Source organism: Amblyraja radiata, chromosome 4, assembly GCF_010909765.2.
Source record: "Amblyraja radiata isolate CabotCenter1 chromosome 4, sAmbRad1.1.pri, whole genome shotgun sequence".
NCBI lineage: Eukaryota > Metazoa > Chordata > Chondrichthyes > Rajiformes > Rajidae > Amblyraja > Amblyraja radiata.
The window spans coordinates 17,040,540-17,177,635 of record NC_045959.1 but is presented as its reverse complement, the minus strand read 5'-3'; the positions used below and the strand labels follow the sequence as shown (position 1 = coordinate 17,177,635).

The 137,096-nt window shown below is 42.9% G+C and overlaps 2 protein-coding genes and 1 long non-coding RNA gene across 5 annotated transcripts; 1 reads left to right on the top strand and 2 right to left on the bottom strand.

Moving 5' to 3' along the window:
- Positions 1 to 30,384: 30,384 nt before the first annotated feature.
- On the top strand, positions 30,385 to 39,350 carry LOC116971697. The gene is made up of 3 exons (XR_004411564.1): positions 30,385 to 30,395; positions 37,473 to 37,476; positions 39,205 to 39,350. It is a non-coding gene; the product is annotated as an uncharacterized LOC116971697 (long non-coding RNA).
- A 1,982-nt stretch (positions 39,351 to 41,332) lies between these two features.
- LOC116971859 (collagen alpha-1(IX) chain-like) lies at positions 41,333 to 96,528 on the bottom strand. 3 transcript variants are annotated; one of them, XM_033019019.1, is made up of 28 exons: positions 94,982 to 96,528; positions 82,543 to 82,651; positions 79,532 to 79,804; positions 76,199 to 76,322; positions 72,352 to 72,742; positions 71,285 to 71,362; positions 68,583 to 68,666; positions 66,933 to 66,986; positions 65,833 to 65,886; positions 64,014 to 64,067; positions 63,876 to 63,929; positions 61,297 to 61,350; positions 61,124 to 61,177; positions 60,936 to 60,989; positions 57,234 to 57,287; positions 56,002 to 56,046; positions 55,866 to 55,919; positions 55,729 to 55,782; positions 55,572 to 55,625; positions 54,907 to 54,978; positions 54,771 to 54,806; positions 53,503 to 53,547; positions 53,382 to 53,414; positions 48,068 to 48,214; positions 45,729 to 45,905; positions 43,206 to 43,296; positions 43,033 to 43,110; positions 41,333 to 41,755 (listed from the first exon to the last, which is right to left on the bottom strand). In XM_033019019.1, exons 1-28 carry the CDS (start codon positions 95,015 to 95,017, stop codon positions 41,526 to 41,528), a joined length of 2,643 nt encoding a protein of 880 aa, XP_032874910.1. In that variant the 5' UTR covers positions 95,018 to 96,528; the 3' UTR covers positions 41,333 to 41,525. The 3 variants fall into 3 exon arrangements, with proteins under 3 accessions (XP_032874910.1, XP_032874911.1, XP_032874912.1); XM_033019020.1 differs by having other exon boundaries at positions 79,532 to 79,801; XM_033019021.1 differs by lacking the exon at positions 94,982 to 96,528 and adding an exon at positions 82,882 to 82,916.
- Positions 96,529 to 98,931: 2,403 nt separating this feature from the next.
- Positions 98,932 to 123,876, bottom strand: snrnp48 (small nuclear ribonucleoprotein U11/U12 subunit 48). Its single transcript, XM_033019022.1, has 9 exons — positions 123,630 to 123,876; positions 117,482 to 117,598; positions 116,101 to 116,161; positions 114,243 to 114,323; positions 106,928 to 107,113; positions 105,393 to 105,514; positions 101,382 to 101,533; positions 99,585 to 99,752; positions 98,932 to 99,504 (listed from the first exon to the last, which is right to left on the bottom strand). Exons 1-9 carry the CDS (start codon positions 123,822 to 123,824, stop codon positions 99,450 to 99,452), a joined length of 1,137 nt encoding a protein of 378 aa, XP_032874913.1. The 5' UTR covers positions 123,825 to 123,876; the 3' UTR covers positions 98,932 to 99,449.
- Positions 123,877 to 137,096: the final 13,220 nt, after the last annotated feature.

Sequence of the window (137,096 nt, the reverse complement as noted above, 5' to 3'; positions counted from 1 at the left end):
TGGCACAGGTTGTGTGCGGGAACTCACGTTGATAGTGAAGAATTATTGTAAATCCCGGCTCCCACGTCTCTTTATTCTTTGGATTTGCAAGCACTCCAGCTCTGCGTGTTCCGGGATGCTTGGAGAGAGTCCTGTGTGTAGTCTGCAGACTGTCACAGATGGATATGCTGACGTTCAGGGCTCCCAGTGCTAGTGTTTGCGTGTCAAAACCATTCAGGATTTCGATTCAAATAACCTCTCACTCAAAACTATAGAAGATACAAACTTAAGGTGACTACTCATAACACAACCCACTAATTCCATTAGTCAAGCAATCTTTCTTTGAACCGTTTCCAATGCATTAATATCCTCCCTGAAATAAAGAGGCTCATACACTGCACAAAAGTTTGGATGTTATACTGAGCATAACCTTCCTATTTTTGTGTGCAATTGTCCTAATAATAAACAATAATGGTGGTAGCTTCCCAGAGTACCTTCCTGCTCCCATCGGGCAACAGTTACAGAAACTTGAGTGTGCATACCAGACTCGAGAACAGCTTCTTCATCTCTGTTATCAGGCTTCTGAACAATCCTTCCTTAACTTATGGTACAGTCTGATACTCCACTCCCTCTTGCACATTGGACTTTGTCTCTGAAACTGTTGAGCTGCAATGCTGAGAACTATATTCTGCACTCTGTATCTTTCCCTTCACTCTACCTATTGTACTTGATTTTGCTTGTTTGTATTTGTATATTATCTGATTGAATTAGATAATATGTAAAACAGAGTTTTCACTGTAACATTAATAAACCCAAACCCAAGCCTATACCTTCATTTTTGCCATTTGCAAAGCATGCACAACATCCCCTGAATATCCCAGCCTACTCTCTGTATAAATCTCCACCCAGGATGTCTGCCTCTGAATCTCACAGTTCTGCAATTACCCACCCGTGGGATATTGGACTTCATCTTATTTTTTTCTTGTGAAATTGGATAATTCACATTTTCCCACCTTGTATGCCTTTTGCTCTTGCACTTAACCTATCTATATTCCTATGTGGTTTCTTTGTGTCCTCTTCACAACTTACCTTCCTACATATCTTCATACCAACAGCAAATTTAGTAATCGTACCTTCAATGCCTCCAATCTAATCAGGTATATAAGTTGTAAAATGTTAAGATCGTTGCTCTGATCCCTGTGGCATGTCATTCATTACATCTCGTCAACTACAAAAAGACCCAATGTCTGCTGATCCTAATGTCTGCCATGTTGAATCTGTCTGATTACCTTCATTTATTTTCTAGGTTGCTGGCCCTAAAGTCTAATTAATAGGATGTAACATATTCCCTATCACAGATGTTAAGCTAAATGACCAGTAATTTCATGCTTTTACTTTCTCCAATATGTGTCATCACCAATATCCTGCAGATATTCCACGATATGGAAAGTGATCCATGTTTTCCAGGGTCCAGTTATGGATGCTGAAGATTAGCAGATGGTGTTAAGCAGCGGTAGAAGGTAGATAAAGGGCCTTTGTCTTTCAGATAGCTAGTTTAAGGTCCATCCTTCAGAAAAGGAGGATGTCTAGTCTCCGAATATGCACCTCCACGTGTCATCTGCAACTGTAATTTAATGACTGAGGGAGCAATCTTGGTTCTGGAGTTGAGACCACAAGAATTGAACTATTCCCTATTTGTCCTGCAGATTTAACTTTCCTCCAGTGGAAAGTCTGTTAGAGGTGAGGTGCAGTGTTGCAACAAAGACTGAGATTGGGAACAAGGTGATGACACAGCTTTTCTCAACCCCAGGTTACACCAGGATTGGATCAGAAGATGGTGTTATATCATTATTATATCACTGGTTATATGACAACTGGCATGGCATTGTGCAACAGATGTAAATGGTAAAGAATTTCTATGGACAGACAAATTTGAGAAGGATTCTTCATAACCTTTCTCGGTTGATGGTGCGAAAGGCTCTTTTTGGTCAAAGAGGACACACAGAATGGGTTGCAATGTTTGCTAAATTTGGAGATGTCCCGTAATGAAGATCATGTTCATTGCACCTGTTGAAGAACAGAATCCACGTGGAATGTGTTGCCAGAGGAGATGGTGGAATCAGATACAATGATTATGTTTTAGTGGCATTGAGACACGACATAGAAGGATATGGACCTAAAGCAGAATAATGGAATTAGTGCAGATGAGCAAAAGGTTCAGCATGGACCTGGTGGACTGAAAGTACCATTTCTATGCTGTACGACTCGATGACTCTACTTTGACTTTGGGACTGGCTTTTCAGCCATTGGGTGCGGGCAGTTGTTGAAAATCCAATAATGACTTTTCCTATGGCAGAGGACAAAAACTGCAAATAATACAATTGGGCATGTCCTTCCCTGATTGTCACGTTGTTAGTGTGCCAGAGGACCCCTGACATCCTTCCGCTTCTCTGTGGAGGGAGTTCAACTCATCAGTGCCAGAAGTATTTCCCTACCATTTTCCAGTCCTTTTGTCTGCTCGAAAGGCCACATTCTTTATATCCATCAGATCACAATCAGGGAAGCCTGATAGATATGACCTGGATCAGCCTGATAGCTGCTCTCTGCAGTTTAGGATACCTACTTTCCTGTTAAAATCCCAGTGTTGCTGACAGCCACCAGGGAAAATGCGGACCAATATCTGTGGTAGAAAGCTAATAGGACAGTTGTATACTGAACATAATTAAAGTGTTCAATGTGGGACTCATGAATCTATTAGTAATTTACTGTTGCGTATTTTCAGAGCAAATCAAAGTAGCAGTCACACCCAGTTACGGTTTAACTACAATCAAGAGAGTGTCAGATTATTGTATAAATTTATGCAATAGATTTTATTCTATATTTGTTATGCACTGATAAAAAAAGTACCATGTATACAGTGTCCCCCATAATGTTTGGGACAAGACCCATCATTTATTTATTTGCCTCTGTACTCCACAATTTGAGATTTGGAGTAGAAAATAATCACATGTGGTTAAAGTGCACTTTGTCAGATTTTAATAAAGGCCATTTTTATACATTTTGGTTTCACCATGTAGAAATTACAGCAGGGTTTATACATAGTCCCCCCCATTTCAGGGCACCATAATGTTTGGGACACAGCAATGTCATGTAAATGAAAGTAGTCATGTTTAGTATTTTGTTGCATATCCTTTATAAGCAATGATTGCTTGAAGTCTACGATTCATGGACATCACCAGCTGCTGGGTGTCTTCTCTGGTGATGCTCTGCCTGGCAGGTATTGCAGCCATCTTTAGCTTATGCTTGTTTGGGGCTAGTCCCCTTCAGTTTTCTCTTCAGCATATAAAAAGGTTCAGATCGGGTGATTGACTTGGCCACTCAAGAATTGACAATTTATTAGCTTTGAAAAACTCCGTTGTTGCTTTAGCAGTATGTTTGGGATCATTGTCTTGCTGTAGAATGAACTCCCGGCCAATGAGTTTTGAGGCATTTGTTTGAACTTGAGCAGATAGGATGTGTTTATACACTTCAGAATTCATTATGCTACTACCATCAGCAGTTGTATCATCAATGAAGGTAAGTGAGCCAGTACCTTCAGCCATACATGCCCAAGCCATAACACCCCCACCACCGTGTTACACAGATGAGGTGGTATGCTTTGGATCTTGGGCAGTTCCTTCTCTTCTCCATACTTTGCTCTTGCCATCACTCTGATATAAGTCAATCTACATCTCATCTGTCCACAAGACCTTTTCCCAGAACTGTGGCTGCTCTTTTAAGTACTTCTTGACGAACTGTAACCTGGCCATCCTATTTTTGCGGCTAATCAGTGTTTTGCATCTTACAGTGTAGCCTCTGTATTTTTGTTCATGAAGTCTTCAGTAGACAGTGGCCATTGACAAATCCACACCTGACTCCTGAAGAGTGTTTCTGATCTGTCAGACAGGTTTTGGGGATTTTTCTTTATTATGGAGAGAATTCTTCTGTCATCAGCTACGGAAGCCTTCCTTGGTCTGCCAGTCCCTTTGCGATTAGTAAGCTCACCAGTGCTCTCTTTCTTTTTAATGATGTTCCAAACAGTTGATTTGGGGTAGGCCTGTTTGGCTGATGTCTCTAACAAATTTATTCTTGTTTCTCGGTCTCACAATGGCTTCTTTGACTTTCATTGGCACAACTTTGGTCCTCGTGTTGATAAACAGCAATAAAAGTTTCCAAAGGTGATGGAAAGACTAGGTGCTGAGAGCTCTCTTATAGCTGCATTAAGGAGGCATTTAAACACACCTGAGCAATTGCAAACACCCGTAAAGCCATGTCCCAAACATTATGGTGTCCTGAAGATTCAGATTCAGATTCAGATTCAGATTCAACTTTAATTGTCATTGTCAGTGTACAGTACAGAGACAACGAAATGTAGTTAGCATCTCCCTGGAAGAGCGACATAGAATATGATTTCAATAAATAAATCTATTTACATGCATACAGTCATAGTGTTTTTCCTGTGGGAGGAGTGTCCGGGGCTGGGGGGTGATTGGCAATCACCGAGGTACATTGTTGAGCAGTGTGACAGCCGCAGGGAAGAAGCTGTTCCTGGACCTGCTGGTCCGGCAACGGAGAGACCTGTAGCGCCTCCCGGATGGTAGGAGGGTAAACAGTCCATGGTTGGGGTGAGAGCAGTCCTTGGCGATGCTGAGCGCCCTTCGCAGACAACGCTTGCTTTGGACAGACTCAATGGAGGGGAGTGAGGAACCGGTGATGCGTTGGGCAATTTTCACCACCCTCTGCAGTGCTTTCCGGTCGGAGACAGAGCAGTTGCCATACCATACTGTGATACAGTTGGTAAGGATGCTCTCGATGGTGCAGCGGTAAAAGTTCACCAGAATCTGAGGAGACAGATGGACCTTCTTCAGTCTCCTCAGGAAGAAGAGTGAGCCTTCTTGACCAGAGTTGAGGTATTGTGGGTCCAAGAGAGGTCATCGGAGATGTTGACCCCCAGGAACCTGAAGCTGGAAACACGTTCCACCTCCGTCCCGTTAATGTGGATGGGGGTGTGCGTGCCGCCCCTAGACTTCCTGAAGTCTACAATGAGCTCCTTGGTCTTCTTGGAGTTAAGGGCCAGGTTGTTGTCAGCGCACCATGCTGCTAGGACCTCTTCCCTATAGGCCGACTCATCGTTGTTGCTGATGAGGCCAATCACCGTTGTATCATCTGCATACTTGATGATGGTGTTAGTACCATGTACAGGTGTGCAGTCGTAGGTGAAGACGGAGTAGAGGAGGGGGCTCAGCACACAGCCCTGTGGAACGCCGGTGTTCAGGGTGAGGGTTGAAGAGGTGTGCTTGTCTAACTTAACAGACTGGGGTCTGTTGGTTAGAAAGTCCAGTATCCAGTTGCAGAGGGAGGGGTCGATGCCCAGGTTACCGAGTTTGGTGATCAGTTTAGAGGGTTTAATGGTGTTGAATGCTGAGCTGTAATCGATGAACAGCATTCTTACGTAAGTGTCTCTGTTGTCGAGGTGGGAGAGGGCGGAGTGAAGTGCCGTTGAGATGGCATCCTCCGTACTCCTGTTCTTGCGGTAGGCAAACTGATAGGGATCCAATGTGGGCGATAGGCAGCCTTTGAGGTGTGCCAGGACCAGCCTCTCGAAGCACTTGGTGATGATGGGGGTAAGTGCAACTGGGCAGGAGTTGTTGAGGCTTGCCTCAGTGGAGTGTTTTGGCACCGGCACGATGGAGGTGGTTTTAAGGCACGTGGGGACAACTGCTTGGGCAAGTGACAGGTTGAAGATGTCAGTCCAGACGTCTGTCAGCTGCGCAGCACTGGCCCTGAGGATGCACTCGGGGATGCCGTCAGGGCCAGCAGCCTTACGTGCATTAGTCCTACTCAGTGCCACGTATACGTTGTAGGGGGTGAGTGTGAGGGGTTGGTGATCGGCAGGGAGCACAGCCTTGATGGCTGTCTCTAGATTGTCCCTGTCGAAGCGGCCATAGAAGTGTTTAAGCTCCTCAAGGAAGGAGGCTTTGCTGGATGTGGGGGTGGTGTTGGTGGGTCTATAGTCTGTGATGGCCTGGATGCCTTGCCACATGCGTCGGGGGTCAGAGTTGTTGTTGAAGTGCTCCTCAATCCTGAGCTTATAGCAGTGCTTGGCCTTCTTGATGCCCCTCTTCAGGTTAGCCCTGGATGAACTGTAGGCTCGAGCATCGCCTGACCTGAAAGCGGTGTCCCGTGCTTTCAGCAGTAGCCTGACCTCGCTGTTCATCCATGGCTTCTGATTCGGGAATATGGTCACCCGTTTGAGGGAGGTGACACTATTGATGGTGGAGTTTATAAAGTCCAGAACAGAGGATGTGTAGGAATCAATGTCCGTGTGGGAGTCAAGGGTGGCCTGGGCTGCAAACGCCTTCCAGTCAGTGTTTCCAAAACACTGCTGAAGTGTGGAGTCCGCTTCCTCTGACCAGACTTTAACTGTCCTCACAGTGGGTTTAACCCGTCTGATGAGTGGGGAGTACTTAGGGAGCAGGAACAATGAGAGGTGATCAGACTGACCAAGGTGGGGGAGGGGGACGGCTTTGTCATGTTAGTGTTAGTGTAGACTTTGTCCAGTGTCTTGTCTACTCTATTGGCGAAAGAGACATGTTGGTGGAATTTGGGGAGTACAGTCTTCAGGTTGGAGTGATTGAAGTCACCCGCAACAATGAAGGCTGCCTCGGGGTTGTGCATCTGTTGTTTGCTAATGGCAGTATACAGCTTTCATTGCAAGCTTGGCATTAGCATCAGGAGGGATATAGGCTGCAGTCACAACAGTGGAGGTAAACTCTCTGGGCAGATAGAACGGTCTGCATCTAACCAAGAGGAACTCAAGGTTAGCTGAGCAGTGACTCTCGATGATGGTGGAGTCCGTGCACCATGCTTTATTTACATAAATGCAGACCCCCACCTCTGGTCTTACCGGAGTCTGTTGTCCTGTCCGCTCGGAGTTAATGACGCCCCGTTAGCTGGATGGCGCTATCAGGAACGACGATGTTGAGCCAAGTTTCCGTGAAGATCAGGATGATGAAATGGAGGGACTATGTATAAACACAGCTGTAATTTCTATATGGTGAAACCAAAATGTATAAAAATAGCCTTTAGTAAAATCTCACAATGTGCACTTTAACCATATGTGATTTTTTTCTTTTCCAAATCTCAAAGGCAAATAAATAAATGATGGATCTCTGTCCCAAACTTTATGGAGGGCACTGAATAAAATAGTTGATATGTATGGTTAGCTACTTACTATTGTTTCTTCTGTACAGCTCGAGCAACAATTATAAATTGAGCATGCTACTCTGCAGCCTTTGCAAAGGAGTTCATCTCAAAGATACCTTTAGTGATAGATACAAATGCTGGAGAAAAACAATAGGTAACATTTCGGTTCAAGACCCTTCTTCAGACAGGGAGCCCTGACTCTCAGACTGGAGAAGGGTCTTGACACAAAACATCACATACTCCTTTCCTCCAGAGATGCTGCATGTACTCCATCATTTTGTGTCTATCTTCAGTGTAAACCAGCATCTGCAGTTCCTTCTGACATAGACCACTAATGAGTGACGCAATTTCTGGATGTAATGATGTGGGCAGTTGGTTGATCAGGCTTCACAGACAGAGTTTGATTTTGCACTGACCCATTAAGTAACCACATCATCCATGTCTCCTGGGGATAGACACAAAAAGCTGGAGTAACTCAATGGGTCAGACAGCATCTCTGGAGAAAAGGAACGGGGGACTTTTGGGGTTTAAACCCTTCTTCAGACTGAGAGTCAGGGGCTACTGGGGATCTGATTAACAACCATCCATGACTATTGAGACAGATGAGACCAGGGGTCTTGCAATTATGTTTTGAATGGGTTTCATGCTTGGAACAATGTTTTCACCCCAGGATCAATTCCATCTGTCCTCACTGTTGAAATTATGGAGGCAAGGGTTGCGAGATAGAGATAATAATTCTTTAAAATTGCATGGTGAGATTGGTTGGCAAACAGTAGACGCAGTGGTGTAGACAGGTCCTGATGAATGAGTGAGTGCAAGGTCCTGATGTTTTGCGTATCCTCTCCATTTGTTCAAGTACCTTGAAGGATGTGAGATGGAGGATGTTTCAGCTGCACTGAGAACCATTGAACTAAGGCAGCTTTAGGACCCCAAAGAGCTAGATTAGTATGTGTGTCAATGAGTTTACACAATGGGTTTGTCAATCGCACTTCATACCAGAGTTCGAAATTCAGCAATGCTATACTCTAATGAGTGATGAGAAGGCAATAATACCCAAATAAGCAGCAGTTGAGAATTTGTGAATTATTTTAATCCATGTTTTAGTTTGAAAGCAGCCTTTAGCAGCTGCTTTCAGTGACCTGATTAGAGTTTTTTTTTCCCTCTGGGCAACGTTCTGCTGGATTTGAGATGAAATCTAAACCTGAATCCAAAGAGTTTTAACCCTTGATGAAGAAAAATGCACTCTTGTGGTAACACAAAATATATATTACCTGACCTAAATAAAGGCAAGGCCTGACCCAACCCAACCCAAACATAATACATATAGTAAAGTCCCATTGTGCTTGGGTGAACTTGTTTGTATGACTGCAGAAACCAAATTTCGTTTGAACCTCAATGAGATTCAAATGACAACAAATAAATTGTATCATTGAAGCAGCTAGGTTTGAATCAAAGGTATGCAGTCAGAAACAGGTGAGTTGATCATGGGGAACAAGGATATGGCGGACCAATTGAATAACTACTTTGGTTCCGTCTTCACTAAGGAAGACATAAATAATCTGCCGGAAATAGCAGGGGACCGCGGGTCAAAGGAGTTGGAGGAATTGAGTGAAATCCAGGTTAGCCGGGAAGTGGTGTTGGGTAAATTGAATGGATTAAAGGCCGATAAATCCCCAGGGCCAGATAGGCTGCATCCCAGAGTATTTAAGGAAGTAGCTCCAGAAATAGTGGATGCATTAGTAATAATCTTTCAAAACTCTTTAGATTCTGGAGTAGTTCCTGAGGATTGGCGGGTAGCAAACGTAACCCCACTTTTTAAGAAGGGAGGGGGAGAGAAAACGGGGAATTACAGACCAGTTAGTCTAACATCGGTAGTGGGGAAACTGCTAGAGTCAGTTATTAAAGATGGGATAGCAGCACATTTGGAAAGTGGTGAAATCATTGGACAAAGTCAGCATGGATTTACAAAAGGTAAATCATGTCTGACGAATCATAGAATTTTTCGAGGATGTAACTAGTAGCGTGGATAGGGGAGAACCAGTGGATGTGGTGTATCTGGACTTCCAGAAGGCTTTCGACAAGGTCCCACATAAGAGATTAGTATACAAACTTAAAGCACACGGCATTGGGGGTTCAGTATTGATGTGGATAGAGAACTGGCTGGCAAACAGGAAGCAAAGAGTAGGAGTAAACGGGTCCTTTTCACAATGGCAGGCAGTGACTAGTGGGGTACCGCAAGGCTCAGTGCTGGGACCCCAGCTATTTACAATATATATTAATGATCTGGATGAGGGAATTGAAGGCAATATCTCCAAGTTAGCGGATGACACTAAGCTGGGGGGCAGTGTTAGCTGTGAGGAGGATGCTAGGAGACTGCAAGGTGACTTGGATAGGCTGGGTGAGTGGGCAAATGTTTGGCAGATGCAGTATAATGTGGATAAATGTGAGGTTATCCATTTTGGTGGCAAAAACAGGAAAGCAGACTATTATCTAAATGGTGGCTGTCTAGGAAAAGGGGAGATGCAGCGAGACCTGGGTGTCATGGTACACCAGTCATTGAAAGTGGGCATGCAGGTGCAGCAGGCAGTGAAGAAAGCGAATGGTATGTTAGCTTTCATAGCAAAAGGATTTGAGTATAGGAGCAGGGAGGTTCTACTGCAGTTGTACAGGGTCTTGGTGAGACCACACCTGGAGTATTGCGTACAGTTTTGGTCTCCAAATCTGAGGAAGGACATTATTGCCATAGAGGGAGTGCAGAGAAGGTTCACCAGACTGATTCCTGGGATGTCAGGACTGTCTTATGAAGAAAGACTGGATAGACTTGGTTTATACTCTCTAGAATTTAGGAGATTGAGAGGGGATCTTATAGAAACTTACAAAATTCTTAAGGGGTTGGACAGGCTAGATGCAGGAAGATTGCTCCCGATGTTGGGGAAGTCCAGGACAAGGGGTCACAGCTTAAGGATAAGGGGGAAATCCTTTAAAACTGAGATGAGAAGAACTTTTTTCACACAGAGAGTGGTGAATCTCTGGAACTCTCTGCCACAGAGAGTAGTCGAGGCCAGTTCATTGGCTATATTTAAGAGGGAGTTAGATGTGGCCCTTGTGGCTAAGGGGATCAGAGGGTATGGAGAGAAGGCAGGTACGGGATACTGAGTTGGATGATCAGCCATGATCATATTGAATGGCGGTGCAGGCTCGAAGGGCCGAATGGCCTACTCCTGCACCGAATTTCTATGTTTCTATGTTTCTATGTTTGTTGGTATGGAGTTGAAAAGGTAACAGTGAGTCCACCGAACAGTGAGTCCACCAAAAGTTAACAGTGAGTATTGGGGTTGCCAGTCAGTGAAAAGCATTGACAGGTTGAATTTTCCAGGTTTGGTCACAGCCTGGAATTTCAGCCAGAATAGTTAGACCAATCACCTGAAGATCTTTCAGGTTCCTAGGGGATTTTCGGCCTGTCACAGATGGTGCACTAGAGGTCCCTACTTAAGTGTAACATATTTTGGGAATCAAGATGTCACCTTTTTGGGTATGGAGGAAATGGGTTTAGTTCTTGTGTTGAAGTAATGAAGGCTGGCTCCCAAATCAAACTGGATGTAACCCAACCATCAACTAAAAGGCAAGTCTTTGGGAGTGGGTTATAATTGATCAGTCCATCTCTTTATAAATGGACTATGGGGCAGTGCTTTATTTACTGGATGACCAGGTGACATTAGCCCAATGGGAGCTGACAATATATGTATTGTGCACACTTCCAGTTTGGATTCGCCAAGGTTCAATTGAGTTTTAGCTTTACACTTGACCAGACCCCAACCAGGGTATGGACAAATTCTATGTTCTAAACAGTTTGCATAATTTATCACTGACTCTAATTATGTAATCACCCATTATTACATTTTAGAAGAACTTCTGTAAATTTTTACAGCTGAATAATCAACCAAAATTTTCTTTGTAGCAAATGGACATTTTATCAGGCAAACTAAAAAGTATTTTTTTGTCATTGTTTGTGATGTCTCTATGCCTCAATGAAGGCAAATCTACGTCCCTTACAATCAGAGACAGGGAATTTATAATGGGGAAACAAGGAAATGGCAGAACAGTTGAATGAGTACTTTGGTTCTGTCTTCACTAAGGAAGACACAAACAATCTCCCAGAAATACTATGGGACCGAGGATCTAGTGGGAGGGAGGAACTGAAGGGAATCCACATGTCAGGAAATGGTGTTAGATAAACTGTTGGCACTGAAGGTAGGTAAATCCCCAGGGCCTGATTGTCCACATCCCAGAGTACTCAAGGAGGTGGCCCTAGAAATTGTGGATGCATTGGTGATAATTTTCCAATGTTCTCTTGACTCTGGATCAGTTCCTGTGGACTGGAGGATGGCCAATGTAACCCCATGTGTTTCCAGCTTCAGGTTCCTGGGGGTCAACATCTCCGATGACCTTTCTTGGACCCACAATACCTCAACTCTGGTCAAGAAGACTCACCAGCGTCTCTTCTTCCTGAGGAGACTGAAGAAGGTCCATCTGTCTCCTCAGATTCTGGTGAACTTCTACCGCTGCACCATCGAGAGCATCCTTACCAACTGTATCACAGTATGGTATGGCAACTGCTCTGTCTCCGACCGGAAAGCACTGCAGAGGGTGGTGAAAATTGCCCAACGCATCACCGGTTCCTCACTCCCCTCCATTGAGTCTGTCCAAAGCAAGCGTTGTCTGCGAAGGGCGCTCACCATCATCAAGGACTGCTCTCACCCCAACCACAGACTGTTTACCCTCCTACCATCCGGGAGGCGCTACAGGTCTCTCCGTTGCCGGACCAGCAGGTCCAGGAACAGCTTCTTCCCTGCGGCTGTTACACTACTCAACAATGTACCTTGGTGATTGCTAATCACCCCCCCCCCCCGGACACTCCTTCCACCAGGAAAAAAATAATTGCACTACTATGACTGTATGCACGTAAATATATTTATTTATTGCTCATATTCTATGTCGCTCTTCTAGGGAGATGCTAACTGCATTTCGTTGTCTCTGTACTGTACACTGCACAATGACAATAAAGTTTGAATCTGAATCTGAATCTGAATCTGAATCTAAAGGAGGGAGGGAGAAAATGGGGAATTATAGACCAGTTAGCCTTACATCGATAATGGGGAAGATGCTGGAGTCGATTGTTAAAAATATTATAGCAGCGCATTTGGAAAGCAATGACAGTATCGGTCAATGTCAGCATGGATTTACGAAGGGGAAATCATGCTTGATTAATCTTCTGGAATTTTTTGAGGATGTAACAAGTAGAATGGATAAGGGAGAGCCAGTGGATGTGGTGTATCTGGACTTTCAAAAAGCCTTTTACAAGGTCCCACACAAGAGATTAGTGTGCAAAATTAGAGCACATGGTATAGGGCGTCGGGTATTGACATGGATAGAGAACTGGTTGGCAGACAGGAAGCAAATTAACGGGTCTTTTTCAGAATGGCAGGCAGTGACTTGTGGGGGTGCCGCAAGGCTCAGTGCTGGGACCCCAGTGATTTACAACATATATTAACGATTAGGATGAGGGAATTAAATGTGACATCTCCACGTTTGCGGATGACCCCAAGCTGGGTGGCAGTGTAAGCTGTGAGGAGGATGCTATGAGACTGCAGGGTGAGTGGGCAGGTACATGGCAGATGCATGGCAGATGCAATATAATGTGGATAAGTGTGAGGTTACAGCAAGGAGGTCCTACTGCAGTTGTACAGGGCCCTGGTGAGATTCACCTGGAGTATTGTGTGCAATTTTGGTCTCCTAATTTAAGAAAGAACATTATTGCTATTGAAGGAGTGCAGCAAAGGTTCACCAGGTTAATTCCCAGGATGGCGGGACTGACATATGACGAAAGAATGTGTTGACTGGGCTTGTATTCACTGGAATTTAGAAGGATGAGAGGGGATCTTAAAGAAACATAAAACATTCTTACAGGATTGGACAGGCTAGATGCAAGAAAAATGGTCCCAATGTTGGGGCAGTCCAGAACCAGGATCCACAGTTTAAGAATAAGGGGTGAGCCATTTAGGACTGAGAATATCACCCAGAGAATATTGAATCTGTTAAATTCTCTGCCACAGAAGGCAGTGGAGGCCAAGTCACTGGATGTTTTCAAGAGTCAGTTGGATTTAACTCTTTGGGCTAAAGGAATCAAGGGATATGGGTAAAAAGCAGAGACCGGGTACTGGTTTTAGATGATCAGCCACGATCAATATTGAATGGCTTGAAGGGCTATTCAACTGGTCTACTCCTGCACCTATTTTTCTATGTTTCAATGAATTGATTGGAATTCACTCACAACCTGCATTCGCTAGGTCATGTTTCAAGGAAATGGACCCACGTGGTCCTCTGCTGCAAGCAAACAATATAGCATTAACATCACATTTGTGCAAAGATTTACACATAAGATACACGATTAAGAATTTGTTTAAAAGAAAGACTACATGGAAGGTCCTTTATCAGTTGAAAAATCAAAGCAGATGTATTCTTGTAGGTGGGAAAGAACCAAAACATTTTAATGATAAAGGTTGATGTTTATCTGTATTCATGTCATGTGGGTAATTTAGACCTAAACCAGACATTTTAAGGCTAGAATTTCTCAGTTCAAGCAATGTAGAAGTAACACATTATTTGATCTTCACATGATTGAAACCACAACCAGCCCCTTGGGCAAGATGAAGGAGGCACTGGTTTTGCACATCTTATCGAAAGGTGTTTCACTGCCTTACGTCTCAGTTGTACTTTTTTATCGCAGTCTGATCTTGAGTAACTTACATGCACCATTCCGGTTAGATTACTCTATATCTAATTCTGTAAACCTAATATAGCAGAAGGGACAAATAGTAAAACAAATCAATGCAGATCCAATCAATTGGATATATTTGCAACATCAAAAGTCGCAAGAACTTCAGCAATTTATTTGTGATGCAAAATATTTGGCAGTGTGACTATGACCATGCACAGTAAAATAAATGTTTATCCATTTAGCATGCAATCATGAAGCTATCAATGCATTGCATATGCCAATTCTGTCAAGAAATATTCTTGTGCTTACATATGCATTGTCTTCAGAAAGGTGAATCTTTCGTGTTCATTTTATTTCTAATTATTTTGGCAGTTGAAACTAAGTCAATCTTATCACTTTGTATTTCTCTATTCAGCATCAAGTACATGAAAGAAAGTAAATAGATCTGAAATATAAACTATTTCTATCTCCATAAATGCTGCTTGATCTGCTAAGTGTTTATATTGGGCAGCTGCTCTCTCTAATGTTTTTTTAACAGAATTGGCAAATATTATGCATTAATAGAAAGCTCAATGCAACATTCTAAATGGGGATCTGAACTGAAACATTACTTCTCACTTCTACATTCCAATTCCTTTGAAATAATTGCCAAATTTTCACAGGCCCCTTTGATCCCTCTGTGTGTCTATGAACACATTTTTAAACATCTCTGTAAAGGCTTCAAATATCTCCAAGTTTCCTTCTGTTAAAAACAAAATGCAGGCAGGAGTCTCGGCAAAGAATTTATTCTGGAAAGACTACAAAATAGTTGACACTAGAAAAAGCCATCTGTACTTAGAGTGTATGAACCTCCTGAACTAAATGAAATGCCTCTCAGATTGCCAAGAGAAATTGGGAAGGCTTCTTATTGCAGAGGCATTAATCATAATGTTCCAAACATCTGTAGCTTATGAGTGACGAAAGGAGAGTGGACATTTACATATATTTTACCTTTTGTCAAAAAAAAATTGTATGAGTTAACTTCATTTAACCTGGTAGTGAGAAGAGTAACAGCCAGAGACAGCGTCAACTTTAACTTATAGAGTTATAGTCACACAGTGTGGAAAAAGGCCCTTTGATCCAACTTGCCCACACCAACCAACATGTCCCATCTATACTAGCCTCACCTGCCGGCATATGGTCCATATCCCTCTAAACCTGTCCCATCCATGTACCTGTCTAATTGTTTCTTACACATGTTTGATAGTCCCTGCCTCAACTACCTTCTCTCGCAGCTATTTCCATATACCCACCACACTTTGTTCCTATTAAATCTTTTCCCCTTTACCTTAAACCTATGTCCTCTGGTTCTCGATTCCCCTACTCTGGGCTATAGACTCTGTTTGTCTATCTGATCTATTCCACTCATGATTCTGTACATCTGTAAAAGATCACCTCTTATTCTCCTGCGCTCCAAGTCTGAGCCTGCTCAGCCTCTCTCTACAGAACCTTGAGTCCTGCCAATATCCTCATAAATGTTCTCTGTATCCTTTTCAATAGACAATAGACAATAGGTGCAGGAGTAGGCCATTCGGTCCTTCGAGCCAGCACCGCCATTTAATGTGATCATGGCTGATCATCCACAATCAGTACCCCGTTCCTGTCTTCTCACCATCTATAATACTAAAAGTAAGATCTTGACCGCTTTTGACTCACTGCGATGTGATTTCCTGCTGCCACTTACGGCCGTCATTTTTGGCCACCTTGCTCAGAACCCCCCTCCGCCAGACTGGACCGGAGGATTTTTCCCATCGATGAAAAATCAGAGAGATATTAATGTTTTTAAAAATTTCACCATTCTCTCTGCTGCCCCCGCTGGCGGCAGGGGGGAGGGACTATAAAACCCGGAAGTGTCGTGGCTCGGAGGTACACAAAATTGTTGGGGAAACTCAGCGGGTGCAGCAGCATCTATGGAGCGAAGGAAATAGGCGACGTTTCGGGCCGAAACCCTTCTTCAGTGTCGTGGCTCACTCAGTCTCTGCCAGACGGAGGAAGTGAGAGGGTTACGGCTCTCCAAGCTGCGAATAACACTGAACGCACATCTACTCCACGATGAGTCCCCGGCATGTGGTTTTCAGCAAATGTGTTTGTTGTTTGCAAAGTGATTGCCCAATTAGGTTGGCTTTTTAAAGGGCTTTCATCAATTGTGTTTTGTTGGCTTGCAAAGTGTTTTTGTCCAATTGGCGTGGCTTTTAAAGGGCTTGCTTGCAACAGTTTCCGTATGGATAAACATTTTATTAGATCAGGACTGTGTTTAATTTCAAAATTGGCGCTCATTCTGTGATTTTCGATTTGTTGCAAGATAGCGCTGATGACGTCATTTCCAGTTAGCGCAATGCTGACGCTGAGTGCGCCATTTCCGGTTCATGGCAAGAAGCGAGTGGGTGACGTCAAGATGGTGCCGAGTGTAGGCGCCGTTGAATAATTCAAGAGAGCTGACTTCTCTGTCTATGGTGAGTATGTTTGTTGGATGTTATTTAAAGCACATTTTTGCTTCAGAAGCAGCAGCCTCCACAGGAGGCTTTAAACATTCATTTTACACACTGTATATTCAGCACGTTCTGACGTTACTTGGCATTTTAGTATTGGGTGAGAGTGTGTGAGTGAGTGAGTGTGTGTGTGTGTGTGTGTGTGTGTGTGTGTGTGTGTGTGTGTGTGTGTGTGTGTGTGTGTGTGTGTGTGTGTGTGTGTGTGTGTGTGTGAATGACTGCGTGTGTCTGTGTCTGTGTGAATGAGTGTGTGTGTGTGTGTGTGTGTGTGTGTGTGCGTGTGTGCGTGAGAGGGGTCGGGTGTGTGTGTGTGTGTGTGTGAGTGTCTGTGAGGTGGAGGGTGTGTGTGATCAACAAATAACAAATAGTACAAACTAGCACAACAGAAAGCCCCCCCCCCCCCCCCCCCACTGGCCAGCAATATTGGAATTGGTGGAGAGGTGGAATATTGCATTGGGTGACCAGCCCTCCCGTGTGATGCTGTCTAGTATCCCCTAGATTGCAACCTTCACGTGGTCCGCCCTGTTTCGACGAATGCAATCAACCCGGCGTGCACAATCAAATAAGATCAAATAGAACAAGTTGTCCTATAACTTTAGGCTATGCATGCCATACACACGAAGAAGACCATATCCCCTGACTCCGCTATCTTTAAGAGCTCTATCTAACTCTCTCTTGAAAGTATCCATGATCATATTGAATGGCGGTGCAGGCTCGAAGGGCCGAATGGCCTACTCCTGCACCTATTTTCTATGTTTCTATGTTTCTATCCAGATAATTGGCCTCCACTGCCTTCTAAGTCAGGGAATTCCACAGATTCACAACTCTCTGGGTGAAAATGTTTTTCATCATCTCTGTTCTAAATGGCCTATCCCTTATTCTTAAACTGTGGCCAGTGGTTCTGGACTCCCCCAACATCGGCAACATGTTTCCTGCCTGTAGCGTGTCCAATTCCTTAATAATCTTACATATTTCAATAAGATTGCCTCTCATCCTTCTAAATTCCAGAGTATACAAGCCCAGCCGCTTCATTCTCTCAGCATATGAAAGTCCCGCCATCCCGGGAATTAACCCCGTGAACCTATGCTGCACTCCATCAATAGCAAGAATGTCCTTCCTCAAATTTGGAGACCGAAACTGCACACAATACTCCAGGTGTGGTCTCACTAGGGCCATGTACAACTGCAGAAGGGCCTCTTTGCTCCAATACTCAATGCCTCTTGTTATGAAGGCCAACATGCCATTAGCTTTCTTCACTGCCTGCTGTACCTGCATGCCTTGACTACATCTTTCCTATAACATGGTGCCTAGAATTGACACAGAGAGGTATGGATTGATTAGAGAAAGCTAGCATGCATTTACTGAAGGTAAATTACGTCCAACTAAATTGATAGTTTGTGATGAAATAACTGAGGCTGATGAAGGAATTTCATCTGATCTGATATATATGTATTTTTGAAAGGATTGTGATCAAAACTGAAGGTCATGGAATAAAAGAAAACTCGGAAGTAAATATCAATAACTGGCAAAGTAACAGGAACAGGAAGCAATAGTGAAAGGTTGTTTACATAATTAAGTAAGTGTACAGTGAAGATCCCTCGGAGTCAGTATTAGGACCGCTGATTTTCCTAAGGTATATTTATGAATTGGACTGGGGTGTAGCAGACACAGTTTCCAACTTTGCAGATGACACTAAACTTGGTAACAAGAATGATAGCAATAGACTTCAAGTAGACACAGGGAGACTGGTGGAGAGGGCAGATGGGTGGCTGATGAAATATTACGTTTTGGTAAAAATAATGGGAAGAGCCAAAATAAATCACATATAATATTCTCTAAGATAGAAGAAAAAAAATTGGGGTATACGTGCTTTGATCAGTAAAAGTGCAAGTTGCAAAAATGGTTAAAATAGAGAAGAGACTCATTAAATTAATTCCATGAATGAATGGGATCTCAGTTATGTGGAGAGACTTGGAAAGGCAGGGTGGTTTTTGAAAAAGAGATGGTTTTGAAGGGATTTGCTGGAGCTATTTAAAATTAGTCTAAATAGAGTAGAAATCATTCCCTGATGGACGAGTCAAGAAATAGGGAAGCAAGAGTGAATATTATGGACAAAATAACTCAAAATGAATGTAAATTTTTTATTGGAATGTGTGTTTGGAGTTTTGGAATCCACTGAGATGGTGGAATGTGAATGCTCAAATGGAGAATTCAAAAGGGAGTTTGATAGATGTCTGAAATAAATATATGAAGAGAGTGTAGAGGAGTGGACCAGCTGGATTTGTCTTACATTATGCCCGTATAGGGAAAATGGTGCTGGGTAAACAACTGAAAGGCAACAGCTGGAACTCTAAAATAAAAGTAGCAAATGTGGAAAACTCAGATGGTCAGGCAACGTCCATGACGGGAAAGGCAGTGACCCACAGAAACACAAATTTACTGAATGCTTCCAGAGCAGGAGGCCATAAAACAATCAAAACTATACAAGTCAAGTGAGTTTATGGTCATGTGTCTCTGATAGGACAATGCAAAGCAAGAATTTCATTGTCCTATCAGTTGCCTGACCATCTGAGTTCCCCACATTTGCTGCTTTTATGTTAGAGTTCCAGCTGTTGCCTTTCAGTTGTTTACCCAGCACCATTTTCCATGTCAATTACTGGCAATGCAGATAGACACAAAATGCTGGAGTAACTTTACGGATCATACAGCATCTCTGGAGAAAAGGAATTGCCGACGTTTTGGGTCTCGATCCGAAACATCAGCTATTCCTTATCTCCAAAGATGCTACCTGACCCATTGAGTTACTCCAGCTTGTTGTGTCTATCTTCAATTTAAACCAGCATCTGCACTTCCTTCCTACACACTGATAATGCAGCGCTGGGTTTAAGTAATTCAACAAGAGTGCAGGAATCCTGGGATCTTTTGACCCCCAGGTAACATGTGGTTGAACCCCTGACCAGTATATCATTCTGTGGAAGGATCTCATTTGCCCTATTTCACTCCACTATTGGAAACAGCTCTCCAGTAAGTCCCATTTCCCTGACCTTTTCATAGCTCTCGACCATATCCCTTTTCATCTTTATGTCCAATGTTCCTTGAAACAGTTTCCACCATCTTTTCAGGTCAGATCAGAACAACTCTCAGCAATTTATATTATCTCCCTTCATCTCTACTTTAGTCCTGTTAGCAATTATCTTAAATTTGGATCACCACTTTACAAGCTCACCTGTCAAGAGAAACACCTTCTTGTATCTACACTATCAAAAACATTCAGGTCTGTAACAATATATTTCTTTAATCTGTGATGCTACAATGGATCCAAATATGAAGCATGGCCAAAGAGACATGACCAAACATAATCCTTCCACTTTCCTCCCCTCTTCTCCCCTCTCTGATGAAAGTATAGTGTCTGTGGAATGTCAATAGTGTGTCATTTCAACCGGCCACTTCCTCAGTATACACATCTGAACAAGTTTGACTGTTAAAATAAGTAGATAAGTAAAAGTCATTGTACTGCAAGCAGTCAAAATATTTAACCTGAGTAATATTTAAGAGTTGAAAATCACACCTGGCTTATGCCCTGAAAAGCAGACTATGCGCACAAATGCAACACATCAGTGCGGTGATCATTGTGAATCTGGAATTTAATTAGAACAGATACCAACTGACTTCATTTAGAGTCGGTGTGTTTAAGAAAGAACTGCAGATGCTGGAAAAATCGAAGGTAGACAAAAATGCTGGAGAAACTCAGCGGATGAGGCAGCATCTATGGAGCGAAGGAATAGGTGACGTTTAGGGTCGACACCGTTCATCAGACTGATGTGGAGGTGGGGGGGGGGGGAGGCGGGAAGAAGAAAGGAAGAGGCAGAGACAGTGGGCTGTGGGAGAGCTGGGAAGGGGAGGGGAAAGAGGGAGAAAGCAAGGACTACCTGAAATTGGAGGTCAATGTTCATACCGCTGGGGTATAAACTACCCAAGTGGAATATGAGGTTCTGCTCCTCAAATTTGCGGTGGGACTCACTCTGGCCATGGAGGAGGCCCAGGACAGAAAGGTCGGATTCAGAATGGGAGGGGGAGTTGAAGTGCTGAGCCACCGGGAGATCAGGTTGGCTAATGTGAACTGGGCGGAGGTGTTGGGCAAAGCGATCGCCAAGCCTGCGCTTGGTCTCACTGATGTAGAGCAGTTGACACCTGGAGCAGCGGATGCAATAGATGAGGTTGGAAGAGGTGCAGGTGAACCACTGCCTCATCTGGAAAGACTGCTTGGATCCTTGGATGGAGTCGAGGGGGGAGGTAAAGTGACAAGTGTAGCATTTCCTGCGGTTGCAAGGAAAAGTACCAGGAGAGGGGGTGGTTTGGGTGGGAAGAGACGAATTGACCAGGGAGTTACGGAGGGAGCGGTCTCTGCAGAAAGCCAAAAGGGGAGGAGATGGGAAGATGTGTCCAGTGGTGGGATCCCGTTGGAGGTGGCGAAAATGTCGGAGGATTATATGTTGTATGCGACGGCTGGTAGGGTGGAAGGTGAGGACATGGGGGACTCTGCCCTTGTTAGAGTGGGGGGATGGGGAGTGAGAGCAGAGTTACGGGGTATAGAAGAGACCCTGGTGAGAGCCTCATCTATAGTCGAAGAGTCGAACCCCTGTTCCCTAAAGAATGAGGACATCTCCGATGCCCTGGTTTGGATAAACCTCATCCTGGGTGCAGATGCGGCGTAGACGGAGGAATTGGGAGTAGGTGATAGAGTCCTTACAGGAAGCAGGGTGGGAAGAAATGTAGTCCAGATAGCCATGGGTCTCAACCCGAAAAGTCATCTATTCCTTCGCTCCATAGATGCTGCCTCACCCGCTGAGTTTCTCCAGCATTTTGTCTACTTACAATAGACAATAGACAATAGGTGCAGGAGTAGACCATTCGGCCCTTCGAGCCAGCCAATGTGATCATGGCTGATCATCCCCAATCAGTACCCCGTTCCTGACTTCTCTCCATATCCCCTGACTCCGCTATTTTTAAGAGCCCTATGTAACTGTCTCTTGAAAGCATCCAGAGAACCTGCCTCAACTGCCTTCTGAGGCAGAGAATTCCACAGACTCACCATTTTCTGTGAGAAAAAGTGTTTCCTCATCTCCGTTCTAAATAGAAACATAGAAACATAGACAATAGGTGCAGAAGTAGGCCATTCGGCCCTTCGAGCCTGCACCGCCATTCAACATGATCATGGCTGATCATCCAACTCAGTATCCTGTACCTGCCTTCTCTCCATACCCCCTGATCCCTTTAGCCACAAGGGCCACATCTAACTCCCTCTTAAATATAGGCTTACTCCTTATGCTTAAACTGCGGCCCCTGGTTCTGGACTCCCTCAACATCGGGAACATGTTTCCTGCCTCTAGCGTGTCCAAGCCCTTAACAATCTTATGTGTCAATGAGATACCCTCTCATCCTTCTAAACTCCCGAGTGTACAAGCCCAGCTGCTCCATTCTCTCAGCATATGACTGTCCCGCCATCCTGGGAATTAACCTTGTAAACCTACGCTGCACTCCCTCAATAGCAAGAATGTCCTTCCTCATATTAGGGGGCCAAAACTGCACACAATACTCCAGGTGTGGTCTCACTAGGGCTCTGTACAGCTGCAGAAGGACCTCTTTGCTCCTATATTCAATTCCTCTTGTTATAAAGGCCAACATGTCATTCGCTTTCTTCACTGCCTGCCGTACCTGCATGCTTTCTTTCATAGACTGATGTACAAGGACCCCCAGATCCCGTTGTACTTCCCCTTTTCCCAACTTGATGCCATTTGGATAGTAATCTGCCTTCCTGTTTTTGCTACCAAAGTGGATAACTTCACATTTATCCGCATTAAACTTCACCTGCCATGCATCTGCCCACTCCCCCAACCTGTCCAAGTCACCCTGCATTCTCATAGTGAAAAAGCTACTTTCTTAACTACTAAACCAGGTTCGCTTCTTAATAAACAGACACCACACAAACAGTTTGGTAGACCAGTTCACAACTTTACTTATTATCGGCTGATGGAAGGGAGGGAGAACTCCAGTCAAGTAACCATTACAGACACTTGACCGTCCTCCGTTCACCTCACTGAACAACAGAATTACATTGCCTTAAATAGGGTTTTTTTGTCCCCTTAGCACATTTCAGACATTAGTCATGGTCAGAGGTACAGGGAAAGGTTTCCACAGAATGCATCACATCAAAGGCCTTTTGTTTACATGTTACAAGATAACATTGGCCATTTGGTTTACGACATTTTATCTTTCCACTTCCCTGTTCCTCTCTCGTCCTTCATAAACATTGGCTATTTGGATAATGCCATTTTATCTTCCCAGAGATCACCCTAGATCTTTCGCTGCTTTCTCGCTGTCATTTGGTCCCTCATAAACATTGGCCATTTGGTTTATGGCATCTTACTTCAAAGATGTGACTAGCTCTTTCTCTCTGCTTGTCCCTTGGGAGACAATGCTATGGTGTTTATTATCCCACACACTGCAACCTGAGGCAAGCTTAATTTGACACTAAATATAAGCTATAAGCTAGCCCAGAAACCTATTTAATATCTTTTTATATTTTAACTAAAATTCAGCTTCATCATTCCATCCTTTTATCAAATTTTTGATAACAACTACAGTCCTTGCTGAGTACATACGAAAGACTCATCAGACAAATTAATAGTACACTAGTAACACAATCATTTCATAGTGGACAATCGTTCCACAAGTCCCTCCAAACATTTTAAATGGCCACCAACCTCCCCCGAACGTGACACTAAGATACTACCATAGGACAGGAAAAGGATCATAAAAATTGCTCAGCCTTTATTCGGCTTCGCTTGGAATTCCCCGTGTGCTGGTGTAACTGGTTCATGCTTCTCTTGTGTGGCACTGCATTTGCAACATAACAATGCCTGTCACAAATATACTGTTTCCTAAAAATACACCAGTGTCTTGGTTGTGGCAAAAACAGGTAGATTTAACTGGCCTTTGCAGATCTCTTACTGTCTGTAGTCAGGATATCTTTGCTGCGCTTGTCATGTTTGACTTCAATCTTGTTTAAAAGGAGGTGTGTACCATCCTTTAGATGTGGGTTAGTCCACAAGCTTGCCAGCCTGAAGAAAGTTCAGTCCATGTGGGCTGGGCCACCCCAGAATAAAGGGAGTATCAATAGCCCATAGTCCTTGTTTCCACAAACTGTTCACAGTCAATCAAATGTATCCAGCGACGATGATCTTCAATCTTTACAGCAGTTCATGTTGTTAGCAACACTTGGTTGTTCTTTTTCAACACAATCTCAATTTCTTCTTGTCCCAGCACCATCATCGTATAGCTTTTATGGCTTCCAGCAAAGCTCCTCCATCCTGAGAATGTAGATCTGGCAAGACATGGGTTAATTGCCGACCATACATAATTAGTTAATTGCCCAGGGCCTGTAGGTGGCTTCCCCCCCACTCTCCAGGGGGTGGACACCGCAGCTTTTCCTGTATCAATCTTGTTCCCAGCTGAGTTTCTCCAGCACTTTTGTCTTCCTTTGATCTCTCAGCATCTCCAGTTCCTTCCTAACACTTCCCTTTGAATTTATTCTTTAATTCGATAATATCCGAAGAGGCTCTCTCCACCTAAATATTCAATTCTCCAAATATGTTCTCTTCCCCAATCTACTTTATGTTCTCTGCTTTCATCCCTCATTGTGAGTTCCCTCAATCCCCCTTTTGTAAGTCATAAGACAATTTTTCATCTACCTAATTTCCCTCACACAGCCCATGCTTCAACATCTTTTTGTTTGCTTGAAAACAGTAATCTTGCTTCATTTGTATTTTAAAAGACAACCTCTGTTATCATATCAAAACAATCTTTCCTAAAAGAACTCACTCAGAATCAGTAATCAATAATACATTTTCTTTTTCTCTGTAATTTTGACATTTCCAATCTCATTTAACACTTTAATCGGGATGAGTCTTTTTTAAACTTGGTTCAAAAGATTTATAATCAACCAACACATTTTATCATTCGAGTATTGCTCCGCCCCCCCATTCATGCCTGTTTCTTAACGGAGCACACCATAAACTGTCTGTCCCATTTGCATTTTAAAGGACAAACTTCTTAAAGCGACACACAACTTTGCTCATTGCTTCGAATTTCACACATTCCACATAAAAAACATTGTTTTACAAGCAGTACATATACAAAAACATTGTTTTACCAGCAGTATATATACAAAAACATTGTTTTACCAGCAGTATATAATATTTCATCTTCAAAGACATCTCTTTGTAATTTACTTTCCCTTTTTCTGACAAGACTTCTGTTTACCAAAATCCTGGTTACCTAACCCTAATTGGACATTGATCCAGATCATGATTAGTCAGACTCCCCTTGACTTTTCAGTCTCCCTAGCTCTTTCCTCATTTCTCCATCAAATTTCCCTTCATCCCCAATTTTTTTATAACATAGTTGCCTGTCAGAAAAAGGATTTACCTCCGGGGTAATTTTGTTTTGCAATCCTCATTGACTCTTTCCACCATCCCAGATGCCTGTGGGTGGTGTATACAGTGAAATTGCTGTCGAATATTACAATGTGCACATATTTCCTTATTAATAGTGGTTAAAATGAGGACCATTGTCTGAGCTTATGACATTAGGTAGGCCAAACCTGGGAATAACTTCTCCTAACAACAATGTTACCATAGCTTCAGCAGTATTATTAGTGGTTGGTAGAGCTTCACTCCACCTGCTAAATAAATCTAAAATCACTAAGCAATATTTATAACACTGGGCCCTTGGCATTTCAATAAAATCAATCTTGTATGCATTCAAACGATCGTGATGACATTGACGTCACCCCTGAGGGTATCTTAATTGGTTTGCCTGGATTATTTCGTTGGCAAATTTTACATTCCTAGGCCTGCCACCACATTTCCTTTGTTATCCTATCATTCCCTCCTTACCAGCATGGGTAAGACGGGTAAAAATGTATCGAATACACCAACTTGTCCAAGCGGGGTGTGCTGTATCAATGGCACAGCCCTCTTGTTTCCATAGTTATTATTATACATGAGAGGCGTCCCTCTGTAATGTACATACCTCCTTCATGTTTGGCAGGACCGTTCTATTTGCTAGCATCTGTTTACGTGCTGTCACTATGCATTTGGATGTACAGGCTGCATTGTTTGGATACACTATCGGCAACCTATTGCCTTTTGCTATAGGGTCCCCAGCACCAGTGTGTGCAGTACATTTAACAATGACCAGCTGTTATGGTAGCATCAATGCGTTAAACAAATTACGCACAGAAAGGCATTCCTGTGCTCCCAATCCTGGGGAGCTTTGTAAGGTCAGAACTTCAAGGTATAGGGATGTTACTGACGGAACCGTCCCAAGTAAAGATGCCATTGCTACTGGTAGGGCATAGGGAGGTGGACATCTCCCAAGATTATCTAACTCCTCATCTTCATTACCAAATAGGGTCGTCGTGCCAGACATGAAGTCTCCTCCAGAGGATTTACCAGTACTGGGTTTATTTTTTACTAACCATCACCTGTTTCTCACCTCCTGTCTGTCTTTTAATTATTTCCTCTTGTTCCTCTGCCCACTGGCATTCTAGTTGCAATAATTTCCATCCTTTCCGAGTGCTATCCTTGTTTCTTAACTCTATCCCCTTCTGACATGCAACATCCATCCAACTTCAAACTCTATACTCTCCTTCTGCTTCTGCTTCTGCTTCTGCTTCCCATGTTTTAATTCCCTTCTTCCATTTCTTTCCCGCCTTCCTTTCCCATATAAATGTCTCTACATTCCATGTTCCCCCTACTGGCCAGGCTTCATCCCCTAACTGTTTGGTCAACTTGTAACTTAACATTCTAAATTTCTTATTATACCTAGGATTCAAATAACACATATGTTGGACTGTTATCCAGAGCATTCCCCATAGATAGATAGAAAGAGAGAGAAAACAGACTTCTTAATTCCGAATCGTTCCAAATATATCAACCAGGCCGACTCGCTACTCGAGACCCCAGTTTCTCAATTTGGCAGACTTTTTAAACTTAATATACAACGCCACTTATTTCTCAATCCGACAACTCTTCAGATGTCTCAATAAGCCAGACACACACCTCAACCACCGTATCTCAACCCGACAAATCACGGATGTCTCAACGAGGCCGATGAGCCCTTAGTAGAGAGATAAAAAAAAAGAAAAAGAGAGATAGAAAGAGAAACCGCTCAAGTCCTTCGTAAAATATACACAAGCCCTTCTTAAAAATACATGCACAATTCTGTCTTAAAAATACATACACAATCCCTTCTTAAAAAAACATATAAAGCCCAACTGGTCTTACCTTTGTCTGTTTCTAAGAACCTCGGCAGGGAACCAATTCAATGTCTGCTGAAGGATCACAGATGTTCCCGGGAGTTTCTAGGGAGTCGGTCTTACAAGGGGGCCGATAGAGCTCAGTTATCTCCCTTCCAATCCCGGCAACCTCTGCAACCTCTTGCACAGTCAGCTGTTGATGTGGTCCCAGCGAGGCCTGCATAACTACGCCAATGAAAAAGCTACTTTCTTAACTACTAAACCAGGTTCGCTTCTTAATAAACAGACACCACACAAACAGTTTGGTAGACCAGTTCACAACTTTACTTATTATCGGCTGATGGAAGGGAGGGAGAACTCCAGTCAAGTAACCATTACAGACACTTGACCGTCCTCCGTTCACCTCACTGAACAACAGAATTACATTGCCTTAAATAGGGTTTTTTTGTCCCCTTAGCACATTTCAGACATTAGTCATGGTCAGAGGTACAGGGAAAGGTTTCCACAGAATGCATCACATCAAAGGCCTTTTGTTTACATGTTACAAGATAACATTGGCCATTTGGTTTACGACATTTTATCTTCCCAGAGATCACCCTAGATCTTTCGCTGCTTTCTCGCTGTCATTTGGTCCCTCATAAACATTGGCCATTTGGTTTATGGCATCTTACTTCAAAGATGTGACTAGCTCTTTCTCTCTGCTTGTCCCTTGGGAGACAATGCTATGGTGTTTATTATCCCACACACTGCAACCTGAGGCAAGCTTAATTTGACACTAAATATAAGCTATAAGCTAGCCCAGAAACCTATTTAATATCTTTTTATATTTTAACTAAAATTCAGCTTCATCAATAGCATCCTCCTCACAGTTCACACTGCCACCCAGCTTTGTGTCATCTGCAAATTTGCTAATGTTACTTTGAATCCCTTCATCCAAATCGTTGATGTATATTGTAAATAGCTGCGGTCCCAGCACCGAGTCTTGCGGTACACCACTAGTCACTGCCTGCCATTCTGAAAGGGACCCGTTAATCCCTACTCTTTGATTCCTGTCTGCCAACCACTTCTCTATCCATGTCAGCCCTCTACCCCCAATACCATGTGCCCTAATTTTGCCCACTAATCTCCTATGTGGGACCTTATCAAATGCTTTCTGAAAGTCTAGGTACACTACATCTACTGGCTCTCCCTTGTCCATTTTCCTAGTTACATTTTCAAAAAATTCCAGAAGATTAGTCAAGCATGATTTCCCCTTCGTAAATTCATGCTGACTCGGACCAAATCGTGTTACTGCTATCCAAATGTTCGGCTATTTCATCTTTTATAATTGACTCCAGCATCTTCCCCACCACCGATGTCAGGCTAACTGGTTTATAATTCCCCGTTTTCTCTCTCCCGCCTTTCTTAAAAAGTGGGATAACATTAGCTACCCTCCAATCCACAGGAACTGATCCTGAGTCTGTAGAACATTGGAAAATTATCACCAATGCATCCACGATTTCTAGAGCCATTTCCTTAAGTACCCTGGGATGCAGACCATCAAGCCCTGGGGATTTATCAGCCTTCAGTCCCATCAGTCTATCCAACACCATTTCCTGCCTAATGTGGATTTCTTTCAGTTCCTCTGTCACCCCAGATCCTCTGGCCACTAGTACATCAGGAAGATTGTTTGTGTCCACCTTAGTGAAGACAGATCCAAAGTACCTGATCAACTCATCTGCCATTTCCTTGTTCCCCATAATAAATTCACCTTTTTCGGTCTTCAAGGGTCCAACTTTGGTCGTAACTAATTTTTTCCTCTTCACATACCTAAAGAAGCTTTTACTATCCTGCTTTATATTCTTGGCTAGCTTACCTTCATACCTCATCTTTTCTCCCCGTATTGTCTGTTTGGTTATCTTCTGTTGTTCTTTAAGCATTACCCAATCCTCTTGCTTCCCGCCCATCTTTGCTAAGTTGTACTTCTTCGCTTTAATTTTTATACTGTCCCTGATGTCCCTTGTCAACCATGGTCGTCCCTTTCTCCTCTTGGAATCTTTCTTCCTCCTAGGAATGAACTGATCCTGCACCTTCTGTATTATTCCTAGAAACACCTGCCATTTTTGTTCCACTGTTATCCCTGCTAGTGTATCTTTCCAGTCAACTTTGGCCAGCTCCTCCCTCATGGCCCCATAGTCCCCTTTATTCAACTGCAACACTGACACCTCCGATCTACTCTTCTCCCTCTCCAATTGTAGATTAAACCTGACCATGTTATGGTCTCTGCCTCCTAATGGCTCATTAACTTTGAGGTCCTTTATCAAATCCGGTTCATTACAACACTAAATCCAGAATTGCCTTCTCCGTGGTAGGCTCCAATACAAGCAGTTTTTTTTAGAGTCGGGCTCAGATCAAATCCACTAATGTCTGAGCTGGAGAAGTAATAAAGACATGGACAGAAATGTTATTTCGCAAAATATTTAGCAGAGAAGAACAAAGATATTAAGTTTGTAAATTGGAAAACAAATTAAAACATGTCACCCAATAATTGGAGAATAAATCAGCAACCCATGTTTTAAACAAGAGAGTAATAATTTAATTGGACAATAAAGATCAGGAATGATGTATATTCATATCAAGATGAGTGATTTTTTTAATATAACAAAAAAGTCTCATGTGTTTTATGTTTGAGGTGCCAAAATGGGTTTGAGGTTAAAAGTCAAATCAACCATTAACTTATTGAATGGCAGGACAGACTGAAGGGTCCCAATGGACCTTCCTTTTCTCTGGTCCTTGTGTAATGTTCCAGAGCAATAAGGTCTTCACTGAAGTTAGCATAATTTTATAAAATAGCTGGTTACTCCCCAAAGCCCAATTCTGGAGGCAATAATTTACTTCATTCAAGCCTCGAACACCTGAATGAGTGATCCTGGGCTCCATTCAAGTGTCAAAGACTTGAATGATTTCATGTCTTTTGCAGTGTCTAATGAAGCAGAAACAACTCTTGCCTAACAGGTAAATTAAGGTCACTGGGATATATGTGGAGAACTTGATACTGATAGAAAGCAGTAGAAAGAAATATGATGGGGACCCAGTTAATGTGAAACTTGTGGAATCTATTTCAGGAGATGTCATCAATATGCTGCAGATACTGGAAATATGAAAGAAAATGAAAATATTAATACCCAGAAGGTCAGGCAATGTCCATGGTGAGGTGAAATGATATCAACCGGAAACATTAACTGTTTTTCTCTCTCCTGATAATGCCTGAACTATTGGATATTTCTCACATTTTCTGATCTATTTCAGGATGTCAAATAGGTTCTTAGGTTTTATGATGGCTTGGGTAGTATTAATGATGCCCTTTTAAAGCAGGTGGGAAGTTGAAGATGTTCGCAAAATCTCCAGGCTGTTGGTCTGTTCAGAGTGATTCGAACTATGAAATGCAAATTAGTTTACAACATGCAATAGTTTCTAAAGAAATGACACATTTCAAACTACAAATCAGTGATAACAATAATGTATAAATAATAACTAATTTTCAATTCTCTCCAAATGGCAGCAAGTCATTATTAGTGAGGAGTTTTCACATTTTCCCTGTGACGATATGGATTACTCCAGATGCTCTAGTCTCCACCCACAACCCAAACATATGCTCGGTCACTATCAATTGCCCCAAGCGTGGAGGTGAAGAGAGAATTTGAGTGGGGGAAGGGAGTGGAAGTTAATAGGAAAGTGCAGAGAAAAAAAAATAGGATGAGTTATAGAGTAATGAGTATTTGAAACAGTAGAGCTACTGTCATCCAGTGCTGGAGACCCTGGTTCGATCCTGACCTTGTGTCTGTGGGGCCTTTGCATGTTCTCCCTGTGAGGTCGGTTGGGGGCGCTGTGAGTCGGCTGCCCTGCCAGCAGCGTGTTCGTTATTTCGACTTTTTTTGTTTATTTAGCATGTCCAAATGTTTGTTTTAGTGTCTCTCGTTGTGTCTTGTGTGGGTGGGGGTGGGCGGGGGGGGGAGGACTGTTTTTCAGTCCATTCCTCAACAGAGAGGCGACTTTTTCCGTGTAGCTTCTCTGCCTCCCCTCTCGCGGCCAGGCAGCTTGGATTGGAGCGGCCTTTCCCGGAGTCGGGCCCAGAGCTTCAGCGGCGGGCGCAGTGTGGCCTTTTCCATCGCGGAGCTGGAGAGCCCTTGCCGGGGGCTGCCAAAAAGGAGTGCTCTGATCGCTGGCTTGGTGACTTTGGCATCGTGGGGCTGTGGTCTGTGGCGCTTCTAGCCGTGGGCGTGGCGTGGACTTACCATCCGGAGCCTGGGATCCCTTGCCGGAGAAGAGCTCCGATCGCCGGCCTCTAACATCCTGAAGACGCGGTCTCCAGTTGGAGGGTGGCCGATTCGGGCAATCCAGGTCGCGGAGGGTGTTTGGCTGTCCCAACGTCAGAGTTGCGATTATCACGACAAGAGGGACTGTACATCTGGCCGTCCGTAGCAGCGACCCGACCAAGGATGAACAAAGGACTTTATTCACCACAGTGGAGAATGCTGTGGTGGATGTTTGTGTTGAATTCTATTGGGTAGTGTGTGTTCTATTTTCAATTGTATCGTTGCATGACAAATTAATTTCACTGTGCCTTAGATGGTGCATGTGACGAATACATTTGTATTGTGACTGTGTGGGTTTCCTCTAGGTGCCCCTGTTTCAACGTAGATCCGAAAGGCATGTGGATTTGTAAATTAATTGACCTCAAAATTTCCCCTAGTGTGTAAGTAGATGAGTAACTCAGTAGAGTTATTTTAGTCTGAAAACCATGACCACCCAGGTTCAAGAATAGCTTCTTCCCAACAACTATCAGGCTATTTAACACTCCAGAACACTAACTGACTAAACAATGAACTATTACTGTCTTTGGTTGGTCTCAGGATTTCAAGCTTTTTGTGCAAATATATTGGGTCATTGATCAAACTTTTTTTGTTTTCATATATCATATCTATGAGTATTGTGTTTATAAGCCTGTTATGTTGCTGTAAGATTTATTTTTAACCATCGACGATACATATTGCAATTTAACACTCGACGAGAATCTTGATACTTGTGCTGAAGCACCCATTGATATGTTGATATTTACCTCCATCTGGTGGCCAAGTTGCTAAAAATGTGCTTTATTTATGTTCTCTCTGTTACAAGCATTCACAGTACAGAAAGTAAACTATCTAGTAAGCTCTGCTGATCGTTTAAATAGAGGGATTAAAAACAGGAACTGAGTGTATACGAATGCACTTGATTTTTGTAACTGAGCTGATAAAGTTGAATACATTATGTTAAACTGATGAGGGAACTGTTGTGTCCTGGAATCACCACTAGAGGGCTCTGTCTTGAAATGAATGTTTCCTCAGGGAGGGTCCCGGGGGGATCAACAGCAGCCATGTTTAGCTTGTAATAAATACACTTCGGGTTCTGGACACCAACTGTAGTTTGTGAATTATTTAGCCCTTGAATACAACATCTGGCGACAAGGATGGCTGGTTTAACCCTCGCTGCCCCATCTCCATTCTTGGAAACCATATAACTATATAACAATTACAGCACGGAAACAGGCCATCTCGACCCTTCTAGTCCGTGCCGAACACGTATTCTCCCCTAGTCACATATACCTGCGCTCACACCATAACCCTCCATTCCTTTCCCGTCCATATAACTATCCAATTTATTTTTAAATGATAAAAACGAACCTGCCTCCACCACCTTCACTGGAAGCTCATTCCACACAGCCACCACTCTATGAGTAAAGAAGTTCCCCCTCATGTTACCCCTAAACTTCTGTCCCTTAATTCTCAAGTCATGTCCCCTTGTTTGAATCTTCCCTACTCTCAGTGGGAAAAGCTTATCCACGTCAACTCTGTCTATCCCTCTCATCATTTTAAAGACCTCTATCAAGTCCCCCCTTAACCTTCTGCGCTCCAAAGAATAAAGCCCTAACTTGTTCAACCTTTCTCTGTAACTTAGTTGCTGAAACCCAGGCAACATTCTAGTAAATCTCCTCTGTACTCTCTCTATTTTGTTGACATCCTTCCTATAATTAGGCGACCAAAATTGTATACCATACTCCAGAATTGGCCTCACCAATGCCTTGTACAATTTTAACATTACATCCAAACTTCTATACTCAATGCTTTGATTTATAAAGGCCAGCACACAAAAAGCTTTCTTTACCACCCTATCTACATGAGATTCCACTTTCAGGGAACTGTGCACAGTTATTCCCAGATCCCTCTGTTCACCTGCATTCTTCAATTCCCTACCATTTACCATGTATGTCCTATTTTGATTTGTCCTGCCAAGATGTAGCACCTCACACTTATCAGCATTAAACTCCATCTGCCATCTTTCAGCCCACTCTTCCAACTGGCATAAATCTCTCTGTAGACTGAAAATCTACTTCATTATCCACAACCTCACCTATCTTAGTATCATCTGCATACTTACTAATCCAATTTACCACACCATCATCCAGATCATTTATGTACATGACAAACAACATTGGACCCAACACAGATCCCTGTGGCACCCCACTAGTCACTGGCCTCCAACCTGACAAACAGCCATCCACCATTATTCTCTGGCATCTCCCGTTCTGCCACTGTTGAATCCATCTTGCTACTCCACCATTAATACCCAACAATTGAACCTTCTTAACCAACCTTCCGTGAGGAACCTTGTCAAAGGCCTTACTGAAGTCCATATATATACAACATCCACTGCTTTACCCTCATCAATTTCCCGAGTAACCTCTTCAAAAAATTCAAGAAGATTAGTCAAACATGACCTTCCAGGCACAAATCCATGTTGACTGTTCCTAATCAGACCCTGTTTATCCAGATGCTTATATATATTATCTTTAAGTATCCTTTCCATTAATTTGCCCACCACTGACGTCAAACTAACAGGTCTATAATTGCTAGGTTTACTCTTAGAACCCTTTTTAAACAATGGAACAACATGCGCAGTACGCCAATCCTCCGGCACTATTCCCGTTTCTAATGACATTTGAAATATTTCTGTCATAGCCCCTGCTATTTCTACACTAATTTCCCTCAATGTCCTAGGGAATATCCTGTCCGGACCTGGAGACTTATCCACTTTTATATTTCTCAAAAGTGTCAGTACTTCCTCGTCTTTGAATCTCATAGTTTGCATAGCTACTCTACTTGTTTCCCTTACCTCACATAATTCAATATCCTTCTCCTTGGTGAATACCGAAGAAAAGAAATTGTTCAATATCTCCCCCATCTCTTTTGGCTCTGCAGATAGCTGTCCACTCTGACTCTCTAATGGACCAATTTTATCCCTCGTTATCCTTTTGCTATTAATATATCTGTAGAAACCCTTTGGATTTATTTTCACCTTTGCCAAAGCAACCTCATATCTTCTTTTAGGTTTTCTAATTTCTTTCTTAAGATTCTTTTTACATTCTTTATACTCCTCAAGCACCTCATTTACTCCATGCTGCCTATAATTATTGTAGATCTCTCTCTTTTTCCTAACCAAGTGTCCAATTTCCCTTGAAAAACATGGCTCTTTCCAATTTTTACTATTTCCTTTCAACCGAACAGGGACATAAAGATTCTGTACTCTTAAAATTTCACCTTTAAATATCCTCCATTTCTCTTCCACATCTTTCCCATAAAACAAACTGTCCCAATTTACTCCTTTTAAATCCTTTCACATCTCCTCAAAGTCAGCCTTTCTCCAATCAAAAATCTCAACCCTAGGTCCAGTTCTGACCCTCTCCATAATTATATTGAAACTAATGGTATTGTGATCACTGGTCCCGAACTGTTCCCCAACGCATACCTCTGCCACCTGGCCCGTCTCATTTCCTAACAGGAGGTCCAGCACCGCCCCTTCTCTAGTAGGTACTTCTATGTATTGCTGCAAAAAACTATCCTGCACACATTTTACAAACTCCAACCCATCCAGCCCATTTCCAGAAGAGCCTCCTGTACCATTGATACGCTGGTTTGAAAGTTTCAAGACTTACTTGATCGGAAGTGGCATGGACGGCGCGGCCATTTTGGACATTCGCCGCCGAGCGATTCTGCTGCATTGCCTCGGAACGGAGGGACAGCGAATCTTCGCTTAGCTCGACTGTGCTGCAACGAGTGAGTACAGTACTGCTGTTAATGCACTGGGCAAATATTTTGGCCCAAGGACAAGTGTGCTGATAGAGAGATACCGGTTTCGCCAACGGTCACAGGGACAAGACAAACCAGTGAAGCAATTTGTTTCTGCATTGATAGAACTGGCTGCAAAGTGCAATTTTGGAGCACTGACTGATGAGCTGGTGAGAGACCAGCTGATCGAAAAGACTTCTGTCCCGCGGATGAGAGAGCGCCTTCTCATGGAGGATGATGCTCTCACACTCAAAGTCACAAGCGTTAGCTGTGCAAATTGAAAGTGCGATGCATAACGCCGAGGTGCTCAAACAACAGCCGATGGCATGCTCTGAGGGAGCATTTAGTCCTGCATCTCATCAGATGAACACAGCACCAGTGCAGGACATACAGAGGAAATCAAAACACAATCGCTCAAACAAGCAGTGTCCGAATTGTGGCCGGACACACGCTCCCGGGGAATGCAACGCGTGTTTAAAACTGAGTCACTTCGAGAAAGTATGCCGGTCATCGAAGGAGAAGGCGTCATCGGTCAGCCATGTAGACAATGAATCTCCCGGTGGACACGACGTATACTCCATAAAGGACCGGGCCGACCAGGATGTTCGGTCAACAGGGACTTTCAAGGTCAAGACTACAAGGTCGCGTGCAAAATTACCGCGAGATGCCATATGGATGGTGCTCAGCGCCTAGCGTATTTCAAAAAATCGTGGCGTTGTTTCTGGCAGGCATTGACGGAGCACTCAATCTCCTCGAACACGATCGCCAAAAAGCCAGCGGCTTCTACTTGTATTACACGATCTCCACAGCAATTGGCCTGAGATCGCAACTACTTCTTCAGTCATGACAAGCTCGATCATCACGATTCTCGAAAAGCTGTTCACTAAGTGGGGACAGCCGGAGGTAATAACGACTGACAACGGCCCTCAGTTCATATCTGAACAGTTTTCCACTTTTCTCGCGAGTTATGACATTCAACATCAGCGGACGTTGAGATACAACCCCCAATCGAACGGCGGGGTTGAACGATTCATAGAAACATAGAAACATAGAAAATAGGTGCAGGAGTAGGCCATTCGGCCCTTCGAGCCTGCACCGCCATTCAATATGATCATGGCTGATCATCCAACTCAGTATCCTGTACCTGCCTTCTCTCCATACCCCCTGATCCCTTTAGCCACAAGGGCCACATCTAACTCCCTCTTAAATATAGCCAATGAACTGGCCTCAACTACCTTCTGTGGCAGAGAATTCCAGAGATTCACCACTCTCTGTGTGAAAAATGTTTTCCTCATCTCGGTCCTAAAGGATTTCCCCCTTATCCTTAAACTGTGACCCCTTGTTCTGGACTTCCCCAACATCGGGAACAATCTTCCTGCATCTAGCCTGTTCAACCCCTTAAGAATTTTGTAAGTCTCTATAAGATCCCCCCTCAATCTTCTAAATTCTAGCGAGTACAAACCGAGTCTATCCAGTCTTTCTTCATATAAAAGTCCTGACATCCCAGGAATCAGTCTGGTGAATCTTCTCTGTACTCCCTCTATGGCAAGAATGTCTTTCCTCAGATTAGGAGACCAAAACTGTACGCAATACTCCAGGTGTGGTCTCACCAATACCCTGTACAACTGCAGTAGAACCTCCCTGCTCCTATACTCAAATCCTTTTGCTCTGAATGCTAACATACCATTCGCCTTCTTCACTGCCTGCTGCACCTGCATGCCTACTTTTAATGACTGGTGTACCATGACACCCAGCTTTCGTTGCATCTCCCCCTTTCCTAATCGACCACCATTCAGATAATAATCTACTTTCCTGTTTTTGCCACCAAAGTGGATAACCTCACATTTATCCACATTATACTGCATCTGCCATGCATTTGCACACTCACCCAGCCTATCCAAGTCACCTTGCAGCCTCCTAGCATCCTCCTCACAGATAACACTGCCCCCCAGCTTCGTGTCATCCGCAAACTTGGAGATGTTGCATTCAATTCCCTCGTCCAAATCATTAATATATATCGTAAATAGCTGGGGTCCCAGAACTGAGCCTTGCGGTACCCCACTAGTCACTGCCTGCCATTGTGAAAAGGACCCGTTTACTCCTACTCTTTGCTTCCTGTCTGCCAACCAGTTCTCTATCCACATCAATACTGAACCCCCAATACCGTGTGCTTGAAGTTTGTATACTAATCTCTTATGTGGGACCTTGTTGAAAGCCTTCTGAAAGTCCAGATATAACACATCCACTGGTTCTCCCTTATCCACTCTACTAGTTACATCCTCGAAAAATTCTATAAGATTCGTCAGACATGATTTACCTTTCAGAAATTCATGCTGACTTTGTCCAATGATTTCACCACTTTCCAAATGTGCTGCTATCCCATCTTTAATAACTGATTCTAGCAGTTTCCAAACTACCGACGTTAGACTAACTGGTCTGTAATTCCCCGTTTTCTCTCTCCCTCCCTTTTGAAAAAGTGGGGTTACATTAGCTACCCTCCAATCCTCAGGAACTCCAGAATCTAAAGAGTTTTGAAAAATTATCATTAATGCATCCACTATTTCTGGGGCTACTTCCTTAAGTACTCTGGGATGCAGCCTATCTGGCCCTGGGGATTTATCGGCCTTTAATCCATTCAATTTACCTAACACCACTTCCCGGCTAACCTGGATTTCACTCAGTTCCTCCATCTCATTTGACCCCCGGTCCCCTGCTATTTCCGGCAGATTATTTATGTCTTCCTTAGTGAAGACAGAACCAAAGTAGTTATTCAATTGGTCTGCCATGTCCTTATTCCCCATGATCAATTCACCTGTTTCTGACTGCAAGGGGCCTACATTTGTTTTAACTAATCTTTTTCTCTTCACATATCTATAAAAACTTTTGCAGTCAGTTTTTATGTTCCCTGCCAGTTTTCTTTCATAATCTATTTTCCCTTTCCTAATTAAGCCCTTTGTCCTCCTCTGCTGGTCTCTGAATTTCTCCCAGTCCTCCGGTAGGCTGTTTTTTCTGGCTAATTTGTATGCTTTATCTTTTGTTTTGATACTATCCCTGATTTCCCTTGTTATCCACGGATGCACTACCTTCCCTGATTTATTTTTTTGCCGAACTGGGATGAACAATTGTTGTAGTTCATCCATGCAGTCTTTAAATGCCTTCCATTGCATATCCACCGTCAACCCATTAAGAATCAATTGCCAGTCTATCTTGGCCAATTCACGTCTCATACCCTCAAAGTTACCTTTCTTTAAGTTCAGGACCCTTGTTTCTGAATTAACGATGTCACTCTCCATCCTAATGAAGATTTCAACCATATTATGGTCACTCTTGCCCAAGGGGCCACGCACAACAAGACTGCTAACTAACCCTTCCTCATTACTCAATATCCAGTCTAGAATAGCCTGCTCTCTCGTTGGTTCCTCTACATGTTGGTTTAGAAAACTATCCCGCATACATTCCAAGAAATCCTATTCCTCAGCACCCTTGGCAATTTGATTCACCCAATCTATATGTAGATTGAAGTCACCCATTATAACTGTTTTACCTTTGTTGCACGCATTTCTAATTTCCTGTTTGATGCCATCCCCAACTCCACTACTACTGTTAGGTGGCCTGTACACAACTCCCACTAGCGTTTTCTGCCCCTTAGTGTTTCGCAGCTCTACCCATATCGATTCCACATCCTGCAAGCTAATGTCCTTCCTTTCTATTGCATTAATCTGCTCTCTAACCAGCAATGCTACCCCACCTCCTTTCCCTTTCTGTCTATCCCTCCTGAATATTGAATATCCCTGGATGTTCAGCTCCCAGCCTTGGTCACCCTGGAGCCATGTCTCCGTGATCCCAACTATATCATAGTCATTAATAGTTATCTGCACATTCAACTCATCCACCTTATTACAAACACTCTCACCCCTTATACAATTATGTTGAAAAGTGGCCCTTTTTGATTTTTGCCCTGGATTTGGCTGCCTGCCACTTTTACTTTTCACCTTGCTACCTATTGCTTCTACCCTCATTTTACACCCCTCTGTCTCTCCGCTCAAAAATGTAAGAAACCCTTTCCCTTTAACTCCATCCTCAACTATCCCATTGGCACCCCATCCCCCTTATTCAGATCAATCGCGTGATCAAGGAAAGCATAAAAGCGAGCATGTCGGAGGGGAAGACGTTCGAACCGTCAATCCATATCCTTCTCTGATCCTACAGATCCACACCACACACGTTGACTGGGAAAACGCCAGCAGAGCTGATGATAGGGCGAAACCTGCGAACAAAACTGAATGCTCTTCAACCATCATCGCACCCAAATCCAGACACAAAAGCGAGGGCGGAAACGATAGCACACAGACAAGCAAAAGGGAAAGCGTACTGTGATGCCCAACGCAGAGTACGAGCCCCCGCGGTTCAAGGTCGGCGACTGGGTACGAATCAGCCGCCCAAACAGACAGCATAAGCTCGCAAGCGCACTCTCCAAGCCGATACAGATTAAACGGAGATTCGGCGAGAACACGTACCTCCTCCAAGATGACACCAGATGAAACGCGAGGCGTCCAATTGCAAGTAGACAGGGACAGGAAGAAGACGAATTGGTCACTTTTCCTTTCCCAATATCCAGTCAAGGCAGTGATTGTGGTCAGCATACAGCAGAGCAGTCTATTCCCGCTCGACGCTCTCAGCAACAGAAGAGGAGACCTCAGTATCTGCACGATTATCAGCTGTGAAGCCATAAACGTTATGTTCACCGAGCTGTTATTTTGGACTGATTGCATATGGACATATTTGGGTGGATAACTGGACTTATATGATAACCTTCATTTACAAGGAGGGAAAAGTGTTGTGTCCTAGAGTCACCACCAGAGGGCTCTGTCTCGAAATGAATGTTTCCTCAGAGAAGGTCCTGGAAGGATCTGCACGGCTTTAGCAGCAGCCATGTTTGGCTTGTAATAAAGTATAGACATCAAGTATAGTTTGTGAATTATTTAGCCCTCGAATACAACAGGAACCAGCATCACATTCCACTTAAAATGCTGTAATAACATGATACAAAGCAAGAGCTCAGTATGTGATAGATAATTGACACCAAGTATATTATCACATGATCGACAGCATTATCACAGTTTGGCAAATACATTCAATTACATTTTCCTTCATAATGTAGTTAATTTTTAAGTACTAAAATTGAGAAAATGTTAAATAAATATTGGAATGATTGTAATAGATTCAAACATTACTAAAAGTCAAAGTCAAAGTCAAAGTATCCTTTATTGTCATTCAGACCTTTTGGTCTGAACAAAATTTTGTTGCCTTGCAGTTATACATATAATAAAATAACAAAACACACAATAAACACAAATTTAACATCCACCACAGTGAGTTCACCAGACGCCTCCTCACTGTGACGGAAGGCAAAAATCTTAAAGTCTTTGTCTCTTCCCTCCATGCTCTCCCTCTGCGCTGAGGCAATCCAGGCCTCCTATGTTGTGACCCCGCCGGGTGATGGTAAGTAAGTCCCGCTGCTCAACTGTGCTCCATGAACGGGCCGGTTCAAACTCCGCGGCCCGGGGTGGTCGAAGCTGCCGAAGTTGCCGCCCTCCAGTCCAGCGGACGCAGCTGTTGTTGCGGGAGCTCCGGAAAAACAGGTCACCAACCTGTGACCTGTGAGCTCCCGACGATGACGTCCACTGGCCCGCGGACATGCCTCCGAGGCTCCGAAGTCGGGTCGCCGCCGACAGCTGGAATGCCGCCTCAGCCCCGAGTCCCCGAATATATATATTTTTTTTTTTATAGCTTTTTTGCTTTCTTGAGTTTTAACAATGTTCAAACTAAACTTTTGTTTCAATAACTTTTGTTGGTTTTTCCTTGGTTATTTGGATATATAATTTTGCCCAACTCACTTTTTAAAATTTAGAAGACCTGAAAATACTTTGAGTTGTTAAATGGACATAATGTTACAGATATTATTGGATAAAAAATAAAATCAAAAATATTGAAGCGCAAGATCTTTAGTTATTTACTTAAGCACATAATTTGAAAAATATTAATCAAATGCAGATTTAAGGCCCTGTCCCACTTTCCCGAGTTACTCACGAACTCTCCCGTGTTTTCCCCTTGATTCGAACTCGGGGAATGCCGGGTAATGTCGGTAGCGAGTCCGTAGGAGTCCGTAGATGTTTCGTAGCGGCTCATAATGCCAACCGTAGGAACTCGGGGCATCAGGTAAGTCGGGACATTTTTTCAAGGTTGAAAAATGTCCACGAGTTAAAAGAATAGCCCCGAGTACCTACAAATGGCTATTACCGTAATTCTCCGAGTTCGAATCAAGGGGAAAACTCGGGAGAGGTCGTGAGTAACTCTGGAAAGTGGGACAGGGCCTTTAAACACTGAGCTACACGTTTGTCTCTTTTAAAACAGCTATATGTTATCACCTTGCATAATGTTTGTTTTACCAAGAGATGAAGTTATAAAATATATTACTGCATGCACCAGTATACAAAACAATCATTTCTTGCCCTCTTAGGTTATACAGTTCAAACTTTAGCATTTGCCTGTGGCTGAACACTTAATGTTTTGAACCTTTCATGTTTCTGTTGTTGAGTCTGCAGAGCAGCAACATAAATGTCACAGTTTCCAGGTGCACAAATTCCACGAATTCCTGGAAATCCTGGCAATCCTGGTGAGCCTGAGCGCCCAGTGTATCCAACTGGTCCTCGTGGGCCTGGTTCCCCGTCTTCAGCAGCTCCTGGACTCCCAGGATATCCTAAAAGATAAGGAGAAGATCAGTTACTTTCTTTTCAATGAATAAGCTGCAATATTTGATGTAGAAAAATTGTGATGAAACATTCTTTTTTTTTTTAATTTATTTTTATGAGAGAGAGAGAGAGAGAGAGAGAGAGAGAGAGAGAGAGAGAGAGAGAGAGAGAGAGAGAGAGAGAGAGAGAGAGAGGATAGAGTAGAGAGAGAGAGAGAGAGAGAGAGAGAGAGAGAGAGAGAGAGAGAGATGAGATAGAGAGGAGAGAGAGAGAGAGAGAGAGAGAGAGAGAGAGGTAGGTGTGTTGGGGATAGTTGGGGATAGTTGGGATAGTATAGAAGTTGGGGTGTAATGTTAAAATTGTACAAGGCATTGGTGAGGCCAATTCTGGAGTATGGTGTACAATTTTGGTCGCCTAATTATAGGAAGGATGTCAACAAAATAGAGAGAGTACAGAGGAGATTTACTAGAATGTTGCCTGGGTTTCGGCAACTAAGTTACAGAGAAAGGTTGAACAAGTTAGGTCTTTATTCTTTGGAGCGCTGAAGGTTAAGGGGAGACTTGATAGAGGTCTTTAAAATGATGAGAGGGATAGACAGAGTTGACGTGGATAAGCTTTTCCCACTGAGAGTAGGGAAGATTCAAACAAGGGGACATGACTTGAGAATTAAGGGACAGAAGTTTAGGGGTAACATGAGGGGGAACTTCTTTACTCAGAGAGTGGTGGCTGTGTGGAATGAGCTTCCAGTGAAGGTGGTGGAGGCAGGTTTGTTTTTATCATTTAAAAATAAATTGGATAGTTATATGGACGGGAAAGGAATGGAGGGTTATGGTCTGAGCGCAGGTATATGGGACTAGGGGAGAATATGTGTTCGGCACGGACTAGAAGGGTCGAGATGGCCTGTTTCCGTGCTGTAATTGTTATAAAGAAAGAAATGAGAAAATTAGAATAAACTATCATTAATACGACTTGGGAGATCGGTCCGTAGGTCAGAGAACATAACTATTCATCTAGTCCTGGATTCAGGTTCCAGTCCGGCATAATCCACATCTTGATTGTGGGGGTTGTTGGGCCTTTCCAAAATTTTAATATCAATTTTTTCCCAATTATTATACTGTAATCAAGGAAATTTCTTTGGTTTACTGTGAGTTTTAGGTGTGATGAAAAATTCTGGCCAGAATTGTTTAATCTCCCACCATCTAAAATTCATATTTGTAAAGGGACTTGGAAAATGACAAGATTAGACAGAACTGGGGTTTGCTCTTAAAAGTACAAGACAATAAACCTCTTGGTCCTTGTGTTCCATCTGCTCCAGGAAGTCCAACCCCTTGGGCTCCAACGGGTCCTTTTTCATCTTTATCTCCTAAAATAGGGCAGAATTGTGGTTAAAATAACCAAAAGTGATCCCGAGGGAGAATTAGTATGCATGTACATTGAGTTCTAACAATCAGGTATCACCTTTCTCTCCTGGAGCACCTATAGGTCCAGGCAATCCTGTTCTACCTCCTGGTCCAAGTTCACCAACCAATCCTAGTTTACCAGAATCACCCTGTTGGTAAACAAAAAAGTTAGCTGTGTATGTTTATTTGAACATACGTAAACATAACTTAAATTCAAAAGACTTCCAAAAAAGATGGCCAACATCAAAAAAATATCAGCGCCTATGCTAGTTCAAGAGTGGAGAGCATTTTGACATCAACGGCGTCAGTGAATCCTGCACCACAAGTATCAATTTAAACGTACAATATGATTGGGACCATGGTTCAAGTTCTCCAAGCATCTTAAAGTCATACAACACCGAAGAACGCCCTTTAACCCGAATCCATGCTGACCATCAAGCACCCACATACATTAATCCTACTTTTATTCTCTCTTCATTCCCATCATGGTTCCACCACACACCTGAACATGAGAGACAATTCACAGTAATCAATTAGCCTGCCATCCTGCATGTCTTCTGGGAGTGAAAGGAAATCGGGGCACCTGGGAGAAACCCACATGGTCACAGGAAGAAAGTGTAAAATCCACACAGACCGCAGCAAAGGACAGGATTACATAGAATTTAAAGCCTACAACACAGGAACAGGCCCTTCGGTCCACGATGTCTGTGCCAGCCATGATGCAAATCTAAACAAATCACATATGCCTGCCTCCTTAATCCTCTATTCCCCACCTGTTCATGTGTTTAACTAAATACTTCTTAATTGTTGCTGTCATAATTGCTTCTACCACATCCATAGCAGTGTGTCACAGGCACCTACCAGCCTCTGTCCAAAAAAAAACACTGCCACATAAATCTCTTTTAAACTCTTCCTCTCTCACCTTCAACCTATGTTCTCCAGTATTTCACATTTCCATCCTGGGAAAAAGACAGATTCATCCACCCTAATCTAATTAAACTGGGTCATCAAAACTGAGTCAGTAGATCTACGAGCATAGACCTGTGCTGAGTCAAAGATACACGATGTACCCTGACGCTGGAATCCAAGCCAAAAGTTACACCTCGGCCTCCAGTGTTAATGCCAAGCAATACCTTACCAATACTGCATGTCCAAAACTCAACAAGCCAGAATACATAATGGCTAAACCCAACTCTTAATAACTATAAATTATGTGTTAGTATCTTAATTATATATTTTTAATTTAATAATCGTTACATATTTTAATTACTTAAAAATATTTGAATATTTATTTAGATATCAGAAACATTTAGAAACTGTCCTTTCAATAGCCTAGTATATCGTCTGATTCACCTCCGCTCCATTACATTCATTGGACTAGTTTACAGAACTGGCGTATTACAACGCTGAGAGCTATATTCTAAACTGTATCTTCCCTTAGTTCTATCTATTGCACTTGAATTTGACCCGATTGTATTTATCATACGATTATCATGATGAAAGAATGGGTCGACTGGGCTTGTACTCACTGGAATTTAGATGAGAGGGGATCTTCTAGAAACATTTAAAATTCTTAAAGGATTGGACAGGCTAGTTGCAGGAAAAATGTTCCCGGTGTTGGGGGAGTCCAGAACAAAGGAACGAAGGGTCACAGTTTCAGAATAAGGGGTAGGCCATTTCGTACTGAGATGAGGAAAATCTTTTTCACCCAGAGAGTTGTGAATCTGTGGAATTCTCTGCCACAGAAAGCAGTGGAGGCCAATTCATTGGATGGCTTCAAGAGAAAATGGCGGTGCTGGCTCGAAGGGCCGAATGGCCTACTCCTGCACCTAATTTTCTATTTTTCTATGTATAGTACTATCTGATCTATTTGGATAGCACACAAACAAAGGTTTTTTACTGTACTAATCCTAAACCTAATCCTAAAACTAATCCTAAACCATTGTATGAAGACTACTAATAGCTTCAGCCCTCTCCAGCTTGTGGAACCCACCACTATCACTCCCCACTGCCCCAGATGTTGAGTGGAGAGGGTCAGCTTGCTTGTCATTTGCAACTTGAAAGGTGGGAGCTTAAGAGGAGATGAGTCTAGGTAGTGGGCCAGGAATAGTACAATTCAGTCCATATTGAATATAATATAACTCCTTAAACCCCTGTTGATCCAGCACACTCAAGACACCAGCCAATTCTCCAACACTTTTAATTCACTTTTTCTGCTTAGTTAGACTAACTTAGTTCCACTTAGACTGATACTCCGGATATAAAGTTTCTAGAGAACTGAATAAATTTAAAGGAAGCGGGAAACTGAATCAGGCTATGTGGGAATCCGGGCCCTAGTGCATGGAAGATTAGGAAGTGGATCCCCGGTGAGTGAAACAGGGTACAGGGACCCCAATGAGTGGAAGAGAGTGCGGAAGATGGGGCTCTCATGAATGGAATGGAGCATGGGAACTGGACACCAGAGAATGGAAGGAAGTTCAGGTGCCACAAAGATTTCCAAAATAGATGGACAGCAAATTTCAGGAGATTTACTGTACATATAAAACACAAACATAACTGTAGCTAGTGGGGAGTAACTCACTTGCTCTCCTCGCTCTCCTGGTAAGCCAGGAGGTCCTGGGGGCCCTATCAATGTTGCATGGTTGATTGGGCAGGCCACTGTACAAACTCTCTGGATTGCAGATGCATATGTGGCTATTTGCTCATTCACAGCTTGTTCACACAACTCATATAGTTGGTCATCAGACATTTCTGGTCCCTAGAAAAAAACACAAATACATCTTAGACATTTAGTGGACATTTCAAACAGAATTTGCACCTTCAAAACCGTGCAATATTTGTTTTCTCAAAACAATTACACATACAACAAATATTTTACCTGAAGAGTTTGGCTGAAAATATATATATTTTCTTTTAACAACCCAAATACAAAATAATCTCATTATTAAAACACAGTTGCCAACACATTCGCGGAGCACGGTTGAGCCGCGTGACTTACTTACCATCACCCGGCGGGGTCACAACATCGGAGGCCTGAATTGCCTCAGTGCAGAGGGAGAGCAAGGAGGGAAGAGACAAAGACTTTAAGACTTTTGCCTTCCATCACAGTGAGGAGGTGCCTGGTGAACTCACTGTGGTGGATGTTAAGTTTGTGTTTATTGTGTGTTTTGGTATTTTATTATATGTATGACTGCAAGGCAACAACATTTCGTTCAGACCGAAAGGTCTGAATGACAATAATTTAATTCTAATTCTATTATTATCTATTTAAGGAAATATTGTGATTTCAGACTCACTACAGATTCCTCAGAAACATCAGAGAAATGCAATTTTTTTTTAGTAACTATATTAATATGCTATGAACTTTTTAATTTTAGCTGTTGACCCCCTAGATCTTGTTTATACTCTGCGGGAACCCCCTTGAACGTTAAATTGTTATGACAAATTGCAGTTTCTACACTACATTTATTTGTTTCAGAGAACACTAAAGAATAAAGTACTTTTATTTATTTATCAGAATGCAAAATATCGTGTTTTATAAATGCATATTAGGAGAAGATCTTTGTGGGTGACTTGGTCTCATGGGAGCATTGCAAATATATGGGATTTGTACCACATCTTTATTTCATTGACCTTATGCCGACTGTGTTCATGGAATTACATTTCCATCCAATGATTTTTCCAAGCCGGAACACTTGTGAAGTGAGAATATCTCATCTTTTTTCAGTTGATTAGTACAGGTGTCATAGGTTATGGGGAGAAGGCAGGAGAATGGGGTTAGGAGGGAAAGATAGATCAGCCATGATTGAATGGCGGAGTAGACTTGATGGGCCGAATGGCCTAATTCTACTCCTGGTCTTTATGACCTTACTTGAGTCTCAAATCATAATGTTGTTTACTGCTAATCTCACCCACTGGCCTGACACTCTAGACCTGTGTGGGCACCAGGAGGATGGTACTCATCACCAGAGGGCCAGAATCCTTTTATTCACCACTGGCAACTATTCGATCCCAGGATCACCTTTGGAGATTGACACCTTTGTTTTCAGAAGTGAAATAATGGGTCCAAAATTTTAGTGCCAGCCAACAAATGGGAAAGATAACAACCATATTGAGAAGAAAAGTTTATGCCCAACAATTTAATTCATGCATTAAATACTTAAAATCTTTCATTTGTTATCAGATTACATTCACAGAGTAAAATAAAAATGATTGTACTAGAACTGAATTGTACTCGTCAACTGGAAAAGGTTTGATAAATTTGTACATAATTTTGAACATTTATCAGGTTACATCTGACATGCTGCAGTAGTTAATCTGTGCCCCTCTTTACAAAGTAGATGTGAAATAACATGTAAAATAGAGTCTGACAAGTGCAGTAGAGTTTCTTCAATTAATTCAGACTGAACTTTGTTATACTGAGCACAGGCCGGACAACTGATTAAGGTAGTGTATGTTGGCAGTCCCACTCTTTCAACTGAATATGGTTAGATTGTTATACTTCTGGAAAAGGGAATCAGGAAGAATAATGGCCCTGTCCCACTGTACGAGTTCATTCAAGAGTTCTCCCGAGTTTGCCCCGATTCAAACTCGGAGATTTATGGTAATAGTACTCGGGGCTCTCGTGGACATTTTTCAACCTGTTGAAAAATCTTCCCGAGTCTTCCCGAGCTTACTGCGTTTCCAGAGTACCTGCCGTTAGCGTTACGAGCCGCTAAGAGCTCCGACATACCAGCTACATACATTCTACGTGCTTCCACGAGTTTGATTTATTTTCTAAACTCGGGAGAGCTCTTGAATGAACACGTACAGTGGGACAGGGCCATAACATTGAAATAGCCTGAATGTTATTCTTTGGCAGAGACAGATTAAACAGAATGCTGCTTCCATAGAGTTATTATGCGACCCATTTGAACGCACATGTATTCCTAGAGGTCCCGGTTCCCCTCTTGGACCACGTTGACCGGTCACTCCGATGGGTCCTGGGAATCCCGGGGGGCCAGGTATTCCAGGTACACCTCCACTTCCTGGACTTCCAACAGGTCCTGGTGGACCACGTACACCAGGCTAAAGTAAAACAAATAGGAAATAACATTTAACAGCTCGAAGCTAATATGCAAACCAACAAGTCATGTGTTCAACTGCAAACATTAGCTGCTCATTTAACACGACTGTAGTATTTATTATCAGCTGTGGGGGTCGACAATGGCTTTAGGGATTGTTAGCTAGAGATTCACTTGAGTAAATGCTTGCTGGTCTGTAGAGGCCCTTGGAATAAACATGCTGTGCTGTTGCTTCTGTGTTTGAGAGACTGTCAAGATCCACTGGCAAAGTTACAGAAGTTAGATACTGCAATTGCCTATTTCATTCAGTTACACTAATGCCCCTGTCCCACTTAGGAAACCTGAACGGAAACCTCTGGAGACTTTGCGCCTCATCCAAGGTTTCTCTGCGGTTCCCGGAGGTTTTTGTCAGTCTCCCTACCTGCTTCCACTACCTGCAACCTCCGGCAAACACCTGCAACCTCCGGGAACCGCACGGAAACTTTGGGTGGGGTGCAAAGTATCCAGAGGTTTCCGTTCAGGTTTCCTAAGTGGGACAGGGGAATAAGCCTCAAGCTTCCCCAAGATAGATTTAAATGGAAGTGTTCCCTAAAATTATTACTCTTGCTTTGTTCTGTTCTGGAATTCCCATTTTTCCAGTCAATCCTTCCCTTAAATTTTTCCTTAACTCCTTTTCTCCACATCATTCCCTGCTGATCCCTTTGTGTTGTAGAACAAGCATTTACCCAAATTTTCAATGCTGCACCCTGAATCTCAGGATTTTTGCCCGGGTGCCTGAAATTAGTGTTACATGTTTAATCCCCTGAAAGTTTCTGTCCCATTAATGTTCTTGTGCTTCTCTGAAAAATTCCTTCCATGGTGCCATTGAGCATGTTTATATTCCCCCGATTAACAGTTCTCCATTCCTCTCTCTGACAGTTATGAGCAATGTTGTTTGTGTCCTCAATGAAGCATTATGTTTGAGGAAATTTGAAATGTTACTAATTGCTGTTATTTTTCCTCCATAGGTGTGCAGTGCGTAGCATACTGGCTGGTTGCATTATAGCTTGGTTCAGTAATACCAATGCCCAAGAATGAAGAAGGCTTCAGAAAGTAGTGGACTTTGCCTGGTCCATCCAGGGTACTGACCTTTCCACCATCAAAGGGGTCTACAAAAAGTATTAACTCAAGAATTGCAGCTATCAAAGACCCACACCACTCTGGTCATGTTCACATCTCGTTACTACACTCGATACACTACCCATTTCCCTGCAAGTGACAGTGATGCAAAACAAGAGGTAGCAGGGACAAAGAAGAGGGCAAATAGCTTGCCAGAATGTCTTGATCGGACACCAGACACTATTTGGAGAAATGTTGCTCAAGAGAAGCCAACCGTTGGTCTGAAGACCAAATATTAGAATCATCCTTGTCACATCCAATCACCAAGTTGTTCTCAGAATTATAACCTGTATCGATTAATGTTTCCTCCCGAGCCCCAAACCTAATACCCACCCAATTACCCCTGGTACTGCGAGTGGCAGTAAGCGAATGGAAGTACAGCCAAGTGATAAAGATGTAGAAGACACTTCAGCTTCACACGAGCATCCACAAACATTGATGCTGACAATTTAGATAATACAGAAGGAGAACTGATGCAGCCAGATGCTGGACAGGTGTAACCTGTGGCGGGACAGTAAACAGGTCCGGCGGAGGTGCCTGGGAGGTTTGGGGATAAGGTAAAGATTTCAGTGAGGCAATTACAGAAGTTTGAAGGTCATCCACAGCAAAATGCTTGATGCACTGGGAAGTCTGACAGAAAGCCCAAGTTCAATATCAAGGCACGAAGAGGAGCTCTGCCTTAACTTGACACGGGGCATACACCCATCTTTCTAACACTGACAATGCAGCCAACTTTGTTTGCACATTTGGACCCAATAAAGATAATTTGGGAGCCCTGAGGTCTTAATTCTTGGCAAAATATAGAATATGATTTCCGAGGCCAGTCACACCAATTTGAAACCTCTTCACCTTTAACATAATGCTCCAGGAAGTACTGATCCCATTTGATACTGGTTAACGATACCATTCATACCGTAAAGTAAGACTGATAAGCAAGTCCTGCACTACTAGGCATGTATTATACTATCTAAATGGCATCAATTTTGGAATTACTATCTAAATGGCGTCAAGGGGAAAAGGGGAAGTACAACGGGATCGGGGGGTCCTTGTACATCAGTCTATGAAAGTAAGCATGCAGGTACAGCAGCAGTGAAGAAAGCGAATGGCATGTTGGCCTTTATAACAAGAGGAATCGAATATAGGAGCAAAGAGGTCCTTCTGCAGTTGTACAGAGCACTAGTGAGACCACACCTGGAGTATTGTGTGCAGTTTTGGTCTCCTAATTTGAGGAAGGACATTCTTGCTATTGAGGAAGTGCAGCGTAGGTTTACAAGGTTAATTCCCGGGATGGCGGGACTGTCATATGCTGAGAGAATCGATCAGTTGGGCCTGTACACTCTGGAGTTTAGAAGGATGAGAGGATATTCTCATTGAAACATATAAGATTGTTAAGGGCTTGGACACACTAGAGGCACGAAACATGTTCCCGATGTTGGAGGAGTCCAGAACCAGGGGCCACAATTTAAGAGTAAGGAGTAAGCCATTTAGAACGGAGACGAGGAAACACTTTTTCTCACAGAGAGTGGTGAGTCTATGGAATTCTCTGCCTCAGAGGGCAGTGGAGACAGGTTCTCTGGATACTTTCAAGGGAGAGCTAGATGGGGCTCTTAAAAATAGCGGAGTCAGGGGATATGGGGAGAAGGCAGGAACGGGGTACTGATTGAGGATGATCAGCCATGATCACATTGAATGGCGGTGCTGGCTCGAAAGGTCAAATGGCCTACTCCTGCACCTATTGTCCATTGCCTATTGTCTTTAATGAACTTAATCATTTGATAAGTGAATAAACCTGGCACCTGGAATTTAGAAAAATAATTGCAGATGCTGGGAATCTTAAATAAAAGCAGAAAATGCTGGAAACATTCAGCAGATCAAGCAGCATCTGTGGAAAAAATAAATATGGTTAACATTCCAGGTCTTCAGCCTGAAACGTTGACTCTGTTTCTCTTGCTATATATTTGGCATCTGGTTACTTTCAATCTTCTGAATGAATCCTCTCCCTTGTTCACTGCATCCCATAGGAACACGAGGAAATGGAAGCAGAAGTTCACCACTTGGTCCCTCAAACCTGCCCCACCATTCCATAGTAATGGAACAAAGTATGATCACGGCCGATCTGCCCCATATCTCATCTCCTCTACTGTGCCAGCTTCCCATAGCTACCAATTCCCCCATCGTTCAAGAATGTATCTGCTACGTGTTTAAGTGCCCTACAGGTGCTATGGCACAGTGGATACGTTACTAGGCTCGCAGGCAGAGTTCTGGACCACTGATCGAGATATGACTTTGGGTCTTGAGTTGCTCCTGCATTCTGTGTCCATCTTCAAATGACATCACACGCTCCAGACGGCTGTGCAGACGCATGAAGTCTCGCGCGACCTTCGTGGGACCGTCGCGCCTCAACGCAACCACGAGGTCGCGTAATTAGCGTGCCAAGGACACGTACGTGGGACAGGGGCTTTAAACACAAGGAGAGCTTCTGATCTGCAAGTTTAGTGTTCCTTGTGCCCGCTGACTGTCTTTCTTGGTAATCGAGATCATAGGTTTGAGAAGCGTTGTCAAGATACCCTTGGCATGTAGCTACAGTAGACTTTGAAGATGGTACATGCTGCTGCTATACTGGACCAGTGATGGAAGTGAGGAATTAATGATTAGAGTTGTAGACAGGGTGTGAATCAAGAGGGCTGCTTTATCCCAGATGATGACAGGCTTTTTGAGTGTTTTTGGACTTGCACATATCCAGACGAATGGAAAGTATGGATCAAGAGACGTCAAGAGAGACGTCAGGAGTGTTTTATTGTCATATGTCCCAGATAGAACAATGAAATTCTTACTTGCTGCAGCACAACAGAATATGTAAACATAGTACACTGTAAACAATATGATAAATGAGAGAAAAAAGTTCAGTGTGTAAATATACACACATACTCACAAGTACACACACACATATATATATATATATATATACACACATATACACATACACACATATACATATATACACACACACTTACTCAAAAAACAATAGTAGTGCAATAATAATAATAATAATAATAATAATAATAATAATAATAATAATAGTCTATTGTAGTTCAGAGCTTATTTGAGGTTGTAGTGTTGAAAAGCCTGATGGCTGTAGGGAGGAAGCTATTCCTGAGCCTGGATGTTGCAGTTTTCGAGCTCCTGTATCTTCTTCCCGATGGCAGTGGTGAGATGAGTGTGAGGCCAGGATGGTGTGGGTCTCTGATGAAGTTGGCTGCCTTTTTGAGGCAGCGACTCCGATAAATCCCTTCGATGGTGGGGAGGTCAGAGCCGGTGATGGACTGGGCAGTTTTCACAACTTTTTGCAGTCTTTTCCGCTCCTTGACATTCAAGTTGCAGAACCAGGCCATGATACAACCAGTCAATGTGCTCTCTACTGTACCCCTGTAGAAGTTCAAAATAATCCTCTTTGACCTACCGAATCTCCTTAATCCTCTCAGGAAGTAGTGTTGATGTGCTTTATTTATATTTGCATCAGTGTGCTGGGTCCAGGAAAGATCTTCGGAAGTATGCACACCCAGGAATTTGATGTTTTTGACTCTCTCCACCATCCACTTGATGAGGATGTGAGTCCTCGTCCTTCCTCTTCCAAAGTCCACTATCAGTTCATTGGTTTATCATGCTCCTGACCTATGCCTTGCACATTGTGGAAAAACCTGAAGGTGCCAGGAGGTTAGTCAATGGCTGCGGAATACCTCTAACCTCTTAGAGCCATAAACTATAATGAGGCTGGACCAATTGAGCCTCTGCTCAGTGGCAGCCCATAAGGTGTTGATAGTGGGGGCATTGAAGGGCAGCTGGTTAGACTCTCATGGCAGAGACACAATAACAAACATTTTATTGCAGGAAGTTCCTACAGGATAATTCCAACTGAACTTTTTAAAATACCAAACTGCAATGCAAATATTTATGCTCTATAATTCTTAATGTCTATACCTAATGGGACCTCTCTTGAAAATGTAATTACAAACCTTTCCTTTGTCACCTTTATCCCCTGGGCCACCCTAAATGGAGAAATAAAAATAAATATGTATAAAACTGAAGCATTTCAAACAGAATTTGTTGATCTTATGTCTACTGTGTACAAAATACCTTGGGTCCAGATCTTCCTTTAGTTCCAACTTCTCCCGGCTCACCCTGATAAAGAGATTTGTAAAGTTATCATTTTCGGACAGCACAAAAAGTCCTGATTGTTCATTCTTAAAAGGTTGGAGAAAGACTATAACTATACCAAAGGCATCTGGCTATGCAGTGAATGCTTGCAATGTTCATTGCCTAATGGCCCAGTCCCACGGTAGGAGTTCATTCAAAGAGCTCTCCCGAGTTTGCCCCGATTCGAACTCAGAGATTTACAGTAATGGCCACTCGTCGGTACTCGGGGCTCTCGTGGACATTTTTCAAAGTTGAAAAATCTTCCCGAGTCTTCCCGTGCTTACCTGCCGTTAGCGAGTCTTCCCAAGTACCTGCCGTTAGCGTTATGAGCCGCTAAGAGACGTCCCAGACCTCCGACGTGCTCCGATGTACTCCGACGTTCATTCTCCGTGCTTACTACGAGCTTGATTTTTTTTAAACTTGGGAGAGCTCTTGGAATGAACTTGTACCGTGGGACAGGGCCATAACATATACGCATTTCCACTCTCACTTATACCTTGAACTTGAACTGTGCTGCAAAGGTTGCGAGGGGGGAAAGGTTGGTGGATAGTCTGCTTCATCCCAATGATTCTTAAACATTTCCATTAGTCTGGCAGCACAGTAGCATCAGCTGATGATTGTTGGGTTAATCTTGCAACCCAACTAGCCAAATGTAGATGATCAAGTGCATAAAAACTGGGGACGTTACAAAAACATGTTATTCACCTGAGCTTCAGTGGCACATGGTATATTTGAGAACTTAGAGCTGGGAAGAGCCTCTCACAAGCTGTGCCAACATCTGAAACCTTTTTAATTTCAAGAGGAACTGCAGGATAAAGAATTGGGAGTAACAGGGAAGGGAAGTTACTTTTAAGAACATGATCTTGCTTTAGTTTAGTGACTATCCATAATATGTTTTGAGATTCGTAGATTTAAAATGTAAAATTTATGAAACGTCTTTGACTTCACTTTTAACAGTTTTAAATGTCTCTGATTTCCACAGGCCTTATCACCAGCTTAACCTGCTGTTGCAGGTACTCAGGGCATTCAGGGATGGCTGTTAGAACCATGATCCTGCTCCTGACCCTGGGAGATACAGTATGTCCTACACATTGTTCTGTTAGGCCTGAGGGTCACAATTCCATTGGAAGACCTGGTAAAGAGTTAATGTTGACATCAGGCCAATGTGGCTGGTAGGTTTCCTTTCTCACCCATCACTAAGTTCTTACCTTCTGGCCAACAGGGCCCATTTCACCTGGTTGACCCTGTAATTAAAAAAAAAAAAAGAGATACGTCTTGTATTTAGCTAGAAAAGTCTTGTAATCTTTGTATTCACCTAGAAAGGTCAATGACAAATGTACTCACAGGGAAGCCGTTCACCCCCTGGAATCCTGGTTTCCCAGGTATTCCAGGATCCCCTGGATCACCTTTTGGCCCCTGGGGAATAAGAACAAAAAACATCATCCTTAAATAGCCCAAAAAAACCTGAGGGCAAAAAAAACTGCATTAATCATTTGTTACATTGCAATTTCTCACTGTTTGCAAAATAATGAAGCCAATGTTTTAAATCTTCATATTCCTCAGAGCCTCAGGTTTCACTGAGACCCAGTAGCCATTGACAGACCAATCTGCCTCATGGGATGTCTGCTGCAGTAGGGCCTACATTACGAAAGTCTCCATAGAGCAGCAAAGATTAGATACAGGCAGCAGGTTGGATACGGGACAACATGATCCAATTTCCTGTTTGAATTAGTACACCTAGTCTCCAAACATTGGGAAGAAATCCAACTCCACTCTACCACCTGAGATATGGTGTGTCACAGCAAATATTTTTAAATAAGAGTTTCATTCAAAAGGATAAAATTAAACTTTTAATAAGGAGCTGTTACCAACATGTATTTACTGTTCCTCTATTATGACATCTAATGGAATTGGGAAAAGTGACAGAAAATTCAAGCATGAACTACTAGATATGGGATTTTAAAGAGCCAGCACAATATTTTATATTTTGCAATAAAATGTTTACTTACTGGTATGCCACGTGGATCTTGTGGTCCTCTGGATCCTGGATCTCCTCTTTCTCCCTAGGTGCAAATTATAGAGAATATAAATCCCTCTAATAAGACAATATCTGAGCTAAGAGATCCAAAGCTGTAATACGCAGCAGAATTAGATCTGCAAAAGTACCTTTGGTCCCATTTGTCCACTTTCACCTTGTATTCCTGGGATTCCTTGAGGGCCCTGAAGTCAAATAATAAGATTTTTTTTTCTTTCCCTTGTGCATTTTCTTTTAAAACATTAAAAAAATAATAATTTCAACTTACATCACCACCTGGAAAACCATCAGTACCAGGGATTCCAGCAAATCCAGATGAACCCTAAGGAAGACATTAAAAAAAAAAGCTTCAGGCCTGTGATGCCTATGTGATAATGAATCAGAACCACAAGCTTCCGACTTACCTCAATGCCCCAAATCCCATTCTCCCCTATTGATCCTGGATATCCCTAGAAAATGACATAAAATAATATTACATGTGTAACTTGTATTTGACAGTCAATATAGAAACATAGAAAATAGGTGCAGGAGTAGGCCATTCGGCCCTTCGAGCCTGCACCGCCATTCAATATGATCATGGCTGATCATCCAACTCAGTATCCCGTACCTGCCTTCTCTCCATACCCCCTGATCCCTTTAGCCACAAGGGCCACATCTAACTCCCTCTTAAATATAGCCAATGAACTGGCCTCAACTACCTTCTGTGGCAGAGAATTCCAGAGATTCACCACTCTCTGTGTGAAAAATGTTTTTCTCATCTCGGTCCTAAAGGATTTCCCTCTATCCTTAAACTGTGACCCCCTGTCCTGGACTTCCCCAACATCGGGAACAATCTTCCTGCATCTAGCCTATGAAACCCCTTAAGAATTTTGTAAGTTTATATAAGATCCCCCATCATTCATATAAAAAAAACATACACTATATTTAAGACATGCCACGACAGGATCATTTGCAACAGAGTTGTAAATTATTTGTAATGGAGGTTAAACATTTACAATTCTGCTGCAATCAAAGTCGATGTTTGTAGCATCAACCATGGCTTCTTGCACAGTCAAACTTGCATTGGTATTGAAGGAGAATGCTTTACCAGGGTTTATTTTAATTTCTGCTGCAAACTATCTCCATATTGTATACATGATTAGATTGCATACTACTGGTATTCCTTGATTTACAAAGTGGTTGCAATCCAGGAAAATGCTATATTTAGTCAAAACCATATCTAAAATAATGTTTCCTACTAGTTAGACAAAAAATGCTGGAGTAATAGCGGGACAGGCAGCATCTCTGGAGAGAAGGAATAGAGGATGTTTCAGGTTGAGACCCTTCTTCAGACTGGTTGAATTAAAACTAATATGGAAGCTCTTTAATATATCCCACGTCCCTACACACAGATAAACATTCCCCAGGTAAATCACAACAAGTGGCTCAGTCCAATGTGGTTCATGGGGTCCCAGTGTCTGCAATTTTGAACTCTTTCATATGACTTGCTTTATCTTCAATATTTATTTTCAACACCTTAGTAATATACTACATCAGATCATAACTACATGAATCCTGAAGTAACAATCATAAACCTGTTCACACTCTATAGCAAATATATTGCCAGAGTAAGCAGTGTGGGATTTCAAAGGCCTACCACATATCCGGGATCACCCACATCTCCTGAGAATCCTGAATCTCCAGAGAATCCCTGTCACATTTGGAGGTTAAAAGAAAAAAAAGTTAGCAATTCAGTGACACGGGAACATTTAAAAAAATGAGGACAAATGAAGCCGTTGGTGTGCAAAGCTTATCCCTGTAAATATCTTCACTGCTAATACCTGATTTAAATCTACAACTATATATTTTTTAAACAGAGTTGAAACCAGCAATGGCTGCCTCGCCAACAGTCTGTCTGTCCCTTCCTTCTTTTGTTGCTTGTTTATATGTGTTAAATGTATGTTTTAGTGTTATTTAGCTTGTTTTATGTGGGGAGGTGAGGGGGGACAACTTTTTCTAATCTCTTAGCTCGATGGAGATGTGATTTATTCCCGGGGGGGTGAGAGAAGGGGGGGGGGAGAAGGGGGGGAGAAGGGGGGGGGGAGAAGGGGGGGGAGAAGGGGGGAGGAGAAGGGGGGAGGAGAGGGGGGAGGAGAAGGGGGGAGGAGAAGGGGGGAGGAGAAGGGGGGAGAGAAGGGGGGAGAGAAGGGGGGAGGAGAAGGGGGGAGAGAAGGGGGGAAGAGAAGGGGGGAGAGAAGGCGTGGGAGAGAAGGCGTGGGAGAGAAGGGGGGAGAACGGGGAGAGAAGGGGTGGAGACACTTTTAAGAAGTATAATAACTTAACGGGCAATTTAACTGCCGGTCGGTTTTCCTTGGTCCTGAAAACTCCAATGAGCCAATCAAAATGCCCGGTCAACGAAGGAGATTGCCTACGGCTGCCCTCGACTGCCTGTAACTACATAGCGACTCCACTCCACTGCACTACGAGTTAAAAAGGACCATGCCGACCAAATTTTACTCGCGAGAAATGTTTCAACATACTGAAAATTTTTCAGCGACCTAGTTGAGGCCACAAGTATTCGGGAACTTCCCTCGAGCGTGAAGGAGAGTTCCGGTGACCTCATAGAACCTCCTAGGACCTAGGTATGTTACAATACTTACCTTCAGCAGCGCTGCAGTTCTGCCACTGGCCGTGTGCGATTTTGGCGCGTTTGAGGGGGGGGGGGGGGGGGGTGCGGGGTTAAAAGGCGGTTTTCTCCTACCTTGTCCTGGTTTATATTTTGTCGGAGTGCAAGCTTTTGCTGAAGAATTGTTCCGACGGCCGTTCTGTGTCTTTTTTTTTAATCGCCCGACAAGTTCAGCGCTGGAGTCATTTTAAAATCATACAACAGGGACGGATTTCACGTAGGTGACAGGTAAAAGAAAGCTGTTTATTTTTATGTATAAAAGTGTTTCTTAAGATGCCTTGAGTTCACATTTTAAGTTGCGAAACGGTGATTTAGTCCCCATACGAACCGGCAGTATTTTTCATGCCGATATGGGAGTCTGAATCACCGCAAACCGCAACGTTCCAAATGATCGCGTTCCAGAAAAACCCACTCGCAAGTTGATTTAAATGGCCATTAATTTGCAGGCATTAAACATTAAATTCCTTCCATTTGGCCTATAAATCCATGACACTGAGATTTAAAAATTATGTTAAATTGTGAATTCTTGTGTGAATGTTATTTGGACACTTAGGCTATTTAAAAATGTTAATCTATTCTTAAGAAATTGATAGATGTTTAGATCTAGTAATTTAATTTTTTAATTAGCTACAATTAGGTAACTAACTAATGATATGCTTTAATTTCAAGTCATCTAAGTAAGATTGTTTCATATTTGTTTCAGAATGCTTCATTCTATAATAACTGAAAATTTCTGTCAGTTCTCTTAATTTTTAAGAAAGTTATGGCCATTTGACTGTCCTCGATCACAGCTTTTGTGTTCAGTCAATGGAAAAGCAATAGGGAACAAGGTGCTAATTTCCGAGTATGAAAATGGCCATAACCTTTTTAATACTGAAGATATGAAAGTGAATTAGGTGTCAAATTAAACTTATTTTTATGCTTTATCTGATGGGATAAATTACAGACTTGATTTTTTAAATCTCAAAATGTTGTAACATTGCTACTAGGACCACGTGTCGACCATGCGAGTTTGAAAGTCGAAGAAAGGAAAAAGGAGGAGGAGCCCGATGGCTGGGGGATGGGAGGAGACAGCAGGAGGGCTGAGGAAGGGGAGGAGACAGCAAGGACTAACAAAATTGGGAGAATTCAATGTTCATGCCCCCAGGATGCAGACTCCCCAAGCGGAATATGAGGTGCTGTTCCTCCAATTTCCGGTGTTGCTCGCTCTGGCCATGGAGGAGACCCCGGACAGAGAGGTCGGATACGGAGTGGGAGGGGGAGTTGAAGTGCTGAGCCACCGGGAGGTCAGGTTGGTTATTGCGGACCGAGCGGAGGTGTTTGGCGAAACGATCGCCCAACCTCCGCTTGGTCTCACCGATATAGATCTGCTGACATCTAGAGCAGCGGATGCAATAGATGAGGTTGGAGATGATGCAGGTAAACCTCTGTTGCACCTGGAACGACTGCTTGGGTCTAAGGTTAAGGGAATTCAGTATGTTGCTCTATACTCTATTGAGCTTCTACAGGTATACGGCAGAGAGCATACCGGTTACATCAATGACCTGGTTCAGTAACCTATACACCCAGGAATTAAGGATGCTTCAGAAAGCAGTGGACATTGCCTGGTCTAGCACAGGTACTGAGCTCCTGCCACTGAAGAGAATTAGGGAGCACTGATTCATAAAACCATCTAATATCAAAGACCCACATCACCCTGACCACACTTACATCTTGCTTTTCCATTGGGAAGAAAGGTCAGGAGCCTGAAAACAATTACCTCCAGGTCCAATAACAGCTGTTACTTAACAACTATCGGGCTCTTGAACACTGCACAACACTAACCACAACCGTACCACAGCAACTATAATCTACTCGGGTCTCTGTTTTGCTTGCATTATTATAATGAAATGTTTAGGATGTAACATGTTGAGTAATAATTCCTTGGATGAATAGGGTTAAAGGGACAGCATGGAACACAGAGAGCAACTAGAGAATGGCTACGGAGCTACAGTGGATTCTAGCCAAACAATGGGAGCATTCAGTAGCAACCTTGAGTGAACATTCTGTAGCAACCTTGAGTAATTATATTTCGCAGACAGATGCGTTTTGATGTATTTACCATGAATTACTGTGACATCTCGCTGATAAGGAAAGTGTATAGCAGCACAGCCTGGGTGGTGCTCAGTGGTTGGGACTTTGCCCTCGGGCTGGGTCGCGACCAGTGCCAAGAGAAACTACAAGCCGTGCTGTGTACGGAGGAGCCGCCTGCCACTGACTAGGGTTCCACTCAGCATTGTTCACTATAAGCTTGCATAGATTAATACCTCGTTTATGTGCTCTCAAATTCCCAAACCAAATAGTCGCAGTCTCATCACCTAGAGTTAGTGTTACTTGTTGCATAACAATTATGAACTTTTTTGTGCTATTTCTGATCTGGCTACCGAGTGTTACTGATTATTAAGTTATTATATATTTATGCATGTTATTGCGTTAATGGGTGTGTAAAACTGCAGAAAGCGGGAATTTCGTTGTTCAGTTGCCATTGCACGTTACAATTAAACACTACCAACTCTTAATTGATCTGGTCTTATCCAGCAGCAGTTGTTTAAAGCAATAATATGTATCGATTTCCTCCATGTGGGTAACATTTGGTACACTGTTCAAAAAGGCCAGTGATGTGTTGGCAATCACCTTTAATCCTGGAATGCCTTGCGCTCCTAGTGGACCTGGGTCACCTGGAGAGCCCTATTGTGAACAAGTATAGTTAGCATCGTCTTGCAAACAAATTCACCAGTGACTTGAGTCTGTAGATTATTTTTAATAGATAATATTCTTGTGTTTATTATGCTAAACTAATGATTTTTTGAAGATTCACTTACCATTTCACCAGAAGAACCTCCACTGCCTTCTTCACCCGATCCTCCTATTTCACCCTTAAAATGAACTTTAAAATATCACTATACTATTCATTATAAACCCTGCTGCTCTCTTAATAATAAGTCCTTGTTAATGTGAGATTGACATAATTGATTACATTTACTGAGATACTTACAATCTCACCCTTGACTCCTGGCTCCCCTCGTGTGCCCATATATCCGACAGCCCCCTGTAAGGCAAATAAGCAAAGATAGACACAATGTTGGAGTAACTCAGCGGGACAGGCAAGCATATCTGTAGAGAAGGAATGAGTGATGGTACTGGTCGAGACCCTTCTTCAGACTGAGTAAATAAGTAAAATAAGTAAAACTATTATCTCACTTTTTGATGTCTCATCATATGATTTATGCTGTCAACATGTAAAACAGAACACATTTTCATCAACCAAAACTTATCTGAAGGACTTCAAGATAATGAAAGCCATTTCAATTGACCACCAGAATATCTTTTGATATCAATGGTAGAAGAATTTCAAGTGTTTTTAAAATGAGGATTTCACTGGCAAATCCTGCACTGCAGGGTAAAATTTGAAATTAACCTCCAAATCCCATAGGAACCGAATTATTCTCTTCAATGAATTAAACCTCAGGAATTTGAAAGGTCATTTTTTTCACTTTGTCCTTTATGTTACATGCTTTCTCAAATAACCCGCACTCTTGGTGACTGCTCCCATGTCACTGGCAATACCTATAGGAGTTCCCAATGAGTACGACCACTGAGGTTTTTCCACCTCTGTGCAGGACTTTCTGACAGTATGACTCCATGACTTAAAGGCCTGCGCTATTGGGAGAGAGCGGGCAAGCTAGGATTTCATTCCTTGGAATGCAGAAGGCTGAGGGGTGATCTTATGGAGGTGTATAATGTACTCATTCTCTCAGGAAAAAATATAGGATCAATGCACAGAATCTTTTTCCCAGGGCATAGGAATTAAGAACTGGCATAGGTTTGAGATGAGGAGGAAAATATTTAATAGGAACTTGAGGAGCAGCTTTTTCACTCAGTGGGTGTGGGGTAAACGCAATGAATTGTCAGAGGAAGTAGTTGAGGCAAGTAAAATACCAACACTTCAAAAACATTTGGACAGGTACGTGGATAGGAAAGGATGAGTGGGATACGGGCCAAATGCAGGCAAATGGAAATAGATTAGATGAGGCGTCTTGGTTGGCATAGACAAGTTGGGCTAATGGGCCCGTTCATGTGCTGTATGACTATGACATGACTATGTACAGATATAGGCCTTAAATCAGTGTCTTGATTCTGTTCGACTGTTCAAAGAGATCAGAGCTATAGCAGGTCAGTATCGTGCAAGTTCAAGGGCAAGTCCTGACTCCCGCAGAATGTTTCCCTCTTCTGTCGCAAGATATTTTGTACATTTGAGGAATTTTGGACATTATAAATGCCTCCTCTTTGTCAATTTTCAAAGACCAATTATCAAAGAATAATATTGAAGTACATTTTACTTCGTTTGTATTTAAGAAGGAACTGCAGATGCTGGAAAATCGAAAGTAGACAAAAGTGCTGTAGAAACTCAGCGGGTGCAGCAGCATCTATGCAGCGAAGAAAATAGGCAACGTTTGGAGGAGCAGCACCTCATATTCTGCTTGGGCAGTCTGCACCCTAGCGACATAAACATTGAATTCTCCAATTTCCGGTACCCCTTGCTGTCTCCTCCCCTTCTCAGTTCTCCCTCAGCCCTCGGGCTCCTCCTCTTCCTTTTTCCTTTCTTCTCCCTACCCTACATCAGTCTGAAGAAGGGTTTCGGCCCAAAACGTTGCCTATTTCCATCGCTCCATAGATGCTGCTGCACCCGCTGAGTTTTTCTAGCACTTTTGTCTACCTTACTTTGTTTGTAGTTGTGAGTACAATCAACCCCCATCTTACATCCATTTGGAAATCCACCCTTACAGAATTCACAGATCACTCCTGAAAGATTTGAGATGCCGAATAATATACGCTCTTACAGCACTTGTGAAAAACAAGTAAATAAATAGTTTTTCTTTCAACTCCCATTTTCTGACTCATGCACATAAAACGTGGCTTGCAATTGTGGAAAATCACAATACTGATCATTCTCTATAAAAGCAACCTACCTTGAAAACATGGGGGTCACCTGTATAAATCGCTGTGGACATTTCATGCTTAATACTTTGCATTTATTTTATATCACAAACTGAGACATTTTTAATCGCTATTTTGTTATTTTTACCTGGTTATATAAACATATGTTATCCATATATTTTCTTTGCAGAAAAATGTTGGCCTCAGTAAAGCCAGCAGAAGCCTAATTAAATCTCCAAGAGTGGAATTCAAAGAAAGTCAAAGTGAATCATTTCCCAATGAATCATTGGAAAAGATGAATCAGAGCGTGATGTTCCCCGTAAATAATTCTGATCATACGGGAGGATTTAAGTATCTTTGCAATTAATTTGATTTCAGAGATTATTAAAATAAATATGAAAAAATCCTGCCTTTTTTTTAAGCCTTATCAATCACAAATGTTTATGATGGGTTAATTGGGACAATTTCTGCATATTGAGGAGTTATTTTGAACTTTGGTTGAAAGGTCTTCTACTTGTCACCCTTACTACAATTACCAAACTTACAATGACTTAATATCAGTCCGTCTGCACTCAAGAAGCATTGGGACATTGATAAATTATTAGATAAATTATTAGTACAATATTTTCTCAATACCTTTTGCCCTCGTTCTCCCAGAGCACCTGGTTCTCCGCGAAGACCAGGAAGACCCTATAATATGAAAGCAATTTTAATAGGATTTCCTGCAACATCAAGTACAAGCAAAGTTCAATTCCTATGGGCAGTGGGATGTACCATAGCGCCTGAGTAACCCGGATCTCCATGAGAACCTTCTTCACCCTCTTCTCCCTGGAAGGCATAAATGATAGAAGGATTGTCTTGTAACCGTGCAATCAAGATATTCAGCTTTTTACAACTTAATAAAAATTAACCACACTATATTTGTAGCCAATTTTGAGAATTCGATTTACTTCCCCCTTGTACTGTTTACTTAACTCCTCCCTGAATTACCCTAGGTTGTACACTTTTACTCTTTTTCATTCTGTTTCTACAATTCCTTTGTTTCAATGCTAAAAATACAATCTCCAAAAGCAAGGTAAAATATATTAAGGAACAATCCTAAACTGTTCCCTAATCAAATATGTATTTTACACATTACTCTAATGAAACAGATTCTGGTTTCCTTGTTGCACAACCACCAGCTTTGACAAATGAAGACAAAATGCAAACTATCAGAAACGTATTCCTTATAGCCTGGGGTCTCAGGAGGAGCCTTATCACAGATTGGTTTCAGATCAACTTGAGTAAGGATAAACTCGTACAACAGGGAAATAGGTGCTTTATCCCACTGACTATGTGCCAACCATCTAATGCTAACTTATTCTCAACTCATTTTATTATTCAACATTCCCATGAACTCCCCCTAGTTTCCACCACACAAAGGGCTAATTACATTGGCCTCTTAACTTATCAACCCAGACGTCTTTGGCAATTGGAAGGCAACCAGAAAATCAGAAGACCCACATTGTCACAAGTAGAACATGCAAACTCCACATAGACAGCAAAGGTTGGAATTGAACATAGGTCATTGGAGCTGTGAGGCAGCAGCTCTGCTAGCTGTACCACTGCGTATCTTATATTCCACAAACACTGCAGAGTTTATATACATATGTAAACAGAGTGTTTCAAAGGTTTCAAAGGTATTTTATTGTCACGTACCAATTAAGGTACTGATCTGAGAATTACCATACAGTCAAACGGAAAAAAAAAGCAACAAGACACATTTGTCACTGTGATGGAAGGCAAAAAAAGTCCAAGCTTCTTCCTCTTTGCTATTCTTGCTATTGAAGGAGTGCAGCGTAGGTTTACAAGGTTAATTCCCGGGATGGCGGGACTGTCATATGCTGAGAGAATGGAGCAGCTGGGCTTGTACACTCTAGAGTTTAGAAGGATGAGACGGGGTCTCATTTAAACATATAAGATTGCTAAGGGTTTGGACACGCTAGAGGCAGGAAACATGCTCCCGATGTTGGGGGAGTCCAGAACCAGGGGCCACAGTATAAGAATAAGGAGCAAGCCATTTAGAACGGAGACGAGGAAACACTTTTTTACACAGAGAGTGGTGGATCTGTGGAATTCTCTGCCACAGAAGGTAGTTGAGGCCAGTTCATTGGCTATATTTAAGAGGGAGTTATATGTGGCCCTTGTGGCTAAAGGGATCAGGGGGTATGGAGAGAAGGGATACTGAGTTGGATGATCAGCCATAATCATATTGAATGGCGGTGCAGGCTCGAAGGGCCGAATGGCCTACTCCTGCACCTATTTTCTATGTTTCTATGACAGACTGTTGGCAAGGCAGCCATTGCTGGCGCCACCTGGTGGAATGTAATAATCCAATGGTAGTTTCCTTTATGAACAATTAAAGGTAATATCGAGCTTTACATTAAGAAAAACTATAGAAATTAAGATCACAATTGCTAAAATCAGCCACCCAATTCTCCGCGGTTTTCCATCAGAGCTGAAGAATGCAGCCGAAATAACATGTCTCAGTCTTTGCTGTAAATGGTCTCTTCCTGCTGGAGGATACTTATTTAGGATCCTAATTGTAACTTACCCTTAGTCCTGGATCACCTCTCCTTCCTTGGGCACCCTTAAAACCTTGATAGCCCTACAACACATAAATCATTTCATTTTAAATCCTATTGAAAATATGAATGAAAAATCATGTACTTCATAAATCGGTGCCAAAAATCTAGTCAGACAACTTTTTCTGCTTAATCCTATAAAAATAAATTGGAATCACACCATCAGTGCTTTTACTACACTTTTAACATCCACTTTATTTGGAATATTGTTAAAATTTGGAATCTACTGCCAAAAAAGATGTGATTCAGGGAATCTACTAGGGAGGGATTCATGAGTATTCAAGAGTGGTTCATTTTGTACATTGCATGTCCACTGCTAAGGGTGGTGGGTGGGGGGGGGGGGACCAGGGGTCAGGGTAGGGGGTAAATTGTGGGGGCATGTTCCATGGAATATCTAATGGTTGCCTGCTAAACTAACTGGATCTAGATGTTGAGGACCGACCAAGCTGACCCGATAGTGCCTGAGAGGAAGAGTAGGCCTCGGGTTGTGGATCCTGAAGCCCTGCCCCAGGACCACCTTGAAGGCCATTCGACAGCTCGCCACTGTCAAAGGCCTTGATAATCAAAGCATTAAAAATAACTGTCTAAATATATTTTTAAAGTGTTTAAAAGTACTTGCAAACTATAAAAAATGATTAAATATAACCAGACAATGTAAATTTTTTTTTTTAAATCATTTTAAACTCAAACTTGCAACACTGGGACCTGAATGATGAATCCAAGTACAGAGTAAGCAATTCAATGCACTGGCATCTGAGGGAGAGATAGACAGCCCCTGAAATTGAATGTTTTCTTATTGGCAAAGCTTGGATTAGTCAGTGAGGATAGTACAGTGTGACACATCTATCCAGTTGTTGGGAAATGTGTTAATGTGTTACAAGCCATGCATACTATTGAGCAAAACACATTACAAGCTGGGGTGAAGCACTTGAGTCTTGCAGGATGAACTTGTTTCCAAATCAGCATTTGTGGCCTGCTCCACCTATTGAATGGGGCCCAAGCGACTTATTTTCCCCATTGTAACAGGGTATAAGTAAATGTTCCAAGCTCATAATGATTTAGAACCTACCTTCCTTCCCCGAGTTCCAGGAAATCCATGATTGCCTTTATCACCTGGGTAAACCTGTAACAATTATGTTTACCTCAGTACCTTTACATTCATGAAAACGGAATGCAAAAACATGTATGCACAAGATGAATGAATGAATGAATAAGTTTATTGGCCAAGTATTCACATACAAGGAATTTAGGAATGACACATTAAACATTAATAATAAAACATTATTGTATAGACATGTGAATTAAGTAAAATACCAGAGCAAAAGGAGGCTACAGATTTTTGGTTAGAGCTACTACTCGTGGATAAAAACTGTTTTTATGTCTGGCTGTGGCAGCTTTAACAGTCCGGAGTCGCCTTCCAGAGGAAAGTGATTCAAAGAGTTTGTGGCCAGGGTGAGAGGGGTCAAAGATGATCTTACCCGCTCGCTTCCTGGCCCTTGCAGTGTACAGTTCATCAATGGAGGGAAGGTTGCAGCCAATAACCTTCTCAGCTGATCGGATGATTCGCTGCAGCCTCCAGATGTCATGCTTGGTGGCTGAGCCAAACCAGACCATGATGGAGAAGGTGAGGACAGACTCTACGATGGCCGTATAGAATTGGACCATCATTGCCTGTGGCAGATTGTGCTTCCTCAGCTGCCGCAGGAAGTACATCCTCTGTTGTGCCTTTTTGACTGTGGAGTCGATGGTAGCCCCCATTTAAGGTCCTTGGAGATGATGGCTCCCAGGAGCTTAAAAGACTCCACAGATGTGACTGTGGTGTTGTTGATGGTGAGTGGGGTGAGGGGAGGGGGAGCTCTCCTAAAGTCTGCAATCAATTCCACTGCCATAAGAGCATTGAGCTCCAGGTTGTTGCGATGGCACCAGGCCGCCAGCTATGTCACTTCCTGTCGGCAGATTCCTCCCCATCCTGGATCAGTCCAATCAGGGTTGTGTCATCCGCAAAGTTGAGAAACTTGACAGAGGAGTCAATGGAGGTGCAGTCATTGGTGCAGGTAGAGGATAGGAGAGGGGAGAGTACGCAGCCTTGCGGTGCTCCTATGCTGAGGGTTTGTGGGTCCAAGCTTTCCCAGCCTCACATGCTGCTTCCTGTCTGTCAGGAAGCTGGTGATCCACCGACAGAGGGGTTCAGGCACTTCAGAAAGTTTGGAGTGTAGTAGCTCTGGCACAATGGTGTTGAATGCAGAGCTAAAATCAACAAACAAAATCCTCGCATAGGTCCCCTGGTAGTCTAGGTGCTGGAGGATGAAGTGCAGGCCCAGGTTGACTGTGTCATCCACAGATCTATTGGCCTGATATGCAAACTGCAGAGGGTCCAGCAGGAGGTTTGTGATATTTTTCAGCTTGGCCAGCACAAGCCTTTCTAATGGTTATTAGAATATAAAACAGCACAGGAATAGGCCCTTCAGCTTAGAGGCTTGATCGACTACGAGACCAAATTAAACTAATCCCATTGGCCTGAACATGGACTAAATCCCTCCTTTCCCTGCCCGACCATGGGCTTGTTTAAATGTGTGTTAAACCTTGCTATCATATCTGCCAAATCACCATGGATCCCATGTACCTTACTCTCCTATATCAGTTGACACAATGCTGCAAGCTATTAATTGCTTTACTAAGGTTATTCTTGGAAAATGTTCTTGAAATGGGAGAGACTTACCTCTGGCCCAAAGAATCCCAAGAAATCAACCACAGAAGATACACAGTCACATTCCATCGTGCCTCCTATCCCAGATCTTCCGCACTTCATAAATGAAAGTTCAAAAGAAAAATAATGTAACCATTTTTAGTTTGCAACCAAAAATCTCAATTTTACTAGCCCCTTGAAAAAGTAATTTCTCGCAGAAGGAAGTTCAGTGCAAAAAGAGAGCCATTCACCTTAAAAAGAGAGTCATTCAAGAGAGATTAGAATGTATTGTGCCCTATCAGTTTTCCCCCACAAAATGTAAAAGCGGCTAGCCCAATTAATAATTTTAAATCTGAGAAAAATTGATTTTTGATGCACATGAGCATAAAAGGGATGTGAAACACAGGTGGGTGCGTGGAGGGTCCACAGGCAGAATCACCAACATTTTAGTTCAGACTGAAAAGGCTGACGATGGATGGGGCCTATCCTAGACATGACTTATTGTGTCTGCCAGGTGATTCTGATGTGGACAATGTTCTGGAGCCAGCCTGTGTTGGGAGAACTAAACAGAAAAACGGGAGTTCTATATGGACATCAGGGCCGGATTTAGATGAAGAGAGGCCCTAGGCTATTCCACTTGTGAGGCTCCTCCCAATCCACCACCCCCACGACGAGAGGAAGATGGAAGAGTCCACCAGATTGACACCGATGTGCAGCCGAGTGTGGCCAATGGGCTGGAAAGCTGCGCTTTTTGTTTATTGCCAGTGCTAGTGTCGAGTTATCGGCTTAAAACACTATTATTCTGAAATGGAGGGCAAGGAAAATTACTGAAGTGTTGTTTAGAGACTACAGTGCGTTGTGACAGCAAATGTAAGAAAGGCCTATGACAGTGTCAAAAATATTATACACCAGGCCCATACGAAGCTTTTCAAAAAGGAGGTGTGGCATGGCAGGATTACAAATATTTGATGTGAAATAAGTGCACACAGCGCATATCACAAGCTTGAAGCTCAAAGACCCTTGCTACTGGGGTCCAGGACCCTCTTAAGGGCCCTGGAAGCTGGGGTTTTAGATGCTCACTGGTGCATTCTGAGCCTTATTTTGGAGCAATTTCTGCACCACATTTATGACCAATATTTCAGAAATAGTTTTCGTTGCGTCAAGAGTAATGAGTGGTTGGAATGGGATGATTGGCATCATTGTTGTATACACTTTTTTTTAAATCAAGAATTGAAGCTGTCCTTGTTTTAATAATCAAATTGTACTGTAAAATGTTGTGTAAAATGTTATAAAGGAACATGCAAACACTGCAAAAAAAAAAAACTGTGAGTTTTTGCAGTAAATAAAACCTTTTTTTAGAAAATATTTTGTGTGTTGATTTGATTGCCTGTTACTGTTCAACTGTGTTAGTGTGTGCACATTAAACATATGATGCAAAATGAAAGTCGCAAACTATGTAATACATATTTTTCAGTATTGTTATCAAGGAAAAGAAAGCAGTTCCAATTGTGTGATATTATTCATATGGAGGAGAAAATATAATTGCTCTAAAACCTACCTTAATTTTGCAATCTCACTAAAGATAATCTCCCTTTCCCACCCCCCTCCTTCCTCCTCACTCTCCCTCCACCTCTCTCCCTCCTCCCTCTCCCCTTCCCCTCTCTCTCTCTCCCTCTCTCTCTCTCCCCCCTCTCTCTCTCCCCCTCCCCTCCCTCTCTGTCTCAACCACCCCTTTCCCCTTCTCACATCTCCCCCTCTCTATCCCTCCCTCCCCCTCACTCACCCTCCCACTCAGCGAGGCTCCGACTCTGCGCCGCAGACTCCCCCGGCCCTAAGAAACGGGCACTCCTGCAAAGCAATATTCCACTACTTACCTGGAGTAGACACGAGGCATCGAGGTGATTGTGTGGACTGCAAATGGAGATCTGAACCCGCCCAGGCCCACTGCGCACGCGCGGAGAGACAGCGTCATTTTGCCTCGGTACTTCGTCACTGGCTTCCCCCAACTGCGCTATTTTTTTCCCCAAAATTTCCACCGGGCCCAAACCAGAATTTGGAATAATTTCCGTCAAAGTGGAAACGCTGATAGCGCTCAAATTTTTTTTTCTCAGGATGTTTTTTACTCTGGGGAAAAAAACACCTTGGCCGGAGGCCCCCTAGATTTTGAAGCCCTATGCTACAACCTATGAGGCCTCTAGGTAAATCCGGCCCTGCCGAGGCCCCCCTAGATCTCGAGGCCCTAAGCTTAAGCTTGTGAAGCTTATACGTAAATCCGGCCCTGATGGACATCCTCTCAGAGGATGAAAACAGGGCCTTTGACCCTCAGAGGTCGCGTTGACCAACAATCTCCCATTTACATGAATCCTTAATGAATCCATTAATTCTTCCATATTATCATCAACTTCCCCCACATTCTACCACTCCCTACAGACCCGGGGCAATTGACAGCGGACAATTTACCCACCAACCTTCACATCTCTGGGATGTGGGAAGAAACCCAAACATCGGGTTCTTTCCAAATATTGGGTTGTTCCCTAACTCAGGACTTGACCTTTGTGATCAGATGCCTGGTTTAAAAAACTCATGAGGACAATGCAGGTTCACATCATGACCTTAAACAAGAAGTGAACGTAAATCACAGTGAATTTTTTTTTTAATTTGAAGAGTTTGCAGATTCATGATTGGGCAGAGGGAATATGCCCATCGATGGTGAACTCTGTGAGGGTTGTACTTACAGCACCAGGTAGCTCACAGCAGGTTACATCAGCTGCCTTGCCGGCATTGCTATAGATTTTGAACTGTTGCACATCCACCTGAGTTGTAAAAGAAGTAGTCAGATGAATCTGAAGAGAAGCATACACTCACATTTCTAGTTTTCCTTACATAAAAGAAAGTCACTCGGCCTTCCAGTCTATGCCAGCTCACAGAACACCCCATTCCCTAATTTATTATCTCTTTAACCTCCTCATCCACATCCCTGTCAACGTCCACCAGATTTTACTGCACACCTATAGAGTAGCGGCAATTTACAGTGGTCAACTAACCTGCCAATCCACACACCTCTAGAACATGGGAGGAAATCACAGCACCAAAATGAAACTCAGTCACATGGAGAACATGCAAACTCCACATAGACAGAATGCATGATCAGGATTGAACCTGGTTGCTGGAGCAGTGAATCAGCAGTTCTAACAGCTGCACCACTGTACACATGTACAAAGATGACAAAAACTGGTTTGGCTTAACACTCTGAATGACAAGCAGTGAACAGATCAACTTTCCAGCATTTCCCTTGATAACTAACATTTCTGTAGATGACTAATATGTTGTATAACCACAGAATAATCAAACTATTTCAGCCATTTGAACTAAATGAGTTACAAATAGTTAAATATTTTGCAACTTTACCTGTATATTATTGACATATAAAGAGGGAATTTTACTAACATTACGTATCTGCTCCTCTCCCCATAAAGAATTGACTGCAACATCCCCCAATGCCTTTGAGCTGCCTTCTCATTTCCACAAGAAGTAAAGAAAGTTAAACAAATTCCACTTCCTACAAATCCCCCCTGTCAAAACATCCCAACACTGAAAAGTAAAAAGGTAATTAATTCAAGCATCATCAAGATATTAACTTTAGATTTAAAGCCCCAGAACATGGGCAATTATTAACACGGTCCCACTTACAGATATTGCAGATTCAAACAACAATAATTAAATTTGTTTTACTTATGCGAAGTTCTGTGGGATGAAGAATTAATGACAGCAACTGGAATGTCGTGGAATAATATGTGCTTACAGGAAGTATTGCATCACTCTTCGCTTCTTTAACAATAGCAGTAACTCCATCCATGGCAATGGTGCCGTACAGTTGAATGGGAGCCGTGCCAACCTGCTGGCAATCAACAAATAAAGTCAACTGGGTCCTTGTGGCCCCAAATGAGAGCTTGTGCCAGGCCTGGTTAAACAGCTGGCCCACATTCTCAAAGGTGGTGATCTCTTCTCCCACTGCTGTTACGATGTAGACTTCAACAGCATTGGTCTCACCGTACAGACGAAGTCGGAACTGTTCAGTGCCATATCTATCCGTTATCTCCCACAGATTCCACACTATCCTGGGAGTGTTTTCTCTCATTCTAAAAGTTGTGACTATGGAGAACTCTTCAGGGAATCCAAATCGGTGCACAAGTCTGTAAGGATCACAAAAATATATATATTTTTTTTTTTAAAGCAGTGTAATTATGAGGAAACCTTTTAAAAATGAAGTGACATGGCTTTCATGCTTGACTCTAATTTTACTCATCATTTGTGTAATAATGTGCAGAGTGACAGGATACAAGTTTAACCAAAACAATGTCATGCCTGAAGAAGTGTTCCAAACTGAAACATCATCTGTCCATTTCCCTTCTCAAATGTTACCTGTCCCGCTGAGTTCCTTAACAGTTTATTTTTTGCTCAGTAGAGTAGGAATTGGTCTTTCCCCACAATTGTTAATCAAGTGTTGAAGAGTGGCGCTCACATTGTATCCTCTTCAGGGAAGATAATGAACATTAGGAGGGCGATATTGCAAGTGGCAGATAATGAGAACCTCTTTAACTCTATTTCCAGTACAGGCTCTATCTCAATGACTTTCAGTTATTGGCAAGGTAAACATACATCACCTTCGGGAGAAAAGAGGAACAATTGCAGGGATTGTCTGCCAAGGATTGTTTTTACACAACACGGGCAGGTGAGATTATTTTATCTTGGCATCATGTTTGGCACATACACTGTGAGCTGAAGGATCTGTTCCTATGCTGTATTTTCTGTATTCTAACCGTACTTTGTTCAAGAGCGGAACTCGCTATCAGAACATGGAGGGGACGGGGGGGACACACACAATGTTTTGGCGGCCATGCGCGCATGCGCACACTCACACACATAAAACACGCGCGCGCGAGGCTTCGGAGGCTCCATCCAGCGCTAAATGCAGCTCAACTCTGCCTGTCTCACCGGGTTAACTACAGCCCTGTCTGGACTGGTGGGATACCAGTGCTGCTTCTCCACGCTGGCCATATTTCCCGCAAGCCCAGGAAGCTCACCTGGCGGGACAGGCAGAGTTAGCTGGGTTTAGCGCTGTTTCTCTGCGCTGGCCCGTCTGACTGCTGACCAAAGATCCTATAGCGGAGGATCTTTGCTGCCGACCTCTCTGGCCACTCGCGGGGGTGTACTCGGGAGGGGACAGGACAGCGCCAGAGACCCGGCCGGGATCATCCTGGCTGCGGATGAAGCGCAGGTCTGTGCCACGTCTCCCTCCTCCAATCACCGGATTTTAAAATCCGGATTACAAAAACTTGGGGGGGATGTCCCCCACCTCTCAAAACATGGAGGGGACGTGTCCCCTCTGACCCCCCCCCCCCCCAGGTTTTCCGCCCCTGTGTGAAGTGAACCCAAGAGGGCGCTTACATTCAGGTAATTATATAAAGAAAGTTGCTGCAGTGGCAGCATGAAAATTATTGGATTGTTGTATAAGTCAATTTGCTTCACAGTTTTCTTAAGGGAAGGAAATCTTTAGAATTTACCCTGTCTGGCTTGTAGGTGAATCCAGCCCCCGCAATGTGATTAATTATCAACTGTCTCCTCAGTTTGGGGATAATTTGGAACAGACAATAGATGTTGGCATTGCCAAAGACATCTACAACTTATGAACAAATAAATAACAAAATAATTGATTTGGATTGCATTCCGAAATCAAACATATTAAAACAAAATTAGACATCAAATTATCTCTGTATTCTTTGTTTCAACCCAGGAGCATCAAGGGCAAAGGAGACAAAGGAGCAGAAATCAGTGACTCCTTAGAGGCAGACCTTACGCTCCTAGTCTGTGGCCAACTATGCCTTGGGTTCTGCACTCAACATGCACCTATTGGGTTTTGCCACTATCTCTGCCACCCAGCTTGCTTGGATGGTAAGGGAATTGCCTTCAGTGTTATCCTCAGAGTCAGTCACGATGAAGGACTGGTACACTGCAGCAGGACCTGAACAAGTGATGGACTCATGAAGATAAGCTTTACTCATTGTAACACAAGTCCAATTATTGTTTCCAAAGATATTGCTTGGTTACCAGCCAAAAGGTGTTGAAAGACTGCTTGGAGAAAATAAATGCAGCTTGAGACACCAGCTCAACAGGTGGAGTCAGCGGGATCTATCCAATTTAATAAAACTGTGCCCCTGCTGATCATTGGGTCGAATGACTGGTACATTGGGAACCTACAGATGGTCCTGCTCTTGCTGTGGGCAGGTTATAGAAACTGCTCAGTGATAGACAAATACCATCCAGCAGCTAAGAACAAGGTGGTGGAAGGGATGCCAATGGCTTGGAGTTAGGTATATTTTTGCAGAGGATTGAGGCCAGGGAAGAAGGGTGCAACGCCTTGGTGTGTTGGGACATTGGGAGTAGGATCTGGGAGGCGGCTACATTGGGGGATCAGAAATTAGTGGGTATTGGGGGAGTGGATTCTCAGTCTTCAATAAGGGACTTGCAGTGCAGGGGAAGTAATCCAGGGTGTTCCAAAAAACATAGCATCATGGGAGTCACCAGCAACAGTCACAGCTAGCACAATTTTTGACTAAGTTACTCACAATGCTGCAAAAGGATGATTAGGCAGTGAATATTATCACATTGCACGCCATTGATGTGGACGTCACATTGCGAACTGGTCAGGTTAAATTACAATGTACTGTATGTGAAACAACCTGGAAATGCTTTTTACCTCTTTTCACTACAGAATGAATTCATTTTCAATTAAGTTATGCCAGGGGAAATTAAAAAAAACAGGACTATGTGATTGAATTTTAAGGACATTGTTCTTTCATTTATACACGTGCAACATTCTGTGAACTTTGGAACATCACATGGTTATGAACTATGCTATAGAAAATTGAAGCTTTTTCCTCTCAATGCTGCCAGTCTCCAGTTCTTCCAGAATTAGTGTTCATCAGGGATATCTGACTCACATACTCTTTGCTGGAATAATAAAATGTTTCCCCTAAAGAAATTACAGATAATTGAACACTTAACACGTTTTGATGGAATCCAAACATTTTTATTAAAGACACATAACTTCTTGATTCAAATTCAGCTTCCAAGTGAATATGGAACTCATATCTTTGGCACTAACCTAATAATCCACGCCAATTTAATAAGGCCAGATGTTCTGAGAGAGAAAGAAATTGATGCAATGGGGCCATAAAAATGAAGCTCAAATAGTGAGCAGTTTAATCTGATTCTTGGGATTTGGTGCAGGAATAGTTATTATCCCAGTGCAGGAGGCATAATTGTGTAAAATCTCTTACCATGTTATCTGTGTTGGGATGTCGACCGTACAATTCTCCATCTGTGTAAAGTACCGTAACAGTAACTTTTGGAAGTGAAATGCTATGGATGTAATAGATCCATAGGAAAAACATCCACCAGTGTAAATTATTTTTTACATTTTAAAGAAGTAATGTGTACCGAAAATTAGATATTGGGAGGTGCATGGTGCATTGAATGTTATGTAGAGGGTGGTCTTTTTATTTGATAGTGGTGAGGATGAGAACATAGATTTTAGCAACAATTGTAGAATATATATCAGGCTGACCATTCCGTTTGGCATTACATACCTAGTTTCTCTCCTAAACTGCACTCCCGGCTGCAAACGATAGGCCATTAAGCCAGTTTGTGGTCCTTCCACTACGTGGACTCCAGCTGTGGTTGTTACCCTTAATGCTTCCAACATGTTAGTAACTGGAACACAGCAGAAGCATAATTAGCATTAGGCCTTTAGCTGTTTATCCACTCCATAAAGCGATACTCCAACCTAAGCATTGCCCATGGACAATTTCATCTCAGAAGGGTATCAGGCAGAAACTAGCCTAGCGATACAGCATCAAGGAAAAGTGACACAAACATTCTTCATATTTGCATTGGTCTTTATTTGCACATCGCTTATTCTTTGAGGATGGACAGATCGTTTTGGGTTGAAAGGACTAGAAATGTTTCACTTCCATTTTACTTTATTTTTAATATGGCAACCTATGGAACAACTCAATAATCTTCACTCTGCAGATGGTGCCTGGGCTGCTGGATATTTCCAGCATCTGCAGTAATAGGCTTTAGGGTAATAACCCATTACTGAAGGTTACAGGAACAATTGTTAAGAGCAGCAATCTCTGCTGACACAAAAACTATACTTTAAAAAAAGTCAAATCTTTTAGAACAGAGCATGTAAATTGTTAAAGAATGCAAGAGATTGCTTCAAAATCAATAATACAAATAATAAAACTAGGTTTGAAGATTCACAACCACGTAAAAAAGCCCTTGAGATTCAGGCATTTTGTACACTATTTGCCATCTGGTAATGTGTAGTGTATAATATGAAAAAATGATGAGTTGAGATCATACACCTATAAGGCAAGAACATCCTTAAATAGTATGTGTTAGATATACATTAAACCCCTTGGTAAATCTGTCTCTATCTGTCTCTCTCACTCTTCCATGGACTTTTTCCTAAGTCATCTTTATCCAGTAATGAATAATAAGGGCCCTGGGCAGGATCTCAAAGGTCGTGAGCAAGGCCATGAACAATATAAATTTAGATGTGCCAGGAGTTGACACTTAACGATAAAATATGAATGGAGGATACAGTGCACTGGTTTTATTAAAATTAGTACATTGTGTAGTTTACAATGCCGAGTTTTCTGAGCCTATGCATTTCTGTTATAAAGAAATCCAACATTGGAAGTTAACACTGGTTAGTTTCAATCTCAGTGCATTTTTTGCTAATTTAATAACACAGTTACAATGTTATGACATACAAAAGCAATTTTGTTAAAATTGAAATTTACAAGAAATGTGGTTTTGATTTTAAAATTGCTCAATATTTAACATTTTTGTGCAGTTATATCTCTCAATTTTCAATTTATTTTTGCATGGTCCACATATTTTTATGATGGATAATTGACATCATTAATAATTTAATTGATAAACATTAATTTTGTTTCTCTTTACACTGACTGGCCGAATATTTCCATAATTTTCAGTTTTTTGTGACTAACTCCTATAAATTCAAACACATCACAACACTAGGTGTGTTGAAACGTACAAAAAGCTCTGATTTGAAAACAAAATGTTTGACTTGTGCAATTATTGTAGTCCTCCACAATACCACTGTAAAAGGCGTGTCAGAGTTCTCAGATCTCCAGCCATAACGTTTAATGTTTTGGTTACCAATCTCAATTCATGCATCTTCCATGTTTAAAAATTATCAGTAGCAGTGAAAATGTTGAGGAATCTGAAAATAATAGCAGTTGCATTTACACTCCAATGCAGGATAAATGGCCGAGAACAGTGAACATAGAACAACACCACACAGGATAGGCCCTTCTGCCCATCATGTCTGCACGGACCATAATAACAATCTACCGAATCTCATCTGCTTGCACATCCCTCTACTGTTCATGTGCCTGTCTAAGTACCTATATTTGCTATTGTATCTGCTTCTACTGCCTCCCCTGGCAGTTCGTCTCAGACGCTTAAAAAAAAAGTCCCACATCTTCTTTAAATGTTTCCACTCTCACCTTAAACCTCTACTATTTGACATTAGGAAGGCCAGGTGATTGGTGGCTCCAGCACAAAATGGGAAATAACGTGGATGAGGGTAGAAACATCGGAGTCAGAGATCATTAGCAATGGTGAAGGGGTGTGAGATTGCAAACTTCACGTGGTCCACCCTGTTTGGACTAATGCAATCAATCCGACATGCACAAACAAATAGATCAAATAGAACAAGTTGTCCCACAACTTTAGATTGTGCAAGCCATACGCAAGAAGAAGAAGCAATGGTGAACATATTGAGGTATCTATGAAACAAACAAATCATTTTCTTTTATACTCATTTGCTCCAGTATATTGCACATTCATATTTGAAAACCATAGTTTTAGAAGATACAGGAATAAAGTAGAAGGTTGGGGGAAGGCTGATATCAGAAAAATATTATCGACTTAATCTTTTGGAAAAAAGAGAAAGAAAATGAAAGTCTGGTAGATAATGAAGTGAAACTTACTTCAGAGTTGCACATTGTATATAGGGATTTGAATAACAGGTCAAACGCCAGCTGACTCCTCTGAAAATGGCAAAGTAATGGATAAAAGTGAAAGTGAAAGAGACAAAGGTAGTGAGAAAGTTGCGTATTATCTGAGGTGGATGTAAATATTTTTGATGATGGATGATTAAAAGGAGGTCCGAGGATCAGACCTTTAGGAGACAAATCACCAAAGTTGCACCTAGCCCCGTTCTGTTTGTGTATAAACAATTTGGATGGGAAATTGCAGGCTAAAGGGTCTGTCCCACTTCCCCGAGTTATTCACAAATTCTCCCGAGTTATTCACAAATTCTCCCGGGTTTTCAAACTCGCAGAATGTTCGTAAAGAGTCCGTAGGAGTCCGTGGATATATCGTAGCGGCTCGTTACGCCAGCCATAGGTACTCGGGGCATCAGGTAAGTCGGGACGTTTTTTCCAGCCTGAATAAAAATGTCCACGAGTAAAAAAATAGCCCCGAGTACATGCGGCTGGCATAACGAGCCGCTACGATATATCCATGGACTCCGACGGACTCGTTACGAACATTCTGCCAGTTTGAAAACTCGGGAGAAATCGTGAATAACTCAGGAGAATTTGTCGATAACTTGGGAAAGTGGGACAGGCCCTTAACTCTTTGCAGGAACCAGAGATTCATTGGAACATATAGGATTGTGGAGATGGGGTTGAGCCTCGGTATAATAGCCAGCTTCCCGGACTGGAAGCAACTATATTTCCACATCCAATGTTCCCTGGGATATGTGTACGGAATTCTGGCTATGAGATGAGTAAACTTCTCTGACAGGGATGGAAAGGTTTCTAGGGGTGGGGCTGAAGGGTGGTGAACAATTTGTAGTAGGAGATAGGAAGAATTACCTCCACCTGTCATCATTTGCACACCTCCCATGGGGGAGCCACTTCCTTCTTGGTCTGGACCTCCAGACGTTATGGCAGATGGGTCAGGAACTGAAATTTCAGGAAACAGTCTGAGTGAGGTGTTAATGAAATCGGAAATGTTGGTTGTGGTCATGTGCAGATCACCAGACATTTCATCCTCGGTGGAAGTGCTTCCCGATCCTCTTCTCTCTGACGACTGTCTGTACAAATCTTTAGCAGCAGACCCTTCCAAGGCATGTGGGCCACCATCTCCTAGAAGAAACAGAGAAGATAGAACAATACAACACAGGAACAGACCGTTCGGCCCACAACGTGTGTGCCAAACATTGTGTTAAATTAAACTGCTCACTTCTGCCTGCATGTGATCCGTCTGCTGACAACCTTCTACCGCTGCACCACAGAGAGCATATTAACGTATGGCATCTCTGTGTGGTATCTCAGCTGCACGGAGGCAGAGAGGAGAGCTCTTCAACGCGTCGTCCACAGAGCGCAGAAGATCATTGGGACACCGCTACCAGCCTTGGAGGGCATCTACCACACACGGTGCCTCAGGAAGGCCGTCAGCATCCATAAAGACTCCTCACACCCTTGTAATGGACTGTTCGAACTACTTCCCTCCGGCAGACGTTACAAGGTCTTCTACGCCCACACCTCCAGACTCAGAAACAGCTTTATTCCCAGAGCTATAGCGGCTCTGAACCGGCCCTGCTGAGTGCCCCCCACCCCCCCGGACTGTCTCCCTCAGATGGTCACGTCGCACAGACACATCTGCACTTTAGTCTGTTTGAACTGTTTTGACTATTTTACTGTTGTTTTTACAATCCATGTTCTCGGGGTTTCCAAAATCTAAATGTTATTAGTTATTTATGTTATGACATCGGATGGAAGCTGCATACCAAATCTTGTTGCGCTTATGTGCAATGACAATAAAAGATATTATTATTATTATTATCCATATCCTTCCATTCCCAACCTATACATGTGTCTATCTAAAAGCTTAAATGCCACCTAGTATTGCTTCAACCACCATCCCTCATTAAAACAGTAGATTACTTCAGCAGCAACCTTTGGTAATCTTGAATTTTGGATTTGTACCAAATATTCTATTTATGTCAGGATACACCCAAGAATCAGCCAAGTGGGGACGCTGAGACCTTTTCAACATCTCCCAATGCTTTAAATCTCTGGTGCATGATGATGCTTGATTGCATTGTGCAGCTTTGCATATACTTGATCCAATGTTCATGTTCACTTATGACAGAATCCATTTGGCCCATTATGTCTATGACAACCCTCTGAACATCCCCATACACCCTCCTATTTCCTTGTAACCTATTCTCTATCACATGTCCAACAGCTCTCTGCACACCCACGCAATGGCTAATTCCATAGCAGTCAATTAATTTACCAACCCTGTGATATTGATATAGGGAGAGACCAGAGCACCCAAGGAAACCCCACACAGTCAAGAAAAAGCATACAAGCTCCACACAGACAGCACTGGAGAACAGAATGGAAAGTGGGTCACTGATGCTGTGAGGCAGCAGCATTAACTGTTGCATCACTGCCCAGCCCATTCCAGGCGATAGCACCGGGGATGTGGTTCCAAGAGGAGTAGAACAGGTGAAGCTTTGCTGCTGGTATTTGGTAACACTTTGATTGTGGAAGAATGAAGGTGAAGTAATAGTGGAACTAGTATTTCCATTGGCTCCAGTGCTGTTGGACCTAATCTAGTTTGGTTGACATGTAGGGCTGAAATCTCCACCCAATCTCTCTGCTGTTGTATAAGGGAAGTTCTGGTGCTGAGTAGGCAAATATTGAATCAGTTTTGGAGCAAGATATACTCTGTCCCTCTCCAATACCTGCTTAACAGGACTGCAACACTTCATCACTGAACAGCTGTGGGCATTTGTGACCGGGTGATTTTTAGGCCATTTGAGGATGTCAAACCCTCTGCCAATGCTACTCGTCATTTGCAACTTAATTGAACTTTATTACCTCAATCTTTTTTTAAATCATAACATTTAATGGAGCAATAGAGTCATCTAGAACTAAATAAAATAAAACAAATGCACCCTTTGAAATTCAGGGAACAAAGATTGAACACTAATTGTGTGCTTGACCTTGAGGATTTTGTCATTTTAAAATGCAAGATATTTAACACCCAGTTACATCAACACTACAATTTAATGATGCGCACTGCTGGAACCTTGAATTATTCTCAGTCCTTAATCAAGTTTGTCCATCTGGAAATTTTATATAAATCATATATTTCTGCAGAAAGTATACACGGTCAGGAATTTTCATTTCATTAGAAAGAGATACAGTACAAATTTCCACACTTCCTGGTCATCAAGTAACTATCCGCAACAAACTGCTGCTACAAGGAAAAACACAAGTTTGGCCTTCCAACCCGACCTCTCTAAATAATTTTGATTTTGAGAATATTGCATTCTTTTGTCTACCAGAAATTATTAACAGTATAATAAGCTGTGCAAATTGCACACAGTTTGGGCAAAAACTCAGATTAATATCACAACCAGCAAAACATTATGAATATTGGCAGCTATGGATGAACAAAGTGCATATCAACAATTCCCATTTACAAAGGACATTAAAGGAGCAAAAATGTAACAAAATGCTCACCAGGGTGTTATCCAACAAAAATTTAACCAAATATTTAACATCCACTGAGTATATTCTAGTAACGTAAAAATAGATTAACTGTTCCATGCTTGTAATAACAACAATGGATTATCACCTGTTAATTATTGGAAATGGATCATAATACTTGCATTAATTATTTTTACTTCGTTTGCTTTAGAAAATTATCAGATGGTAAACATTAAATGGATGTAAAACTACAATACTTCTACAGAAATGTAGCCAAAATCAGGAAACAAACAAGCAGAAGACCAGCACATACAAGATAGTGGAGGAAGCAGCCACAGCTCAGATAACAATAAACTGGTTGCACAGATCTTACTCACCAGAAACAGAGCCTGAATATTCTTGACAATAAACGTCAAGTAAATGCTGAGAAATTAGAAAATAAATAACCAGCCACAGTGCACGGTTTTTCCAAGACATGAAGAAAATCTGTAAGTTTGGATTAAAAATAAATGATAAATTAATGACTATACAATGAGGGAAGTTATTTGAGATATTCATTTAGAAATCACATTTATGCTAAAAAAGTGAATAACCAAGAAATAGTGCAAGCTTTGCCTTTCACATTCAAAATAAGATATAGTGTGAAGAAGAAATTTGGTACATCTCTGAATAATAAAAATAAATGTTTACAGATATACTGTAGAAAGTATTCTCACTAGTTGCATCATGGCCTGGTATGGCAATTCCAATGCACTGGAATGCAAGAGGCTTCAGAGGGTGGTGGACTCAGCCCAGTCCATCCTGGTCACAGATCTCCTCTCCAACGAAAGCATCTACATGAGGCGTCTATCATTAAGGGTCCCCACCATCTGGGCAATGACCACTTCTCACATCGGGCAGGAGATACACATGCCTGAAATCCCACATCAGCAGGTTCAGAAACAGCTGCTTTTCTATAACTATTAGGTTCTTGAACCAACCTATGCGACCCTAATCCTACTGAAAAAAAGAATGCTATAGTCCGCCTCTTGCACTACCATGGATTTAATATTTTTCTAATTATGTTTTTGCACTAATGTCTTCTTTTGTGCAGTTTTTTAAATGTTGGAGTTGTTATGTAATTTATGTATAATCTGTTTATAATGTTTTTTGTCCAATGTAACATGTCTGTGATACAGCAGCAGGCATGATTTTTCTCTTATACCATTAATTGACCTCAGTTTAGTTAATGAATTTAGCAAGGGCTTAGTTTAGAGATACAGCATGGAAACAGGCCCTTTGGCCCACTGAGTCCACACCGACCAGCGATCCCCGCACATTAACACTATCCTACACACACTAGGGAAAATTTACACTTACACCAAGCCAAGTAACCTATACACCTGTACGTCTTTGGAGTGTGGGAGGAAACCGACGATCTCGGAGAAAACCCACGCGGTCACGGGGAGAACATACAAACTCCGTACAGACAGCACCCGTAGTCGGGATCGATCCCCGCTCTCCAGTGCTGAGAGAGCTGTAAGGCAGCAACTCTACCGCTGTGCCACCGTGGCCACCCACAATCCGGTTACCATTATCCATTCTCTGTTTGGCCACCAATTCAAACAACCAAGAAAGAAATGTCTTGTTTAACAAATTTAGTGTCAGAATAATATTGCATGAAACAGGTCCTTCGGCCCAACTGTTCCATGTCAGGCAAGATGTCCATCTGCTCTAGTTCAGTTTGGCCCTACTTGACCCATCTAAATCTTTCCTATCCGTGTACCTTTTCAAGGGGCTTTTAAATGCCATTATTGTAGCATCATCAATCACTTCCTCTGGGAGCTTGTTACATATATATTAACTTCTGTAAAAGCTTGCCCTTCAGGTTCCTATTAAACCTTTTTTAACTCACCTTAAAGCTATTCCATCTAACTCTTGATTCCCCGTTGGGGAAAAGACTGTGCATTCACCCTATATGTGCCCTTCATAATTTTGTACACCTCTGTAACATCATCCCATAATCTCTTAAATTCCCACAGAATAAATTCCTAACCTTCCCAACCTCTCCCAATACTTCAAGTACTCAAATCGCATAAATCCTTTCTACTCTTTCCAGCTTAATAGCATCTTTGTTACAGCTGGTGACCAAAACGAACAGGATACTCCAAGTGTAACCTCGCCAAGTTCTTATTTAACTGTGACATAATGTCCTAACTTCTATGGCCAGTGCCGTTATTGATACAGATTAGTGTGCCAAAAGTCTTCATCACAACCCTGTCCATCTGTGACGCCAGTTTCAGGGAGCTATGTACTTCTGTTCTACAACACTTCACAGGGCCCTACCATTCACTGTGAAGATCGTATCCCTGGTTTGACTTTGAATTCAACATCTTGCACTATCTGAATTAAACTCTATTTGCCATTCCTCAGCCCACTTACCCAGCTGATCCACTGTGATTCTTGATAATCTTCTTCACTATCGTAGATATCACCTATTTTAGTGTCACCTACAAATTTATTAACCATGTCTTGTACATTCTCATCCAAATCATTGCTATAGATGGAAAAAAACGGGTCCACATCACTTGTCATGAGATTCCAGTCTGAAAAACAACTTCCACCATTATACTCTGCTTCCTACCGTCAAACTAATTATGTAGCCAATTAGATTGCACTTCCTGGATCCCATGTGATCCAACTGTTCAGTGACACTTCCATGCAGAACCTTATCAAAGGCTTTGCTGAAGTCCATCTTGTTATTTATGTTGCATGGCAGAATCTAAGGTTAGAGATTGTACTCTTTTCCTTCAACAGACAAATCAGGGCAATGATTTTGCCTTGGGAGCTGACCACAAGGAAAGCTGCTCACTATGGTTTCTCTGCTATAGACATTCCCGTTCCCAATGCTCCCAAGTATTGGTTCCAGAGAATCTTGGTACCCTGAAACCGCGGGCCCATGTGATTGGTTGAGCAGCCAATCCCAATGGAAAAATGCACAGATTGTAAAACAGCAAGTTTAAGAGACTTTTTTTAGATTCAATGGTAATATGGGATATGACTGGGATGTACATGGGAGTGCGGTAGATTGACACACACACACACACACACACACACACACACACACACACACACACACACACACACACACACACACACACACACACACACACACACACACACACACACACACACACACACACACACACACACACACACACACACACACACACAAACACACACACACACACACAAACACACACACACACACACACCAGATGCTAGAATGTTGTGGAAAAACCTTATGGAGGAACTCAGGAAGTTGAGCAGCATTTGTGTGTGGAAAGAAATGGTGGCCATTTCGGGTTGAAACCCAACATCAGGAATGACCAAGTAATCAATTCAAAAAAATCACAGTTCCTTTCCACTCAGAGATGCGGAGTTCCTCCTCCAGATCTTTTGTTGCAAGATAAAATAGATCTTTCTAGCATCGAAGTGGTTCCTAAACTAACTTACATCAGGTGGCAAGCCGTCACATATTACAGCAAAAGCATAGTGTAAAGATGGGATAATCCCACCAGGTACTGATTTCCAAAGATTATGCTGAAGAAGATAACAAAACTGTTCTGAGCAGGGCCTCATCAAGCACCTAGAGACACCCTTGCATTGCAAGGATGCACCCAGGGATTTGCTGGAAGAAATAACATGCTCCCATTGCATCAACTTGTGCTTCAGTGAGTTGCCTGGAACAGGAAGATCTGCCCCATGATAGAGAGTCTAGACAAAGAGGCATAACTACTAGATACCAAATTTAACTCATTATCAACTATTCCTAATTTTGCTACAGAACCTTCAGTGTTCTTTAATGTATGCATTTTCATTGCAAGTCATGTGAAAGCATAAGTTTACTTGCAAAGTCTCTGAATTGGCTGCTGTTGCTATTTCCGTGCTCTTTCTACTCAAATAACTGATCTCTTGATGCCTCCTGACCATGTAAGGTGAGGACTATAGTAAAATTCCTAATACGGTAATTCTAGCATCTGTGCATATTTTGCACATGGATGTTATGAAAATAATGACATAATCTGATAAGTGACCCGCGTGAGGAGTAATGCTCTCTTTACTTTCTCAGCTTCAGAAATGCTCTCCATCCTACATCACCACAAGCTGTACATTTGACCTAGGTGGCCAGTGCCCTTGGGCTTTCTAGATTCGACATTCTTAGTGCATTGGTGCACACTCATCGCAAATGTTGAAAAATACTTCACATGGGCCTGTTACAGCCAGCAATTAGAGACTGCTTTCATCCATGCTGCATTCCAATAGTGCCTAAGGTGAAAGAAATCTATCATCCAGAATCTGAATCCTTTCACAAATCATTAACATTTACCATTCATTACTGAGTTCAGAACCAGAAAAGTGATGGAATTCGAAAACTGTTTTTTTGGGTCTCAATATTAAATGTAGGAATAATAAAGCTGTTTATGCGAGTAATTTAGTGACTCATCTTAAAGTGATAATAATCAGCATAGTTTTAAAAACAAGGCATTTGACTGGTGATCACTTCTATATCACTGTTTAATAGAAAAAACTCTTCCAGATAAATATATGTCAGCAAATCATTCACAACTCTGTAACTTCACTAAACTGGTGTGACACATTGCAGAATGATTTTTAAAAAATTGATTTGTTTATTTTATGCATCTACAATTTGATTTTCATGTTTCCCACACAAGCTCCAATGGAGGAGCACATTTTGAGCATCAACCAATTGGCCCAGATCATGACAGATCAAGCAGTACCTCCAGTTTATTGTAAACTACAAAACCACATGGATCAGAATGTACTTAAATCACCATCCTGGGTTTAATTAACTGTTCTCAGCCAAGTCTTGAACAATGAGTTAATATTGTGACAGAAACAAGGCATTAGGTGCAAGCCCTTTCTAGCATTCATAGAAACACAGAAATGTACACCAAATAAATCGGCCCTATTAACCTACCTTATCAAAGGTATCAAAGGTATTTTATTAGTCACATTCACATGCACCCAGGTGTAGTGAAGTGAAATGCTTTTTGCCATTTTGCAGCACACAAAAAAATACAGACGTAACACCAATAAGAATCTTAAACACATAGAACATCCCCCCACAATGGTTCCCATTATGAGGGAAGGCACAAAGTCCAGTCCCCAACCCCAGTTCACTCATAGTCGGGCCCATTGAGGCCTCCACAGTTGCCTCTACGGAGGCCCGATGTTCCAGGCCGTTCTCGCCGGGTGATGTTGCTCTGGCGTCGGGAGAGTCCTCCCAGCGGCCTGGGAACCCTGGAACGGCCGCTTCCGCACTGGAGGCCGTGGCTTCCGAAGCCAACAAGGCCGCGCTGGTTGGAGCTCCATAACTGGCGATCTCATCTAGAGATTCAAGGCTCCCGGTGTAAAGTTCAGCGCCGCCGCCCACAGCTGGTCGCTCCACAGTCCCGCAGCTCCGCGATGTTTTACCCGGCGGTCTCAGCTCACCGGAGCTCCAGGCAAGGCATCGCCCGCTCCGCGATAGCGCTCCAGCGCTGTGCCGCCGCCGAAGCCGAGGTTCTGGGCGGTCCCCGACAGGAAACGCCGCTCCAGGCCCGCTGGTAGGCCGCGAGGACAGGTCGAAGCTGCAGCCCGGAGAAAAGCCGCCTCTCCGACCAGGTAGGGACCCTGAAAGGTAGTGACTAATAAAATACCTTTGATACCTTTGATAAGGTAGGTTAATAGGGCCGATTTATTTGGTGTACATTTCTGTGTTTCTATGAATGCTAGAAAGGGCTTGCACCTAATGCCTTGTTTCTGTCACAATATTAACTAATTGTTCAAGACTTGGCTGAGAAGAGTTAATTAAACCCAGGATGGTGATTTAAGTACATTCTGATCCATGTGGTTTTGTAGTTTACAATAAACTGGAGGTACTGCTTGATCTGTCATGATCTGGGCCAATTGGTTGATGCCCTAATTCACGAGTTTAGAAGAGTTTGCCCTCGACTCATAGTCACAGCATGGTCGACCCGAGGTCCTAGGAGGTCTTTGTAACTCTTCTTCATGCTCGAGAGTAGTCCCCGCGTACTAGAGGCCTCATCTAGGTCGCGGTGTTTTTTTTCAACATGCTGAAAAATGCCCGCGAGTAAAAAAAGGTCACCATGGAAGGTGACTCGTAGGTTTAGTGGAGGTAGGTCGTAGTAGGTTATAGGTAATCAAAGGTAATCAAAGGCAATCAAAGGTAGTCGAAGGTAAAGCTCGTTGAGAAAATAAAGGTAAATAAACCGGCCGGTAATGTTGAAAGCCCGTTAAACTTTATTTAAAGTTGTCTGGCTTCTTAAAAGTGTCTCCACTCCTTCTCCCCCTTTTTGAAAGAAACCCCAAATATGTTAGAAGCACACAGGTCAGGTAGTATCTGTGGAAAGAAAAGTAAAATTACTTTTCTCTCCCAGTTCTGATGAAGGGTCTCCGAAATAAAATATCGACTATTTCTCTTTCACGTGTTGCTATCTGACTTGGAGTGTTCCCAATATCTTCCATATTTGCTTCAGATTTACAGCAACTTCATTTTTTTGTTAACATTCTTTTTAACAGCTCTGGGTCAAAAATTTCATGGAACTTAACCAGCGTAGAGTCAAACTTTCAAAATGGGAGATGGAAAGAAAATCAATAAGAAACATTAGCTGCTGTTTGATCCTAGTTTGGAAGCAAAAGGAGCAGATGTCTTCCTGAATGATTCCAACCTGAAAAGTGTGAAATGATAACATTTTTATAATCGAACATTTTATCATTTCAAAGCTTGAATGAGGTGTCCTCTCAGATTAAAAAATATTCTATAATGCCTCATTTAGCCATTTCCCGGAACAAATATCAGGTAAACAGGTCTGCCAAGTTTTGTGAAAGATTCAGTTAATGTGGTGCAAAGTGATTCCAAAGTTTGAGAAACCAGGACAGAACAAGACCAGAGACATTTCCCAGGCAGGATATACATTCTGCACAAAATGAAGAACGTTGGGATGCGATATCTTTGTTTCAGCCCGTTTGCTTTAGCTCCTTCACTCTACCTCGCTGCATCTGCACTGCTGGTCAACCTCTTTGCTCCCTCACTGCTCGACACCTCGCTGCACCCGCTCTGCTGGACAACCTCTCCGCTCCCTCACCGCTGGATACTCTCTCCACCTGCACCTGCACCGCTGGACACCTCTCTGCACCCTCACCATCATGCTCAAATACTCGACTCTGCAGATGGCTGGTTTCTGCAACAACCACATCCCATCCTGCATCCAGGTCGTTAAACAGCTTGGACTTCTGCGTCGACCCCGTTACATCCACAGAGGCTCTCGGCGCAGGCGTGTTTGCTTCAACCACGGACGTTCCATTCCATCCCTCTGCTCATTACCACGCTCTGCCCCCCCTCAACCGCGTCACCCCCCACCCCAGCTGACCGCACGCACTGTCAACCGGGACAACCTCAGATTTCTCCAGCCTGCCCCCATCCCTCCACCCTCTCACAATGCCAACTTTGCCCTCCTCAACACCAGGTCGCTCAACAACAAAGCCCTTGCCCTCCATGAACTAATCATTGACAACACTCTGGACTTCCTTCTGCTCACTGAGACCTGGCAACAACCCAATGTCTTCTTCTCCCTCAATCAAACATCCCCACCTGGATTTAATTACATTTCCAAACCCCGCCCCTCCCGCCATGGAGGTGGCCTCGCTGTTATTTTTAACCAGAATTTTCGTATCACTGAACTCACCTTCCCCCCAGTAGCATCATTTGAATTCCTCGCCTTCAAAGCCCTTTCCTCCATGACAGTCATCCTCATTTACCGGCCACCTAAACCAAACCCCTCCTTCCTATCTGACTTCACTGAACTCCTCACACTTGCCTCATCCCTCTCCTCACGTCTGCTGCTACTTGGTGACTTAAATATTCACATGGACTCCCCCACCTGCAAGCTCGCATCTGAATTCGCCTTTTTACTGGACAACTTCTCTATCTCTCAGCACGTCACCTTTCCCACTCATGACAAAGGTCACATCCTTGATCTGGTCTGCTCCATAAATCAACCGGTACTCGACCTCCATCCTTGCCTCTTCCCCCTCTCTGATCATAAGCTTATACGGTTCACCATCCCTTCTCCGACACCTCGCCCCCGCTTCCTCCGAGAAATCACCTTCCGGAATCTAAAATCCATTGATCCCCTCCATCTCTCTGACCTGCTCTCCACCACTCTCCCACTGGACTCAACCCCCATCTCACCTGATGATCTCACAAACCATCTCAACTCCACCTTGTCTACCTCCCTCAACACTCTGGCCCCCCTCAAAACAAGAACCGTAACTTTCAACACATCCTCACCCTGGTACACACCTGCACTTCGTAAACTGAAACAGACTGGTCGCCAACTCGAACGACTAATAAAAAAATCATCTCTCACAGTCCACCTTGAAGCTTACAAACTCCACCTCACTGACTACAAAGATGCCCTCATTGCTGCAAAATCTGCCTACCTCTCCTCCATATTCACCGATCCCTGCCTAAACCACAGAACCCTCTTCTCCACAGTGGGCAACCTCCTCAAGCCTCGAGCCAACACTCTCCCTACCTCTACTCCGGTTCTCTGCAACTCATTCCTCCACTTTTTCGCTGATAAAATCAGCACCATCTATCAATCTTTATCCCCTGTACCCGACTCCTCAGCATCTACTCCACCACCTACCACGGCCCCTCCTTTCAACATCTCCACTGACCTCCTTACCCCTCCTCCACACTGCTTCCTCTCCCAGTTTGACCTGGTCACCCCTATTGAAATCTCCAAACTCATCAGCTCTTCCAAACCCACTACCTGCTCCCTCGACCCTCTCCCCACTCCCCTGCTGAAGTCCTGCCTCCCCGTACTCTGCCCCTACCTCACTAATCTCTTCAACTCCTCATTGTCCCAAGGAATTGTCCCCTCCGCTTTCAAAACTGCTGCCGTTACACCAATCTTAAAGAAACCTGGTCTTGATCCCTCCTCTCTCATTAACTACCGCCCAATCTCAAACCTCCCCTTCCTTTCAAAAACCCTGGAGCGTATCGTTGCGTCACAACTTCATTCCCACCTCCTTGCGTATAACCTACTTGAACCCCTCCAATCTGGCTTTCGCCCCCTCCATAGCACAGAAACTGCTCTCCTCAAAGTCCTCAACGACCTCCTCACCTCTGCTGACACTGGTTCCCTCAACATCCTCATCCTCCTCGACCTGAGCGCAGCCTTCGATACAGTGAACCATAACATCCTGCTCACCAGACTCAAGGACCTCGGCATTGAAGGCTCTGCACTCAGCTGGCTCCGTTCCTACCTTTCCAACAGATCCCACTTCATCTCTCTCCACAACCACACCTCTGCTACAGCCGCAGTCACTCAAGGCGTTCCCCAAGGCTCCGTACTCGGCCCCCTCCTCTTCATCATCTACATCCTCCCCCTTGGTCAGATACTCCGCCACTTCAATCTGGACTTCCACTGTTACGCTGATGACACCCAGATTTACCTTGGCACCAAATCCCCCCACAACCCCCCCCTCTCCCATATCAACTCCTGTTTGTCAGCAATAAAAACCTGGATGCAACATAATTTCCTCAAACTCAACAGCGATAAGACAGAATTTCTCCTCATAGGCTCCAAAGCCACACTTAGCAAAATCAATAACCCCACTCTCACCATCGACGGCACCACTGTCTCCCCATCTCCCCAGGCCCGCAACCTTGGCGTGATCTTTGATTCCACCCTCTCCCTTGAGCCTCACATCCGCCATGTCATTAAAACCTCCTTCTTTCATCTCCGCAACATCGCCAAACTCAGACCCTCTCTCACACCGCCTGCTGCTGAAAGACTCATCCATGCCTTCATCTCCTCCCGACTGGACTATTGCAACTCACTTCTCCTTGGCATCAGCTCCACCTACATCAACCGACTCCAACTGGTCCAGAACGCAGCCGCCCGACTCATCACCCACACCAAATCCTGGCATCACATCACTCCAGTCCTCAAAAAACTTCACTGGCTTCCCGTCTCCCACCGGATCACCTACAAAATCCTGGTCCTCACCTACAAAGCCCTCCACCATCTGGCCCCCACATATCTCATTGACCTCCTCTCCCCCTACCAACCCTCACGGTCCCTCAGATCCACATCAGCCGGTCTCCTCTCCATCCACAAGTCCAACCTCCGCAGTTTTGGGGACAGAGCCTTCTCCAGGGCAGCTCCCAGGCTCTGGAACTCCCTCCCCCAACTGATCCGCAATTCCGTGTCCCTCCCCATCTTCCAGTCCCGCCTCAAGACCCATCTCTTCACCTCTGCCTATCCTTAGCCCCACGTCCCCGTCCCTTTTCATCTGTGCATTAATTGCCTCATGCTGTGTTTTGTATTGAATTCTGTCTTTACTTTGTGTACTAGTCATGTCTCTACTATTTATTTCATTCCCCTTACATGTTTTTCCTATACATGCTCAATTTTTGTAAGGTGTCCTTGAGACTCTTGAAAGGCGCCCATAAATAAAATGTATTATTATTATTATTACCTTGTGAAACAAACAAAATACTAGTGCAAATACAAAGAGGCAGTCGCTCTTTCATGCCTTTTACGCTTTGTAAAATAAATTTGATATACCTTTCCCTAAAAACTGAAATGTATTCTCTCAGGTATTTCAGTTTATGCATAAATCATGCCTGAAATTATTCCACGAAACCTTTCTATCCATGTACCTGTTCAAATGTCTTTTAAATGGTGTGATAGTGCCTGCCTCAACTACCTCCTGAAGAGAAGGAATGGGTGACGTTTTAGGTCGAGACCCTTTGTCTGAAGAAGGGTTTCGACCCAAAAGATCACTCCATTCCTTCTCTCCAAAGATGCTACCTGTCCAGTTGAGTTACTCCAGCAATGTGTGTGTAATTTCAGTGCAAACCAGCATCTGCAGTTCCTTCTGACACAAATATTATCCCTGAAAGGCCTGTCGTTTAAATGTCAAGTCAAACTTCAGGTCTATATCTAAATGACTAGTTAGGAAATTCAATACTCTTACATAATGATGGGACTGTTAGAAAAACTGAAATATTACTATCCAACAATATTATGAACACTATACTTTCCAAACTATACTTGACCAATAAACCAGATTTGCATTCATTATTATTTAAATAACATGTTGTTATAGCATTCATTCCTAAATACACCTAAAAGCAGACCCATGCTCTTGTATTTGAGCTTGATCCATGAGGTCAGTGCAGTGAAGAAATTCAGATTGATTGAGGTGTGAGGAAAAGGAATATGCCCCATTCTTTAAATCCCTCCCATTGCTATTCTTGTGCTCATCTGAAATGTATGCTGGATCACCAGCCAAAGCAGCCCATATCATTTCTATCTGATATCAAGTTCGGCTTCATCCCCAGAGTTTGTTTCAATTCTCTAGCCTACCAAGATTTTGATATCAGTTTCCACTGCAAATCTCCTTCAGTTTCTTCAGCAGATTATTTGTTGCTCCAGATTTCAGAAGTCTCTTGCCCTCCAGGGCAATAGGTAAGGCAGGCAATTCCAGTTTGCAAATCCATTGGACCACAGTAGTATTCCAACCAGATAACAGAATTAAGCTGGGTGAGAGCTATATGTCGTGGTCATATGGAGAGCCAACAAGTATTAGTTTATGGTAGTTAAGCGATTAATAATACAAACAATCATGATCAAACCCGAAACTATTTCATAGATCACGTTATTTCTACAGACTAGAGCACGAAAACAACCTTATTTTGACATATAAACTCAATTGTAGGCTCTAAATGCGACGACCTATTCTTAGATATCCAAATTCTTTTTCGTTCTCATGTTGTGACACGTTTTGATATTAACATTAAATTGGGTCTCTATTGGTCACTAACATTTGTTCCTCAGAAAGATTTAGTTATATATCCGGAAATCCTTAAATACCCAAGTGCATAATTAAGTGACTTTAATAAACACTAAAAAAAAGCTGCCCACCTACTCCCACAAAACAATGTATACTCTACAAACAGCTCAGCTTCAAACTTATCTTCAAATTACATATCTTCAAACATATCTTCAAATTAGTTATGTACAGACTCTTTTCCATTATTTTCCTTTTACAATGATGATACAATAATTTAAATGTTATCCGGCTACACCCATCAAATTGATAGATATTTTTCTGCTCCATAAAATATTTTAACATTTTTGGAAACATTCCAAATATAATGTAATTTCAGAATTATTGATCACAGCTTATCAACAATTAAAATTAAAGTACAACACATTTTGAATTCAAAGCATGAACACAAATTCAGTTTTGATTACAAAGATTCTTAGATGCTAAACTGTCTGCTTATATTGAAAGCAGCCAACTTAATTTAGAACTAGACTTAATTGTTACTACTTTAATAATTTCCAACATCTTTTGGGATGCAATGCAATGCAATTACAATAATTGTCTATTACATTATGAATAATCCTTTCATTATTACATTAGTATCGCCCACTCTTAAGGGGGGAGAGATGGTATCCATGTCCAGAAATATTCCTCCACAATTTGCATTTTAATGTATTTGCAATTGTGCGTTCTGTTAACCAGTTCACGTTGCTTGCTTCAAGTAAACCATTAACCCACAACCAGGACTTCATCTAAACTTAGAAGCTTCGAACTAAGCAACTACTTAAAGCCATGTATTTGAAAACCAAAGTATTATGGAAGCACACAAAGTGTGTTTATAAGAGATAAATTTGGCTTCCCGGGTATATTTTTACTATTTGCAAATGGCAAAATTCTTCTTACCTGTGCATTCCAATCAGGCATTAGTTTGATCCACATGCCAAATTCATCCAACACAATGGCTCTCTGATAATTCAAATATCTTTATTCATAATTTAGCACAGTAGAGTATTTTAAAATGTTCTTCCCGAGCCAAACAGCGTCTCATTCTCTTGTGGCAGGCAGCTTCCATGCACGTTTTAACTGTCCCTGCAATTTCCAAAGTCCACGTGAGAAATTCTTGAGTTCTCCAATGCAAACATTCTGTTCGGGTCATTTTTAAATATCTCTAACCTGTCATCAATTTTCAGCTGGCCTATCTACTGATTCAGCTATTGCCTACTCAAGATAGCATATTGCTTAAAATTAAGTAAGAAACACTCGCTTCATGCTCAATTTGAAAGCCTATTATTATCACATTTTCTCCATCCTATTTTACTAATGAATTATAAAAATTCGCAATAACTAGGTAAACCACAGAAAAAGCTTTTTTTTTAAAGCCAAAAAGAAACCAGGGTGAGGAGCAGAGGGAAGGATGTTGGAAAGGGTATAAGTTGGGCAACATGATTGACAATACCTATCTGTGTTGTTTATTAAATCTTTCATCGTACATAAATTAATGGGTGCTGTGTGATGATGTTCACATCTCATCAAGGAGCACAAAGTGACACTTTAAATTAACTCAAGTCTGCAGCTGTGTCATTACAGCCTTCCTGATTATGATCAAATCCAGGCTACTTACAAAAGCTAAGGACTGCATAATCGAGGACATGGCCAGACTGTGGGGAGGTTGCAGCAAGGTGGGGAAATAAATACCTTGTGTTGCAACAGCTTTTTGGTCTTTGTGCATTCAATTCAATTGTGCAGTGATTAGTTCTGTCACAATCCAGACTCCTTTTCTTGTCAATAACGAGGATATAAATTAAACGGATTTCCCCACTGTTGGAAACAGACCGCTCAGAGTTACACGCGTGTTAAAGTGGATATTTGAGAGTTGTATGCACTGTTCATTTTATAGTTAACTAGACTGAGTGGGACATTAATTCCAAAGATAAAACATCCAGTCATTCCAGATTTATAAAATGGTACACAGAAGTGATGGACCCTGGGTTCAAAACATTAGATTATTATCAATGTATTATATTTGAATTCAGAGCTTTCCATGCAGAACTGAAAGCAAATGTCCTCATTTTTTAATAATCAGTCCTCAAAATATGGATAATAGTAATTCACACAAAGCCACATTGTTCTGATAAGGTGTTTTAACTGGAAATATTAAATGTTTTGTTTTCCAGTGATACTGCCTGACGTGTTGAGTATAGAACATTTCCTGTTCATACATTCAGCATCTGCAGTTTTTTTGGTTTACGTTTGTCAATTTGGGTCTAATCTCAAAAATAAACATGGCACCTGTTCTGCACTGTGCAGCTAAAGTGCTTGCGTAAAAATGTACTCATTTTCAGGAAGTTAAATTTAACATGATGCATCACATATTTTTCCTCCACAATTTACAATAAAAGTTTTCTTTTTGGAGAAAAGTTGATGACTTTTCCTCAGACCAGTAACTCAGTTTCTCTCTTCATAAGCACTAATCTGTGCGTTTCCAGAATACCTTTTTTTTGTTTTTTTAGATTTATTTTATTAGAAGCGATTGTACAAGGATAAGGCGATCGACGTAACAGTTATACAATTATTGTACAGCTTCATTTTCAACGTTAGAACCTAAATCAAAAAAAAAGAAAAAGAGAAAAAAGAATGAAAAGTAAAATAAGAAAAAGCGAGAAAAAGACCCCTAAGCTACCAAAGAAGTGCAAGAGAAGAAACAAGAGAAGAGAAGATGGAGATTATACCTCCTCTCCCCCCCCCCACCCATCCCTGGCATCGAGTTTAAATGTGTGTTTAACCATTCTGTTGTTGCAGAAATTCAGTAAAAGGGGACCATGTCTCAAGAAATTGATCTGCTTTTTCCGCCAAGACAAGCCTAATATTTTCCAAATGTAGTGAATCGGACATATCCGTAATCCACATCTTCACTATAGGGACTGTAATCTGTTTCCAGAATTTGATTATTAATTTTTTCACTGTTATTAGGGTGTAGTTGAGGAAACATCTCTGGAATATCGTTAATTTAGAGCATGCATCTGACATACCTGAAGTGATCAGTTTTATATGGAGAAGATATCAAATATCCCCCTCCAGAAGTTTTGTAACTTTATACAGGAGGTGAAGGAATGGGTTATAGTCGCTTCTTGGAGGAGACATTTATCACAAATAAGAGACATTTGGGAAGATCGTGTTTAATTTGGTCTTTGAATAGTAGTCTATGCAGTATTTTAAATTGTATCAGGGTGTGCCGAACATTGAGAGCAGTAGTGTATGTATAGAAGGCTTTCCTCCCAGCTATCTTTTGAAATGAATAACCTCAATTCGTCTTCCCATGCTCGCCTATACCTCTCAGAAGAAGGGATGAAGGCAGTTAAAAGAGTATGTGGCGGAAGTGGCGGCGCTGTTGACAGCTGCGGCTCACCTGCAATCCGTCTGTTTTTACTTTTTTGTTGTTTTCTTGTCTTGTTTTAGTTTATTAGGTTGTGTATATGTGTGTGTGGGGGGGGGGGTGAAACATGTTTTTTTGTCTCTTCCTTCGGGGGAATGCGACTCTTCTTGTCGTATCCCCCTTCTCTGCCTCCATCTGCGCTGAGGTCTAAAGGCGGAGCTGGCGGCCTCCAACTGCGACCGACCTCGAGGCTCCGGAGGCACAGCCAGCCAGGACTTACCAACGCGAGGCTGGCTGAATTCGGAGCTGAGGCGGCGTTCCGGTGGCCCAGCTTCAGGGCTGAGGCGGCGTTCCGGTGGCGGTGGCCCAGCTTCGGGGCTGAGGCGGCGTTCCGGTGGCGGTGGCCCGGCTTTGGGGGTGAGGCGGCGGCGACCTGAATTCGGGGCTCGGCCGTGGGCCAGTGGACGACATCGTCGGGAGCTCGCTGGTCACAGGTTGGTGACCTGTTTTTCCAGAGCTCCCGCAACTACAGCTGCGTCCGCTGGACTGGAGGGCGGCAGCATCGACCACCCCGGGCCACGGAGCTTGAAGCGGCCCGTTTGGGGAGCTTGGTTGAGCCACGGGACTTACTTACCATCATCCGGCGGGGTCACAACAACGGAAGCCTGGATCCCCTCAGCACAGAGGGAGAACAAGGAGGGAAGAGACAGAGACTTTAGCCTCCATCACAGTGAGGAGGTGCCTGGTGAACTCACTGTGGTGGATGTTAATTTGTGTTTATTGTGTGTTTTGTTATTTATTATTATATGTATGACTGCAGGCAACGAAATTTCGTTCAGACCGAAAGGTCTGAATGACAATAAAGGAATCCAATCAAATCCAATCCTATTGTAAATGTAGGATATTAACTTGCTTGTATCAACATGTCTATACATGCAGTCATCTAGTATATCTGGACCCACAGAGTGACAGTCTTGTGTATGTTTTCCGTCTCGGATTTGAAGATATCTGAAAAAATGATATTTCTCCTGTAATTCTTGAAACGAGAGGAAAATCCCCTTCTCGTAAAGATCTCCCACCGTTTTAATTCCTGAATTTTTCCATTGTGCAAACGCCTTATCTAAAGTAGACAGTTTAAACGAGGGATTATTAGCGATTGGTAAGAGAGAGAAATTTCTCAGTTTGAAGTTTGATTTCAACTGTTTCCAAATGCGTAGGATACTGTGTATTATCGGATTTTGCTCATACATTGATTTATTCAGATGTGTTGGAGAAAGAAGAATTGCGCCTATATTAAAAGGCAAACAATCTTCCCTCTCCATTTTTAACCAGTTTACCCGTTGGCATGTAAATCCAGTAGGATTACGTTTTTAATATTAGTCGCCCAGTAATGGAAAAGGAAATTGGCTGAAAATCACCATTTTCTTTCGATTCAGAATACTTGATTTTATTCCTGATTTTCAGCACTGCGATATTTTGCTTTAGTAAAATTCAACCTTTATTTTTCACTTAACTAAAAGTTTGCAATCTGTCACAAGGAAGTGTTATTTCAGGTTCAACATTTGAATATATTTTGACTTCCAGCAGCTAATTAAAAAACAGGCAAACATTTTCAGTTGACAGAAATCAGAATAACCGGCACTTTAGGACCGATTTCTAAGCAGCAACTTCACAGTTCTCACCAATGCCAAAAAAAAAAAATGCAATGTAGACTGTCTGAAATAAAATGCAAATGCTTGTTTTACATTCATTCATGTACATCCACTTTTATAATACTGTGATGGGAAATGTCTTGACCTTGTTTTAATAGCTGGAGACATCATATATCAAATAATAGTGGCTATATAGAGATAATGATATTCCACTGAAACTTTACCATTATTTTGTCTCGCCAACAGCAACATGTATTTAAAGTTAGAGCTTAAAAAAAGATCAGTTTTCGTACACAGCATTAGTATTTAATGAATTTCAGCTCTTCCTTCCATCGGTGTTTCCAAATCACTTCCGTCGCTTGTAACTTCGATGCCGGTCTTCATCGCGAGACTGATGCCGTCTGAAATTATACATAAAAAAGGTTATATCTGTGCCAGTGGAACAAAAAATACATTGTTTAATAATAAAGGATGTGCTCACTTCTCATGCTTTTTCTTTGAATCTCTCTCCCTTTTACATTCCGGGCTTCTTTTCCGTTCTCGTGGACTTCGGCTGTGATTGCTTTTCCATTTCTCTCGATCTGCAGTTTTATCACTTCCAGAAGACTGAGATTCAATTGAAGGAGATATTTTGTCTTTTGATCTTCTTCTACAACAGAAAAAAACATGCTCACTCAAAAATGCAAGGCCATTCCTGCAACAATAATCATCAATGTTTCAGTAGAGGTAAATTTAGTATATTAATTCCCTATAAAATGAAACAACGCAGTGTCCCCAGTCATATGGCAGCATAAACATATGTATTCTCTGCATGTTCCTCAAGGATTCTCTGGCCCTTTCAAAGTCTAAAATAGAGATGTGATCAGCCACTACAATTTTCTGACAAATGCAATCCCGAATGCTTAGATGCTAATATATATACACAACCCAGTCCGGTCACATTTGGTAAAAGAAATGTAAAAGAAATGTTCACATTTGGTAAAAGAAATGCACCATCTGGCCTTTTGCTCTTTCACACCATTCCAGTCAACCTTAGAAGCTTGTTTTGAGAAACTAATGAAGTTGCCACATTTAATATTTACGTATATAACTTCAACCAAGATTCCCTAGATGGTTCAGTGAATACATGATCCCAACAAATCAAAGCGATTACATGTTCAATCATTCATTTATAATTTGACTTATTTTCTTCAAACGTACCAACATTAATATTTTTGGTATTATGCTTGTCTTAGCGAATGGGAAATTTTTTTAAAGATCAGTTATCCATCATATATCAATGAATTGTATAAGAATTTGTATATCAAAGATTGACACAAAAAACTGGAGTAACTCAATGGGACAGGCAGCATCTCGCGTTGATGTTTCAGACTTCTTAGGGTTTCCTGTCCAGCTGAGTTTCTCCGGCTTTTTGTGTCTATCTTCGGTTTAAACCAACATCTGCAGTTCCTTCCTACATATATCAAATATTATTCATTTTATGCATTACCAAGATGCCCAGAAGACTGAGAGAAAAGTGGAGAGATAAAGCAGGCGGAATATTGGATAAGAGGAAGCAAGTAGCCAGGCTACCAGACATGGTGGATTTCTTGAACAAGGAAGTACGGTACATGTTAGAGCCACACTACGGGACTATTGAAAATAATAAACAATTGCAACTAACAAAGGTTCTACCTTTACCAAAACTGAAGAAAGATCAGAATCTATGAGAAGTAGTTTTGCTATCACAACCAGACCTGTGGAAACGACAGATGGAATGAAAGGAAATGTATCTACTAGCAAGCAAATAGTATTTTGTTTGTTATGTGATGAAGTTTGTCACACCATAAGATGGTGTCGAAGATTCAAGATGAAAGAATATGAAGAAAAGATGGATTTCTTGAAAGAGAAGGGAATCTGTTTTGGATGTTTGAAAAAAAGGACATATTGTGAGAGACTGTAAGAGCCCTATAATTTGTTATAAGTGCAGGCAATATCATTCTGAAGCACTTCACACTGAAGAAGAACTACCAGAGCATTGGGAAGAAGAACTGGAACAAATAGATGAAGAGCTATCAGAGCAAATAAAAGAGGATGAACCGGAGCAAACGGAACAGAAGGAGAAGCCAACTACTAGTGATGCTATCACCTCGCTGTGGGATATTCAGAAACACAAAGTGGAGGTATACACCTTCACAAAAAGGCGAGTTCACTTATTCCCAGATTTCATTTACTCCAAAAGGATTTTTTCGATCTGTTTCACAATCAAACTGAAACAAGCATAAAGTGGTCTACACACCTCCGTGTACTGGTGGGGCTTTTAAACAATAAAGAGCTTTGGCCTTCTTCTTCTTCTATTTCTTCTTCTTCTTCTGCATTATCAGATTCATTCTGGTCTTTCCACTGTCTTGACAATTCTTCCATATGTACATTAATAACATCCTTAATTATCTGTAAATTATATAAACAGGATATAATTTTAAGCTCATCATGAAATTCTTATATATTGTAAATCTATTTTGAAAATTGACCTCTTACCTGCTAGCTCGATATAGATATCACACGAAAGAAAGCTTGCGGGGAATATACAGTGCCATTCATAATGTTTGGGACAAAGACCCATCATTTATTTATTTGCCTCTGTACTCCACAATTTGAGATTTGCAATAGAAGAAAACATCACATGCAGTTAAAGGGCACATTGTCAGATTTTATTAAAGGCCATTTTTATACATTTTGGTTTCACCATGTAGAAATTACAGGGCACCATAATGTTTGGTACATATGACATCACAGGCGTTTGTAATTGCTCAGGTGAGTTAATTATCTCCTTAATGTAGGTATAAGGGAGCTCAGCACCTAGTCTTTCCATCACCTTTGGAAACTTTTATTGCTGTTTATCAACATGAGGACCAAAGTTGTGCCAAAGAAAGTCAAAAGTCAAATACAATAGACAAAAGAGGCCATTATGAGACTGGGAAACAAGAACAAAACTGTTAGAACACAACTGTTTGGAACATCATTAAGAAGAAAGAGAGCACTGGAGAGCTTACTAATCGAAAAGGCACTGGCAGGCCAAGGAAGTCCACAGCTGATGACAGAAGAATTCTCTCTATAATAAAGAAAAATCCCCAAACACCTGTCCGACAGAGCAGAAGCACTTTTCAGGAGTCAGGTGTGGATTTGTCAATGACCACTGTCCGCTGAAGACTTCATGAACATAAATAGAGGCTACACTGCAAGATGCAAACCACTGGCTGGCTGCAAAAATAGGATGGCCAGTTATAGTTTGCCAAGAAGTCCTTCAAGAGCAACCACAGTTCCTGGAAAGGGTATTGTGCAGATGAGACGATGATTAACTTATATCTGAGTGATGGCAAGAGCAGTATGGAGGAGAGAAGGAACTGCCCAAGATTCAAAGCTTACCACCTCACCTGTGAAACACGGTGGTGGGGGTGTTATGGCCTGGGCATGTATGGTTGCTGATGGTATGACTCATTTATCTTAATTGATGATACACTGGTGGTAACATAATGAATTCTGAAGTGGATAGACACATCCTATCTGCTCAAGTTCAAACAAACGCCTCAAAAACGATTGGACGGCGGTTCATTCTAACGCAAGACAATGATCCCAAACATACTGCTAAAGCAACAAAAGAGTTTTTCAAAGCTAAAAAATGGTTAATTCTTGAGTGGCCAAGTCAATCACCCGATCTGAACCGAATTGAGCAAGCCTTTTACATGCTGAAGAGAAAACTGAAGGGTACTAACCCCCAAAACAAGCATAAGCTAAAGATGGCTGCAATACAGGCCTGGCAGAGCATCATCAGAGAAGACACCCAGCAACTGGTGATGTCCATGAATCGCAGACTTCAAGCAGTCATTGCAGGCAAAGGACATGCAACAAAATACTAAACATCACTACTTTCATTTACATGACATTGCTGTGTCCCAAACATTATGGTGCCCTGAAATGGGGGGAACTATGTATAAACACTGCTGTAATTTCTACATGGTGAAAACTAAACATATAAAAATGACCTTTAATAAAATCTGACAACGTGCACTCTAACCACATATGTCTTTATCTATTACAAATCTCAAATTATGGAATGCTCAGGCAAATAAATAAATGATGGTTCTTTGTCCCAAACATTATGGAGTGCATTGTAAAAGCTGACTAAGTTTATTTAGGTATATAAAAAGGAAAAGATTAGTGAACACGAATGTAGGTCCCCACAGTCAGAGACAGATGAATTTATAATGAAAAACAAGGAAATGGCAAACAGTTAAACGGGTAAAGTGGTGGTGCTAGATTTCTTCACTAAGGAAGACACAAACAATCTCCCAAAAATACCGAGGGGACCGAGGATCTGTTGGGAGGGAGGAACTGCAGGGAAACCACATTAGTCAGAAAATGGTATTTGGTAAACTGTTGGGACTGAAGGCCGATAAATTCCCAGGGCCTGATGGTCTGCATCCCAGAGTAGTCAATGAGGTGGCCCTAGAAATTGTTGATGCATTGGTGATCATTTTCCAATGTTCTCTCGATTCAGGATCAGTTCCTGTGGACTGGAGGGTAGCCAATGTAACTCCACTTTTTAAGAAAGAAAGGAATTATAGACCAGTTAGGCTTACATCGGTAGTGGGGAGATGCTGGAGTTGATTATCAAAGATGTTATAGCAGTACATTTGGAAAGCAGTGATTGGATCGGTCTTGGTTCTTGGTTTCTTGGTCCTCCAAAATATTCCAAATGGAATTTAAACTGGAGGTGGTGAAGGGAGGGCTTAAGCCAGAAAGGGTTATTGGGAAGAAGTAAAAGTCAGCATGGATTTATGAAAGTGAAATCAAGCTTGAGCAATCTTTTGGAATTTTTGGAGGATGTAACAAGTAGAATGGATAAGGGAGAGCCAGTGGATGTGGTGTATCTGGACTTTCAAAAACTCTTTGACAAGGTCCCACACAAGAGATTAGTGTGCAAAATTAGAGCACATGGTACTGGGGGTAGGGTATTGACATGGATAGGGAACTGGTTGGCAGACAGGAAGCAAAGAGTAGGAATTACTGGGTACTTTTCAGAATGGCAAGCAGTGACTAATGGGATGCCGCAAGGCTCGGTGCTGGGACCCCAGATGTTTACAATATATATTAACGATTTAGACAAGGGAATTAAATGTAACATCTCTCAGTTTGCAGATGACACAAAGCTGGGTGGCAGTGTGAGCTGCGAGGAGGATGCTATGAGGCTGCAGGGTGACTTGGATAGGTTGGGTAAGTGCGCAGAAGCATGGCAGATGCAGTGTAATGTGGATAAATGTGAGGTTTGGTGGCAAGAACAGGAAGGCAGATTATTATCTGAATTGTGTCAGATTAAGAGAAGGGGAGATGCAACGAGACCTGTGTGCTTGTACATCAGTCACTGAAAGTAAGCATGCAGATACAGCAGGCAGTGAAGAAAACGAATGGCATGTTGGCCTTCATTGCAAGAGGATTTGAGTTTTGGAGCAAGGAGGTCGTACTGCAGTTGTACAGGGCCCTGATAAGACCGCTCCTGGAGTATTGTGTGCAATTTTGGACTCCTAATTTGAGGAAGGACATTATTGCTGTTGAAGTTCACCAGGTTAGTTCCCGGGATGGTAGGACTGATATAGGATGAAAGAATGGGTCGACTGGGCTTGTATTCGCTGGAAATTAAAAGGATGAGGGGATCTTATAGAAACATATAACATTCTTAGAGGATTGGACAGTGTAGATGCAGGAAAAAATGTTCACAATGTTGGAGTCCAGAACCAGGGATCACAGTTTAAGACTGAGATGAGGTAAAACTTTTTCATCCAGAGAGTTGTGAATCTGTGGAATTCTCCACAACATAAGGCAGTGGAGGCCAATTCACTGGATGCTTTCAAGAGAAAGTTAGATTTAGCTCTTAGGGCTAAGGGAATCAAGGGATATGAAGAAAAAGCCGGAACGGGGTACTGATTTGGGATAATTTGCCAAGATCAGATTGAATGGCGGTGCTGGCTTAAAGGACCGAATGGCCTACTCCTGCACCTATTTTCTATGCCTGTGTCTATGTCTCTAATATCTGCCAATTTCCATTGTTCTACACTAGGAATAAGGGCACCATCAGCAAAATCAATTCATTTTGTCCTTCTAATATCTTTCTGGTGGTCTTCCTGTTATTTCCTAGTGTAAGCTAATGGAAATTGAATCAATTAAATGGCATTAGAAAATTGGAATAGAAAACTTAATGCAAAATTATATAGCATTGACTATTTTCAATACAATAGATAAGTTTACACATTACCTCAGTATACGATTTTTTGGTGATATGAACATTCTTGGCTCTATAGGATTGGCGTCTACGCTTGTAATCTCTCATTTCAGCAAGAATTTCAAGGTGCGATTTTGGTTCATTTTGGTCGTCATCTACATCGGAATGAAGAGAATTTTACTTACAAAACATGGAATCATGGCATACCTTATCAGGCAATTATTGTGTGTAATGAAGTTGCTGACTGCAAAAACAAACTAGCGTTGCGTCATTAGAATGCACCTGTGATTCCAGCTCCAAGGCAGAAATGTGGAATGACCTGTTACTTACATTGTTAGCACAATTTAAAATATACCATAATCTCGCAAGAAAAGTAATGGATTTTTTTTTTGGAAGACTACATTTAGACAAGTACATGACTCTTGGTATTTTAATTTTGTTTTAATATTCTTTCCTTCAACTTTAGATACTTACACCGACTCCAAATGATATTAAAAAAAACTTTAACAGCTTGAGAAAGCAAAGCTCCATGCAAGGTTTTGCCACCTACCCAGCATTTTGGGGGAAAGCCGTCTACTGCGATTCCGTGCTAAAGAAAAACCTATCAATCACCTTTACATTATTTACATTTTCAACTGACCTAGACAAATTGCTTACTGGGATATTGGGAGAATTTTCGAGAATTCTACCATGTAAAAAAAGCTTCTTGACATCACCCCTGAACAGTGTGTCTGCTTTGTCTAAGTCTGAGACATACTTCAGTTTGAACAGCTGATTGTTGTGAACATTGTTTGGTGCCATGGACAGCAAATTCGATCCATTAAAATTTCTAATTTTAGGAAATACAATATGACGGCTTCTTCACTCCCCTCCCCCACAAAGGAAATAGTTCTTCATCTTCATATTTCCTTTCATGATACCTCAGTTGGGGCATTCATTAACTGAGGTATTAATGAAAAGAAAGATGTAGATGAAGAACTACGTTTTTCTTGTGCAGCCAATCCTAATATTTTTAATAATTGGTATTCTGGTGATTATACACATATGAGCATATTCTTACAACTTCCTGAAGTGTAATACCCAGAACCAGAGGCAAGGTTTTAAATGGAGCCCATCCATTGATTTATACAGATATACATGTTGTATTTTGGCTTCTTGGAGATAAAGACAAACATCTCAATAACCTTTGAATTAGAAAATCCCCTCATCAATTAAAGTTGAAAGTGGAAACAATAGTTTTCTTCAATTTCTATTAATACTCCTTTGCATTTTTGCGTGTCCAACTAATTTGATGTTGCCACAAATATAGATGTACAGCTCTTTATTCAACTCGTACAAACTATATTAGTTAACATTAATATGTAATTAATTTGTAAACTCTTGTTTTAGTCATCTCATTTACTCCTAACTCATTTACATTTTAAATTCATATTATTTTTACACTTTAGGGTCAGCTTCACCTTGGATTTAAAACCAGAATTTCCATGTGTTGTTTGCAGACAATATTAGTAAAAAAAAGCAAGCTAGTTTGAACTTTGCAGTTGTTAAATAACAAATTAAGTACAAACCTCTGCCGAGTTTTGCCGCAAGGTCCACGTACAAATCACTGTCATTTTCAAAAGACTTCGAGTTGTTTTTCTGCTGACTTTCTTTGACAACGTGTTCATATATAGCCAGGCGATCCGCAGGAGTCAGGTCACGAATAGAACGTTGATGATTCTCAGGAACTTCAATAGGTATTGATGAATAATCACCTAGGTACATCAATAATTTATTTAATTACTTCTAAACTTTACATATTTTCCAAAAATATTGCAAATATATAACTTCAAGTATTGGAAAATGGGCTAGTGTTGGCAAACAAAAAAAATTAAATTCTTATATCTGTACAATAAGCGAGATCGGTATTCCGACTGCGCATGCCCAGGTCATAGGTCACTCGCGATAAACATTCTTGGCAACTGTGCTACTGCACGTGTGCAGACCTCCGTTTTGTCCGTGGTCGGGAACGGGCCTGGGTCTCTGGCGTTGTCAAGTTGCTGCTGGGCCGACCCAATCCCTACCCGGGTGTTCCGTCCCTGCCTGGGGGCGACCGGGTTGACCGGCGGCCCTGGACTGGCAGGACGCCGGCCCGGGGCAGTGGTAGCCCTGGGCTTGCAGCCCACGCGGAGGGGAGGCGCTGGCTCCAGCTTGGCTCTGCACCGGCTCCCGAGGAGGTATAACAGTGGCTCAGCGGGTCGAGCAACATCTCTGGAGAAGGGTTTCGAACCGAAACATGACCCATTCCTTTACTCCAGGGATGCTGACTGTCCCACTGAGTTGCTGTGGCATTTTTTTGTGAGTCCCCGTTGATGGCTGGTGCTCGGCTTTCGCCGACGCCGGGGGTTTGGCCAACGATGCTGGATGGGGTGAGAGCTGCGGCTGGCGGTCCCCGGCACGTCAGGGAGCGGGTTCCTTTAGAGTTGGGCTGGAGTTGGCGCTTCTTCTCCACGCTGGCTGTGGGCCTGGGGCCGCTGCTGATCCGGGCCGGTGTCCCGTCGGTCCAGGGCAGTCGGTTGGCCCGGCAGGGCAGGTTGAGTTGGGCTGGAGTCTGCGTTTCTTCTCTGCGATGGCTGTGGGCCTGAGGCCGCTGCTGCTCCGGGCCGGTGTCCCGTCAGTCCGGGGTCGCCCCGGGCATCTCCGGCTGCCTCCGGACGGGGATGGGACACTCAGGGGGAGACTGGGGCGGTCCAGTGGCAGTTCAGCAGCGCCGGGGACCCGGGTTCGATCCTCGCTGCAGATGAGGCGCAGGTGTGTGTGCGTGCAATGTCTCTCCGCCGGTCCAGTCTCTCCGTCTCCCACTCGCATCTGCCCGCCCCTCTCTCAATGTTACACCCCGCTCTCCCGCTACCTGGTACCCCGTTCCTCAGATTAAATATATTTTTACACATAAATTATGAATAAAGATAAGAATTTATACAAGTTTATAAAGCCAGCGCTTCATTCGCTTTTTCTTTATCGCGAATGAACTTTGACAAATCCCATGATTCCTTGCGTTTTTCGGAATACCTAACTCGCTTATTATAGATACATCTCTGAAGATATTTAGTAATCCATTAATAGACATTTTGAATGAATATAGTTTTAAAATCACAACCTTGGGAGTGATCCCGTATTAGTTATAATCCTTAAAACAACAGTGTTGTCACCTCTTGACCAAGTCACAAGGGTGATTTCCTGAATCAGCGTGTTATTTTCAATTGGATGATCTCCTCCAAACTCACTAACAGCGCAGTTTTAATCATTCCAGCAACTAATAGAGACCTAGAATACATCTTTAGAAAGTCTAGACATGGCCTGCAATCTCAATGCATTCCCAATTGGAAGCAGCAAATTGAGGAGATAATTTCGGCAGAACATTTGTCCCAAGGTTCTGACTGCGTTGGTGAGTGATGATACACTCTTACCAATAATCAAACATAAAAAAACTTAAGATAAACACAAAATGCTGGAGTACCTCAGCGGTTCAAACAACATCTCTGGAGAAAAGGAATAGGTGGCTTTTCGGGTCGAGACCCTTCTCCAGATGCAGAGTCAAAGGAGATGGAAAATAGAGGTATGAAAAGCTACAAAGGACAGATGAATGAAATGTATGAGAAGAACGAATCAAAACCAGCAAGGAAGGGATCAAGGCAAGATGGAGCCCAGGATGGTGCATCATTGGCTGTGGAAAAGATGATAACGAGTGGATACAAACAGTGAAACTAAGCAGGTCGACAGTGAAACTAGTTGGACAACTAGGGTGGGGGAGGGAAGGAGAGGGCTTACTTAAAATTAGAGAAATCAATATTCATACTGCTGGGTTGTAAGCGGCCCAAGCGAAATATGAGGTGCTGTTCCTCCAATTTGCATGTGGCCTCACTCTGACCGTGAAGGAGGCCTAGGACAGAAAGGTCAGTATGGGAAGGGGAGTTAAAGTATTTGGCAACTGGGAGATCACGTAGGCCAAGGCGGACTGAGCAAAGGTGTCGTTACGTTTTGCAAAGCCGTTGGATTTTTCATCCAACAATGAATTATAAAGACAAAATTGTTTTCAAAACTATATTTAGCATTAAGTTCCTGGTTTCATCCATCAATTTGCCACACTGGGAGTTACTAGATTTCTAAATAAAAACCATCCAAATAAATTGACACATTTGACTGGATCACATACAATTAAATAAAAATTAAGTCAATTTCAAATTCAGACAATGCCCCATAGCACCTGTAGGTAAAGGACCAGTGAAGAGGCAGCTATGACTATGCATCAGAAAGCGTGGGTAACAAGCAGTTACAAATAAATGCAATGAGTAAATATGGTAAGTTTAGATTTTTACAATTCATGTTACGTAATGAATTGAGGTAATTAAAAGGTTCACAAAAAAGTCATTTTGCCAAATATTTAAATGATGTTCTACAGATTTAGTGGAACAACAATGAACTCTTGTCGCAGCAAATCGGATAACTGAAGCTTAAAAATTCTGAGTAAAAGGTGACCAATATATTTCAATGTCAAAATAAGCTAAGTCATATAATGGTCTCTGTGAAGCACTGAAGATATGGATAAAAGACTCACAAAAAAAAACCCGAATCTGTTTATTACCTCTTAAAAAAAAAACATTTAAGGTTTTATATTTAAAATTTAAGATTGACAGTTTAACACACACCAGTGATGGCAAATTAGTCAATAATGTCAAATATGCTAATTCTACTACATCCCAATAAAGTCACCCATGAAATTGAAAATAGTCAGTGTTTTAATGCTTACTCAAAATGCATTTACTATCCGTTAATCACTGGCAAAGTTGCTAGTTGGAGACGCTAGTTTACAAAATTAGCCAGTGTTGGAGTAACTCAGCAGGCAGCATCTCTGGAAAACATGGAGAGGTGACATTTCGGGTCGGGACCTTTCTTCAAACGTGTAGGTGACGTTACGGGTTGGACCCTACTTCAGATAAACCTTACTTACCCTTCAAGTATTGATTATTTATGAAAACATTAACTATATGAATACTTTAATTAGCACAATGCAAAAAGTTTTCAACCGTGTCTTCCTATGTGCACTAGAAGAGAGTTTGAACCCCAACCACTCCAGTGCAAAGGATACTTCCTGCTTCATGTCACCCTATTCAATCCATTTGCTACTGAAACACTCATGAACAAAGTTATTTCCAGATTTAACAACTAAATGCTCATTTGGCTGCCAACATTGTTCCCACTTCTACCTCACTTTGAAGATAAATTCATCCAAAACCTTGTAGCACACATTGTGTAACAGCACAGGAAGATCAGTTCCGTCCTTCTGCTGGCCATCATTGGCTCCTAGATCCCAAATTACTTGGTTTTAAAACTTCAGAACAAAATCACTCATGCGCTTAACCTCTGCATCTTTCTAAGTCTGTAATGATAAGATGTGAATCCAATTTCTCTCCGATTATAGTCTTTTGCCCATCCCGCACTTTATGCATAACTCAATGATGAGCATATTGCATCTGTCTAGATTCCAAGTTCTTGAATTCACTCCTAAAATTTCTCAATTGAACTAGTCACCAAAATCTGCTTCTATGATCATATGTCATCTTTGGATCGCAATCAATTTTGTTTCTTCAAGCATCTTCGTAAATGCAACATTGCTGATGCTACTCTGCTTTAGATTTCCTGTGACGAACTCCACAAAATTTTAAAGATATAAAATCTTTAAAGATAAACTTTATAAAGAAATGTTAAAATAAGTATTTCTTGCAGGAATTGCTTTATGCAACAATTAAAAACTACGTTTTGAAAAGTGAAAAGGAGTTAACACCTTTCACTTTATATCCTCCAGTTAATGAAAAGAGATACAGCAGGCCACTAAAGTACAGGCCTGCTCGGATAAAATATTTAATGATTTTTATTGGTTTAAATAGGTTACTTGGAAAACAATAAGCAAAGATTAATATTCTTTAATACGATCTTTGAAGTTCCATTTAATCAATCCATTCATGGTCCATTTTTAAAGGATATAATAATATTAAAAGGATACTGTATGACATCAAGTAAAATTCTGTGCAAATCTGTACATGAGGAGAACATTCTTTCATGTTCATCATTCCTCTGTCAAATATACTCACCCCTGTTACTGAAAGAGAAAAACCAAAAAGTTTAAATTATCATGTTCAAAATAAATTAAATATTTAATGAAATGTGCATCATAATTACAGTATAGTTTACTGTCACAGTGTAAATATTATGCATCAGCTAAATTTTAGATTAAATTCCAGGAATTAAAATTTAACAGCTGATGTACAACAAGCAAACTTCAATCACACCCTCATGGCCAAAATCTTTCAATGACATTGGGCAAAAAAGGTACAAGCCAATTGGACTGTGTTTATTGATATTTTTTTTACACAAAATGTTGATTTATTAAACCGCACCTAGGCAATCTAACACATTTAGATTGGTCTAATATCTAAATCTGCAGTCAAGTGTCATCCAGAGGGGAACAGATTGGAACATAATGTAGAAGTAAATGCTGATTAGCATTCAGTGGTTTATGTATGACAGTCTCAAGATCTTCAAAAAGTTAACATGACACATCTACAAGTATGATACTTTTTTTTCTGGAAAACATTATGGGAATGGAGTCTCATACTGCATAGAAAACCTGAATTAACACTGCATGGTACTTGCATTTTTCTATAGCTCGAAACAAAATGAATCATTCAATTTGTTAGAAATATTTTTAGCATGGACATGTAAACTGTGCACTCCTTCAATAAAGCAAACCTTTCTTTGGAACAAAGGAGGAACTCTTATTCGTCACCACAGCTGAGCCACAGTTGCAGATTTGCATGAATCTCCTGAAACCTATTTCTAAACTGCAAGGGTCCATGAGAAATATCAACCTTCAACTCCATCAGTCCAATACTCTAAACACAATTAGTGACTAATAAAGGGAGAAATTCGACAAAGTATTTTAGAAACATAGAAAATAGGTGCAGGAGTAGGCCATTCGGCCCTTCGAGCCTGCACCGCCATTCAATATGATCATGGCTGATCATCCAACTCAGTATCCTGTACCTTTTTCTGGAAAACATTATGGGAATGGAGTCTCATACTGCATAGAAAACCTGAATTAACACTGCTTGTTACTTGCATTTTTCTATAGCTCGAAACAAAATGAATCATTCAATTTGTTAGAAATATTTTTAGCATGGACATGTAAACTGTGCACTCCTTAAATAAAGCAAACCTTTCTTTGGAACAAAGGAGGAACTCTTATTCGTCACCACAGCTGAGCCACAGTTGCAGATTTGCATGAATCTCCTGAAACCTATTTCTAAACTGCAAGGGTCCATGAGAAATATCAACCTTCAACTCCATCAGTCCAATACTATAAACACAATTAGTGACTAATAAAGGGAGAAATTCGACGAAGTATTTTAGAAACATAGAAAATAGGTGCAGGAGTAGGCCATTCGGCCCTTCGAGCCTGCACCGCCATTCAATATGATCATGGCTGATCATCCAACTCAGTATCCTGTACCTGCCTTCTCTCCATACCCCCTGATCCCTTTAGCCACAAGGGCCACATCTAACTCCCTCTTAAATATAGCCAATGAACTGGCCTCAACTACCTTCTGTGGCAGAGAATTCCAGAGATTCACCACTCTATTTTGTTCTACATCATAAAGAAAACAAGGTCATGTTGTTGAAATGCACTATGTTTTTTAAAGAAACAAAATTACCAATTAATATTTCAACAGTCCTTTATCCCTGAAAACATGAATTAGCTTTCTAACCAATTTTAACAGACAGGATGACTTCAATTACAGCAGCAAGCATAAACCTCAATATTAATTAAAACAAAAGTTAATTGTTAAGAATTATTTCACAGGTTACTGTATTAAAGTGCAACTATATTATGAATTTTCATTCCTAAACCTGGTTTCTTTTGTTATCTTTTGATTGAAAAATGAAATAAGAGTTACAATGAACTATTTCCGCATCAGGAAATAAAAGAATTGAAGTTTTAGGTAGCTTCAATAAGGGAATAGAGACTACAAGGGAAGAGAGAATACCAGAATAATTTTTAATATTAATGTTCAATATTAGCACGTCTCAATAACTAAATACAAAATTCTTCACTAAAGATATTATAATGTTTAAAAATACATACATTTCTCTGTTCCAGGCAAAGCTACTGAAATTATTTACAAAAAAAATGCCAGAAATCTGCAACCTTTGCAATCAATGTAACAGATGATGATGGTGACTTTTGGTTGCCTCTAATGCTGTCTATAAGGAATATAGATGCAGAAGCAGCCATTTAGTCTCTTAAGCCTGCTCTGCCATTCAGGTGGAAAACAATTGATCCTTAAATACCCTTACCCTAAAGAAAGCTACTAAATTCAGTCTTGATGTGCAAACGGCACAGCATTTTGCTGTTCCTAATAGTCTTTTGGAATATGAAGAAAATGTTGTGAAAATCCAATAACATACTGTGTGAAAGAGTCATTTGCGTTTTCGAAAAAATTCCAATGTTTAATTTATTTGCCCACCATTTTTGTGTCTCCCCCAGTTGTCAACAGAGAGAACAGTCATATAGTATGTTGCTTCCATTAATGGGTCGGATGGATTTTTTATTTCTAATATCCATATTTTTATTAATTGTGTGTAATAATACAGATACCTGGTAATTAAAGTAAAATATTTGGTAAAGGTATATGATAAATAACTGAAGCTCCAGTCGTACAAATTATGTACAAGAACCAGTTCAAGACTAATGTTTTCAGTTCCAGGAACCTACATTAAATTTACATTGCAATCACATCACTCGTGATCTTCAAAATATTAGGAAAACAGATGCGGATTGTCACTTACTTTGTGAAAACACTCTCTCTTCTTTTCCAAGTGGAGCTTTACTTCTTGCTTCTTGAATTATCCGGGTCTGCACATCTTTGTCTAAATAGAACAAGATAATATAGACCTTATTGTACAACATTGTACGATGGCATTTCATATATGGAAATGTCTATCATGAAATAAAGTCAAAGAAGATATTTTAAAGTGGATGCTCTATAGCACTTTTCCTCAACAACCAGTTCACAAATCACAGGTGTACTCATAAATCTTTGAAAACAGATTAATAATGAGTATATGAATTATTTTAAGGAAACAAAAATGACACAAACTAATTGGACTTTCGACTGGAGTGGTAGTTTAGAAATTGCCGAATAGCAAATGTTAAAGTTCGAGATCCATCTTCCATAGATTTGACTTTGAACTTACTCTTTTAAATTAAAGCACTGTTCTCTACTGATATTAACAGGAGTATAAATTAATGTTAAACAAGGATTTTATTTCCCATACTCTCTGGCAAAGCAAATACACTGGATGTATTTTTCAAACGAAAAAAATGTAGGACATATGTAACAGATGAGGAATGTAATGAACATTGTAATAAGGGAAGAATAGGTGAAACGACAAGGAAGTAACTGACCTTCAACAGAAAATAGAGCACTAAATATGCAACATACAAGGTTATTCCAAGCAAGCAAAATGTGTATACCAAACCTCCATATAGGGTGTTCCCACTGTAATCAATGACACAGAGCCGGCAAAATGATTCAACATCTTGAGACCAAAAATCCACATTTAGAAAATGTTGAATGTTTCCAAATGACACAAGATAGTGGAATTCCAAAAAAATCTACTGCAAATTATAACAACTACAGATGAAGATACAACAACATTGCTCCTCCTGGTCCTTTGCATCGACAAATGCAAATTATCATTTGCATGAAGATGGACAAGGACAAGGCCATAGACATTGTTTGTATGGACTTCAGCAAGGCTATTGAAAAGGTTCTGCATGGTAGTCCGCTCTGGAAGGGAGACTCAGCTGCCTGGAAATAGACTTGGCTTCACTGAAGAAGCAAAGGGGTTGTTTTTTTGGACTGAGGGGTCCATGTCAGTTCAGACGGGCAGCCAGCTAGGCTTGGCATCAAAAAGATTGAGAAACACTGATCCAGAGATTTTCATTTGACTTTTGCTAAGGAAGTATAGCTTAAATGTGTTTTTAATAAGAATATAGCATCAAGTATTACTTCCAGATTTTTTGCTCCAACTAAAACAATTCTAAGTAATTAGATATACCCAGGTAAATGCAAGAATCTACGGACATTTTAGAGGTGTAACAAAACTTCCACGAACAAACATAATAGAAATATAACTGCTGGATGACAATAGACAAAAGACAATAGGTGCAGGAGTAGGCCATTCGGCTCTTTGAGCCAGCACCGCCATTCCATGTGATCATTGCTGATTATCCACAATCAGTACCCTGTTCCTGCCTCCTACCCATATTCCCTGACTCCACTATCTTTAAGAGCCCTATCTAGCTCTCTCTTGAAAGTATCGAGAGAACCGGCCTCCACTGCCCTCTGAGGCAGAGAATTCCACACTCACAACTCTCTGTGAGAAAAAGTGTTTCCTCGTCTCCATTCTAAATGGCTTGCCCCTTATTCTTAAACTGTGGCCCCTTCGGAATGACCTCAGAGAAGGGTTAAACGCATACTGATCAGCTTAAGTTAGGTATCAATCATATATTTTATACTCAAAGAGCAGTCAGTAAATATAACATTCTTATTAACCTTATGCAAACTATTTTAGCAAAATATTTAAAAGTTGCAGCTGAAGCAATAAAGCTACTTTCCTTGAAAATTGGCAATATACTTACCCATTTTAAAGGTTGACACTGGAGTGTTCACATAGGCAAATGCAGGGTCATACATCTCTGCCTATATTTCACAGGATTTAAGGAAACATTATAAAATTAAAATGTTGACATAAAAACTCAGAAGTATTTAACTGCTCATTTAAGACGAGAACTAAAAATTGTTGGATTTTGACGCACAGCTGACGCATTGAGAAAAGTCATCTATTTTAATGTTAGTGGGACCGCACTTAAAATAGCCTGAAACATCTAAAATTAAATAATATTGAATATAATTAATTTTCTGATCGCCTTCATGACTCACCTTAAATACATATATAGATATGATAAAGATTAGGGTGTCTTGTTGTATGGTTCAAAATGACCATTCCTATAGCTGATAGTTTCACTAAGATTTCTAAGCTAGCTGGTCCATGAATCAACTCACGTCAAACCTCTTTGCATGTGCAGACAACACAGAAATTTGAGGCAAGCTGGAGATCTGGTGCCATTGTTGGACTTACTGCTAATTCCAGCAGCTGATAGGCTGAACATGGGTGGAAATTGTACTACACGTCCACACTCTTGACGTCATGCTACAACGGGCTCATAAAAAACATCTGAGGCCCTATTCATTAGAAGGGGACGATTACTTTGAAAAAGACAGCTTAAGCAATCTGAAGAAGGATCCAGACCTGAAATGACCCCTATCCATTTATTCCACAAATGCTGCCTGATTCATTGCTTTACTTAAGCACTTTGTGTTTTATTTAAGTGGTTTACCCATTTTGCTTTGTTTTTAATTATATGCTATCATTTTAAAGATGTTTGTAATTACATTACTGTTTTAGTTATTTAAATCGGAAATTTAAGATGTTTCCAACCACTGGCAACAGGGCCAAAGGCCTTAATTTACAGTATATGACACTTAATGTCTCCTTACATTAAGACGACTATTCCACTTCACAGGGAGCTTCTGATAAACAGAATCTGTTTGGCCACTGTGCCACGTCAGAATGCATTTGTCTCGGCAGCCAGGAACTGTGAGTTCCATTCAGAGGGAAAAAGAACCCCAATAAACAAATCACAGTTATTGAACATGCAGAAATAACAAGTATTAGGAAAATTCATAGTATGATAGCTTTTTAACAAAAAGATTTGGGGTAAGATTTGTGTTCAAACTGCAAATATGAATGTCTTTCATGAAATTGCGACAGCATACAAAATAGTTTTGGACAGATAAAGCTTTAATCAACAGAAAACCCACCAGTCTAACCATCTGGCAATAACGGAAAGATGAAAAAAAAGAGTAAAGATGAAAAAAAACTTTCAAGGATATTAAATAAAAGCAGTTACATATTAAACTAATGTGCATAATTAACAAAAACAATTACATCACACCAACCTCTTCCTCTTTAGAATATTCCAGTTTTCTCAGCCTGCAGGATGCAACATGTTTCTCCAGTGATGATTTCGGAAGTCTGTGATTTGCATCAAATGGACAAGTAGCGATTGGATCAGGCTGGAAAATTTAATGGGATGCCAAGTTATTTACAGGATTAAAAAGATAAGCAATATGGATGAAAATGGCAGTTAAAATGCAAAGAATGTTATATAAATCCACCCATGTCCAATGTTTAAACAAAAAAAACCCCAATTGTTCACCTCTTTTGGAATAGATTTTCAAGTAAATACATCTCGACAGTATGATCCTTCATTCTGAGGAAGAGCACTTCACTATTAGCAATAATTGAGTTTGTTTTCTTTGGAGTGGAGAAGCCTAAGGGATGATTTGATTGACTGCACCAAAATCATGGGCACAGATGATAATGAGACATTTTCCATATTAACAGAGGTATGTGAAGCCAACTGTTTTGAACTTGGGTTTTAAGATGGACAGTGATTTTAAATTAGATCATCAAATAGGCGCGGTAGTTAAGTCCAGCTTCTTTCATTTAAGGCAGCTGGCAACGGTGAAGCCCATTCTTGAGCGGCAGCATTTTGAAACAGTAATCCGTGCCTTCATCATGTCTAGGCTGGATTACTGTAACGCACTCTATTTTGGAGTTACTCGATCTTCCCTGGCTCGTCTCCAGTTGGTTCAGAATGTTGCTGCTCGCCTTTTAACTGGAACTCGAAAGAGGGAGCACATAACACCAATTCTGGCCTCCCTCCACTGGCTGCCGGTGTACTTTTGAGTTCATTTTAAGATTATTTTATTTGTTTTTAAATCTTTAAATGGTCTCGCCCCGCCTTACCTCTCAGAGCTGCTTCATCCCTACGCTCCTGCCTCAGGTCAGCTGATCAGCTGCTCCTGGAGGTACCTAGGTCTAAGCGGAAGCTCAGAGGGGATAGAGCCTTCTCTGTTGCTTCTCCGACATTATGGAACACTCTGCCGTTGCACATCAGACAGGCCCCCTCACTGTCCATCTTCAAAACCAGTCTTAAAACCCTTTTCTATTCCTTGGCTTTTGACCTTGCATGAGACTTTGCTCCTGTTTTAGTGTTTTTAATGTTTTTTATTGTTTTCTCTCTCTTTTTTAATGTTTTTATTGTCTTGTAATAATTTTTTGTTCATGATTAGTCATGTACAGCACTTTGTTGCAACAGTGGTTGTTTTTTAAAGTGCTCTATAAATAAAGTTATTATTATTATTATTATTATTATTATCTACTGTATAAACAGATAGCATAGTTTTAAATAGATATTCCAAACTATAGTTTTGTTCTGAACAAGAAAAGGTGGAGGAAAACATATCCAGATAAATGTGGAATGTTCAGTCAAGCACTGAGATTTTAATCAACAAAGTATTAGTTGTACATGGACTGGAGAACAGAAGGAATGACAGTTTAAAATTTAAAATTAGATACCAGAAGTGCTCCAGAAATGGATTTGTCACTACTCATGGAAGGTTGGTTAAGAAGGTTCAATGGTTGGGTATTAATGGTGGAGTAGCAAGATGGATTCAACAGTGGCTGAATGGGAGATGCCAGAGAGTAATGGTGGATGGTTGTTTGTCAGGTTGGAGGCCAGTGACGAGTGGGGTGCCACAGGGATCTGTGTTGGGTCCACTGTTGTTTGTCATGTACATCAATGATCTGGACGATGGTGTGGTAAATTGGATTAGTAAGTATGCAGATGATACTAAGATAGGTGGGGTTGCGGGTAATGAAGAAGAGTTTCAAAGTCTACAGAGAGATTTATGCCAGTTGGAAGAGTGGGCTGAAAGATGGCAGATGGAGTTTAATGCTGATAAGTGTGAGGTGCTACATCTTGGCAGGACAAATCAAAATAGGACGTACATGGTAAATGGTAGGGAATTGAAGAATGTAGGTGAACAGAGGGATCTGGGAATAACTGTGCACAGTTCCATGAAAGTGGAATTTCATGTAGATAGGGTGGTAAAGAAAGCTTTTGGTGTGCTGGCCTTTATAAATCAGAGCATTGAGTATAGAAGTTGGGATGTAATATTAAAATTGTACAAGGCATTGGTGAGGCCAATTCTGGAGTATGGTGTACAATTTTGGTCGCCTAATTATAGGAAGGATGTCAACAAAATAGCGAGAGTACAGAGGAGATTTACTAGAATGTTGCCTGGGTTTCAGCAACTAAGTTACAGAGAAAGGTTGAACAAGTTAGGGCTTTATTCTTTGGAGCGCAGAAGGTTAAGGGGGGACTTGATAGAGGTTTTTAAAATGATGAGAGGGATAGACAGAGTTGACGTGGAAAAGCTTTTCCCACTGAGAGTAGGGAAGATTCAAACAAGGGGACATGACTTGAGAATTAAGGGACTGAAGTTTAGGGGTAACATGAGGGGGAACTTCTTTACTCAGAGAGTGGTAGCTGTGTGGAATGAGCTTCCAGTGAAGGTGGTGGAGGCAGGTTCGTTTTTATCATTTAAAAATAAATTGGATAGTTATATGGATGGGAAAGGAATGGAGGGTTATGTTCTGAGCGCAGGTATATGGGACTAGGGGAGATTATGTGTTCGGCACGGACTAGAGGGGTCGAGATGGCCTGTTTCCGTGCTGTAATTGTTATATGGTTATATTATATGGCAAAAAGGGGGCAGGAAAAGACAAAACACCAATCTACAACCATTAACCAGAAGCAGATAGATGACTGGATGCCATTCAAAACATCTCAAATAATATAAACCCCTTGTTTAATGCGTCACTTCAGAAATGATAATTTTAAATTATTTCATTGTCTACGGTATGGCAGCCAACATCAATAAATAACTGAATACTGATACCATGGGTTGTTTAAGAAGGAACTGCAGATGCTGGAAAATCGAAAATGCTGGAGAAACTCAGCGGGTGAGGCAGCATCTATGGAGCGAAAGAAATAGGCGACATTTCGGGTCGAGACCCTTCTTCAGACTAATACTATGGGGTTTGGTTACTCCATGGGATCATGGGATCTTTGTAGGTGGAAGGAAAATAAAGTTAATGGGGAGATCAAAATGGGAAATGTAAATAGACACTTGATGATTGGCTAGTGGAGTCAAGGGATATGGGGAGAAGACAGGCACGGGTTATTGATAGGGGACAATGAATGGCCGTGCTGGCTCGAAGGGCCGAATGGCCTCCTCCTGCACCTATTTTCTATGTTTCTATGGAGTTTGTTTGCTGAAGGCCTCGTTTTTGTACTTTATGACTCCATGCCAATTATACTTTTCCTACAAAAGGATAATTATCTGTAGGTGGAACATCAAATCTAAAATTATGCCAAATAATTCAGTGCTCAGAATAAATAAACATTGTCATCTCATCAAGGCAGTTTTCTATTGTGGGAATCACCGTTTTCTTAATTTTTTTTTTTTTTAAACGTTTTAAATTAAATAAAGTAGTTGATGTACTGCAAAAAATGTTGTAGTACAACCAGTAAACCGTTTTTAATTGCACCTATAACTGGTTTCATTATAAAATCTTTATGAATGTCTTACAATTGAAAAATGTTAATTATAGGTAACCGTTTGCATATTTGCTATTGGTGTGGAATATACCGGAAGACTGGAGGGTTGCTAATGTACCTTTAAGAAGGGCTGCAAGGACAAGCCAGGGAGATGTAGGCTAGTGAGCCTGATTATATAGACTCAGTGAGAACTTTGGCAAGGTCCTACAAGGTAGGCTACTCCATACGCGATCAAGGGTGTGTCAGCCAACTGGTTTCAAAATTCAGAATAGTGTTGCAGTTAGAGAAAATGCAAATAAAGTACAAGGGCCACAATGAGGTACATTGGGAGATCGCAACTATGCCCTTAGCTTGTGAGAAGACTGTTCAGTAGTCTGATAACAGGGAGTAATAAGCAGTTCATGAATCTGATGGCACATGCTTTCAAGCTTTTATATCTTCTGGACAATGGGAAATAGAAGTGGGAATGATCGGGATGCAAATAGTTTTTGTTTTGTTGGCTGCTTTCTCGAGGCAGCATTAAGTATACAAGGAGTCGATGACTGGTGTGTTTTATGGACTGGTTTACATTCGTATCTCTCCACGATTAGAGAATGTAGTTGTTAATAAATTTATAGATTACACCAAAATTGGTGGTACAGAGGACAGTGAGGAAGGCTATATTTGTAAACAAATCTTGATCAACTGGGGAAATGTACCAGGAACAGCAGATTAAGTCAAACCTGGTAGGGACTTGCACCAAAAATGGTTGGGCACTGGAGTGTATTGAGGGGCATAAAGACCAAGAGGTTTAAGGACACGTGTCCCTGAAAGTGGCAACAGTTAAACAGGGAGGTAACAGCAACGTTTGGCCCACAATTAGAGAATTGAGTACAGGATCATGTTACTCTTGTGAGACCACATCTGGAGTACAGTTGTGTATAGTTCTGCTTGCTCTGCTATGAGGATATCATTAAGCTGGAAAGCATGCAGAGAAGATCAACCAGGATAATACCAGGGTTGGAGGACTTGATTTGTAAAAAAAAAAAGGCTGGGTATACTGGGTCTTATCCCCTGGAACATGGGAGGCTGATGGGTAATCCTATCCTTCAAACAAAATCATGCGAGGAGAGAGCTCTAGGGGCTAGTGAGTCAAGGGATATGGGGAGAAGGCAGGCACGGGTTATTGATAGGGGATGATCAGCCATGATCACAATGAATGGCGGTGCTGGCTCGAAGGGCCGAATGGCCTCCTCCTGCACCTATTGTCTATGTTTCTAAGTATCGATAAAATAATAGTCATCCTTTTTCCTGAAGTAGAGGAGACGAGGACCTGAAGTTTATAAGGTGAGAAGAAAGATTTAGGAGAGACCTGAGGGGCAATTTCTTCTTTCAGAGAGTAATGTGTATATGAAACGAGTTCCCAGAGGAGACCCCAGAAGCAGGTACAATGTTAAAGTTTAAATTATATTTAGACAGGCACATGATAGAAAAGGTTCAGAGCTACTGGCCAAATGGAACTACCATTCACAAGTTTATACTGTAAGTAAATTAATTTCAGGAACAAATGCATATAAAGGGCAAATGTCTACCTCAAAAGTGGCCAGTTAGTTGAGCAAGAAAATGAACCCCAGGTAATTATTGAGGACTGAGAGAAGTTTAGTTGCAGGGGCAATGTTTAACCCAAATAACAACTTGTGGTAAGGGGGAAGAACTTTATGTAGCCACGATTATATTGCGCACAAACATAGAGATTTCAAATGCACAGTACCATTTAGACATTTAATACTGTCAGCAAGCTAATTAATTCCAGGAATTAATGGAGGGGGTTAAGTGATGATTAATTGCAAGGGAAAGATGTGACCGAAATGATTCGGTAACATGGACAGCCAGCCTGTGTGTGCCAGGGCACCCTGTAGCACAGTGTCAGGTCCGTCTCCTAGGGTAGGCACCCTGTAACACAGTGTAGGGACCGTCTCTAATGGTGGGCACCCTGTAGCATAGTGTCAGGTCCGTCTCCTAGGGTAGGCACCCTGTAACACAGGCTAGGGACCGTCTCTAAGGGTGGGCATCTTGTAACACAGTGTAGGGACCGTCTCTAAGGGTGAGTGCCCTGTAACAATGTAGGGACCGTCTCTAAGGGTGGGCGCCCTGTATCACAGGCTAGAGACCGTCTCCAAGGGTGGGCACCCTGTAACACAGTGTAAGGACCATCTCCTCGGGTGGGCACCCTGTAACACAGGCTAGGGACCGTCTCTAAGGGTGGGCGCCCTGTAACACAGGCTAGGGGCCGTCTCCAAGGGTGGGCACCCTGTAACACAGTGTAGGGACCGTCTCTAAGGGTGGGCGCCCTGTAACAATGTAGGGACCGTCTCTAAGGGTGGGCACCCTGTAACAGTGTAGGGACCGTCTCTAAGGGTGGGCGCCCTGTAACAGTGTAGGGACCGTCTCTAAGTGTGGGCGCCCTGTAACAGTGTAGGGACCGTCTCTAAGGGTGAGTGCCCTGTAACACAGTGTAGGGACCGTCTCTAAGGGTGGGCACCCTGTAACACAATGTAGGGACCGTCTCTAAGGGTGGGTGCCCTGTAACACAGGCTAGGGGCCGTCTCCCAGAGTACGTGCCCGCCGCGCTAGGCCCAGGCCCAGGCCCCGCTCACCGGCCGTTCGTGGGTCTCGGCGCTCCAGCCCAGCGCGTCCAGGACTCCCTCCACGGCCTGGGCACAGTTCTGCGTGAACCTCGCCAGTTCGCTCACACGCTCCAGGCGACTCTGCAGCCGCTTCGAGTACTCGATGTTGGCCGCCGCCTCCTCCTCCTCCACCGCTGCCGCCGTTGCCACCGCCACCGCCGCCATCTCGCCGCCGCCGCCGCACTCACGTCCTCCGCGCCTGGGAGCGGCCGCCGGAAGCGCGGTCCCACCTACTGTCCCACCTACTCTCCTCTCCTTCTCTCCCCGCGCCACTCGTGGCTCGCTGGGGATCTGCTGCAATTTTTATTTTATTTTTTTCATTTTAAACCTCACGCAAAGAGTTGTCTGGTCGAAGAAAGGCCGAGAGCTGGAATGTCACCCATCCTTTCTCTCCAGAGATCGAGATGCTGCCTGACCCACCGAGTTACTCCAGCACTTTGTGTCTATCTTTGGTATGAGCAGCAACTGCTGTTCTTTGTTTCTACATAACGGAATTTAAAGCCTCCCACTGTTTGTAATGGGTCCAACTAGCAAAGACCACTTCTTGCTCACAATTCCCACCACTTTTATAACATTTGAGGAGATTCAGTATATCAATGAATACTCTCTTGAACTGCAGGTAGAAATTGGTAGGCTGCATAGCATTCTGATTTATAATTGTCACGTGGGCCGAGGTACAGTGAAAAGCCTTTTGTGTGTTATCTAGTCAGTGAAAAAACAATCATTATTACAATCAAGCCATCCATAGTGGACAGATAGTGGCTCGAATTAGGTGCAGGAGTAGTACTCCTGCACCTAATTTCTATGTTTCTATGATAGAGGATGAAGTATATAATGATTAGTGTAATATCAATTCTGATTAAAGATAGTTTGATGGTCTCCAATGAGGTAGATGGGAGGTCAGGACAACTCTAGTTGGTGGGAGAACAACTAGGAAGAAACAGTCCCTGGAGATATCCATTTTTAAACTTCTGCACCTCTGGCCTGAGGGGAGTGAAGAGGGAGTGACAGGTGATCTTGACATCATGTTCAGTACAGACATTGTAGGTTGAGGGGCTTGTTCCTTTGCTGTATTGTTTTATTGTCTACTAGACCAAGTGCGGCGGGGGGGGGGGGGGGGGGGGGGGGGTTCGGCATCACTCTCACACTAACCAACCCCAAACACACAGGTGGGGGTAGGGGGGGAGATGGAGACGGGGTGGGGAGAGGGGAGGGTGAGAAGAGGGGAGGGAGGGGAGAGGGGAAGGAGGAAACGGGAGAGATTTGGGAGAGAGAGAGGGAGGGGGAGGAGAGTGGGGAGTTGGAGGAGAGCGGGGTGGGCAGAAAGGGGGGGAGAGGGGTAGGGGGGTGGGAGAGGGGTAGCGGGGAGTGGTGCAAGAGAGAGGGGAAGGGAGTGGGGGGGAGATGGGGGTGAAGAGGGGGGGAGGAGGGAGAGGGGTGAGGAGAGGGGAAGGGGAGGAGGGAGAGGGGTGAGGAGAGGGGAAGGGGAGGAGGGAGAGGGGTGAGGAGAGGGGGGAAGGGGAGGAGGAGAGTGGGGTGGGGATGAGAGAGGGGTGGGGGAGGGGGGAGAAATGGGTGGGGGAAGGAGATAGAGGGAGGAGGGGAAGGAGGAGGGAGAGGGGAAGAGTGTGGAGGGAGGGGGAGAGAGAGGGGTGGGGGAGGGAGAGGGGTGAGGTAAGGGGGAGAGAAGTGGAAGAGTGGGTAGGGAGGGGTAGGGGAGTGGTGGAAGAGGGACAGAGGCGTAGGGGAAGGGGGCGGGGGAGAGGGAAAGGGGTGGGGTAGAGGGGGATGGGGAGAGAGGGATGGGGTGGGAGGAGGAGGGGGAGGAGAGGGAGAGAGGTGAGGAGATGGAAAAGGGGAGGAGGGGTGGGGGAGGGGAGGAGAGAGGTGTGGGGGAGAGGGAGGGAGGCGAGGAGGGAGAGGGGGAAGGGGGTGCGGGAGAGAGGGGTGGGAGGAGGGGGGTGGGGGAGAGGGAAGGGGGTGGGAGGAGGAGAGGGGTGAGGAGAGGGAGATGAAGAGGGGGAGGAGAGGGGGAGGAGAGAGGGAGGGGGAGAGAGGTTTGGCGGAGGGGGGAGGGAGATGGGGTAGGGGAGGGAGGGGGAGAGGGGTGGGGGGAGAGGGGAAATAGTGGGGAGGGAGAGCAGAAGGGGGAGGGGTAGGGACAGTCCATCTGTTCCCCATTTCCTATCACCCCCAATCCTCTTTTTCTATTCCCACACGTGATGACGCGCTTCGACACAGGGTGTGGGGGGCTGGGGCTGGTGCAGGTGCAAAGGCATATGTAAATGAATCCATTCTGATTGGACATCTGTGAGCATTGGCCATTGTGACATCACACGATGGAACGTTCACCAACATTCTATGGGTGAGAGCTGTTTTTTTTAAACATTTTGAAATTTGGGGGGGGGGGGGGGAGAAGGATGTTATTAAAAATGTGTACATAAACACGACGAAATTTAATAAGGAGTGGATATGTGGATGTAAAAGTGAAATCTCTACCGAAATGGAAATAATCTTGGCGTTTCTCCGTGTGGTGTTGGCGTAGCAACGAATCAAAGGCTGGCAGCCAGCCAGAAACACACACAACCACAGAGTTTTAGTATATAATTAGACCAAGTGCAGACCCGTTGGGTCTGTTTCCCCAGCGCGCGTTTGCGGGGCGGGGGTTGGGGGGGAGGCTGCGGCATCACACTCACACTAACCACCCCCCAAACACACAGGTGGGGGGAGGGGGTGACGGGGTGGGGAGAGGGGAGGGTTAGGGGAGGGGAGAGGGGTAGGAGGAAACGGGAGAGATTTGGGAGGGAGAAGAGAGCGGGGTAGTGGGAGAGAGAGGGGGATGGGAAGGGGAAGGAGAATGGGGAGTGGGAGGAGATCGGGGAGGGCAGGAAGGGGGGGAGAGGGGTGTGGGAGAGGTAGCGGGGAGTGGTGCAAGAGAGGGGAAGGGGGTGGGGGGGAGATGGGGGTGAAGAGTGGTGGGGGAGGGGGTGGGAGGGGAGGAGGGAGAGGGGTGAGGAGAGAGGGGGCAAGGGGTGGAGGAGAGGGGTGGGGGAGGGGGGAGTGAGGGGTGAGGGAAGGGGAGAGAGGGTGGAGGGGAAGGAGGAGGGAGAGGGGGAAGAGTGGGATGGGAGGGGCAGAGGGGTAGGGGGGAGAGAGGGGGAATAGTGGTGAGGGAGGGGGGAGGATAAGAGTGCGGAAGAGGGGTAGGGGGAGTGGTGAAAGAGGGTCAGAGGGGTAGGGGGAGAGAGGGGAAGGGAGAGGGAGGGGGAGGGGTGGGGTAAGGGTGAGAGAAGTGGAAGAGTGGGGAGAGGGGTAGGGGGAGTGGTGGAAGAGGGACAGAGGGGTAGGGGGAACGGGGCGGGGGGAAAGAGGGAAGGGGATGGGCGAGAGAGGGATGGGGGTGGGAGGAGGAGGGGTGAGGAGAGGGAAACATAGAAACATAGAAATTAGGTGCAGGAGTAGGCCATTCGGCCCTTCGAGCCTGCACCGCCATTCAATATGATCATGGTTGATCATCCAACTCAGTATCCTGTACCTGCCTTCTCTCCATACCACCTGATCAATTTAGCCACAAGGGCCACATCTAACTCCCTCTGGCCTCAACTACCTTCTGTGGCGGAGAATTCCAGAGATTCACCACTCTCTGTGTGAAAAATGTTTTTCTCATCTCGGTCCTAAAAGATTTCCCCCTTATCCTTAAACTGTGACCCCTTGTTCTGGACTTCCCCAACATCAGGAACAATCTTCCTGCATCTAGCCTGTCCAACCCCTTAAGAATTTTGTAAGTTTCTATAAGATCCCCCCTCAATCTTCTAAATTCTAGCGAGTACAAGCCGAGTCTATCCAGTCTTTCTTCATATGAAAGTCCTGACATCCCAGGAATCAGTCTGGTTAACCTTCTCTGTACTCACTCTATGGCAAGAATGTCTTTGGCAAGGGAGATGAGAGGGGGGAGGAGAGAGGGGTGGGGGAGGGGAAGAAAGAGGGGAGGGGGAGAGAGGTGTGGGGGAGGGGGGAGGGAGGGGAGGAGGGAGATGGGGCAGGGGAGAGAGGGGGAAGAGTGTGGAGGGAGGGGGAAGAGTGGGGAGGGAGAAGGGGGGTGGGGGAGAGAGGGATGGGGGTGGGAGGAGGAGGGAGGAGGGGAGGAGAGGGGTGAGGAGATGGAGAGGGGGAGGAGTGGGGGAGGGGGAGAGAGGGATGGGGAGGGGGAGAGAGGTGTGGGGGGTGGGGGGGGGGGGGATGGGGGAGGGAGGGGAGGAGAGAGATTGGGTAGGGGAGGGAGGGTGAAGAGTGTGGAGGGAGGGGGTGGGGGGAGAGGGGAAATAGTGGGGAGGGAGAGGGGGAGGGGTAGGGACAGTCCATCTGTTCCCCATTCCCTATCACCCCCAATCCTCTCTCTATTCCCACACACGTGAGGACGTGCTTCGACACAGGCTGCGGGTGTGGGGGGGGAGGGGCTGGGGCTGGGGCTGCTGCAAAGGCATATGCAAATGGTTCCATTCCGATTGGACATCTGTGAGTATTGCGCATTGTGACATCACACGGTGGAACGTTCACCAACATGTTATGGGTGAGAGCTGTTTTTTTTAACATTTTGAAATTTGGGGAGGGGGGGGGAGAAGGATTTTATTAAAAATGTGTACATGAACAAGACAAAATGTAATCAGGAGTGGATACTTGGAATGAAAAGTGAAATCTCTACCGAAATGGAAAAAATCTCGGCGTTTCTGCGTGTGGTGTTGGCGTAGCAACGAATCAAAGGCTGGCACCCACAAAACAGGCAGAAACATAGATAGATAGATAGATAGATAGATAGATAGATAGATAGATAGACAGACAGACAGACAGACAGACAGACAGACAGACAGACAGACAGACAGACAGACAGACAGACAGACAGACAGATAGATAGATAGATAGATAGATAGATAGATAGATGCTGCTATAAGTATTCCAGTTTTCTGATTCAATTGTGTTCCAACTAGAGTATCAGAATCACACTTTATTCGCCAAGTATGTTTTGCAACATACGAGGAATTTCATTGGCCAGGTCAGTCATACAATTAAAAGTAACAGATCACTTCAAAAACACATTTTAACATGAACATCCACCACAGTGACTCCTACACATTCCTCACTGTGATGGAAGGTGAAATAAAGTTCAAGTCCTTCCCCTTAGTTCTTCCTCGGTCGTGGGCCTCGAGTCCCCGTTGACGGGATGATTTTAACTCCCGTAGCCGGCGGCGTTCGGGCCCTCTGTGTTGAGGCGATCTGCTCCTGCAACGGTGGGATATCAGCTCCCCGCGCTGGATTATCGAACCTCGCATCGGGGCTGGTGAACCTTCCGCGACGTTGGAGCTCCCGACTCGGCCTCACCTGAGACTGCGAGCCCTTGATGTTGATTCCGCGGTGGTCACTGATCCTTAGGCAAGGGATCAGCTCCGATGTTAAGTCTGCGCCCCGTGATAGGGCTCAGTCAGTCCGAGGAGGCTTCCAGCTCCATCGGTGGTAGGCCGCAAGAACCGGAGAATGTGATCCGAAAATTGATCACATCTCCGGGAAGGTAAGAACCTGAAAAAAAAGTTTCCCCCGATCCCCTCCCCCCTCCCCCCACATAAAATAAACCAAAGAACATTAAAACAAAACTTTTAAGAAACTAAAAAATAACAAAAAGAGTGAAAAGACAAACAGACTGCCGGCAGCCATCACCCCCGGTGCCCCTGCACTTGCGATCAGTTCAGTTGCTACACCATTGGAAGCAACACAGAGACTGAAGAGATTTATCATGATATTACCTGGGTTTCAGTTGAGAGGAGATACTAGATTGGCTGGAGTTGTGTTCCTTGGAGTGGAAGATGCGGGGGGGGGGGGGGGGGGGGGGGTGAGAATTTCACTCAGTCAATTAATTCCTGGAGTTCATGTTCTTACTCGCCTAAAAGGCCACATTTGGAGTAGACATTTACCCTATACAAATCCAAGTGCAGACCCGTTGGGTTTGCTCCCCCAACGCACCTGTCCCCTACCCGTAGCCCCCACGGGAGGTGTAGTCCTCCAACTCAACCCGTTGCCAAAGGGAAGATTCGAGCACTCCTCAGCAAACATAGCTCGTGAGCCTCCCACAGCACTGGATTTGAACAAAAAATCACAATAGCATCTTCCCAATTGCAATACCAATTGACCCTCCTCTTGTCTGCCAGGAGCTATGATGGCAACATTGTTGCAAATGTGCACTTGCTGTGCGATGCCATTGAGCAGAAAAGTTCAGTATTGCTGCCAGTGTTCCTGTCTTGCAACTTTGTATCGAAGTGTGTTAGAAGCTGTGAAGAATGATTTTAACAGGAAAAAACATTTTAAATTCAAAGTATTTTAAACATTTTCAGTAATAAGTCGAGAAATAAAGCCTGAAATTTTCAGATAAGTAGATTTTGAACTCCAGTGGAAAAATCTCTACTGGAATATGTAAAAATGTTATCATTACCGCATAGATTTTTTCAAAAATATATGATTACTCATGAACACACACACACAAATAACAAAACAAGATCAGAGTTTTAATAGTTACTAGACTAAGGGGACCCGTTGGGTCCAGTCCCCTCAACGCGGTGGGGGGGGGGGGGGGGGGGTTGGCCTGCGGCGTCACACACACACTAACCACCCCTCACACAATAACCACCCCCCTTGATATTGGGGAGAAGGGGAGAGAGAGGAGCGATGGGTGAGGAGAGGAGTAGGAGGGGGTTTTAGTAGTTACTAGCCTAGTATGTAGTTGCGGTGGGGGGGGGCTGCCTGCGGCGTCACACACACACTAACCACCCCCCACATGCACACACTAACCGCCCCCCTTGATATTGGAGAGAGGGGGGTAGAGGGAGAGGGTGGAGGAGGGAGGGGAGGAGAGTGGGGAGAGGGGCGGGGGAGAGAGAGGTGGGGGCGGGTAGGGGAAAGGAGGGAGAGGCAGAGTCTTGAACGAGGGAGCAGTGAGCGGGTTAATCTCTGGCAGAGTCTTAAACGAGGGAGGAGGGAGCAAGGAGCGGCGAACGACTTCATCTCCGGTAGCGTCTTTTGAATAACGGGGGGGAGGAGGGAGAGATGGGGGGAGGAGGGAGAGATGGGGGGGAGGAGGGAGAGGTGGGGGGGAGGAGGGAGAGGTGGGGGGGACGTCATTCGCAGGTCGCAGATCCGACACAGCAACACGCAGATCCATTGTGCCGTCATCAGCCATTTTGTTTTCTAAGTCATTTCAGATTTTTGAACATTTTGATTAATAACTCGAGAAATAAAGCATGAATTTTTCAGGTGAGGCGATTTGGAGTAAAATATGTTAAAAAAATTACCATTACCACGTCGTTTTTTCGCGACTATGTGATTACACACACAGACACATCCAAGATCAGTGTTTTAAAGTTATACTAGAACAATGCGCGTCACACACACACTACCCCCCCCCCCCCACACACACATAAACACAAACCACCCCCCTTGATATTATATTAATATTATTCATTTGCTCCTTTTACCCCATCCCTGCCCTGTCCACTCACGCATAGCTCCCAACTCGCAGGCACGTCTAGAGAGGAAGAGGGAGATGGGTGGAGAGAGAGGGCAGAGAGAGAGGGGGCAGAGACAGGGAGAGGGGGAGAGAGGGGTTAAGGGGGGAAGAGGGTGGTGGAATAGGGGAAGAGAGGGGTTAGGGGGTAAAGAAGGGAAGGGTATAGGGGAGGGTGGGGGAGTTAGAGTATACAAGGCCAAGTGGAAACCTTTGGGCCCCGTCCCCAAGGCAATATCCCATCACTGACCCGTAGCCCCCAACTGTGCAGGCACGATGACGGGTTCCCGTTGTGATGCCAGAGATAATTGGTGTGACGTGAGTCACGGCAACCCTCCCCAACTGCGCCTCGCCATCTTCCGACCCCTATCCTCCTCCATTCCCCCTCATCCCCCAGCACTCGGCTGCCCTGTCAGCAGCGTGTCTGTTATTTCGACTTTTTTTGGTTTGTCTAAGTGTTTGTTTTGGGTGTTTTCCGGTGTGTCCATTCTTCAGTCACCCTCGACGGAGAGGGGACTTTTTCCATGTCGCTTCTCTGCCTCCCCTCTCGAGGCCTAGCAGCTTGGATTGGAGCGGCCTTTCCTAGAGTTGGGCACAAAGTGGACTTTTTCCATCGCAGAGCTGGCGAACCCTTGCTGGGCGACGCCAAAGAGGAGTGTTCCGATCACTGACTCGCGGACTACGACATTCTGAAGCCACGGTCTGCGGAGCTTCTAACCGCAGGCGCAGCGTGGACTTTCCATTGCGGAGCTTTGGATCCCTCGCCGGAGAAGAGCTCCGACTGCCGTCCTGCGGCCTATAACATACTGAAGCCGCAGTCTACGGAGCTTCTAGCTGCAGGCGAGGCATGGACTTACCATCTGAATCCCTCGCCGGAGAAGAGCTCCGACCGCCGGCCTGCGGCCTATAACATCATGAAGCCGCGGTCTCTGGTAGGAAAGTGCCGATTCGAGCACTCCAAGCCACGGAGTGTGTTCGACCGTTCATGGCCCCAACCACGGGTGAACAAGGGAGGAGGACTGGCTGAACTTTGTGCCTTCCACCACAGTGAAGAATGCTGTGGTGGATGTTTGTGTTAAATCTTATTGTGTATTGTGTGTTCTTTATAAGTGTATCGCTGCACCTTCGGGTGTATGCGATGAATAAAATTCTTTGACTTTTGACTTTGGCTCCTCTTCACCCTCCCTCTTCTTTCCCCTCTCCTCCTCCCCTCCCCCACTCCCTCACCTCTCCATCCCGCTGCATTCCGCTAACCTCAGTTACTACCTCCATAACTCCCCCCCCAACCTCCATATGCCCATACGAAGCTTTCCAAAAAGGGGGGTGGCATGACAGGATTACAAAAAACTTAATATGAAATAATGTGCGCGCTGCGCACATCACGAGCGCGAAGTGTCAAGACCCTCGATGCCAGGGTCCAGGGCCCTTAAGCGGGCCCTGGAAGCTCAGGGGTTTTAGATGCTCTCTGATGCATTCTGAGCCTTATTTTGCAGCATTTTTGCACCGAATTTATGACCAATATTTCAGAAATTAACAGGAATCTAAGAGGTAGCTTTTTCACACAAAGGGTGCTGGGTGTATATAACGAGCTGCCAGAGGAGGTAGTTAAGGCTGGGACTATCCTAATGTTTAAGAGACATTTGGACACGTACATGGATAGGACAGATTTAGATGGATATGGGCCAAACGCGTGTGAGTGGGACTAGTTTAGATGGGAGATGTTGGTCGGTGTGGGCAAGTTGGGCCGAAGGGCCTGTTTCCACACTGCATCGTTCTATGACTAAAAAGTGAAGAAGAAAAATGCTTGTAGATAAGTAGAGCAGATTTGAAAGAGGAGTGAAATGTAAAGGCAGAGAGAGGTTTATGGGTGGAAAGGAACATAGGAAAGGAGGGGGGAGAGTGGGCTTGGGCAGATGGGTGAAGGGAAAATAGACACAAAGTGCTGGAGTAACTCAGTGGGTCAGGCAGCATCTGCGGAGAATATGAATAGGCGAAGTTTCACAGAGTGCTGGAGTAACTCAGTGAGTCAGGCAGCATCTCTGCAGAACATGGATTGGTGACATGTCACAGAGTGCTGGACTAAATCAGTGGGTCAGGCAGCATCTCTGGAGAAAAGGTATAGATTATATTTCGGGTCAAGACCGTTCTTCAGTAATATTCATGATGTGACATGCATAGACATTCCTGAATGTTACCCAAACCATCGTGTGCTACTTTGTTATGGTGCTTGCCCTCTCCTATAACATCTCTACTGCCTTGGGTGATGCAGGACAGGACACAAGCTTTGGGACATGGTGTGAAGCTGTTGCAGTCTGTTCCAGCCTGGTAAAAACCTGGATGGAGTGGATGTGGAGAGGATGTTTCCACTAGTGGGAGAGTCTGGGACCAGTAGCCACAGCCTCAGAATTAAAAGACATTCCTTTAGGAAGGAGATGAGCAGGAATTTCTTAAGTCAGAGGGTGGTGAACTGTGGAATTCATTGCCACAGACAGCTGTGGAGGTCAAGTCAATAGACATTTTTCAGGAGATTGATAGATTCTTGATTGATACGGGTGTCAGCGGTAATGGGGAGAAGGCAGGAGAATGGGTTTGAGAGGGATAGATAGAGCCATAGAGTGATACAGTGTGGAAACAGGCCCTTTGGCTCAGCATGCCCAATCTGCACTAGTCCCACCTGCCCACGTTTGATCCATATCCCTCTGAACCTGTCCTATTCATGTACCTGTCTAACTGTTTCTTAAATGTTGCGATAGTCCCTGCCTCAACTACCTCCTCTGGCAGCCTGTTCCATACACCTACCACCCTTTGTGTGAAAAACATACCCCACAGATTCCTATTAAATCTTTTTCCCTTCACCTTAAACTTATGTCCTCTGCTCCTCGATTCACTTACTCTGGGCAAAAGACTCAACCATATCTATTCAAATCATGATTTTACACACCTCTATTAGATCATCCCTCATCCTCCTGTGCTCCATGAAATAGAGTCCCAACCTACTCAACCTCTCCCTATAGCTCTGGCCCTCTAGTCCTGGCAACACCCTCGTAAATCATCACTGTACCCTTTCCAGTTTGATGACATATTTCCTATAACATGGTGCCCAGAACTGAACACAATACTCTGAATGCGGCCTCACCACCTTCTTATGCAACTGCAACATGACCTCCCAACCTCTATACTCAGCCTGACCCACTGAGTTACTCCAGCACTCTGTGAAACGTCACAGAACAGGGTAAAATTAGCAAGTTTGATGATGATACAGGAGTGAGTGGTTTTGCAGATAGTGAAGATGGTTGTGAAAGATTGCAGCAGGATCTGGATCAATTAGCCAGGTGGGCAGAGGAATGGTTGATGGTTGCATGGTTCCTTGAAGGTCGTGTCGCAGGTATATTAGGTGGTTAAAAAGTATTTTGGCACTTTGGCCTTGATCAGAGTATTGAATTCTCCCAATTTTGTTAGCCCTTGCTGTCTCCTCCCCTTCCTCAGCCCTCGGGTTCCTCCTCCTTTTTCCTTTCTTCTCCCCTTCTCATCAGTCTGAAGAAGGGTTTCGGCCCGAAACGTTGCCTATTTCCTTCGCTCCATAGATGCTGCTGAACCCGCTGAGTTTCTCCAGCATTTTTGTGTACCTATTGAGTATAGAAGTTGGGAGGTCATGTTGCAGTTGTATAAGACGTTGGTGAGACCGCATTTAAAATATTGTGTTCAGTTCTGGGCGCCATGTTATAGGAAAGATGTCAAACTGAAAAGAGTACAGAGATCCCCATCCTGGATCAGTCCAATCAGGGTTGTGTCATCCGCAAACTTGAGAAGCTTGACAGAGGTGTCTGTGGAGGTGCAGTCATTGGTGTGGCGAGAGTAGAGGAGAGGGGAGAGTACGCATCTTGCGGTGCTCCTATGCTGAGCGTTTGCGAGTCCGAGATATGCTTTCCCGCCTCACATGCTGCTTCCTGTCTGTCAGAAAGCTGGTGATCTACCGACAGAGGGGTTCAGGCACAGTCAACTCAGAAAGTTTGGAGCGTAGTAGCTCTGGCACAATGGTGTTGAATACAGAGCTAAAATCAATAAAACAAAATCCTCACATAGGTCCCCTGGCGGTCTAGGTGCTGGAGGATGAAGGCCCAGATTGACTGCGTCATCCACAGATCAATTGGCCAAATATGCAAAATGCAGATGGTCCAGCAGAGGGATTGTGATATTTTTCAGCCTTTCTACGGTCTTCATGACTACAGAGGTCAGTGCGACAAGCCTGTAGCCTTTAAGACCAGTAATCCTTACCTTTTTGGGTACAGGGACAATAGTGGAGACTTTGAAGCAGGCAGGGACAGTGCATCATTGCAGGGACTGGTTAAAAATGAGTAATTGGGTGTTAAGTGGTGATTGGAGTGGGGTGGGTGCAGAAGGGCCCAGTCTTTGCAGACTGAGGTCACGCTGTGAGTAGGTGTGAAGTGTTGGTTGGGGTGGGAAAGGGTCCACTATTTTCATACTGGAGTCTTGCCTTAAGTAGGTGTGAAGTGGTGAATGGGAAAGAGAGGATGCAGGGTCCATTCTTTGCAGACTGGGGTCTGGCTGTGTTTGTTGGGTAATGGGTACCAGGGTTACGTTTCTGATTTTCAAATCTGCAGTAAAACTCATTCAGGTCGTTCGTCAGCTGACGATTGTCCAAAGAGCGGGGGGCTTGCCTCTTATAGCTGGTAATTTCTTGCATGCCCTTCCAAACTGAAGAAGAGTCACTAGCTGAGAACTTGCTCCTCAACTTCTCAGAGTACCTTTCCTTGGCAGCTCTGATTCCTCTTCTCAGCTCTTTATCGATTAGGCTATTTTTTTAACTTTTTAACGATAAGGCTATCCCCCCCTCCATCCCCCCGATCTCGAAATGGAAATGTTACATCTGTATATAATTATCCCATTAAAATGTGCATTTATCACAAACTATGGAATTAATATTTTTCAGTATTGTTATCAAGGAAAAGAAAGCAGTTCCAATTGTTTGATATTATTTGATATTGTTTAATATTATTCATATGGAGGAGAAAATATAATAGCTCTAAAACATAACTTGATTTTGCAATCTCAATCCCCCTTTCCCTCTCCCCTCCCCATCTCTCTCTCCCCCTCCCCCCTCTCACATCCCCCCCTGGAAACCCCGGGATGACCTCTAGAGCTGATGGGCTGGATCCTCCAAGAACGGAGCTGGAGCTGCAACTGCCAACTTTGAGGGTTCGTTACGGAGCTGGAGCTGCCGTCTGTGAAGGAATCCCCGCTTCAGCGCAGGTTCGCAGAAACAGCAGGTACAGCAAGTACAGTACCTGGAAACAAAGGGGAAGCCTCCATTGTGTCCGGAAACGTGGCCGACGGGCAGGACTTCAGGTCAGACTGAAGCGCAGGGGACTTCGACCCCTCTCTCCCTACTATCCTACTGGCAAATGTACAGTCCCTTGAAAACAAAGTGGAGGACTTAAGGGCAAGGCTGTTTTATCAAAGGGAGCTGAGGGAATGCTCTGTGTTCTGTTTCACAAAGACATGGCTCACCCCCAGATTCAGCGGTCCAGCCTGAAGGGTTCTCCATCCACCGTATGGACCGTACACTGGCATCTGGGAAAGGGAAAGGAGGGGGCGTCTGCCTCATGGTCAACTCTGCGTGGTGCTCTGACGTGGCAGTCATGTCCAACTCCTGCTCTCCACACCTTGAACATCTGACGGTGATGTGGCGTCCCTTCTACTTCCCAAGGGAATTCACCTCCATCATCCTAACCGGGGTCTACATCCCACCCCAGGCAGACGTCCGTCTGGCACTGGCACTAGAGCTGCACGTCGTGGTCAACAAACACCAGACGTCTTACCCCGAGGCATTTACCACCATTGCTGGGGACTTCAATAAGGCAAACCTAAAG

Excerpts from the sequence above, each read along its gene's own strand:
- snrnp48 (XM_033019022.1), bottom strand. The coding sequence starts at position 123,824 with ATGGCGGCGGTGGCGGTGGCAACGGCGGCAGCGGTGGAGGAGGAGGAG. Across the intron at positions 105,515-106,927 it reads TGCGGCAAAACTCGGCAGAG|ATGACGACCAAAATGAACCA; the intron begins GTTTGTACTTAA and ends ATTCCGATGTAG. Across the intron at positions 99,505-99,584 it reads TCAAAGAAAAAGCATGAGAA|ACGGCATCAGTCTCGCGATG; the intron begins GTGAGCACATCC and ends GTATAATTTCAG.
- LOC116971859 (XM_033019019.1), bottom strand. The coding sequence starts at position 95,017 with ATGTGGATCAAACTAATGCCTGATTGGAATGCACAG. Across the intron at positions 66,987-68,582 it reads TGGGATTCTTTGGGCCAGAG|GTTTACCCAGGTGATAAAGG; the intron begins GTAAGTCTCTCC and ends TAATTGTTACAG. Across the intron at positions 41,756-43,032 it reads TGGAACACAAGGACCAAGAG|GATATCCTGGGAGTCCAGGA; the intron begins GTTTATTGTCTT and ends CTTATCTTTTAG.